This window comes from Lytechinus pictus, chromosome 16 (genome assembly GCF_037042905.1).
Source record: "Lytechinus pictus isolate F3 Inbred chromosome 16, Lp3.0, whole genome shotgun sequence".
Classification (NCBI taxonomy): domain Eukaryota; kingdom Metazoa; phylum Echinodermata; class Echinoidea; order Temnopleuroida; family Toxopneustidae; genus Lytechinus; species Lytechinus pictus.
Genome location: NC_087260.1, coordinates 13,291,379 through 13,425,402, shown reverse-complemented (window position 1 = coordinate 13,425,402; position 134,024 = coordinate 13,291,379). Strand labels below are relative to the sequence as shown.

Here is a 134,024-nt window from a genome sequence, read left to right as displayed (position 1 = left end):
GTTTTTGTGTTGGAAAATTCAGTTCGAGATCTCGCTCTTGTTTCGCCCGTTTCGTTCGGCCCGGCCCACTCACACGTATTGCGAGGTTAGTAATTACTATTACTAAGTATTAGTAAGTTTCTGCTGATTGAAGTTCGGCAGGTGACTTAGCAGAAATAATTTCAGTCTAGCAGGTGTCAAGTCTTGAAGCCTAAACTAAAGTAAAGCCAAAGCAAAGCCAAAGGGTGAAAAAGATGGTAAATTACAGACTGGCGAGTGGCGACTCATTCATGAAATATAAATTAAAAGTGAAAAAATCCGCTGTTCTTTTTGAAAAATCCGACTCAACTTCAAAATGGTGGAAAAATATTAATGAATTTCGGGCATTTCATGTGACAGCCTGGGAAGAGTTCCTTTTGCCACAGGCACAGCCACCGAATATTGAAAATAAAAATATGGAGAAGGTTCAAAATAATATATCTAGCCTTGATATAGAACATGTATGATGGGAGAGTGGAAGTATGGTTGGAACTACCCCTTATCGACCACCTAATCTTCTAAGCATCGTATCTGCGAAAATATTCATCAATTTTACCCAGTTTTCGTCTCATTTGTGCAGAAAATTGAGCAGATCAGATTCCCATGTTTCGCTCGGCGACTCCGATTCAATCCGCGTATATATCGACGACCAACGAATACAACGATTTTACATTTGCTCATTTGCACCCGTCTTTTGAAACCGACCACCCGCGGTACATTAAGTTTACGACCGATTCTTGTCGCGGTGGCGAAATATTTTTACTCTTCCAAATCAGTTCTATGATGTCAACATGCTAAATGATCGTCTCACTACTTCCACTGCGAGCTCCGGCACATGATTCGACGATTGACGACGGATATTAGTTCTAGAGCCATTTCCTATCAGATTTCTTGGTTTTTCAGCGGGGTTTGGGTCTGGTCAATACAATTTTGATTAATTCTACTAAATTTTTACTTCTTGTTGCTCCTTTTTTTTCTCGTAAAATCGATTCTTACCTTTTCTATGGACACTGCGCCTACTCTCCCGCACGTATCGTTTGTAATACGCAATAATTTTAACGCGCGCAAGGTGGTCGGTTTAAAAAGAGGTGGTCGATATGTGGTAGTCTCACCATACATACCAAAATAAGGCTCTATTCCGTCAAATTTTCGAGGAGAATCGAGTGCATGTAATTGTCCATAGACATCGGTTAAGTTGGTCAGTAAAGGGTCTGAAAGCCTAATAGACTAGTCGAAGTATTGTCTTATGATCGCTAGAAAACCCCTTCGGGTATCAGCGCTTCTTGCTAGCATAGCGGGAAGAATCTTGACTGCAATTACAACAATGTGAGTTCGAGTCCCAGCTAAGGTAAAAACACCTTTAAAAAAAAAAGTGATTGAACCGGAAGTCTCGACAATCTTGTTATTTTGGGTGGCTGTCGCAAGAGGAACTCTTTCCCACCACTTTTTTGTTCAATCTATTAATGACCAGCCAAGGTTTTTTCCAAGAAAATCAAATATTTTTCTCCCCAATTTTTGTGAGATTTTTGGCACACTTATAAGAATATTAGGAACATTATCAACTGATTTTTTTTGTGGAATAAAAAGAAATTCAGGTTCAATCTTAAAGTAAAATTTTAGGTGCACAGACATGGGGCCCCCCATCATAATTCATTTACCAATTTTTCTCAGTAGGTGGAAGGCTCACATAGGCATACATGTAGGACTTAATTCCGTTTTTTTTATAAAGTTTTTGATTTGTAATATAAGATTAAAGGTAAATTGTGACATTGGTTTATTTCAAAACTTTCTTTTAGATTTCACTCTTCGCTTTTCAAAATACTCATAAACAAGTTCTGAGTCCATAAAATGTATTGCATTGGCCAAAAGAACTGTTTTTATTCTCAAAAAAATATATAAAGAAGAGAAATTTTGCCAAGTGAGCTTTCTTTTGATGCAGATTTTGAAATTGATATAAAAATGAAGAGCGCCACCTTGAGACCAAATGACATCAATACCTGCTCATGAATATTCATATCCATCGCCTCTGCGCTTGTCTCACGTGCCGATCTGTATACCGGCTATACAGTACAGTATCGGATTGAACGGCGGAGTCTGTTTGCGACTTTTTCATTCATATCCTGTAGGAGCGTGTGCATTCGCGCAGTCCCTCGACGGCAAATTAAATAACTTGGAAACAACCAAGGAACTTTTTTAAATGACCATCATAATAATTGTGATGTTATGCACGTTGTTTTTCAAATCGCGGAGAATAGGTCCTACGTACATCTTGATATCTGGGCAGAGTACCAGGTACCGAGAGACGGCTTCCTTCCCTTTCCTTGCTTTTCATCTTTGCTTCGTTTCTCTAGCTGTATTTTTTTTTCTTTACTTGTCCAGGGTATGAAGGGAGGGAGAATTATGGTTGCTTGTGAAAGGGCTATTCTTATTTTTTTTCCCGTTTTTTATTTCTATTTTATAATTATATTTACATACGCATTTTTGTTTCGATTCCGATTCACTGAATCGTTATCAATTTCTTCAGGTTCTGTATTTTGATTTGTTCATTATTATAACGTGTTGTAACATTTTTTTTAAAGGAAAAGGAAATCATTTTGTATTGAACTAGCTTTGCCGCCATTCTTCATTATTTTGCTTTGTGCGTTATATAGGCCTATAAGATGCTCTTTCTCTTCCAGTGATTATTTGTCAATATACTGCCTCAATGTATTTATCACAAAAAAAATGACAAATACCGCGTGGCCTATGCCTTTTTTTTTTAAACAATATATTCTGGGGCGGATCCAGCTTTCACTAATAACGGGGCCGGGGTGAACAATATTTTCATCCACATTTTTCCCGATCGATCGGCAGCTCAAAGCTAGTTTTTGTTGGAATCTATAGTCGTAACAGTACTAAACCCTATAAAAAATGCGAGCGTGAGGTATTATTTTCGGACTGTGTATTGTGTCCTGAAAATTGATCTGAGCAATATGATCATTAAACAATTAAGATGCACACTGACGGATAAGGTGCTCAAAAATTTGAATAAGTAAAGGCCTATTTAGTTCCCTTGTTCGTTTTACTATAAGCCCTTCAACAATGTTTCCGTGTTTTGTATTACATTGATCAGTTAATATTTCTTTCTGTCTCATACTATTTCGATATGAATTATACCTTGTCATTGTACTTGTTACTATGATTTTATATACTAATAACTCTGAACTTGTGAACCTGTTTAACCATGACTGAATGAATAAATCAATAAATGAATTGGTATAGATGAATATATGTTCCATCGAACAGGCAATGCGAACACAAAGCGCGGGCTAAATTGTTTTTATACTTGTGTAGTGACATGATTGGCTCCCACCCCTCCCCAAGTCTGAATTCCCCTCACCTTTTTTTATTCATTCTTCCTCTTATATTCCCCCCCTCTGCTTTCGTTCATATTACTTTGCGCCGCCAATATCGGGGGGGGGGGGGGGGCGTAACGTCGGCCTCCTGGATCCGCCTATGATACCGGTGCGTAGGTCTGTATGTTTCTGTTTCTGTTTCTGTTTGTGGTAACTCCCGTATAGGAACTCGGCAGGACAGCATTTTGCTGGTAAACGCCAAGCTGGTATATAACCAATTACCTATGAAACGTTTTACGTCTAGGTTAATCAGTCATAGTGGCTGACGTTATAGACGACAGATATCACTCTCGGGCCTTTTTATCAAACGTGGAGACAATGGCAGAGTTGGGATTCGAACTCACAACCTTGCGATTATGAGTCCAATGCTCTAACCACTGGACCACACGACCCGTTATAACCATGTTATAACCATGTAACATCGATCCCCCTCCAAGTTTCTCTTTGCATTTTTCTTTTCAACTTGTTATGGTAGTATACTGAACAAGAACAAGTATGACGTCTCCTAGGTGCCTCTCCCTCCACCCACTCCTCCTCGGTCCGCTGCATGTGCTCGGATAATAAAATTACGTACTTATCATGGTGATATATATATAATAAAAAACAAATTTTATTGCAAAAACTGCATTACTCGTGAATTTGTGTTTCGCATTTCTGATGTCTTATTAAATATATATATATATATTCGAGGACATACAGCTAGGCGGAACTATTTGGGGGAAGGGGTCTTCCATCTCTGTGTGATTCCGAAGTTCCGATGATGGTTCAGAGAATGTACTTCATGCAAAATCACGTTTTGGCATGACCTCTCAGCGCTGGGCATATCGACGGACAAAAAAATGCAAAAATGTGATGGATCGAAATGGTAAAAAATATATATTTTAAAGAAAACCATCGTTATAAAATGCAGTCATACCAACATATTTTTGTTAATACCAGTTTGAACTTAGATAAAAATTATAACCCGAGGCTATATTAGCAGCAGGGGCGGCGGAACCGGGGGGCGGCAGGGGCACTTAACCCCCTACATAAAAAAATCCCAGTAGGAAAAAATGCCTTTTTTAAATGGAGAGTGCACTTATTTCAAAATGATGTACATGAATGTCCCTTTTCAAAATAAAATACCCTTTTTGAAGTCAAACGATACATTTTAGGTTGGAAATCACAAAATTTTTGGCTCGCGCTTCGCGCCCACATCATTTATTTTTTAGGAAGGCACTCACTTTGTTTTGGTTACAACTTGTGCTTATAATGTTCAATTTTCAGGTTTAAATGTCACAAATCTTCAGCTCGCGCTTTCCGCTTGCATCAAAGGTACACATTATGTTCTTGGTTTCAAACTGCTTAGAATATCCAGTTTTCAGGTTGAAATATTACAAATTTTCGGCTCGCCGCGCTTCGCATCAATTATTATTTATTAAGACACACAATTAAGTTCTTGGGTTAAAAAAGTGCTTAGAATGTCCAGTTTTCTGGTTGGAATATCGCGCTCGCGTCCATTCTTCAATTAGATGCACATCTTTTTCATAACAAAATTGCTCGGAATGTTTGATTTTCATGTCTTATTAGTCATGTTAGTACAAGCAATGTCTAGAATTTATAGCTCGCGATTTGCGCTCTTAACACCTCGCAAGAATGCTCTTTTAACAATAATTTGCGCGATTTGACCAAAAAGCGGCGAGTTTCACAACTTCAGATTTGAAAATGTTCAAACTGTTTGCTTGCTACGCTCGCTCCCGGAAAAATAAAGCCTAAATAGATATTTTATCAATCAGAAAAGACTTTAAAAAGGTTTTGCTCAATTTAATTACTACAAAACGCACAACTACTTAACACAGATGATAATCTCATGGTGAAAATATAAGTTTGCATAAAAAATGCAATTTTTTGCATATAAGTGCCTTTTTTCGCTTTGTCCCCCCCCCAAAAAAAAAAAAAAATAAAAAAAAAAATTGAAAATACGTTCCGTCGCCTATGATTCCGTCACCTATGGCACTCGCTGGTATTTGAATATATCATCATTTACACCCTCTCAAAGAAAGCAGACTTACTTTTGCCCTTTATTTTGCCCACAATGGAACTTACAGGAAAGCATATCAAACAGGATGCAAATGGAGGTCTATTCAGCCGGACGTTATTATACGCTTTGGAGTTTGGATTCTTGTTTGCCTAGAAAACGTAAAGTATTTCAAGAGTTTTTATATTTTCATAACATCTTTGTCCTTATTTCTCTATATCCGTAGCTCTACCATGTGCGTATTCGGGGGCGCCAAAATAGGGAGAAAAGGGAAGGAAAGAAAAGGGGTTGACGAATTGCTGTTTGACATGGGGGGGGGGGGGGGATGCGCCGAATTGATGTTCAACCTAGAGTATGTATATAGCGGGTGCCGAATTTATGTTTTGCTTAGGGGCGCCGAATTGATGTTCGACCTAGGATGTGCCAAATTGATCTTCATCCTAGGGGGGGGGGCGAATTAATGTTTTACCTCGGGGCGCCGTATAGATGTTCGACATAGGGGCACCGAAGGGCACCGAAATGATGTTTAACCTTGGGGATGGGGCGCCGAATAATTTTTTTCTATATACGGTTGTCGAGTTGCTGTTTGACATATAGGGGCGCCGAATTGATGTTCAACCTAGGGGGTGCCGAATGGATATTCACCACACGCCAATTTGATATTTGTCTCGGTGCATCAAATTCAGGTTCAATTTACCTAGGGAGGGGAGGGGGTGCCAAACTCATGTTTGCTCCCATCAATTACCAATCATGTTCATGATTACCAAAAGTGCCTATAGAAAGTCCTAATTTTAGATCAGAATATAAAAACAAATTCATCCTACTCTTCGCATTAATTGTTTAGTAAGGTGGCGATCCTGTTCATGGTAAGATAAGTGCTTAGAATGTCTGACTTTGTATCAAAATATATAGATTTTTATTCAGCTCGCGCTTCGCGCTCGCATAAACTGTTTTGTTACTGATCATCCTTTTCATGATAACCGAAAATGCTTACTAAAATGTCCAAATTTTAGGTAAGAATATGAAAAAAATTTCATCTCGCTCTTTGCGGACGCATCAATGTTTAGTTAGATGACAATCCTGTTCATGATTACCAAAAGTGCTTAGAATGTCCACATTTTAGGTCAAAATATCAATCACTTTTTAAGCTCGCGCTTCGCACTCGCACAAATTTACGAGGTCAGAATATCAAAAAATTTGAACTCGCGCTTAGCGCTCGCATTAATTATTTAGCTATATACCCATCCTGTTCATGGTTATAAAAAGTGCTTATGATGTCCAGTGTTGGATTGGGAATTCAAAAATTGTCAGTTCGCACTTCGTGATCGCATAAAATGTTTTGTTACTGATCATCCTTTTCATGATAACCGAAAATGCTTACTCAAATGTCCAAATTTTAGGTAAGAATATGAAAAAAATTTCCATCTCGCTCTTTGCGGACGCATCAATGTTTAGTTAGATGACAATCCTGTTCATGATTACCAAAAGTGCTTAGAATGTCCACATTTTAGGTCAAAATATCAATCACTTTTTAAGCTCGCGCTTCGCACTCGCACAAATTTACGAGGTCAGAATATCAAAAAATTTGAACTCGCGCTTAGCGCTCGCATTAATTATTTAGCTATATACCCATCCTGTTCATGGTTATAAAAAGTGCTTATGATGTCCAGTGTTGGATTGGGAATTCAAAAATTGTCAGTTCGCACTTCGTGATCGCATAAAATGTTGATAGATACTCATCCTGTTCTTGATTGCCAAAAGTGCTCATAGATTTTTTTCCCCTCAAATTTTAGGTCAGAATATAAAAAAAATTCAGCTCACGTTTCGCGCTCGTATCAATAATAATTGTTTAAATAATTCATATACATATCATGTTCACGGTTGCAAAAAGCGTAGAATGTTTGATCGGAAAACAGATGAAAATATCCCCCTCCCCTATTGGCGAAAGCTGGATCTAGCCCCGGTTAAGAAATTACAGCTCCCGCACATAATTTTAGTATGGTCTACCACTCTGATGAAAAGTTGAACTAAATTGAAACCCCAAAACGCTTAAAAATTCTATGCTTTCTGGTCACATTTATTCTTTTCAAGAAGTGGATACAACTTTGATCTTTTTTTACATGGACACACTATGGACACATTAAAAAAAATGGTCTTCGATTGCCTTTTTCACGTGGTTGTGGAATAAGACAATTCAAAATGCATTTAGGCACTTTGATTGCCTGAGTGGTCGGGTCGGGGTGCAATTTTCCGAAAAGTTCACAGGGGCGCAAAAATAGTGACCCCCTCGTGGTGTAAAATCCTGGATATGCGCATGTCCGTCGGGCATCGTTTCCACTTTTGTACCTCTTTATCTATACCGGTGTGATACTATATAAGTTCATGGATCAGTTTACTTCCATTTCGTCTGATGCCAAATCGTCAAATTGCCAACTCGCCTACTATCATTAAAGTCTACCATAATTATGTTCATCCACTATCGTCTAGTAACCAGTTGGTCCAATAGCCATTCAGTCCATATACCATTTGGTCTAATTGGACAACGTGCTATTGTGCAAAATGAATGAAAATGAATTGGATACTGGACCAAATAGTTGTTCGACGAAATATTGATGGACGGAATGGATATGGACTAAATTAAATCAGACCATGTGGTGAGTGCAAGTTGGCACTTGGCAGTCGACGACTTGGCAATTTACCAATGGACCTACTAGGCCACTAAATTGAACTTGTCCGAGTGTGCCATAACACCTAAACTGCAGGCTTTCTCATATCCGATACCCCGCCGCCCCAAGAAAGGGAAGGGGGGCATGGAGGAGAGAGAAGAAATAAAGAAAGAAGTAGATTGTTGAAAGGGAATCAAAATAATATGAATCAAAGGGAATGTAAACGCAATATCATACTCTGTTTGAATCGCTTCTCTTTCATGGAATTTATATTTTGAATAGATCGTTTCATTTCAGTCTTTCACATTATTTTACTTTCAACCCTGTATTTCATCAGCTTTACTATCAAAAGCCTGCGTAGCGAATTACAAAACGTCCCATCCTTGTTTCACCACCCATGACATTACGTAATTATCATTTTATTATTATCATGTAATGAAATTCATACTGTGTTTACACGCTGCATCTGCTGTCAGTTTGACTACCTTGTAAATATTTATTTACAAGGTAAAGCTTATTTCCAAGGTAATATTTATTTACAAGGTAAAGCCTATTTCCCCACTGGAAAATAGCTTTAGAGCTTTCGTGGGTCATCCTGTGTAAGCCTGTTGTTTTTAATGCTACTGTATATATATTATGGTGACTTGCGAAATAAAATCAATCAATCAATATTTTTTGACGATATCCAGTTGAAATCAGTGGCGTTCAAAATAATGGGGAAGGATTGGGGCTATATGGATTCCCAAATTTGTCACGGCCAATACAAAAAGAAAGCGAGAAGGGGAACTAATATCTGATTATTATGTCAAAATCTATCACCGATAAAAAATGATTTGTGCCCGACACATATATCTGGCCCCTTAATTCATATATTTTACGTTTATTATTTACGCCAATAGTTCAAGCAAGGTTCCTAACATCTTTCTGTATTTTTCGATGTTTACACAATTCCTAGCCTTGGGTTGGGGGTTGTGTGTATTCCTTATGTTCGCATTTTTTAATGTTATTTTTCTATTTATTTCAATATTATCCTCTCCAACTTTATTATGGTATGATTATTCAAGGAATTATAATTACTCGTTTGCTTGCATGCTCCATGACCGCTTTGCCTTCACTCCGGGGGGGGGGGGGGGGCACTTACATTGACGAGTGGATACCATGCGCGACCCCAAAAACACGTAAAAAGGATGTCTTTTTGTCAAAAACACAAAAAATATTAAAAAAAGGGTATCTATGTTGCTAGGAAAGCTACGTGTTTAGGGTAATATTTTCGGGGATGATGAAACAAAATTAAAATGTTTTATAAAGGATGTCCTTTTTGCCCCAACACTACGTGTTTAGAGTCCGACTTGCGCGAGTTGTGGAAGGTGCATGGGGCCGTACTAAACCAAAATAATGATGTGTAAAGGTAAAACCAACGACCGACGGACCCGACATAACAATAAAATATCGCTGTACTTGTTTAGGGGTTCATTTCGGGAATACTTGCCAAGAGTATCGTTTTGTTTCCAATACTTGTTAAGGGTCGGTTTGAGACGCCAATACTTGTTAAGGGGTGCAGTTTGAGAATATGGAAAATACGTGTTTGGGTGCTTTTCGAGACCCCATGGTCGCGCATGGTATCCACTCGTCAATGGAAGTGCCCCCCCCCCCGGCCTTCACTTCTCTCAGTGCGTATTCAGAACTATTACTGTATTCTCATTGATCCCCCTGGAGTTGTAAAAAACCCATAAAGGCAAAATATTATATTTTCATCGGCAGCACATGTGCATTAATTACATCATCATAAATTAAGTACATCAGGGTCCATGATCAGAAAAAGCGTATACCCATTAAACCTCGCCAGATGGGGCTTGTCCCAAAATAAAAATTTTATTTTTGTCTCGTTTCGAAATTTCATTTTTATTTTGGCTGCTATATGCTTCAAGCACATATTTGCTTACTGTATATAGTTTGCCTATGCATTTTACTCATTATATATATATTTTTTTATATATTGTATTTCTCCAGTCACTACATATACGATTGTCACTTGTATTATGATCATGTCTCAAGCATTGTAAATTTGTTTTGTATATTATTCCAATAAATGCAAAAAAATCCTGCAAAAAAAGCCACATCACCACATAGTTGAACCATTCCAACTATTTATACGATCAATACGATCGCCTCGACTGATCTGATACGATTAATTATTCCGCGATTATAATTAAGGCCCTTGGAACCGGGGGTGCAAAGCACCCCCAAGATTTTACAATGGGGTGCGGCGTGCATTATTTTCCATGTAGGCAGCTCCCCCTGGAATTCTGGTATAGGTGTCGAATTGGATAAATGTAGGAAAATTACCAACATTTTGTATTGGAACCTTTTTTAATGTTTTTCTTTTGCTTTGTCAAATTTTCCTCAGCACCGCCACCAAAAAAAAAATCGTGACAGTGTGAACTTGGCACTTTTTTTTCAATCATAAAAAATGATTATATTATTTTCCCGCATGAGTTTTGAAATATTGACACGTACGCCAGAATCTCTTTGGTCCTAATATGAAGCATAAATTTCCACGTCTATAAAACAACAGTTATCATTCGTTTTTCCTATAGTTATAGCAGGGAAATGGGAGTTACAATTCCATTGATAAATAAGTCTAAAATGTTATGCCAATCAAGATGCAAGTCCCGGATGCAAGTAATGTCTTTGTCCTGCTCATGTCGCAGTCATTCACATTTTTTCAACGGTTGAACTGCTCGTGCACACTCTGGATGCGTATAGCTAGGCCTTTCCCGGAGGCCTTTCTTCCTCTCATTTGTTATAAAATTTCATCTTTTTATCAATTCTTTCTACTTGTTTACTGTCTATGAAGGGGTAGCAAGTTGATCTCCCATGGGGTGCCCCTATCTATTGCTGCATCATTTGTATCCATTTCTCTTTGACCATCCATTTCTTGGGAAAATACATCAATTGGATGATCCATTTATATATGCCTATCCATCCATTCTTTCAGTCATCCATCCACCGGTCGTGCTGATGGTTTGATTATAGCATGGACCTAATAGGTCCATGATTGTATAAAGTATAAAGCGCCCTACTATATCATTATAGGCTACCCCCACCCCCTCCCCATACTACATAAAAACTCGGCGACCCATGTACACATTTCAAAGCAGACGTAATGTACATGCACAATTCCCTTGTACATGTTGCACCTTGCTGCTTCTCCAGGTTTGCTTAGTCTTCTTTCACATACGTTGTTGCACTTTGCCCCACGGCGTGCCTTGTAAAGTTCTGTTGTAAGACTCTACATGCTGGTCGGCCCTGGAAATCACAACTCTGAAGCACGTGCACCGCGCAATACTCAACTTCTCATTTTTCCATATCTCGATGCAAGCTTTCTTGTGTGGATGCAAAAATAAGAGTTTTCCCAGAAATCTTGTCCCTGACGTCATGTCTGCCCCCCCTCATTTTTTGACTCATGACGCCTTTACTCTGCTTGTTCGACCTTGAGCCGTTGGTCCCCTGGTTGCTTGCTCACAGGCATTCGTGCTTTCTTAGCAGTCAGGTAAAAACCTCGGCACAGAAATAACAGAAATTAGCAACTTGATGCGTACGTTGGTCACATTCATGCTATCACGGTCTACACAATGTAGACTACACGTACGTACTTCGCATCAACAGGTTTCTCAGCTCACCTTTTGACCTCGCGAGTTCAATCTAAACAAACGAAGAGTAGTCAAGTGTTGCATTGGGATTGTATCTTCGTTATGTTTTACTACAGGCCTATATTTAACCCCGCATTGGGGTTGCATCTTCGTTATGTTTTACTATAGGCCTATATTTAACCCCGCATTGGGGTTGCATATTCGTTATGTTTTACTATAGGCATATATGATTGCATTTTCGTTATGTTTTACTATAGGCCTATATTTAACCCCGTATTAAACAAACCCTGTTTTATATCGTAGAACCTGCTCTGAAAGTAATCGTTTTTCTCTTCGCCCTTTCCCTTCATGCTTGGCTGTAGACAGAATGGTGGTGGCCGTCTGTTTAGAGTTTTAAATATTTTTGGTCTAACTTTTTTTTCCAATTTCTCCTCTGTACTTTGCGAGTGGATCTAAATAATCTGAAACTGACTGAAACATTCAGGAAAGATAAAAAAACACCAAAATATCAAATTAGGGTATGTTGTATCCATATCCCTTTATGATGGCTCTCCTGATTCTCTTTCACCAATCCACTTCTTTCTTTCTTCTCTCTCCTCCCTCCCCCTTTCCTTTGGGGAGGGCCAAGGAGTCAGTATACAGAGTATACATACAGTGAGCTGCGCTATAGCGCCTCGCTGTAGTTCCCGTATATGTATCACGCCAAGCTATACATGAAGGGAAAGGTGCATAAAAGAGCTACAATCCACATGAATAAAGATCAAACTCGGAACTCGGCCCTTGCCCATCTCTGGGATTCTCGTATCTCTTTTAGTCTTGGAGTACTTTCAGATTCATGACATAAGAGTCCGAAAGTAAGCCGTATTGGGCAATCCTTTGCTTCGTCATTCACGTCAGATAATCAACGTGTCTGAATCCTTTTTCACGCGTACGATACATTTATGGATATAGCTCAATATAGTATTCTTATCCTGTGTGTGCTATCGCAAATAGTGGATTATATCTGAAACTAATGCAGAGCGCAAGCATGTCGCTAGCCGCCTAGCATCGGCTCATTGAGCTTGCACGCACCGTTCGATGTTTGCTTTCTACTCAGCTACACACACAGAGTACTGCACTTTGTTGATACGGGGATTTCTTGATACTGCGCATGCGCCATGACGTATTTCATCAATATGCATGAGTCGTAATGAATATGCATGATTCGAACGGTGTTCTAATATCAATTTATTTTTTAACCCGAGAGGGCGTCAATAAGAAAGTTCAAACTTTTATCGTTTAACCGACATTTGTTATAATATATGTTTCACCCCTCAATATCATGAGAATATAAAAGTTATGCAAGTTTCTTTTCCGTGATAAAATAGAGCAATAATATAGGTATTTAATGAATGTAATAATTTCAAAATTGATTCATTGCCCTTGTCTGAGATCAACCAATCATACACTATACCTTTAAGGCTGAGCTTCCCCTTAATATAATTTTCAAAAGCCACTGAACACATTGAAACTGATTCAAGAGTGGAATCAACACAATGTGCACATCAATAAAATTATTATAAACACATACAATATCACTCATCACAGGAATGTCCAGGTTTTAATTAAAATAAAAAATGGCTAAGTGGTGATCATGGTTATTTTTTAAAGTAAAACCATTAAAATGTTTAAAAAATACTAAAAATTAATTTCTTTTGCAACAATGGAAAGATTTTGCAAAGATTGATGATGCACTAATTCATATCCTCTCAATGTCCGTTGTGCCACTGTAATGATTAGCAGTTCTTTTTTTTTCTTCTAAAATTCAGGTGATTACGGAGCAACATGGGCAAGAAAACCAAGAAAGAGACAGAGGCACCGCCGAAGGATGTGGTAAGAATATATTGTTATCAAGATTTTACCAGTTATTTTATCCAAATTTCATAGCTGGAAAAGTGATTATAAAACAGAAATATGGGAATGGGTACATTTTGTTTTTCCTCAGTCCTTTGCTCTCAGACCCTTTCTTTCAAACCTTCTCTTTCCCTCTTTCTTCCTCTTCCACCTTCTCATCTTCCTCACTCCTTTTCTCTTGTTCTTTTCCCTTCTGTTCTGATATAGTTCTGCAAATGATATCGTTCCCTTTCAATCTTATGATGATAGATATTTGTAATTCATTAACCACATTTGATTTTTTTTGTTCTTTGCAGTTTGATACATTAGCGGTTGAGAGCAAAAAGGCAGCTACTGTGGTTCTCATGCTAGAGAGTCCTGAGGAAGAGATACTTATCAAGGGATGTGAAGCTCTCTACAAATTTGCTGAAAAATGTGAGGAATTTGACAGAAAATACATCAAGACAATAAAAAAAAACATTTTGGGTCAATTGCTTACAACTTTTGATTGAACCCATCTTGTATCAAACACTCATTGGCCCTTTTTCTGAAGTAGGATTTAATTTAAACTCTGGTTTAAAACTGTTGTTTCTATATTGATAGCAAGTAGTGGCATAATTCTCTAACATTATAATTTCAATGTATCAGCTCATTTTTCTCTCAAATCATTCTTACCTGTTTCGGAAGGACAAATAAGATAGCTTTCTTCACCAGTCACGAGTTACGAAAGAGCACAGTAAACATGAGAAACATACAATGTAAGGAAAATTTTGTCATTTTGGGCTTTTTAGCACTGAGTTAGACCATGATCGAAGTTAAACCTGGCTTCAGAATACAGTCCATTGTGTGTTTCTGCTAAATTGCTGATAGTCAACTTGCTTATTGTTTGTCAAATTTTGAGTTTAAACCCAGGTTTCATGCAACTGGCTCCTGGGCATTATACAGAGTTACCATCAATCACAAATGTTTGTGCAACAGTGCCACCAGATTGATAGCTTATTGGTGTTTAATTCAAATAATTGTTTAAAGAAGTAAAGTTAAAAAGTTGCCTCCTCTCACACACATACTACTATACAATCAAGGACAATGATACACATACGATTTTTGTTGCTCCACTGTATAATTACAAAGTTAAAAATTTAATACAATTGAAAAGAATATTTAGATTCCCCCTGTTGATTTCTATGTTTGTTTATATACCCTGTCAGGTGTTAGCAATGTATTTTTGTTCTATAGATATTTTGTAATCACAAATCAAATTATTAAATTTTAATCAGTCTCGTAATAGTTGACACAGCAGATTTGACCAGTCGGCTTTGACTCATCTTAACCCTTGAATCTGATTGAATCTTTATCATAGGTGATGAAAACCGAGGAATGCTTCTGGAGCATGGTGCTGGTGAACACCTACTAAAACTGATCGCATCAGAGGAGAAGACTGTCCGTAGAAATGCCATCATGACCCTCGGCGTCATGTCAGCTCACAGTAAGTGCCTCTGAGAAAAGAACGCATTCCATTACATGAAATGTAATCTATTTTTATATCTATTTGTATTCATATATGAAAAATTATTTAGAAAATGTACTTAGACCCATCTGCTTGTAAATAAATTTCACCTCAATTTTCATTTAAGATCCTTTTGTCATTTCTTTTACATGAAATGTAATCTATTTTTATATCTATTTGTATTCATATATGAAAAATTATTTAGAAAATGTACTTAGACCCATCTGCTTGTAAATAAATTTCACCTCAATTTTCATTTAAGATCCTTTTGTCATTTCTTTGCTCGGGTAAATTTCCCCATTTGAAGTAGAGATTAGAGAATATAATTGAGATACCAATTTAGGATGCATTTTGGAAAGTTGTTTTTATTAATGCATTAGTGTTTTATGTGAAATACCTCTTTCCAAATAAGTTGTTTATTTCTTTATTAATTAGTTGATTGATTATATTGATTTGTTTTTCAGTTATTCTGGCATCAGCTTGATTTATTTTTTATTTTTCTCAATCTAATATATAGATGAAGTCAGGAGACTCCTAAGGAAAAGTGACTGCATCCCAAATCTTATCAAGTTATTAGCTCCAGAAGGTAATATTGAATATTGAAAAAAAAATGTAGATTAGAATACAAAAACTCATTATAAGTGTATGTCCATCAATATGTATGAAAGAGATTACTATTTTTATTTGTGTTACAAAAATAAAACTCTTGTGAGATTTGATACTTACCTTTCTGTTTTCCAATGTTGAATAAGTTTTAAATCCGGTGTGTTTCGCATGAAATACTACCACCTATTTGGCAGCCTTGCTTTATAAGGTCATCTTCAAGATTAAATGGTAGACCATCCTTTGGATGCTGCATTTTGAAATTGACTTGGAGTTGCAGTGGAAAAGTTACCATAGGAACATGTATAGACCAGTGCTTCTTAGCCATTAAAAACAAGGGAGAAGTCAGCTGAAACAGAGTTTCCAGACCTGAGAGTTTGTCAAAATACAAATGACCATAAAACACCCACTTAAAGGTAAATTGTGACATTGGTTTATTTCAAAACTTTCTTTTAGATTTCACTCTTCGCTTTTCAAAATACTCATAAACAAGTTCTGAGTCCATAAAATGTATTGCATTGGCCAAAAGAACTGTTTTTATTCTCAAAAAAATATATAAAGAAGAGAAATTTTGCCAAGTGAGCTTTCTTTTGATGCAGATTTTGAAATTGATATAAAAATGAAGAGCGCCACCTTGAGACCAAATGACATCAATACCTGCTCATGAATATTCATATCCATCGCCTCTGCGCTTGTCTCACGTGCCGATCTGTATACCGGCTATACAGTACAGTATCGGATTGAACGGCGGAGTCTGTTTGCGACTTTTTCATTCATATCCTGTAGGAGCGTGTGCATTCGCGCAGTCCCTCGACGGCAAATTAAATAACTTGGAAACAACCAAGGAACTTTTTTAAATGACCATCATAATAATTGTGATGTTATGCACGTTGTTTTTCAAATCGCGGAGAATAGGTCCTACGTACATCTTGATATCTGGGCAGAGTACCAGGTACCGAGAGACGGCTTCCTTCCCTTTCCTTGCTTTTCATCTTTGCTTCGTTTCTCTAGCTGTATTTTTTTTTCTTTACTTGTCCAGGGTATGAAGGGAGGGAGAATTATGGTTGCTTGTGAAAGGGCTATTCTTATTTTTTTTCCCGTTTTTTATTTCTATTTTATAATTATATTTACATACGCATTTTTGTTTCGATTCCGATTCACTGAATCGTTATCAATTTCTTCAGGTTCTGTATTTTGATTTGTTCATTATTATAACGTGTTGTAACATTTTTTTTAAAGGAAAAGGAAATCATTTTGTATTGAACTAGCTTTGCCGCCATTCTTCATTATTTTGCTTTGTGCGTTATATAGGCCTATAAGATGCTCTTTCTCTTCCAGTGATTATTTGTCAATATACTGCCTCAATGTATTTATCACAAAAAAAATGACAAATACCGCGTGGCCTATGCCTTTTTTTTTTAAACAATATATTCTGGGGCGGATCCAGCTTTCACTAATAACGGGGCCGGGGTGAACAATATTTTCATCCACATTTTTCCCGATCGATCGGCAGCTCAAAGCTAGTTTTTGTTGGAATCTATAGTCGTAACAGTACTAAACCCTATAAAAAATGCGAGCGTGAGGTATTATTTTCGGACTGTGTATTGTGTCCTGAAAATTGATCTGAGCAATATGATCATTAAACAATTAAGATGCACACTGACGGATAAGGTGCTCAAAAATTTGAATAAGTAAAGGCCTATTTAGTTCCCTTGTTCGTTTTACTATAAGCCCTTCAACAATGTTTCCGTGTTTTGTATTACATTGATCAGTTAATATTTCTTTCTGTCTCATACTATTTCGATATGAATTATACCTTGTCATTGTACTTGTTACTATGATTTTATATACTAATAACTCTGAACTTGTGAACCTGTTTAACCATGACTGAATGAATAAATCAATAAATGAATTGGTATAGATGAATATATGTTCCATCGAACAGGCAATGCGAACACAAAGCGCGGGCTAAATTGTTTTTATACTTGTGTAGTGACATGATTGGCTCCCACCCCTCCCCAAGTCTGAATTCCCCTCACCTTTTTTTATTCATTCTTCCTCTTATATTCCCCCCCTCTGCTTTCGTTCATATTACTTTGCGCCGCCAATATCGGGGGGGGGGGGGGGGGCGTAACGTCGGCCTCCTGGATCCGCCTATGATACCGGTGCGTAGGTCTGTATGTTTCTGTTTCTGTTTCTGTTTGTGGTAACTCCCGTATAGGAACTCGGCAGGACAGCATTTTGCTGGTAAACGCCAAGCTGGTATATAACCAATTACCTATGAAACGTTTTACGTCTAGGTTAATCAGTCATAGTGGCTGACGTTATAGACGACAGATATCACTCTCGGGCCTTTTTATCAAACGTGGAGACAATGGCAGAGTTGGGATTCGAACTCACAACCTTGCGATTATGAGTCCAATGCTCTAACCACTGGACCACACGACCCGTTATAACCATGTTATAACCATGTAACATCGATCCCCCTCCAAGTTTCTCTTTGCATTTTTCTTTTCAACTTGTTATGGTAGTATACTGAACAAGAACAAGTATGACGTCTCCTAGGTGCCTCTCCCTCCACCCACTCCTCCTCGGTCCGCTGCATGTGCTCGGATAATAAAATTACGTACTTATCATGGTGATATATATATAATAAAAAACAAATTTTATTGCAAAAACTGCATTACTCGTGAATTTGTGTTTCGCATTTCTGATGTCTTATTAAATATATATATATATATTCGAGGACATACAGCTAGGCGGAACTATTTGGGGGAAGGGGTCTTCCATCTCTGTGTGATTCCGAAGTTCCGATGATGGTTCAGAGAATGTACTTCATGCAAAATCACGTTTTGGCATGACCTCTCAGCGCTGGGCATATCGACGGACAAAAAAATGCAAAAATGTGATGGATCGAAATGGTAAAAAATATATATTTTAAAGAAAACCATCGTTATAAAATGCAGTCATACCAACATATTTTTGTTAATACCAGTTTGAACTTAGATAAAAATTATAACCCGAGGCTATATTAGCAGCAGGGGCGGCGGAACCGGGGGGCGGCAGGGGCACTTAACCCCCTACATAAAAAAATCCCAGTAGGAAAAAATGCCTTTTTTAAATGGAGAGTGCACTTATTTCAAAATGATGTACATGAATGTCCCTTTTCAAAATAAAATACCCTTTTTGAAGTCAAACGATACATTTTAGGTTGGAAATCACAAAATTTTTGGCTCGCGCTTCGCGCCCACATCATTTATTTTTTAGGAAGGCACTCACTTTGTTTTGGTTACAACTTGTGCTTATAATGTTCAATTTTCAGGTTTAAATGTCACAAATCTTCAGCTCGCGCTTTCCGCTTGCATCAAAGGTACACATTATGTTCTTGGTTTCAAACTGCTTAGAATATCCAGTTTTCAGGTTGAAATATTACAAATTTTCGGCTCGCCGCGCTTCGCATCAATTATTATTTATTAAGACACACAATTAAGTTCTTGGGTTAAAAAAGTGCTTAGAATGTCCAGTTTTCTGGTTGGAATATCGCGCTCGCGTCCATTCTTCAATTAGATGCACATCTTTTTCATAACAAAATTGCTCGGAATGTTTGATTTTCATGTCTTATTAGTCATGTTAGTACAAGCAATGTCTAGAATTTATAGCTCGCGATTTGCGCTCTTAACACCTCGCAAGAATGCTCTTTTAACAATAATTTGCGCGATTTGACCAAAAAGCGGCGAGTTTCACAACTTCAGATTTGAAAATGTTCAAACTGTTTGCTTGCTACGCTCGCTCCCGGAAAAATAAAGCCTAAATAGATATTTTATCAATCAGAAAAGACTTTAAAAAGGTTTTGCTCAATTTAATTACTACAAAACGCACAACTACTTAACACAGATGATAATCTCATGGTGAAAATATAAGTTTGCATAAAAAATGCAATTTTTTGCATATAAGTGCCTTTTTTCGCTTTGTCCCCCCCCCAAAAAAAAAAAAAAATAAAAAAAAAAATTGAAAATACGTTCCGTCGCCTATGATTCCGTCACCTATGGCACTCGCTGGTATTTGAATATATCATCATTTACACCCTCTCAAAGAAAGCAGACTTACTTTTGCCCTTTATTTTGCCCACAATGGAACTTACAGGAAAGCATATCAAACAGGATGCAAATGGAGGTCTATTCAGCCGGACGTTATTATACGCTTTGGAGTTTGGATTCTTGTTTGCCTAGAAAACGTAAAGTATTTCAAGAGTTTTTATATTTTCATAACATCTTTGTCCTTATTTCTCTATATCCGTAGCTCTACCATGTGCGTATTCGGGGGCGCCAAAATAGGGAGAAAAGGGAAGGAAAGAAAAGGGGTTGACGAATTGCTGTTTGACATGGGGGGGGGGGGGGGATGCGCCGAATTGATGTTCAACCTAGAGTATGTATATAGCGGGTGCCGAATTTATGTTTTGCTTAGGGGCGCCGAATTGATGTTCGACCTAGGATGTGCCAAATTGATCTTCATCCTAGGGGGGGGGGCGAATTAATGTTTTACCTCGGGGCGCCGTATAGATGTTCGACATAGGGGCACCGAAGGGCACCGAAATGATGTTTAACCTTGGGGATGGGGCGCCGAATAATTTTTTTCTATATACGGTTGTCGAGTTGCTGTTTGACATATAGGGGCGCCGAATTGATGTTCAACCTAGGGGGTGCCGAATGGATATTCACCACACGCCAATTTGATATTTGTCTCGGTGCATCAAATTCAGGTTCAATTTACCTAGGGAGGGGAGGGGGTGCCAAACTCATGTTTGCTCCCATCAATTACCAATCATGTTCATGATTACCAAAAGTGCCTATAGAAAGTCCTAATTTTAGATCAGAATATAAAAACAAATTCATCCTACTCTTCGCATTAATTGTTTAGTAAGGTGGCGATCCTGTTCATGGTAAGATAAGTGCTTAGAATGTCTGACTTTGTATCAAAATATATAGATTTTTATTCAGCTCGCGCTTCGCGCTCGCATAAACTGTTTTGTTACTGATCATCCTTTTCATGATAACCGAAAATGCTTACTAAAATGTCCAAATTTTAGGTAAGAATATGAAAAAAATTTCATCTCGCTCTTTGCGGACGCATCAATGTTTAGTTAGATGACAATCCTGTTCATGATTACCAAAAGTGCTTAGAATGTCCACATTTTAGGTCAAAATATCAATCACTTTTTAAGCTCGCGCTTCGCACTCGCACAAATTTACGAGGTCAGAATATCAAAAAATTTGAACTCGCGCTTAGCGCTCGCATTAATTATTTAGCTATATACCCATCCTGTTCATGGTTATAAAAAGTGCTTATGATGTCCAGTGTTGGATTGGGAATTCAAAAATTGTCAGTTCGCACTTCGTGATCGCATAAAATGTTTTGTTACTGATCATCCTTTTCATGATAACCGAAAATGCTTACTCAAATGTCCAAATTTTAGGTAAGAATATGAAAAAAATTTCCATCTCGCTCTTTGCGGACGCATCAATGTTTAGTTAGATGACAATCCTGTTCATGATTACCAAAAGTGCTTAGAATGTCCACATTTTAGGTCAAAATATCAATCACTTTTTAAGCTCGCGCTTCGCACTCGCACAAATTTACGAGGTCAGAATATCAAAAAATTTGAACTCGCGCTTAGCGCTCGCATTAATTATTTAGCTATATACCCATCCTGTTCATGGTTATAAAAAGTGCTTATGATGTCCAGTGTTGGATTGGGAATTCAAAAATTGTCAGTTCGCACTTCGTGATCGCATAAAATGTTGATAGATACTCATCCTGTTCTTGATTGCCAAAAGTGCTCATAGATTTTTTTCCCCTCAAATTTTAGGTCAGAATATAAAAAAAATTCAGCTCACGTTTCGCGCTCGTATCAATAATAATTGTTTAAATAATTCATATACATATCATGTTCACGGTTGCAAAAAGCGTAGAATGTTTGATCGGAAAACAGATGAAAATATCCCCCTCCCCTATTGGCGAAAGCTGGATCTAGCCCCGGTTAAGAAATTACAGCTCCCGCACATAATTTTAGTATGGTCTACCACTCTGATGAAAAGTTGAACTAAATTGAAACCCCAAAACGCTTAAAAATTCTATGCTTTCTGGTCACATTTATTCTTTTCAAGAAGTGGATACAACTTTGATCTTTTTTTACATGGACACACTATGGACACATTAAAAAAAATGGTCTTCGATTGCCTTTTTCACGTGGTTGTGGAATAAGACAATTCAAAATGCATTTAGGCACTTTGATTGCCTGAGTGGTCGGGTCGGGGTGCAATTTTCCGAAAAGTTCACAGGGGCGCAAAAATAGTGACCCCCTCGTGGTGTAAAATCCTGGATATGCGCATGTCCGTCGGGCATCGTTTCCACTTTTGTACCTCTTTATCTATACCGGTGTGATACTATATAAGTTCATGGATCAGTTTACTTCCATTTCGTCTGATGCCAAATCGTCAAATTGCCAACTCGCCTACTATCATTAAAGTCTACCATAATTATGTTCATCCACTATCGTCTAGTAACCAGTTGGTCCAATAGCCATTCAGTCCATATACCATTTGGTCTAATTGGACAACGTGCTATTGTGCAAAATGAATGAAAATGAATTGGATACTGGACCAAATAGTTGTTCGACGAAATATTGATGGACGGAATGGATATGGACTAAATTAAATCAGACCATGTGGTGAGTGCAAGTTGGCACTTGGCAGTCGACGACTTGGCAATTTACCAATGGACCTACTAGGCCACTAAATTGAACTTGTCCGAGTGTGCCATAACACCTAAACTGCAGGCTTTCTCATATCCGATACCCCGCCGCCCCAAGAAAGGGAAGGGGGGCATGGAGGAGAGAGAAGAAATAAAGAAAGAAGTAGATTGTTGAAAGGGAATCAAAATAATATGAATCAAAGGGAATGTAAACGCAATATCATACTCTGTTTGAATCGCTTCTCTTTCATGGAATTTATATTTTGAATAGATCGTTTCATTTCAGTCTTTCACATTATTTTACTTTCAACCCTGTATTTCATCAGCTTTACTATCAAAAGCCTGCGTAGCGAATTACAAAACGTCCCATCCTTGTTTCACCACCCATGACATTACGTAATTATCATTTTATTATTATCATGTAATGAAATTCATACTGTGTTTACACGCTGCATCTGCTGTCAGTTTGACTACCTTGTAAATATTTATTTACAAGGTAAAGCTTATTTCCAAGGTAATATTTATTTACAAGGTAAAGCCTATTTCCCCACTGGAAAATAGCTTTAGAGCTTTCGTGGGTCATCCTGTGTAAGCCTGTTGTTTTTAATGCTACTGTATATATATTATGGTGACTTGCGAAATAAAATCAATCAATCAATATTTTTTGACGATATCCAGTTGAAATCAGTGGCGTTCAAAATAATGGGGAAGGATTGGGGCTATATGGATTCCCAAATTTGTCACGGCCAATACAAAAAGAAAGCGAGAAGGGGAACTAATATCTGATTATTATGTCAAAATCTATCACCGATAAAAAATGATTTGTGCCCGACACATATATCTGGCCCCTTAATTCATATATTTTACGTTTATTATTTACGCCAATAGTTCAAGCAAGGTTCCTAACATCTTTCTGTATTTTTCGATGTTTACACAATTCCTAGCCTTGGGTTGGGGGTTGTGTGTATTCCTTATGTTCGCATTTTTTAATGTTATTTTTCTATTTATTTCAATATTATCCTCTCCAACTTTATTATGGTATGATTATTCAAGGAATTATAATTACTCGTTTGCTTGCATGCTCCATGACCGCTTTGCCTTCACTCCGGGGGGGGGGGGGGGGCACTTACATTGACGAGTGGATACCATGCGCGACCCCAAAAACACGTAAAAAGGATGTCTTTTTGTCAAAAACACAAAAAATATTAAAAAAAGGGTATCTATGTTGCTAGGAAAGCTACGTGTTTAGGGTAATATTTTCGGGGATGATGAAACAAAATTAAAATGTTTTATAAAGGATGTCCTTTTTGCCCCAACACTACGTGTTTAGAGTCCGACTTGCGCGAGTTGTGGAAGGTGCATGGGGCCGTACTAAACCAAAATAATGATGTGTAAAGGTAAAACCAACGACCGACGGACCCGACATAACAATAAAATATCGCTGTACTTGTTTAGGGGTTCATTTCGGGAATACTTGCCAAGAGTATCGTTTTGTTTCCAATACTTGTTAAGGGTCGGTTTGAGACGCCAATACTTGTTAAGGGGTGCAGTTTGAGAATATGGAAAATACGTGTTTGGGTGCTTTTCGAGACCCCATGGTCGCGCATGGTATCCACTCGTCAATGGAAGTGCCCCCCCCCCCGGCCTTCACTTCTCTCAGTGCGTATTCAGAACTATTACTGTATTCTCATTGATCCCCCTGGAGTTGTAAAAAACCCATAAAGGCAAAATATTATATTTTCATCGGCAGCACATGTGCATTAATTACATCATCATAAATTAAGTACATCAGGGTCCATGATCAGAAAAAGCGTATACCCATTAAACCTCGCCAGATGGGGCTTGTCCCAAAATAAAAATTTTATTTTTGTCTCGTTTCGAAATTTCATTTTTATTTTGGCTGCTATATGCTTCAAGCACATATTTGCTTACTGTATATAGTTTGCCTATGCATTTTACTCATTATATATATATTTTTTTATATATTGTATTTCTCCAGTCACTACATATACGATTGTCACTTGTATTATGATCATGTCTCAAGCATTGTAAATTTGTTTTGTATATTATTCCAATAAATGCAAAAAAATCCTGCAAAAAAAGCCACATCACCACATAGTTGAACCATTCCAACTATTTATACGATCAATACGATCGCCTCGACTGATCTGATACGATTAATTATTCCGCGATTATAATTAAGGCCCTTGGAACCGGGGGTGCAAAGCACCCCCAAGATTTTACAATGGGGTGCGGCGTGCATTATTTTCCATGTAGGCAGCTCCCCCTGGAATTCTGGTATAGGTGTCGAATTGGATAAATGTAGGAAAATTACCAACATTTTGTATTGGAACCTTTTTTAATGTTTTTCTTTTGCTTTGTCAAATTTTCCTCAGCACCGCCACCAAAAAAAAAATCGTGACAGTGTGAACTTGGCACTTTTTTTTCAATCATAAAAAATGATTATATTATTTTCCCGCATGAGTTTTGAAATATTGACACGTACGCCAGAATCTCTTTGGTCCTAATATGAAGCATAAATTTCCACGTCTATAAAACAACAGTTATCATTCGTTTTTCCTATAGTTATAGCAGGGAAATGGGAGTTACAATTCCATTGATAAATAAGTCTAAAATGTTATGCCAATCAAGATGCAAGTCCCGGATGCAAGTAATGTCTTTGTCCTGCTCATGTCGCAGTCATTCACATTTTTTCAACGGTTGAACTGCTCGTGCACACTCTGGATGCGTATAGCTAGGCCTTTCCCGGAGGCCTTTCTTCCTCTCATTTGTTATAAAATTTCATCTTTTTATCAATTCTTTCTACTTGTTTACTGTCTATGAAGGGGTAGCAAGTTGATCTCCCATGGGGTGCCCCTATCTATTGCTGCATCATTTGTATCCATTTCTCTTTGACCATCCATTTCTTGGGAAAATACATCAATTGGATGATCCATTTATATATGCCTATCCATCCATTCTTTCAGTCATCCATCCACCGGTCGTGCTGATGGTTTGATTATAGCATGGACCTAATAGGTCCATGATTGTATAAAGTATAAAGCGCCCTACTATATCATTATAGGCTACCCCCACCCCCTCCCCATACTACATAAAAACTCGGCGACCCATGTACACATTTCAAAGCAGACGTAATGTACATGCACAATTCCCTTGTACATGTTGCACCTTGCTGCTTCTCCAGGTTTGCTTAGTCTTCTTTCACATACGTTGTTGCACTTTGCCCCACGGCGTGCCTTGTAAAGTTCTGTTGTAAGACTCTACATGCTGGTCGGCCCTGGAAATCACAACTCTGAAGCACGTGCACCGCGCAATACTCAACTTCTCATTTTTCCATATCTCGATGCAAGCTTTCTTGTGTGGATGCAAAAATAAGAGTTTTCCCAGAAATCTTGTCCCTGACGTCATGTCTGCCCCCCCTCATTTTTTGACTCATGACGCCTTTACTCTGCTTGTTCGACCTTGAGCCGTTGGTCCCCTGGTTGCTTGCTCACAGGCATTCGTGCTTTCTTAGCAGTCAGGTAAAAACCTCGGCACAGAAATAACAGAAATTAGCAACTTGATGCGTACGTTGGTCACATTCATGCTATCACGGTCTACACAATGTAGACTACACGTACGTACTTCGCATCAACAGGTTTCTCAGCTCACCTTTTGACCTCGCGAGTTCAATCTAAACAAACGAAGAGTAGTCAAGTGTTGCATTGGGATTGTATCTTCGTTATGTTTTACTACAGGCCTATATTTAACCCCGCATTGGGGTTGCATCTTCGTTATGTTTTACTATAGGCCTATATTTAACCCCGCATTGGGGTTGCATATTCGTTATGTTTTACTATAGGCATATATGATTGCATTTTCGTTATGTTTTACTATAGGCCTATATTTAACCCCGTATTAAACAAACCCTGTTTTATATCGTAGAACCTGCTCTGAAAGTAATCGTTTTTCTCTTCGCCCTTTCCCTTCATGCTTGGCTGTAGACAGAATGGTGGTGGCCGTCTGTTTAGAGTTTTAAATATTTTTGGTCTAACTTTTTTTTCCAATTTCTCCTCTGTACTTTGCGAGTGGATCTAAATAATCTGAAACTGACTGAAACATTCAGGAAAGATAAAAAAACACCAAAATATCAAATTAGGGTATGTTGTATCCATATCCCTTTATGATGGCTCTCCTGATTCTCTTTCACCAATCCACTTCTTTCTTTCTTCTCTCTCCTCCCTCCCCCTTTCCTTTGGGGAGGGCCAAGGAGTCAGTATACAGAGTATACATACAGTGAGCTGCGCTATAGCGCCTCGCTGTAGTTCCCGTATATGTATCACGCCAAGCTATACATGAAGGGAAAGGTGCATAAAAGAGCTACAATCCACATGAATAAAGATCAAACTCGGAACTCGGCCCTTGCCCATCTCTGGGATTCTCGTATCTCTTTTAGTCTTGGAGTACTTTCAGATTCATGACATAAGAGTCCGAAAGTAAGCCGTATTGGGCAATCCTTTGCTTCGTCATTCACGTCAGATAATCAACGTGTCTGAATCCTTTTTCACGCGTACGATACATTTATGGATATAGCTCAATATAGTATTCTTATCCTGTGTGTGCTATCGCAAATAGTGGATTATATCTGAAACTAATGCAGAGCGCAAGCATGTCGCTAGCCGCCTAGCATCGGCTCATTGAGCTTGCACGCACCGTTCGATGTTTGCTTTCTACTCAGCTACACACACAGAGTACTGCACTTTGTTGATACGGGGATTTCTTGATACTGCGCATGCGCCATGACGTATTTCATCAATATGCATGAGTCGTAATGAATATGCATGATTCGAACGGTGTTCTAATATCAATTTATTTTTTAACCCGAGAGGGCGTCAATAAGAAAGTTCAAACTTTTATCGTTTAACCGACATTTGTTATAATATATGTTTCACCCCTCAATATCATGAGAATATAAAAGTTATGCAAGTTTCTTTTCCGTGATAAAATAGAGCAATAATATAGGTATTTAATGAATGTAATAATTTCAAAATTGATTCATTGCCCTTGTCTGAGATCAACCAATCATACACTATACCTTTAAGGGACCATCTCATGAAAGTTGTCAGCATTGACTAAATTGTTAGATCTGACATTCTCAGTGAAACCCTACATTCTGATTCTGATCTGCCAATCAAAACTGGTCTTGGACTGTTTCTGTTGTCAGGAGAATAACACATTATCAGTGCTGCCAATCTTCATGAAACTGGCCTGTCCAACAAAAACCGCCTTTTCCGTAATCACCTCTTTCCTTTCATCCTTGAGTGGTCTTGATAAACAGGTTTCTGTTTCATCTACAGAGGACACCCTTGTCCATGAGTTCTCTAGTCTGTGTCTGGCCAACATGGCCCAGGAGTACTCCAGCAAGGTCCAGATCATGGAACTAGGAGGTCTGGACCCCCTGATAGCACTCCTCTCTGACCCTGATCCCGATGTCACCAAGAACACAGTGGAAGCAGTATCTCTCTTGCTTCAGGATTATCAAAGCAGAGCAGCAATAAGGTAAAATTTTAGTAGGTGTTATCTAGCGTGGGTTGGTTATGATAACAAGTTATGAGAGCTATTATGGACTCTATGGCCCGAATTTACAAAGGTGGTTTTGAAAACCCACGGTTGAATCCATGGTTTATGCAGATTTCCAGTATAAATTACGCTTATTTTACCGCATATATTAAATATGTCCAATGCTGATGCGCGCTTTTGTCACAGTGCGCCAAATTGACGCCGGTTGCCGTGGTTATCCACGCTATTTTATTCATGAGTCCACTGTTTCATTCATCAGTCCACTCTTCAAACAGTGGACTCATGAATAAAATAGCATATCTAACCATGGAAACAGGCGTCAATTTGGCGCACTGTGACAAAATCGTGCATCAGCATTGGACATTTCTTACACACGCGCCCGATACGCGCTAAATTAAGCGTAATTTATACAGGAAATCTGCATAAACCATGGACTCAACTGTGGGTTTTCAAAACCACCTTTGTGAATTCGGGCCTATGATACAACATGGTATTGTTATTGACAACAAATATGCAAGCCAATCATCACAATGTATGATATGCATATTTTTTGTTGCAAGCAAGATATACTTGAGGTGCATCACACAGTCTATTTACAGAACCAGTGCTATTTAATCCTAATAATAATATGAAATCTAAGGATGCAAAGTCCTGCAACATCCATGAATGCATGCATAGAATGAGTATTCAGTCTAGTTCATTGATTTTGTTCATTCTCACAAAGCTGCCACGAAGGTTTCCTCCCTGTTTCTGTAAAATCCCTTTGTTGATACATCAATATGAATACCACAATTTTGGTCCCAATTGCACACAAATTGGTATCCTCACTTGGCTTTCATGTAAAATCAGAAATATATTAGAATTTCAATGATTTACAGTCTTGTTTACAGAGGCAAGAGGTTCATTTCCTTTTTTCCAATCTTCCCTGTTCTCTTAGAGATGCTCGTGGTCTGGAACCCCTTCTGGAACTCTTGAAGTCGGACTACCCGGTGATCCAGGAGCTTGCTCTACAGAGCTTGACCCTTTCTACTCAAGATGCAGAGAACAGAGAAGCACTAAGAGAACTAGAGGGATTGGAAAGACTGGTCGACTTTGTTGGTACAAAAGTAAGATGAGCTAGAATTAAGAAAAAAAAATCTTTTTCTTTCCAACTATGACTTTCCATTCAAATTTAAAGTCAAATTTCTAAATGAATATATTTTTTTCCTTTCAATAAAGGCAGTCCAGTCAACAGAGGCCAATTTAGTTTAATGGTACAAAATTTGAATTATTGATCAAATCTTTTAAGAGGTGACATTGAATCAATGAACACTTGTCATGACTTTTCATATAGAGAATCCATCATGTTGTTATGATACTGTACAATTAGACGTCTTCTTACCACCGCCTGGTATACACAATTTCAGTTTGAAGTTTGCCTGTTATAAATATCTCACGAGTGCTAAGTAAGCCATTATTGTTCCTAGAGTTCCCATGAACTTTGAATTCCTACAGAGAAAATAAAAGTTATTATTTAAGTTTGATACATTTCAGTGGTGGATCCAGGATTTTGAAATAGAGGGGAGCAAAGAGCAATTAGGAAGAGAAAATTTGAAAATAACGGGGACGTAGGCGACAGCTTTCAGAGATTTAACTACATTATATTCATGCATGTATTTACAATGGGTGATTCTCTAAAAATGGAGGGTTTGTGCATCCCTTCCACACCTGTCTTGATCTGCAATTGTATTTTCCTTTTTTGTTTTCTCTTCAGGAGTTTGAAGACCTTCATGTCCATGCCCTGAATGTTCTTTCTAATTGTTTGGAAGACATCGAGAGTATGGAACTCATTCAAACCACTGGAGGTCTTCAGAAGCTCCTAGCCTTCGCCGCAGAGTCTGAGAAATCAGAGGTCCAGGAGAATGCCTCAAAGGCCATAGCGAGGGCTGCGAGGAATCGTAAGCACCAATTAATTAAAACTTTATACTTTTCCTATACTTTTTTACCGCATAGGGACATGCCATCTGCTTTGTGAGATGCATTGTAAAAGAACCAAATAATAATATCATCATCATCTTCATCGTCACCATCATCATCATCACCATCATCATCATCCTCATAATCATTATTATTCAAAAAACAAGTGAAGATGCAACACATTTTAATTGTATCACTTCTCTGTACTTTTACCGTGGATTATCACCGTATAGATTTCTTCGTAGCAGCATATTCATAAGTTGTACTAGTAGTATATTGGATGGTGGTGAATGGAATACAACATTTATCTTATTAAATGAGATGGGGCCACAATTGCATGAGCTGTAGATGAGTGCAATAGTTACCTGTGGAATTTGATGCTGTTTCATGAGAAATACTAACTGATAAATATAGGAAGGGGATGTTAAGTTTAGAAAATATTTCACCAGCCTCATTCTTTTGTTGAAGGCCTCTCATCATTCTTGGTTGCTTGAGTACTCCTATCATGCATTCTTAAGACTCATCACAAGACAAGAGACAAAAGATATAGTAATCGTGATAATGGTGTGGATTTATAGAGCGCAGGCACCGTCCAAAGACACAGTCATAGCGAAGAGTTATCTTGGTATTAAAAAAATAGATATATCTACAAATTAACCTATAATTACACTATGCAAAAGTTAAAAACATTCACGAGTATGTAGTGTACAATTATGCGTCACTCATTGGAAGTCCTAGCTATATCCTGATCTCACAAGCTTGATTTCACAGATTGCAAATACTGCAGTGTAAATAATTGTACTGTGTGCCGAGATAAATGCCTTTTTTGTATTGATAACACCTCACATTCTTCATTTCCCTTTGTAGCTGAGAACTGCAAGATATTTCATGAGCAAGAGGGAGAGAAGACGTTGGTTTGTCTCCTCGAGGTTGATAGCGCACCAGTCCAAGCCGCTACAGCACAGGCCCTAGCCATCATGGCAGAGAGCGCCCTCTGTAGACAGACGATTGCTGAATATGGTAGGCTATTATGACTCATTGAAATTGGAATATAAAAAAGAATAATTAAAGACCCTGACTGAAGCTAAAAGTGACATGTTACAAGCTACATAGGACAAGAGTGTAAGTTTTATGCATATAAACTGTTTGACATGTGAGTATTTTGCTTAAGAAAAACTCAAATTACAGGGTTTCGACAATATGCTTTACTGAGCTTCTAACGGCCTGAATTATGTTACGTCACATTGTGCTGACATTTGGATGAGTGACTGATAATGTTAACTGAAATTAGATTGGACCAAATTGAGTGTGTTCATTTTTGGTTAAATCCATATTATGCTTGTACGTAAATTAGAAAGGGCTTTAAAAAGGAAATGTTTTTGATGTTTGAAATTAAACAAAATAAATGGCAAGGTACTGTATACTTCAATATACACATCTATAAATTCATTGATATGATTGGAAACTATGACCCGTATTCTGAACTCTGGTTTATATTAAACCCTGGTTTAAAGTTGTGGTTTAAGTATGGAGAGCCAATTGGAGCACAAATCTGGTACACATTCAATTTATTAACTCATATGACACCCAAATTGTTCTTAATATTCTGGGAAAGATAACTGAAGTATTTTTCTTCATTATGAAAGCAAAAGGAAACAAAATAGTAAACATAAGAAATATACAAGATAAACAGAATTTTTGAAATTTTGGCTCCTCATAATTTTAGCACAGAGTTAGACTGTGGTCTAAGTTAAACCTTACTTCAGAATACGGGCCTATGAATTCTAAATTGTACAAAACTTCATCAATTTTGTTTTTTGTCCAATCGTTAGATGGCATAGCACCTCTTGTCAAACTGCTCGGCAGTGAAAACGGAGATGTCGCTGAGAACGGCTCCCTCGCTCTGGCCAACCTCACATCTGCTACCGTCCAAAACTGTGTGGAGCTCGCTGAACGCAATGGCATCGAGCCCCTTATCGGTCTCTTAAACTCATCAAGAGAGGGCGCCCAAGCCAATGCAGCTCAGGTCTTGACCAACATGGCGACGGATGAAATATTGAGGGCGGACATCCAGTCTAGAGGAATTGTTGGAGCTCTTCTCACACCCCTACATTCCAGGTGGGTCCGTGCATTTTAGCTATTATCATCACCCTTTTTTGTCCAAAATTGAGTCCCTATTTTCTATTTTACAGAACAGGGCTCTGTAACCAAGATCAGCGATCAATCGCTAAATGGACTGACCAATCAGTATCAATGTTACACACTCATTTGGTTCAAAATACTGACCAGGAACCAATCAGAGGTGTTTTCTCATATTTGCAATTCATCGCTAAACTTTGTGTTACGGGGCCCAGATTGAATATTATTTTGTTTCTTCAAATCTTTCCTATTCTCATTATTTTAAGCTGTGTTTGCTGAAATTACCAAATCTTTTCAAACTTTCCATGATGCTTGATAACGTCCTCTTGAAATATTTAGAAATATCCTGGTACCAGTGCATGCAGGAATACATTTGAGCAAAGTTAAAGAAACATAATTGTTTAAATGTTACCTCTATGAAATTACTGAAACCTTATAATGTTCTCTATCTTTTTTTATACATGTGTTTTTTTTCTCCTATATTCAGCAATGCCACTGTTCAAACTAAGGCAGCCATGGCACTGGCTGCCTTTGTCTGTGATACAGAATCAAGAAACCAGGTAAAAATAATATAGTTTTTGTTTATGTACAGTTTAACTATGTCTTATATGTGTTCACAGCATTTAGATTAACTAAACGTTATGTTTACCTTCTACTCTACATGTACCTCGTATCACTTTTAGATAAAAGACTATTTTTCCATGATTTTGTGTGTTGAAGTACTACTCAATCATTCTAATATGTGTTCACATTTTATTTTGAACGTATGTTTGTCTTTCCATACTGTATTGTTTCTCTGTTCAAATCCTGGTTTAGCAACAACATACTTGTTGTTGGTTTTTGTGTTCTTATTCTCACCATTATTCTTGATTATATACCATCGTTTCTGTAGTTCTTCTTGCTGATGTACTATTTTATCATTTGTTTTTGTTTGTTCAGCCGGTGAGTTTCTTTGTCTCACTTATTCATTAACTCTTGGAACTTTTACTCTGTTCGCTTCAAAATCCGGGAATGATTTGCCACTTAGACGGTTTCCATCACTAGCAACTTTTAGAAAGGCATTAATAAAAACCAATGTCTTTTGTAGTTTGTAGTCTGTAGATTATATAATTCCATTTACTTAATTTGTTGTAAGCACTTTGGGCCTAAAGTGCAGTATAAGTAATAAGTAATAATGAGTAATAAGAATAATTTATCATGGATCTTTTTGTTCACACCCTGACGTTCTGTGTACTCATACAAATCTCTCCATTATTCTTTTATCAGTTGAGAGGGCTAGGTGGTTTAGGTCCGTTGTTGAAGCTTCTTCAGTCCAGTAATGATGACGTGCGACGAGCTGCATCTTGGGCCTTGGTTGTCTGCGCTAGTGATCCCGTCATTGCCACAGAACTCTGCAAGCTCGGGTTGGTAGACATTGTTTTTATAGGCCATATTTAATATTTTCGAATGCATGAATGATGTTAACGATCTTTAAGGTTTTTATAATCAGTGGAATAATGACTTTTTTTGTTATAAGGGATGTGATAATTAATTTGGTATAACTGGTAGAACAACCAATGCCATATTCTCTTTCGGTAGACATTAATCCTTGGAGGGAATACTTGTTACCGGAGAACAATTGGCAGATAAACTGTTTTATAATATATTGTTGACTCTTTATAGCAGTTATGTAGCTTTTTCAAAAGTGGCTACTTAATGTCATAAATGGTGAATAAAATAGATTAAAAAACACTTTACCAATTGGACAGCGGAAATCTCATGGGACGATAAGGGAGAAAAGTATATTTTGATACCACAAATATGTATTTTTACAGCTTAAACTTGTTTTTCCCCCTATGATTCATGGTATATCTCTGTAGTGGCAGGAACACCTTAAAATAGATCCCTCCGTCCTCAACCAGAAATAATGGTTTCCATATTGTAGCCTAGCTTCGACAGGTTACTAGACAGTGTTTTCTAAAAAAGATAAAAATCTTACATGAGGTGCAAATATCTTGTTGATTTTCCAAACGTGTCTTTTGCATAACTTTGATAGAATTTATTATGTGATCTGTCTTTTATCATTTTCTATAGTGGATTGGACACCTTAAAAGAGATCCAGCAGTCATCGACCCGAAAGAATGGTTTCAGTGACGTGGCCCTGGAGAGATTGCTAGACAGTATGCTACCAGCCAAATACAGCTTAATGGGGTTCCTGGGACCTAATGATATCGTCTGTGATGGCTTCTATGATGCCGGCAAGGTAAACAAACAAATCTGATGGTTGATGGCTGATAGTAACAAGTTGGCTGCAATAGTCAAACATGACTGGTTGCCATTATACCCAACAAACAAAAACAACAAGATTCCTAAAGCTGTATCCGTGTTAGGCATAACTTTGCACATGGCTGGCTTCCTTTTTTAGTGCTCAATCAGATTGTCACTTATTTTGATTTCCTTTGACTGATGTTTGAACTACAATATTAAAATTCTGGTTATTATCAAGCACCTGAACATTGTTTTGACTTTTGAAAAGGCCCCATTGGTTACCAATGTGTGTAATATGTTGTAAAAATGAAGCCCTGAATGATTTGCACCCGAAAATCATTATTTAGTGCTTCAACAAAATGGAAAATATCCGTTTTATTCCATGAACTATATGTCTTACAATTAATATCCTCAGAGAAATTAAATGATAATTTTTTTTTAGTAATATACCTTTAGAAATATCTTGAAATTGTCTGTGAATATTTGATTTTTCCTCTCTTCTTGGCTGTTTTTTTTTAATTCATTATCCATTCATTATCCCTCAAAGTTCAGGATTTGTAAATATAAAAAGCTCTGTTGTGTTATCGAATGTCTTCTTCGTTTCCTTAGATCCGACCAGAATCCAAATTTGCAACCTTGGAGGAATTGAGCGAGCAGGAGGTCAATCAGAAGAAGCCGATCTTACTTGTCAATTGTGGAGCTTCTAAGAGGTAGGGAATGTATCCTTGTCACAATCAAGGACACCTATTTTCAGGTGAAGTTTCTGAATTCAGAGATGGTATTCACTGAAGTATGGTTCACAAGAAAGTTGCATATCACATATGTACATATTCACATACAGTGTACATATACTTGTTTGTGCAATTGTTATATTGCATGATTTATTTGATCAGGTTTTATCTGTGAATGGTTTTATTGCACTTTCTATATATGTGATATTTTAGTGATGAAAAAAAAAGTAGTTTTATTTTAGAGATAAAAAAAGTAGTAGAAAAAATTCATAAATGAGCACATTGCTTTTGTTATATATATTCCTACATGTATATACTAAACATTACTCTCACCTGAATTTTAAGTGTGTATGTAATTTGTTTCAATGTATATAGTTCTATAAGCATATAGTTATAGACAAAGGTTCTTAATGTGTGCACATATATTTATTTTTGTAAACTGATATGGTGTCATGTGCCTACAAGTTTTATTGGTAACATAATTTGTTAGAATGATGTATGTTCTATAGATTTATAGATAGTTTAATCTAGTATGATAGTGCTGCAGTAAGATTTGAACCTTGGGCCTTGTTTAAAATAGAGTGACTTCTCCACTGATCCTCAACACTTAGTGTATACACTGTGCAAACACATTGATCTATGATTGCCACTTTCCACGTACATTGTATCAGTAAGAAAGAATTATTCTCTTCCAGTGGGAAACAAATTTATTCATCAGTTTGTGTAGTATCAAGCATCGTATCATATATGCGCACTATATATAAAATACTACTATCATATACGTGTACCATTTATTTACACAGAATGTTTTCACATAATATAGAATATCACAATATAACAATATCACATCACATTATATTACGTGTGTATTAATTTAGAATACTACCATTATTTACCATGTATTCAGTCTTCACTTGTGAAATATCACGATATTACTATCAGGTCACTGTTTATTTATTAGTGCATGGCACGCTCACAAATTGTTTGCCTCCCTCTATAGCCCACCTGTCACTCCTGCACCCACAATCCCGTCAGAACTAGACGTCAAACAGGAATCCAAGTCCAACATCAGATCGTCAAAATCGTCCGTCAAAGGGTACGTATTTATGTTGTCGCATACGCCGTTATATTTTGGGATTTTACTTCAAGACGGGACATTCATGAGAGTATGTATGCATGATTATTTGCCTTTTCATTTACTGGTACTCAGTATATGTTTGTCAGTAAGTGAAAACTTTTTTGCAGTTACTTCCTTTGTAAAATTCATGATAAAGAGACCACAGCAAAATATTCAACTAATACCGTATTGAAGCAATAATGACCTGCAATTTTTTTAAATGCAAAAAAACTTTATAATTTTGTTTCAAATATCAGTAGAAATTCTCCCTAAATACTGTGATCAATTTGCACACAAATGCGGAAATACAGTACATAGTAATGTTTACCCAGATGCTTGTGCTGTAAGCAGCTCGGGTTTATGTATTCTTTGAAATTCTTTAAAACCTTGTTCCGCTAACCTAAACAATGCCAGGAGAATTTTTTTATTCAATCTTTTCAGCTGATATTGGTACACTTTCATACATGATCTGAAACTGGGGAGCATTTTTATCAAATGATTTTTTAGATATTTTGTCTGACAAATCCCATTTTATCCAAAAGTTACCATAATAACAGTGCTTCTCAGCCAATCACAATCAAGGAAAGTTGTCATATCTGACAACTTGTCAGACGAAAATGTTGATGAAATGCTCTTCTGTATTGGCAGGTCAAAGAGAGAGAGCAAGAAGGAACGCGAGGAGAGAGAGCTTCGCGAGAGACTAGAAGCCGAGAGATTAGCCGAGCAGCAGGCCTTGCTCTCCCAGCAGCCACCTCAGTACGAGGCTCCTGCCGATCCGGTCTTTGAAGGTTGCATCAGCGACATGCTCAATGATGTCAGCTGTCTTCCGACGACAAGAGAACAGGTCATCACCATTGCGCAGTAAGTAGTATCCACTTTGTAAAATGCTGCAATGCATGTTAGCAATACCTTCAAGGACTGCTCAACTGCCACATTGTATTATCCAAATTCATTTAATGTCTGTTGTTTGCATCTGCTTTAATCCCCTGTATTAACAACCAATTCAGCTTACTGAATAAAAAACATATACATACTTTTGCAGATTCAGTGTACTGAAAAAAAAAATACATATCTGAAAATTGATTACACCTGTTACCAATTTATTTAATTTCCCCTAGGGGTGTTTTTGTTTGTTTGATGATAGTAAGGATACTAAGGTGAGGTAAAAAGTACTGTACTGGGTACATTATGTCACATTTTATATGTATTAAAAAAGTAACAAAGGATGGGTTTGTAGTATTCTTTTAAATGTGACAAATTAAATTGGTCGACACCACTTTACCTTTCTAAAAATGGAGGAAAGGCTGAGTAGTCATTTAGAGGAAATATGGAGCTACTAAGTAGATGAAGTGGCAATTAATAGACCATTGAAAATTACACTATAAAATATCATCCAAAGTTAGAATTTCATGCAGTGTGTATACAGCAAATGTATTAATCATGAAAATCTTTGCAGAAGAGAACCAACGATTCTTCATGAAATAATAACCATTAATTTTCTTAGTAATGAAGGTAAACTACAACAAAGAAGAATGTGACACCATTTCGTCTTTACAATATTTCCCCCCTCCCCCCCTCTCTCTTCCCAGGTACGTCAGCAACAAGATGGGTGGACCGATCGAGAAGGGAGAGATGGCTAACTTCAGCTACGAGCTGAGCCTTAGTCAACTGAAGTACGAACTGAAGAGCAATATCATCCCTATTGGTCGGATCGATCGGGGTATCCATTGCCACAGAGCTCTGCTCTTTAAGGTCAGTATTGACTTGCTCACGTGGAGCAGTGGAGTAGGTAGTGGTATTCAAATGCGCTCCCAGTATTGGAGATACGTGTCTTGTGGATACTGAATCTTACTAGAGTTACTCATTGTTTTCAAGTTGGCGAGGTCAGGGGCACTTTTAGTAGCATGGAAAAGTCAATTCCAGTCTACTATAACAGACCTGCCAACCAGTACGTTTTAGCCGTATTTAGTTTTTGCAACCAAAATACGGCAGTACGTTTTTTGTTTGAAAAATACGATTTTTGTAAAAAAAAAAAAAAAAATATGGTTATTAGATCAATGTAATTTCAGGTAACTTGTTTTTTTTCAATCATTTTGTTAAAACCAGGGTGAAGATATACACATGTTTTTATATTTTTTTTTCATCTGCAAGAGCAGTGCGCATTTTAGCTTGCATGCAGCTTGAGCGCCGCGATGAGCGAGTGCGCCAAGTATTTTATTATGAAATACACTTTTTTTTGGGAAAATGCACTTTTTTTTATCACAGAAAACAGTTTTTCATTCCCAGAGGTTGGCAGGTCTGCTATAATTGTCCTTGGTCCATATTCTGAAGACTGGTGTAACTTAGGCCATGGTCTCATTCTGGGTTTAAATTATGGGAAGCCCAAAATTTCACAATTGCATTTACATTATGGCCCAAAATTCACAAAGGTGGTTTTTAAAACCATCGGTTGAACCCATGGTTTATGCAGATTTCCTGTATAAATTACGCGTATATTAAAAAATGTCCAATGCTGATGCGCACTTTTGTCATAGTGCGCTAAGTTGACGCCTGTTGTCGTGGTTATCCACGCTATTTTATTCATGAGTCCACTGTTTTGATTTAATGAGTCCACTCTTCAAACAGTGGACTCATGAATAAAATAGCATACTTAACCATGGCAACAGGCGTAAATTTGGTGCACTGTGATAAAAGCGCGCATCAGCATTGGACATTTTTTAATATACGCGGTAAATAAGCGTAATTTATACAGGAAATCTGCATAAACCTTGGGTTCAACCGATGGTTTTAAAAACCACCTTTGTGAATTCGGGCCTATATGTTTCATATCTTTACTTGGCTCTTTTCTCATGTTTAGATGTGGAAGAAAACCATGTCAGTAATTATTTCCAATCAGTTGTGAATGATTAGTGTCAAGTGAGCTGACAAATTGAACTTATAGTGTTAGAGAAACCTGTCACAATTAGCTATCCATAAATAAACCACAACCTCAGGCCAGAGTTTGAATTAAATTCCAGTTCAGAATACAGGCCCTCGGGTATATTACAGGAATTTTTGTAACAATATTTGTTGGCCCTAATTACAGTATAGTTTAATTTATTTGATTGTTGGCTTGTGGATGAAGTAAGGGATATGTTAGCTATCTGACTGATACTTGATGAGATAAGGTTATGGATCAATAACAATAAACTATTGAACAAAATTTATATTCTTGTACTCACATTATGATGTGAAGAATACATGTAGGTATATACTTATAAAGGACAACCAAAGATAGTACATGTATACAAATAATGCGCGTAAGTGCGTGCATGCAGGGCCAAATAATGGACGATGTGTGAGAAGAGTCAATGGATATACCTCACCGAGGTCCACAGGACCAAGTACCGTATGTCCATTTAGCAAGTCGAGCATAGAGTTCATTATTTAGGTCCTCTTTGCACAAGAATGCGTGCATTGTTTGTTTTTACAACCCCTCCTCCATACTGAGTCGCCCCGAATGCTATATTTGATCTAAATTCTAGATTGTGCCGAGCTGATCATTACGTACGTCGTGCCACAGTGCAGACCTCGCACTATCCTGCACTCTGACGTAAAAGTGATGGATAGTGCATTTTGGATGGCGTAGTGCAATTCGCTGAATATCATGTGTTCCGATTTGGATCATTCAGATTACAGAACATTCTTGGGAATTGTATTATAGGAAATAGCAGAGAGCAAAGACATGAGAAGACCAATCAAACTTATGTCGCCAATATTCTTAAGTTCAATCAGCTTATAGGCCATGGGATAACACTGTGCTATACTTGTGGGCAGCCAAGTGTCAATACATGTATATACATTTTTTACATTGTATGTTTTTTTATTATATGTTAATCTTATTTCCCCGTAATTAAGTATTTAAGAAAACTATTTGAGGTATTATTCCAGGACAGTTATGAATGACTCAAACACCAAAAATGCTTACAAATTGAAATTCTCCTGTTAAAGATTTGTGTCATAATTGGCTATCCATAGTTACACCATAACTTTAGAACAAAGTTTCAATTAAACCCAAAGTCAATGACTACATTCTTGCTGATTTTCTGTTTTTTAGATTGATGCCTTTCCTTCAACATTTTCAAGAAACATTTATAAAAGTTTATCCCATTCTTATCAAAACTATTTGATCACTGATTTCTTCTTATCATGTTTTTGTATATCTTTAACGAAGGCCCTCGCTGATCGGATTGGTGTATCGTGTTCGTTGGTGAGAGGCAACTATAACAGAGCTTGGAATGAAGTTATGCTCACAGACGAAGAAGACTTGGTAAGTTACCTGATAATAATCATATGATTAATAATAATTATATATTCTGCTTTTATATAGTGTTTAAGTACATAGAAACGAAGATGTAGCTTTATCATGTTTTAAGTTTCTTTGTTAATTTTTTTTTCCTCAACGTGCAAAGTGATGCATGCATAAGACTTTTTTTATGGCTGTCGATATACATTCATTTTCAAGTTTTGAACCAGTGTTCTATTTTTACACAAAAAAATGTTCTGAAGCACCTTGATTATCCAACTAGATTTTAATTCGTCATGCGGACGAATTAGGTGGTCTGTCGTATAGATAGATAAACAGGAAAAAAATATTTAAACAGATATTAGATTGAAAAATAGATAGACAAACAGATTTACATAATCAAACAGATACATACAAGAAAGATAATTATATTAGATGGATGGAGTGATGGATGGAGAGATAAATTATAGGTGGTTATATTAATAAAACATAGACATATATAGATAGATATAGAGAGACAGACATATAGATAGAGAGACAGACATATAGATAGATAGAGAGACAGACTTATAGATAGAGAGATAGATTGATAGATATATAGATATATAGATAGATAGAGAGATGATTGGTGGTTATATTAATAAAACATATATAAACATATAGATAGAAAGAGAGACAGACAGATAGATAGATAGACAGATAGATAGACAGACATATATATAGATAGAGAGACAGACATATCATGAAGCTATTACGAGCTATCTCGTAATAGCTTCATGCTGCGTGGTCCTATCGCGTTATGTAAGCGGGCTCTAACTTTCGCCTGGCGGCTCGCCAATTGATGTTAGATATCGTTCCTTCGCCCGAAGGAAGCGATAACAAAGGATTAAGAGAGAAATTGGAAGATGGTTCTCCTTCTCGTGATAGCTTCATGGATAGATAGACAGACATATAGATAGACAAACATATAGATAGACAGAGAGACAGAAATATAGATAGATAGAGAGACAGACATATAGATAGATATATAGATAGATAGATAGATAGATAGATAGATAGATAGATAGACATATAGATAGATACAGAGACAGACATATAGATTGATAGAGATCGAGACAGAGATAGATAGAGAGACAGACATATAGATGAATAGAGAGACAGACATATAGATAGATAGATAGATAGATAGACAGATAGATAGATAGATAGAGAGACAGACAGACAGATAGATAGATAGATATATAGATAGATAGATAGATAGAGACAGGCAGATGGATGGATAGATAGATAGACATATCTAAACAGATAGATACATATATATTAGACAGAGAGAGAGAGAGAGAGATAAACAGACAGATAGATATACAATGTAGGTAGATAGACAGACAGACATATGGATAGATAGAGAGAGAGGGACGTATTCAAACAGAAAGATATATATTAGACAGAGAGATAGATATGTCATGTAGGTAGATAGACAGACAGATAAATAGATATGATATAAAAAAGTAATTATAATCTGTTTTATTTTGCAATATTTTAGCTATTATTTGTTAGAATTCTTATAATTGATCGTGGGCAAGATAGCTAAAAAAAAAAAAAAAAAAAAAAAAATCATGTTCACCCGCGGACTCGAACCCCTGCCTGCATGATGGAATGAGAAGTAAGTCTGACGCCTAACCGATTGAGCTAGAATATTTCCCATAGACTTAACACGTAAGCAAAACACCAGAATCTCAAATCCAATCTTGCAAGTGAATTACGGGCATGATCCCGACATCTGATCGGAAAATGAAGGAAACGCAACCGAAAGCTTAGAATCTCAGCTACAACATACTAAAAGCTCAGGGATAACTAGCAACAAAAATTGGAGATATGGCTTACGAAATAGAAGAATGTAGAATCTAGTTTTGAGAAAAAGTCATGTCCCATAGAGATTACACGCAAAATGAGTAAAAATGACATGCCATTATTATTTGCAATTTTTGAGGATGATTTGTCTATCAAAATGAAAAATAAAGGCAATAACTCAGAAAGAGTAAGAACTAAGCTACAACATATCAAAAATTGGGTGAAAATTGACCAATATTCACGGAGTTAGAGCAAGATTTGCATAATTATAATGACGTCATAATAGGCAAAATGGATTTTTTGAATTCCGACGCCATTTTGATGACGTCATAATATAATTGAGGGTCAAATGAGACATGAAATTATATCTCTAGTTCATACTCTATCAAAATATGAAAAAAAAATTGGGGGTCCCCATGCGTTCTGAAGAGCTACAGCGGATTTTCTATAGGCATGTTTTTGCCCATATATGGCCTATAGTGAGAGCTCGCGCGCACACGTGCTGCAAACTTTAACGGGTGTTAATTTCCTTATTAATGGTCGTAGAAGGTTGATCAAGGTATCAAATTGCTCAAAATTATATGATCAATGCAATGAAATAAAAAAAACGGTGTTTCTGAGTTGCATTCAAGGCGTTACGCGCTTAATGCTTAAAATGACCTAAAACGTACTCTGTTTTGGTCAAAAAGTGATTTTTAGCATTTTAAAATTTTGACGCGCGCGTACGCGCGCGTCGTGACCTTCAGGTGACCTTTGATGACATGACCTGATGACCCTTGATCTGAAGTTTATGTCATGTGAATTTGATTTATTTTTGATAATTGATAATGGAGATATGATTGATAATGTGATTTTACAAAATGGCGTCTAGATGACGTCATGATGACGTCATGACATTAAGATTCTTGCAGAATTGAGGTCTTATTGATGTTGATATGTGCTGATATTTTGATGATTATTGAATATGAACTTTCTGAGATTTGCTGTCCACAAGAAATGGAGGAAATAAAAATAAGAAATAAAAATAAATAAATAATAAAGAAAGAAAATTCGGACAAACATAAGAGGTGATCTGTCATAGACAGACCACCTAATTATGTGGAAAGTGTGCTATATAAATCAAATGTGTTATATACAGTATATACATGTATATATTGTGAGGAGCAGGGACCTATAAATTGCAAGGTGCTTTCTAATATGTAGTTGAGAGGATGCTATAAATACAGCGAGAATAAGCAATGAGACGTAGCCGGGGTTCAGTTCATCAAGTTTAATCACAAGCTTTCGGCCATAATCAGGCCTTCTTCGGTATCTGAAGTACAAGAGAAACTAGTGGCCATAATGTTTAAACAAATTTGCGGAATATGTATACACAGAAGAAGGTTACTATAACTTAAAGTATACATCCAAAGAATCAAAAGTATTTTATAATGACTTTATGTGGTCATCATTGTAAAGGGGAAATATTACTAATCAGATATATAACTTCACTTTTCAAAATAGTGATCAGAGATTGCAGAAATCAGCTCTCAAAAATGATTTATTTTCATGCCATATTTCTGCCTTCCACCGGTCCTCTTGCGAGCTCCAGCTGAGTGACGTCACACAATGAGCAGTGAGCAGCTGAGCTGACAGCAGCCCATTGGAGACGATCTTTCCAATCAGCGTTTTTTGCTCTTAGAATTGTTTATTCCTCTTAAGATTGGTCTTGTTATATAGATAAAAGTTTGAATTTACTGAACAGTGAAAAAAAGTGCACATTTAACGTATTTTGGTAACCAATATTTAGCTTAGAATTTTTTTTTTTTTTTTCAAATATATGTGAATAAACAAAGCATATTTTCACGTAGAAATCACACTTGCGTCACATTAATGTTATAGTCAATATAAAGCATAGACATTCTTCTTTATGACTGAACAAAAATTATGAAATTTCATTAAGTAGCAAAGTCAGGAGCCACAAAAAAAACACGGCAATATCCATCGCGAAATGACTGAAATTGCAGTTGAATTGCCGAAGCATTATTAGGAAACAGCGGCGAGCGGACTTTCTTTCATATATCTTTAAAATGCCTTCCTTTTAGGGCGATGGTCTGTGGCCAAATGCGTTGGCCATTGTTTTGTCATGTGCGAGGACCCTGGTTCGAAACTCGGATTTTTTTTTTCTGGGTATTTTTTTTTTATTCCTTCCCCGTCCCTACCCATCTTTTTTTTCTCTTTTTATTTTCTTGTGAAATTCTATTCAGACCTGTATTTATCAAATCTTGCTTCTTAATTGCTGCTTTTGATTTTCAAGTTCTTGATTAGATTATTTCTACTCTTATTTGGGATGGGAGGGGTAGAGTTAAAAGTCAAGTCCACATCAACTAAAAATTATTTGAATAGAGTAATTTCCCTTGTTGTTTTTACTCAAAACAGTCATATACACAAAACAATGATATGCAAATTAGAGTTGTCACTCACATCACATTCGTTTCTATTTTTTGTGGCATTTTGTTTTTTATTCTTTGCAGATTTGACGATAGGAAACTCTTCATCTGATCACAATAGGTTATATTTACGGAACTGTTAAAATAGTAATTATATAAATTTGAATCAAAGTTTTTATGAAATTTCCTGCAATATCTTGTTATTTTTCTTTAAATTCAAATGAATTTTTGATTGCGTGGACTTCTCCTTTACTCTTAATGTAGGGAATACATAGCAAAATTTATCCAGAAACAAAATTGTCTTAGAATATGCAAATCAGTAATTGGACACATGTTCACTTTTCTTTCATCCAGGCCACTTCCTCACATCCACCAGGCTTTCAGTCTTATAACAAAAATGATGAACCATCACACAACATTCACAGTGCTTCACAATAAATATTTCACTTCTGTTCATACATGCAATAAATATTGTGGAAAACAAATAAAAGGCGTACCCATATTCAAATACCGTTTAAAAGGACAAATATATTATACCTTTCGAGAAAAATCAGCACGTTAAATATCTGATAACAAAACATAATTATGGGGCACTGCACGAAACTTATGTTCAATTGCAAATCAAGCGTAATAAGGTCGAGTTTCAATCGCAATTCAACTACATGTTTAATCAAAGGACTTACCCTTGATTTGGGACGTGTGATTGAGTATAACATTTCTCGCAAAATGCCCTAGTAACATTAAAATTGTTCTTTCGTTTAAATTGTGTGTGCAGCTTGGAGTTTTTCAATAGTTAGTAGAGCAACACAACGAAGACTGTCGAGTGGACAAAATCGATCTTTCCAGTTCACAATTCAATAAAAAACGGGCAAAATAACACAGTTCTGGTTCCCTTATAGTCTGAAGTTGTCGAAAACAGAATTCGGATGTCACATTACATGAAGAAAACGGTAAATTCGGAAGATATTGAAGAGGTCAGTAAGGTGATTCAGTGTATTATGCACAGAGGGATGATGAGCTCGATGATTGTGTGACGTCATTATTCTCGACTGTTTTCACTGCGTGAACTGTCGGTCTGGGGGCGGCTGGGGGGCTTAGAATGGTCTCTAATAATTTCATTTCTTGCATTTCCACGACATCAATAAGACTTTTTAGTGACATATTTGTGTATAAAAAGACAAGACCTTTCCATTCATATATAATTTGTCTATAATCATCACTTTCGTGAATTTTCTTTGGATGTATACTTTAAGTAAGACTAATTTAAGTTGTTGGACTGCTTTCCTTTAAGCAAAGCAAATGATTTTCATAGCAAAATTAGCACATTTCTTCTTGTCAGTCAATCAGTTATAAAAGAATCAAACTGGCAGATATATTATATTAATTTTAGATGATAATACTTCATACTCTTCTCATGCAAAGTAAAAAGCATTTGTATTCCAATAAACAAATCTGTTCGTTTCTTTCATACAGCAAGAGAATCCCAAGTTTCCTCCCAAGGCCTACATCGTTGACCTTGTCCACCAACCTGGAAGATTGATGCGTTCAGACTCCAATGATGCAGTTAATTATCAAAAGATTTGAAACGATTAATGTCAGTACCCTTTATGTGTTATCTTACCCAATAGACTGATGCATTCAGACTTGAAAGGCAGTTTATTATCAAAAGATTTGAAATGATAATGCGAACGTCATTGGTCTTTATGTTTAATCCTGCCTGGAAGACTGCTACGTTCAGACTCTAATTGCAGTCTTTGCTTTTCATGCATGCACAATTGAATTTACATGTATTTTGAAATCAAATATATCTCTATATTTATTATTATTATTATACGAACAGATTCTATGTCAGTTTTGAGATGATTAGTAGTATTTAAGAGTAATTAAGAGATATTTTTTTTGCAATGATCACATCCATTATTTATGTGTGATATCCATAGTTGTGTTTATGATGATTGTTCTGTTCTTCAGAATTGATCTGAATATCTTTTACAAATTTTATCAAAACTACTCCACATCTGTGGCCATCCTGCCAGCGATCTTCCGTCCTTATAGCTATTGTGTATAGTGTCTTATTATAGTTGTAATCTATGAAAGAACATTGTGAATTTATATGCATTTTGTGGCTTTGCTCAGAAAAATAATGCCCATGAACTGTAACTTTTTGTAAACTCCAAAATAAGTGACTATTGTGTGACAATGAAGACTATACATGTAGTACATATTAATATGTAGGTCAATTCGATAAAAAGAACTGTGTTTTCAAGATGACAACCTCCGTCCATAGTAGCTTCACTTTCATTTGTATGCAAATTCTTTATCTAGGTAATTATGAAATGGTTTATATTTCACATAATCCAAATGAATTTTGATATAATTATTTGTTCAGAGTCATGCATACCTCGAAAACTCAGCAATATTGAAAGCGTATGCACACTGTTAATACTGCTGTATAGTGATATTCCTTTCTGTTTGGAGTAATTTTCAACATTCTATTCAGATTTTTTCCTATCCCCCCCCTCAGTCGGTTAGAGCGCATGTTTCGGATAAGATCGTAGATCTCAACGTGAGGGGTTCGAGTCCCGCTCATGCCGAAACGCGTCTAACAAAAAATCTGATGCTATAGCGTTGTGTGTAAGCGTGCCTCACCACTGTATTCAGTGCAGGTGTGAATGCAGTTGGAAAACACTCCGTCCATCGGGAAGGACGCAAATGTTGGTCCCTTGTAAAGGAGAGTCACAACCTATGCACGTTAAAACCAATACACTATTCGTCAAAGAGTAGGGTGTTCACCCGGTGTATTGCACCTGTCGGTCCCCGGTACTACAATACTGCAAGAATCTTCAGGATTGAAGGAGGCAGTCAGTGTAGCTTGAAACCTACAGAGAACTAGTATTAAGGGATTAATTGTATATTTGATTTGTATGCTTGATTGCATGCAATTATCAATGTAATCAATCATAAAAATCAACTCTTCAGATCAAATACCAAGCCTTGCGTTACATGGCCCAGGAGCTGATACCATTCAGGTTGACCCTGGGATGTACATGTTTCTGAAGCATGAGGGCGCTCTTCCTTTTCATAAAGATAATTGAGGGGAATGAAATGTTTGTTCCAAGGAGAGTGCATTTCTGTCAATATGAAACAATCTAATCATAATAACCTCACCTTTTTCATCTGTACTTTACATTTTCCATATTATAAGTTGAATTATGCTGTAAACAAATTCACAGAGGTTTGGTATTTTAAGCTTCTTATTTTGTTGAAGGGTACATCCAAACATGATATAATCCAAATATTTCCTTCCATTATACACTCGGCTTTGCTTAACCTTTCTCATGATTTAATTCAAATACATTTAATTTCCCTTCAGATTTAGGCAAATCATATTAGAATAAAGGAAAATGTATGTTCATATGATAATTATATATATGTTTGTATATATGTATGCACCTTGAGAAGTAATAAAATATATTGTACAAAGTTTAAAATTGTGTTAATTGTGTTTTCTTGTTGACTTTTATTAATTACCCTTTTTGGATGTATAATATGTAGAAGAGACATAATCATAATTCATGGCTTGGCCCCCAAAGTTTCTATTATTTTGTTTTGAAATCATAGTATTTAGGCTTGAATTTATTTGGTGATGATGACGGTGATGATAATGACGAGGATGATGGTGACTGATGAAGAGGAAGAGGATGATGATGATGGTGATGACGATGATGATGCTGCGCTGCTACTGCTGATGATGATAATGGTGGAGGTGATGCTGCTGATATGATGATGATCATCATCATCATCATGATTGATGATGATGATTATGATGATCATGATGATGATGATAATCATGATGGTGATGATGGTGCTGATGGTGATGATGACTATGATGATGATGATGATGATGATTTTAATGATGATCATGGTGATGATGACTAGGCCTACATCAAACGTTAGGGGAGATTAATGATAATAATTTGGAAGCAATTTGGAGTATACACATGGTCCATGATGTACAGGAGGGCGGGGATCTAGCTTGGAGCTTTCATTGTCGGAAACATTAATTTAGTAAATGAATCAATCTCTTCTTGTTCAATTACAGCATCTATCTAAAAGGTGAATTATGGGATTTTTACGTGGACGGGAAAAGGTGTTAAGATCGACATATTCACAGCGGAATGGTTGATTTACAACTTCATGAGCCTTGTCGATAATTACCCAAGAATCACCTTCCGGAAAAATATATTGAAAAGAAAAACCGATCAAGGTTAGAAGTCTATTCACAATAAACAATTTACTCACATTAATTTTACCACAAAACTTTTGTAAAGAAAAATCGATAAATCACGGTATACAGTGTGTCAATTCCTTTTCCCAGGAAAAAAATAATCATGATTTATTGCAAAATAAATAAACAAAATATTTAATCTTTGGTTTGAATTTGAATTTCATTCATTTGGCATGAACATTTTGTTTTACAATACATACAATGATAACATAAACAAAAATATTTATAACTGTATATGTCGTATAAATTAGTAAAACATCAATGCATTTTCCATAGATTTGCAATTATTATGCATATATACATTTATATACAAAGATAAATGACATATTGAAATTTAACACACAGAAAGTATAGCATAATGCAATATTATGAAGCACAATACATAAGTTATCTATATTTAATGATAGAGATATATCGTAAGTGCACATTGGATTTTAGATAGCTTGAATGAAAGAAAAAAATGTAGTTGATGTTAAAGCCCACCTCTCTTATTCATTATGGCTTTGATGAACTTACAGAAATTATCAATTATGTTTTCATTATCAAGTTTCATTATGAATATAAATTTGTCTTCATCGCTAAGGTCTTTAAACTGTTGATAGGCCTACGTTTCAGCTATATTTTTTTTCAAATTTCAGTTCAGCTATGTTTTCAAATTTGTTAATTCATAATTGGAACGCGAAATGAAATTGATGTAATCACAACTTATTTACCCTTCAGATCATATCCTCCTCATCTCGTACTTTTGATGTTCTTTTTTTAATCTGCCTGCCAATATATACTAAAAACAATATAACATACCTTTTCAGTAAATCTGTTTATGACTGATTTTATAAACTCTTTTCTAATCTCATTTTTGTTAGTTTTTATTTAAAGAATATACCTATAGTTGGATATATCACAAGTGAATGAATGCACAGGCAAGGCAGAAAAGTCCGATTGCAAAGTTTTATTTAGGCCTTCAGAGACATCATGCAGAGTTTATTTTAGGTGTCGTTATTCGTAATCTCATCTAAATTCTTTAAACTTTAAAGTCTTGTTTTTTTTTTCATTTTTTCTTCCACATGAAGTGGCATACAAGAATATAATTCAAGATTGCAGTAAGCCTAACATTTCTTTCTTTCGCTTGCTCCCAAACTGAAAACAAAAACAAAACAAAACATGATGCTATCCGTTTCCCTTCAGGCAATTTTTTTTTAAATTCATTTTGAAAGTCAAGTCTATCCGGATCGCAAGTTGATTCGTTATAAACAGAACCCACCATCCCCCCAGGAAAAAAAAAATCCAACAAGCATAATACTGAAATCATTTAAATTTTTTGAGTTAAATAATGTTAGGGGACATTAAAAGTTTAGCTTGCTTTCACCAAACAGTGTTTTGCGTAGCAGAGCTATTCTATCACGCATATTAGAGAGCTGATAGAGCTAGGTACAGTATTTCATTCTGAGAAATGTTTCACATTTGGAGATTTTGATAAAAATCACCTATATTGAATTACAATGTTGATTGCCTATGTTCGGTGAAAAGTCAAATCATGATTTACTTACTGTCTTGTGGAAGAGAAAAAATTGGATATCGCATAATTCATTTCATTATAAAATAAACACATGGGTGTCATTCGGCTCCCTTGTTTTCATAAATCCCAATAATTTATGCAAACTTTCAAAATGTTCAATTTATATTTACATCAAATTTTTGGTAGATGTTGATTTTTTTATTGCTATGAGTTTTATTTGAATCATACTATATTGTTGGATGGGCCGCCCTATTGATTTTTAATGGCAGATATATCCTCGACACCCCGTAAGTGGCGATGCTCTTTATATGTTTTCTTGTCATTTCATTATTCAGAAAAAGGCCACATCCTTTTTATGTACCATTGTATAAAGGCCCACTTATTGCAAAAAATAACATGGGGGGGGGGGGGGGGTTGATCCTAAAGTGAGGGGCACCATGCCTAAAATAACAATTTGATTGTCATTTACTATTTTTTTTTACATGTTTACTGAAATATGTTGGGGGGGGGGGCTGAGTGGATGAAGCCTCCCCAATCTCCGATTATGCGGCCCCTCATAGGCCCAACGCTTTACACGTTTTGCACTTTCGTCTTTATGCCCCAGACAAGGATTATCAGAAGTACAAACACTGGGAAGCGTTTCATCAACATGAATCTGACAATAAGTCTGTCAGATTTGACAACTTTCCTTGATATTGATTGGCCAAGAAGTTTTTTTTCCTCTTTCAATCTTTTTAAATTTACAATGATAGTTAAATATACATATTTACAATTTGAATCAATTATAATACCATTAAATCGAAAGGGAAGGAGACCACTAAAAAGCAGAGCTTGTAGGGTGAAGGCCCCCTTTTATAAATACATTTTATGAATTAAAAAAAGTTCAGTTCTTATGGTAACTGTCTGATAAAACATCCGACAAGTCATTTGATGAAACGCCCCCCCCCCCCCGACCATTGGATTTAACACCGCACCCGGGTCCTACGAGGCGCAGAAAGCCGCTGACATCGCCCCCATTCTTTGAAAGGCTCTGGATCTACATTTTGACTGAAACTATAAGCACCTATATATGCTCTATATTTTGTTTAGATCAAACATCAGTGAACAGGGCCAGTGCAGGCAGACAATTTGAGCTCATTTTATGATTAATTATCACTGGTAAATTTTATTTACCAAGTTTCCCCAAACAAATCAATGGATCTCAGCCTATATAGGCCCCCCCCCAATTTTTTTTTTATAGAAAACTATGTTTTGATTATTAGTCCAATAAACTTCCGCTTGAAATAATAATTGAAAACCTAAAAACTGGAAACTCTTAGAAATCAGGAAAGTCAAGTTACCAACTTTAATTTCTAGTACATGTACTAGCTGTTAATTTTCTCTGCGAAAATTAGTGTAAACGTCACTTTGTACACGTCAAGCGAGCGCGATCGACTATTATCTGCTTTCATTTCATATTTCGGGATACCTTATTATCGTTAGTCATGGAGAAGATTGATCTGCCACTGCTACCCGTGCCAAATTCTTAAAATGTCTTCATTTTGTGGTTTTAAGAGTGATAAATACAAGGATTAAATTGATTCATTACGAGATGAAGGAGAAGGGAGATTAATAATGGACTTTGTTCAACACGACTGTTTGCTTAATGAATTAGACGACTGGATTTCCCTGTTTGCTGTTCCTTTGGTGAGCTACAATCCCGCTTGGCATGCACGGCCAAGCCGTGCCGGACGACTCTCGGGAAGCTAGCGGTTCAGCGCATCACTCACGACAAGGGACGAAGTCGCGCAGCTGGTGCGATCGGTTGGGCATTTCCAAAGCAGGCAGAGATCTTTCTGATTTGTCTCCCTGCACACACAACGGGAAAACAAGGACTAATTTGTGGTTTAGAAGGAGACCAAGTATGAACTGGGCATCAGTCATGACGGTTTGGAAACGTTTTAGAGTGATCTTTGTGATTGTCGGAGTTCTCTGCATCATAATCGGTGAGCCAAGTTTTTAAATTGCAGATGCCATTCATTCTCATGTCTCTATTCTTGTTTGGTCTGTCTGGTTTTTCTAGTGATGCCTGACAATAAAATTTGATTGAAAGTGCAACGTCGCACAACATAAAAAAGAAATAATTCCTTAAGTTAAGTTTTAGCCAGGAGACGTTTGGAGTCGAGTCTAGAGTAGAATAAAAAAAAAATCATTCTCTAAGACTCTAGATCTCGATCTATCTATCTAGGCCTAATGAAAAGTTTACTCTTGTCTCAGCTCTCTGAGATGCCTGACCCTTTTTTTGTATGAGTCGCATGTTGCAAATAATAACCACATGAAGATCTAAACAAGGTCTCAAAATCATTTCCCATTTTTTTTGGGTGAAAATATTATAAATTGCCATTTGCTAATACTACATTTTTGAGGATACGCAAGAAAATTGTCAATGGTTACACCGCCATCTTGGTGTTTGTCATGGAAAACAATTAGCCTAATGTGCAATGAATGCACTCATTCAATGGACAAGGTTATGTTATACAAATAATGCATGCAGCCGAGTGCGTTAGTGGAAATGCAGAGCATGCGAGGTTTCTTTAGATAGGTGCCGCACTGTGCACGAGCCGCTGGCGGCGAGTGCCCAGTGTGCACCATCTGAAGAAACCGAGCTTTCTCTGCATTTACTTTTACGCACGACAGAGCAAGTGCATTATTTGTTTTATAAAATAGCAACACAGAAACAAATTCTTGAAAAGTTACAGTACAGTTTTGTTGGACTTCTCCTGGGACTTCTACTGCACTGGTTTGCTTGAGCATGCAATATCAATTTTCGTTGCTCACCTTTTGCACTGCCGTGCAGTGCACCAAAAAAGTTGAATGTCATGTGACGCATATTGGCCGATCGCGATGCTTGAAATAATACACGTCTATTGTATAACATGGTATAATCAATGGGCTGATCACCAGATACATGTAAGCAATTAAAACCATGTGGTGTCTAGATTGTCTAGCTGACTGATCTTCCCATTGATAAATAAATTGAGCAACTGCTCGCCATGACAAACACTGCAGTTTTTACTTGAGGATTTTAAACTGGAATTATAATTCTTTATTGCAATTACAAATTATTTCATAATCATTACTGTTTTTTTTTATTAATATTTTTTGCTTGTAGGGTAGAGTATAATTTGTCTGGGGACTTTGTAGCATTTGATTCGGCAGTGCCATAGATATCTGATCTCACTGTAAGAAAGTCTGATATAGAGATTGAGAGGGAGATGATACTCATAAGAGAGAACCTGTGCCTCGGTCGGAATAGAGTACAGACTATCGAAGTGTGATGTCATCAATTTTCAAATTTGCATTTCAGCATTTTTAATACCATATTTTGGTAGAGCATGATGAAATTCATCCACTACCGAAATTTGGAACAAATCGGTAAATGGGGGCCTTACATGTAGATATGACCTCATGAATACCGGTACATAATTAGCCCCATTGAAGTCAATGTATTATTGGCCTGGTTCGATAATTTAGGAACCATGCCAATAATACATTGACTTCAATGGGGCTAATTATGTATTCATGAGGTCATATCTCAGGCCCCCATGGACCGATTCCCACCAAATTTTAGAAGTGGTGGTATTTCATCATGCTCTACCCAAAAATATAAAAAAAGCTGAAATTAAAAAGAAAGTTTTTTGTGACGTCATCACTTCGGTATAGTGCCAGAACAGTACGACAATACGCCAGACGGTGGCCTGTACTTATAGAGAAGAAGAAGAAGTGTCTGTAGGAATGATCCAACCTTCCTATGTAGGATTGGATATCATTACATTTCAGTGCACATGCATGTTTTAAGATGTTTACATACGATGACAGTAAATTTTTATTAACCCTAATAAAACCATTTTTATCTTTAAATACTGTGATGTACAGGTTGTAATAGTAATTGCATAACATTGGGTCACGTGAGTTCAAATTTAAAGTACAACTGATCTGGATTTGTAAAACAAAGGTTAACATCTGATTGTATGAATATATTTTTTACTAAAAAAAATAATGATTATATTAAAACTATCATGCTTAAAAAGTGCTCCAGGATCAATTGGTAAATTTTGTGTTATGGAGGCCTGCTTGATTATTAATGACCATTCAGATTGCAAATTTCTTTCAATTTTCTCCTGTTAATGCTATCAAGTCATGCGCTTTTGCTTTGATAAAAGGGATAAATTACCAGGTTAGTGCTCAGTGATTATTGCATTGTGCAACCAGGAACTACATGTATTAAAGGAGAATGAAACCCTTGAAACCAGCTGAATCCATATCAAAGAGAAAAATCAAAGGAACACATTGTTGAAAGTTTGAGGAAGATTGAATGAATAATAAGAAAGTTATGAGCATTTGAATATTGAGATCACTAGTGCCATGTAGATCCTCCCATCGGCAATGCGACCATTCCCTCATTACTTTAGTACTTATTTCACTTATATTCTCACTTTTATAGAGTCTATCACAAGGTGAGGTGTTCTCTTTATGAGATGACAAGTACAGAGGTTTCACAACATTATATCATTGATGAATCGTTTGTCATATGATTAGAATGAGCAAAAAGAAATGTTTTGGGGTATATTTTCAGTGTCCAAATGGGAGAGTTGTACGTGTGTGACATCACAGATCTTGGTCGCATTGCCAATGGGAGGATCTACATAGCACTAGTGATCTCAATATTCAAATGCTCATAACTTTCTTATTATTCATTCAATCTTCCTCAAACTTTCAACAATGTGTTCCTTTGATTTTTCTCTTTGATATGGATTCAGCTGGTTTCAAGGGTTTCATTCTCCTTTAAGCTTTGAGGTGGAATGCATACCTGTCACTGTGAATTATGTAGCTAAAAGGATTAACATATTTTCTCAATAATACAGGAAGGTTGCCCATTGGGAGCATGGGTGTATCATGATCAGATGTCTATTGAGTGACTTGAACATTAATTTATAATGAAAGGTACACAATGTAATCACCTTTATTGATTTATTCTTCACTGAGAAATATTAGGGCTTGGAAAAAGGCCACATGTCCTATTGATTACTCTCAGTACTCATATAGCGGCCTTGGATATTTTTCTGCCCAATTTTCCAGTTGTGCTGAACATATAAAATGTGCTGATAGTAGAAAAATATGCCCTATAGAAAAGTAACCTTACTGTACATGTGCTGTGTAGTTTATGTCATTTTCTGATGAACAGGCCAGGAGAGATCAATGCCAAATTTTTTAGTTGATTTATTCATGTAGGCACTTCCACAAATTTATGATTAGTGCATGGACCAGAACACCAGAATAAAAGATATCAGGCCTAAATACCACCAGGATAGTCAACTACACTACAGACTAGTACAGTATGAACTGATAATGTCTGGTTAATCTGTCTCTGGTATATGAATTACATGTACAGTCACCTCTCACATTCATCTCAAATCACTGAGGCATGCAGGAAGCCAGTGCAACATGAATCTGTAATAGTCTAGTAGAAGATAATAGAGGGGTTGAAACAAAGGATGGGAACTTGAAAAGCTACATTGTACAATGTGAAAGCTTTTGTTTCACATGGGACAAGGTCAAATACTCAACTTGGACAAGGTTAGAATCAGAATGTATTATAAAACACACAGGGATAGGGATACAAGTGTACACTGTACATGACTACACGGTATATGTGGGGCGGTGGGGGGGGGGGGGAGGAAGTTATTTTCCTTCCACTGCCTGGCAGCTACATGTAGCTGAATTCATATGGAATTTATGGGTAGACTAATGAAAATCAACATGTACATGTAGGTCTACAATAGCAACATGTAGTTCAAGGCTCTGGCACACTAACCTTTTTCTTGGTGGCCCGATAGGTTCACCAAAATCATCAATTTCATATTCTTGGTGGCCCTAAAACAATAATAGAAAACATTACAATTTATCAAAAACTTTGGTAGCCAGACTGGGCCACAAAGTGTGGGCTTTAATACAGAATTTTGGCGGCCCGACTCTCATTTTTGGTTACCCCGCTAATGTCGAGCCCTGGCTAGCTTTTTAAATACTGTATGCTGTTTTACTCTCTTTGGAACAGTTCATGCCTTTACTGAGGCAGATCTGAAGTTTCCGAACACTATCCTTTGTTTATATATTTTTTCGATAGGGGGGGGGGGGGGGTGTACCATCACATTTTTTTATACACATACATGTAGTTATGATGGATGTGCACATGAATTCTGTAGTTGGCATCATGATATGACATCCTAATGATATCCTGCTAAACTGCATGACCAGAGTAAGTCATTGAATTTTTAGATTAAAATCAAAGTCAAGGTTTATTGTTCCCATATCAAGCGTACATGTATGTAGATCTGTTCTGGTTTTGGCAAGGGCACTGAAAATTGCCAACACAGATGAACTCATGTTGGTGTGTGCATTATGACAGTCTGTTGGATTCTGTTGATATAAATGTTTGCCCCTGGAGGTAACTCCTTGGTCTGTCAATATTTCAAAAACTCATACACACATACTGTATAAAATACATGTAGAATACTGTTTTTTTTTTATATATAACTTACAACACAATAATAGAATTGAAACTCTTGGATTTATCTGATAGTAAACCTCTGTTATAAAGTATTGCTCTAGTGCCTGCATGTGGTCTTTTTAATACAGTATATTTTTTTCTGCAAATTACATTTTAAATATAAAACAATACATGTATGCACCTGTAGGTAATGTATGTGTTTAAGCTAGCCTTCAATAAGAGTTGATGAAACGCTTCGCTGTTCTATGTACATGTATGTTCATCACCCTCTCTCGAATATAAACTGAATTGCACGATTTGCATTGCAGTGGAAAGAAAGATTTCAAAGGGGAGGAATTTTTGAGTGAATGCGGTTAGGATGGGCCTATTGGGCTGAGGATTTTAGCTACCCCACCCAATAGAGGATAGTCAATAGACTGAAAGTACTTGTACAAATGGGATTGAATTACCTTTAAATGCAATAAGATGTAATGAATAGGGAGCATCTCTTAGAAAAGTACTTAGTCAAACAGGCGCACGGACCATCCATGCAAGTGCTTTGGAAAAGTTTTGCAGATTTTTATTGACTAGATTCAATTTTTTTTTCAAATAGTGATTTGAGCTACATACACTGTAGATGTCTATTAACTCGCTGATAATTGATATGTTCCACTGTACAATAGACATAGTGCTGGTTGGTATTTGATTTCCATGTCAAATGGGAAGTTCACCCTGACGAACAGATTATTGTAAAAATAGCATAAAAAATGATTAAAATAAAAGTGAAGGTTTGAGAAAAGTCTATTAAAGCTTATTAGAAAATTATTATTTCAAGTTTATGATTTGTGACGTCATACTATACGAGCAACTGCTCCATATGTTATGTAATATACAAAATGTAAAATGCATAAATTTCAATTTTTTTTAATGATTCATAATGACTTAAAGTTTTCTTTCAGTAGTGGGTGTGAAACAATTTGTCTGTTGATATGTGAAGGTACAATAAAACCCATTCTCAATTTATTGATAAAATGACATTTCATTGATTTTTTAAAATTCACGACACGTGTGGAGCTGCTGGCATGTGACATGATCTAAAATAAAAAAAATTCTAATAATTTTTAAATCTTTGATGGATTTTGGATGATTCTTTTGGTGATGGGTAAAGTTTTCAGCATTCAATGATTTTTTTTGGTTTTGTTTGGGGGGGTTAAATACAGTACATACACTGTATAAAAAAATGTTAAGTGAACCCACGGCCACTATTAACCTCAAACAGTGTACATGTAGTCACTCGAGGAAAGTTGTCTGAACAAGTGAAAATGCAGCCTAAGCCTGCCAATGGCTTATGTACTACATGTGCATACGGAAGGCCCACCCGTCCAACTTCCCCAACAGAAAGTTGTATCTGTGCTAGTCTTTAATGTGAAGACTCACTTGTTGATTAAAGTTTCAATCAGGGTCTGTGCCTGTAGACTATTATTACAGGGCCTTCTGACATTTCTTTTTATTATAAGTATCCTATAGCACATTCAACTTTATTCTTTCAAAACTGAAAAAAAATGAGATCAGTCAGATTACGTGTATGAATATATCTGAAAAGGGTGTAGGCGTATAATCTATAGGCCTACATTATTCAGAATCTGGAGATCAATTAATCTTGAATGAACTACATGTACATGCTCTCATACAGGTTGATACAATTCAATCCACGTAGGAAACAATGGAAGCAGAGCAGGTATTCAAAAATATTGGGCAAGCCAGACATAAATCAATGTTGTTTTGTGTAAAGATACACTGTAGAATAGATTGAATAAAGTGTCTGGCTTGCATGTCCTACATTTTAAAACATGGTCATTTTATAGTGTAGTTGATACATGGTACAAACTCACAAGTTTTTGTATTTTATTTTTCAATGCAAACCCAACCATCTCTTTAAAAAAAGAGGAAAAGTCACTCCCAATTATTAAAAATTGAGAGTTTTGTTGGTTGTCTTTTTTGTGTGAATTGATTGCATTGGTAACACACTTTTTGCCATTGTGGAAACTCATTAATGTTGATATATATATATATTTTGTATGAAAAAAAGGTTGAAATGAAATGAAGAGGGAAAAGATACATGTAGACATACATGTACATCAGGCAAAACAATATTTTTTTTTATTTTGGGGTGCTACTTCCACAATTTACTGCCTAAATCTGCAACGTTTGAAAAGCTTTATCATTCAGGGTGCTACATAACTTTCTAGAAGCACCTGCCCAGTCGGGCAAGTAAATTTTTAAATAGTTGGAATATACTTGCCCAAAAATCTATTTCACTTTCCCGAAAAAATAATTGAAAAAAAAGTCTTACCTCTTCAAAAGAAAGTTTTGCGGTTTTATAAACCATTGACCTTTTTCTCTCTTTGGACATGAACTGATCTACTTCGTTTATTGCATTTCTTTATCTGAAGCGATTTTATCTTGCCTACAATGACCAAAAGTAAGGTCAATATTTCATATCAACCCTAGTTTGGTAATTCTACTGTCATTCTACATTCTACTACTAGAATTTTGCTTGCCCAATTCGGGCAAGTGCTTATGTAGCACCCTGTCATTAATGAACATGAAATTTCCAAGGCCGAGCCCCTGCATATTTTTTCCCTGATAGTGCTACTAATGCTCATGTAGGTACATGTACATGTAGGCCTATATTACCAAGGTCCCAATGAGAGTCCAGTTGAACTTCAAGCTTCAAGCTGTCTTTGTAAAGTTATTCTCTTTCAGCCAGAATGTTGATTTGTTTCCATCAACTTTCACGACTCCGATTTGCTCCAGTTGTCTTTGACCTTTGCAGTGGCTCTGACCTATTTTCTAAAGAGCGTGGATAAACAATATTGAAATGCATTCAGTAGTCAAGGACTTTTCACAAGAGTCAAAGAAAACTGTAGTTTTCAAAACAAATAAATTTGGTGGAAACAACAACACAACCAACTGGTGTGGATCTACACCTGTTCGGCATGGTTGACCGAAGGCCATGCCGCCAAGGCCTATTTTTCAATTTCAAGGGAAAATGAATTAAAAACTCAACAAAATATCTCTGAAATTATTCTTTCGGTTTCATTGTGTTTTCAATGTTTATGATTAAAAGGAAATCATATTTGTTTGGCTATCGTGAAATTAAGAGTGGAAACTACTAGTACTGTAGGCCCTACAGTTTTTTTCTTCATATGATAACCAGGATATTATTTTGTGAAATTAAGTGAAACTTTAATAAATGTCATAACTTTCCTATTTTCTATCTGATTTTGATGAAAATTTCAGTGTTATGCTTAAAGGAGAATGAAACTCTTGGAGCAAGTTAGCTTTTGTGAAAGCAGAAAAATCAAAGAATAAGATCAACAAAAGTTTGAGTAAAATAGGACTAGCAATAGAAGAGTTATGAGCATTTGAATGTCGAGATCACTAATGCTATGGAGATCCTCCTATTGGCAATGCGACCAAGATCTATGATGTCACAGATGAACAACTCTCCCCTTTTGGACACTGAAAATATACCCCAAAACATCTCTTTTTGCTCATTCTAATCATATGACAAACGATTTATCAATGATATAATGTTGTGAAACCTCTGTACTTGTCCTCTCATAAAGAGAACACCTCACCTTGTGATAGACTCTATAAAAGTGAGAATATAAGTGAAATAAGTACCAGAGTAATGAGGGAGTTGTACGTGTGACATCACAGATCTTGGTCGCATTGCCAATAGGAGGAACTACATGGCATTAGTGATCTCAATATTCAAATGCTCATAACTTTCTTATTATTCATTCAATTTTCCTCAAACTTTCAACAATATGTTTCTTTGATTTTTCTCTTTGATATGGATTCAGCTGGTTTCAAGGGTTTCATTCTCCTTTAAATTTTTATTTTTCTCTTTTTATTTAACAACTTGGGATGGACTTGCCCTTTATACATGTCCTCAAATCCATTGGTTTGGCTCAGTGCTGAAGCAAGAATAGCCAGACTTAACTGATGGAGACAGTTTTTAAGATTTTTTTTTTTTTTTGGGGGGGGGGGCATGATTTAGCATGATAAGCATGATTTGACTATTATATCGCACGAAACAGGGAATTTATTTGCGAATCTAAGTCACACTTATCTTTGTGAAACACCCCTCTGATTATGTAGCCTAAAACCCTGACAAGGACCAACTGCGATTCTGGTTTACGTATAGAATGCCCCTCCCATTCAGAAATGTTCAATCGGGGTCTGTGACTGCAGACTACATGGAGGGGTGATGAGGGATGATTTGGCTAGAAAATTGCGATTAACAAATTTTGGCTGATGTTGAAGAACCACATCAGTTTTTTTTTTAATTTTGGGGATCATACCCTTTTTCACACCTTAAAAGTTGCTGTTATCTGTGGAATGAATTACATGTAGGTCTTGTGCCACCCTATTGGAATATTCAGGGACCATCATCATTTCAAGAACCTTACAAATTGAGACATCATTGTAATTTTATATGATAAACTAGCAATTGATATAATTGATTTGGGAAACTTGCACTCAATTGCAAGTAGCGCTCCTGTTTAATATAGTACCTGTACAATGTAGAAGTGATGACATCACAAAAAACTTTATTTTGATTTCAGCATTTTTGATACCACAGTAGTACCACAGTGGTAGAGCATGATGATGAAATACCTCCACTACCCAAAATTGGTGGGAATCAGTCCACGGGGTAAGAAATACATGAGGGCGACGGCCGATTTTGCCCTCATTACAGCCTAAATTGCCTTTAAAAAATCCACCAAAATGCATGCTTTGGGATGACCATTCTTTCTAGAGTCACCACAAGATCTGTCTCAGTTTTTCAAGACTATATGAAAATCAGTATTCTATAACTATGGCAGAATAATGATGTTTGCATTTACTGTGTAATTGCTGGTATAGCCCCTACAATTCTGCAATTACCTCAATGTGGAAAAAAAGATAGCCCCTCAAAAACGAAAATTATTTCCTACCCTGGGCCCGAGAAATGACCTCATGAATACATAATTAGCCCCCATTAAAATTAATGTATTATTGGCTTTGTTCTAAATGTTAGGAACCAGGCCAATGATACACTGCCCGATTCCACCAAATTTGGGTTTTGGAGGTATTTAATCACGCTCTACAAAAATATGGTTTCCAAAAAAGGAAAATTGATATTATGATAATGTCACACTTCGTACTCTATAACATCTGATAATTTTTATACTGAACTTTGTAAAGTCTTGTGACTGTTTATGCCTAGTCTAATCTGCAGTCACACATCCTAATTGGCAGTTTTAATCAATAGTTTGTTAGAAGAGAAGTCTATTAAAATCAAGTGAAAAAATACTGTGCTTTGAGATTCATACAGTACATGACTGTGATAGTCTGGCATTCAGACGGCAGTAGCATGCTTTGACAAAACGGGGATATATTATAATGCACAGGTTTCAACCGTTGCCAGTCCTGAAACTAGTTCATGCTTGCTTATTATCATACTAGGCCCCTTTTAATAGTCTCTGACAAAAAAGGTGGTTATGATAACCATAACAATGCAATCCATCCATGTATCAAACCACACATAGTTCATTCACCAATCCACAAAAAGTTGTAAACCAATCACAATAGCTTTCAAGTTCATGACTGCCGTACCATGTGAACAGAATTTCAGTTTTCAAAACGATGCCGAGTTCATGCAATGTACAGGTATGCAAGGTCACTTCATTCAAATATTTTTTTGTGTGGATACTGGATACCTCAAGGTTTGTTTCGGTTTACATGTAGGACTGTCATTGGTGCAATACGAGAAACATAATTTGAGTTTCAACACTGAAAATTCCCCCAAAGCCCTTTATACAAGATGATTTTGGTACAAAAGTGAAATCTTCATAAGTTTGAAACAAAGCTTGTGATTTTTTTCAGATGATTCTTTGGGTTCACGATTCCAAAATTGTTCAAAAGCAAGATATTGGTGAAATATGATAGGGTAGGATAATAGAGATCATCCAATTCTCCCCAGAAAGTCCAGACGAGTCTAGTGCAGTATACAGTGTAGGATCCTACAATAAAGGTAAAATTAAGTGCATGTACATGTACGGTCTTGTTTTCTATAAGACCTATTGATGCTAAAATCTTCAATTTTTTAAATCATGAAAAGCCATGAATTCATCTTTAATTTTACTGTTTGCCGTGTGAACATTACACATCTCTTGAAATATGTACATCATCTCTAGTATTTTGTGTTTAGGAAATAGACTAGGAAGTACTTTTGGGTGGAGTTCCATACCTCTTTTTCACCGAGACAATGTAAACAGAACATAACAATAAGATCAGATTCCCCCCCTTTCACCAGGGATTCCCTGTTTTTCCCCCTCGTGTGTGTACATAAAACAGAAAGGATTTGTTACATAACCCATCTTCACTTTAAGAGTTATCTCACTTTTCATTAAAGTTTTCGGTCACTGAGGGGACAAGTTTTTATGTTGAAACAGACAGTTATGATCCTTCCCATTTACTTGCATATGTAAACATATTGAATAGTAAGAGTTTGGGTTGAATAAACATTACAAGAAGCCCACACCCACTGCACGCATTTTTGTGCAATTCTACATGTACGTGTACATGCACAAATTCACCAACTTACATAACCTGTACACATGTAAGGTGTCCATTTGGGTGTCTTTATACACGCCTCCAGTCTCAGTGCGAAATTGTGATAACCTATTGCAAGCTTGTGGATTTTCTAAGCTATCTTTGTCAATTTTGGAATATTCTTGCTTTTGTAAGTATTAAGTGTTTTAAGAATGCTAATAAGAACCATTAAAGATTATGTTGATCATGCATCTTGTAGGTAAATGTCTTTTTAAGGTACTTTGGTTTGTGACTTCATGTTGTAGGATCAAATTGGATCTTCTTTTCAATTGAATGATACATTGTAGTCTATAGGCGAGGGCGGAGTGACGTCACATCCGCTTTAACGACGACAGCACTGACCTTTATTAGTCAAATGGGAACGCTAGCAAAGCGATCTTCCAAATTGGTTTCCTGAACCGGTTTCCAGTAAACTAGTTTTAGAATGCGTAATGAGAACGGGGTCTAAGAAGAGTATTCTATTATTATAATTTGCATACATGTAGCTATCACAAATGTACATTTACATGATTATGAAGAAAGTTTGTGAGCAAACACTCCTAATAATTGTATCATGAAAGAGAATTAGATGAAAACGCTCTGTTCAGATCATTTAAAAAGAGCATGTTTTGTTCAAATCATTCAAAAGAATATACATGTACATGCACAGGTATTCAATGTGACAAAACAATAATAGGTTGCAGCCAGGCCCTACAATTGAACCTGAATGCTCTTGTTTTGGTCTTTGCTGTGGCTTTTAAAGTTCCCAGGAATGAAATGTTTTCAGTTCAGTGTGATATACATGTATTATTGGTATACATAATGTATGAGAATAGACCAGGTGGGTGTTTCATAAAGCTGCTCGTAAAGTTACGAACGACTTTACGCAAGACTGGAACATGTTCTTAGGTCATAACTCAATCATATAGCATAAGAAAGGATCACCAGTCGTGCGTAAAGTCATTCGTATCTTACGAACAGCTTTATGAAACACCCACCAGGGCCCCGTCTTACAAAGAGTTGCGATTGATCCGATCAATCACAAGTATGGATGCCCAGCGACGTCGACATCTTAAATGCATGTTTGATCAAAATATTATGATGTATTTTCATGCATTCATTGTTTTCTTGAAAATTCACCTTGCTTCTCTTTGTTTACAAAGGACATCGTGCAAATTTCCTGTCAAAAAAAAATTATGACACCGATGAATTTCCATAGAGTTACGATTGATTGGATCAAGAGTTACGATTGATCCAATCACTTGTAACTCTTTGTAAGTCGGGGCCCAGATGTTGGTTTGTAATTTATACTTTGAATGTAATTCAATATATTAAAGGGGAAGTTCACCATGTCAAATATTGGTCTTAATAAAAGCAGAAAAACTGGAAAAATACATTGGTGAATCCTGAAGGTTTGATGAAAATCTGTTGATTCAACACATATTAAAGAAAATTATGAAGTTTTTAAGTTTTTGATTTGTGAATTCATATATATGCTAGCAGCTCCCCAATTATCATGTAATATGAATTTCAAGTTTTTAATAGAACATATATATAATGAATGAATATATTTATAGGAAGGGTAATTAAATGATGTATCTGGTGAAATATCCACTGCACAGATCAAAATAATTAGCAATTTTCAAAGAATGTAAAGAATGGGGAATGTATCACGTGCCCGGGGGGGGGGGGGGGGGGGGGGGGCACTTCCATTGACGAGAGGATACCATGCGTGACCATGAGGTCTCAAAAAGCACCCTAAACACATATTTTCCATACTCTGAAAATGCACCCCTTAACAAGTATTGGCGTGTGAAACCCTACCCTTAACAATTATTGGAAACAAAACGAAACTGTTGGCAAGAGTTCCCTGAATTGAACCCCTAAACAAGTACAGCGATATTTCAATTGTTATGTCATGGACGTCGGTCGTTGGTTTTACCTTTACCTACATCATTGGGTTTAGTACAGCCCCACTTTAATACGCAAATCGTACTCTAAACACGTAGTGTTGACTCTTGGGGCAAAAAGTACAGTGCATCCTTTGTAAGAAATTTTAGTCTTTATTTTTTAACCCTCGCAAATCTGACCCTAAACACGTAGCTTTCCTATCGAAAATAGATACCCTTTTTTCATTATTTTAGTGTTTTTGACACCCTTATTACGTTACGTACGTAACGTGCCCTATCTTGAAAAAGACATCTTTTTTACTTGTTTTTTTGGTCGCGCATGGTATCCACTCAATGTAAGTGGCCCCCCAGGATCACGTGACATACAGTATGTACGCTGTATGAAGGAGCTGCTCGTCTGTGAGGTCACAAAATCAAAACTTAAAAAATCCATAACTCTGATAGTTGTTGTTGATGGATTTCCGTTAGACCTTCACCAATATTTTTTTCCTAATTTTTCCAACTTGTTGTCAGGGTGAACTTCCCCTTGAAGCAGCAGTTCCCAGGGAAGCAGGATATATGTGTACGCTGTAAAACTGTACTAGTTGTGCTCCCTTTATAGAAGTGTCCAGTGTTAGCTAAAACCATGGAGAAGTTAGTTTCTATATAGAAGCATGACACAACAAACCTGTAGCCAGTTCTGATTAAAAATACAAAGATATAAAAAAAAAAAAAAAAACCTGACGACATTTTTGTGACATCATGGTTCATTGCATGGAGATTTATTGCAATCCGCACCATTAAAGGGGACGTTCGTCATGACAAAAAGTTTATTGTAAAAATAGCAAAAATAATAAAAAATATTGCTGAAGGTTTGAGAAAATTCCATCAAAGAATAAAAAGTCATTAGAATTTTAATTATTTAATTTGTGACATCATAATCCAGCAGCTTTCCTACATATCGTATGGTACAAAAAAAATCAATGAAATGTCATTTTCTCAAAAAATTGCAAATGGTTTTTAATGTACCTTCAGTTTTTCAATACACAAATCATTTCACACCCGTTCCTAAAAAAACAAAACAAAATAAGTCATCATTATAAACCATTAAAAACTTGAAATTTATGCAATTTTGATTACATAGTGCTAATATACGGGCAGCTGCTCGTTTAGGACGTCACGAATCCAAAACTTAATATTCTAATAACTTTCTTAATCTTCAATGGATTCTCCTCAAACCTTCACCAATATTTTTTATTATTTTTCTGCTATTTTTACAAGAAACCTTTTTTCAGGGTGAACTTCCCTTTTAGAAATAAACCATATGGGGATCAACAGATCTAAAAAAGAAAATTAAGTAATCAACATGGCATTCGCACTTCCATGGTTTGATTTCATTGATGCAATGTTTAGATATGAAAGTCAGGATCATCTTGAGAAAGCTATATTAATGGTACTAAATGTCACATGATTGCAAGCTCTTAAAGGGGTATACTCCAGGCTGAAAGTAATATGATTTTAACAGATAAAGAAAAATCAGACAAACAAATCACTGAAAATTTGATCAAAATTGGACAAGGAATAAGTATAACAAAGTTATGATATTTGAAATGTTTGCATTGTTCCAGTGAAACAGTTATAGGCATGTCTTCATGAATATCCAATGAGCAATTGATGATGTCATATCGGATCCCCACTGGTTCTTTTGTATTTTGTTACATGAAATAAGGGTTATTCAAGTTTTGCCTCCAAGAAATAAAAAGATGAATTGACAACTGATTTTAATATTGTCTATTCATTGCTGAATATTGCATAATTGTACAAAGAGACATAAATGTATGATTCACAGATTTATGAAAAATGAAACAATTATAATTTCATGTTATAAAGGAAAGTGGGGATGTGACATCATCAGCATACCTAATGAGGGCAGGTCCAAGCTATTGTCCCCTCTGAAGCCAAAATTAAATCTTTGCCTAAATCTAATATATTGTATGTCATTTTAAAGCTTATACTCTGAAGTTTTTCACCCTTTTTTTTTTCTTCTGAAAACGTAAAGTTAATGAATGCCAAGGTCATGATTTTCAGAAATCATTAATTAGCGTGACGTACGGGACATCACATTTTTTGATCTGCAGATAATGCAAATTATATATTTGAAATATTTTTGTGGGGACTTGTAGTGCTAAGTTAATGCAAACATTTGAGAAAAAAAATGATTTTGAAAATTAATTAATTAAGTTAATTATCTGGTGTCCAACAGGCAGTGTCCCGTACGTCACAATTTAGGATATGTTTTTTTAGATTCTAATTAAGGAAAAGTTGAACAGTTTTCTTCACACTTTGGAGAGTTCTAATTTATGTTACTATACATCCAAAAATTCAAGTGAATTTACTGAATTAATTTCATGTTTAATTATATCAGCTAATTAAGCCTTGTGACGTACGGGACAAATGTGTGACGTACGGGACACAAAATACTTTATACATAGGATTTCTATGTAATTCTAATTAGGGTTATTTTTCAATTAGGAGCAAAGATACAGTAAATTGAGATAAATGATATTATATCAGTGGTTGAATATTGATAAAAGGCTGATAATCAAGTCATGATTTTTAATAAATAAAAAGGGTGCATATATTAGCAGACTCGTTAACATGTCATTAATTAAATATTATAAGGTCATAAAGTTTTTTCATGTTTTGTTTAATCACATACTGTAATAGAAATATATATCTATCATAATAATCCATGTAAAACTTACTTACTTTGGTTTACATCCAGTTAATTATAAATTTTGATGATATTTCACTTTCCCCATTCGTTTAACACATGAAATTATTTGCAAGACATCTTTTATAATATTTCTAAGGTCGTAAAATGTTTGCTATGTTTTGTTTCAGTGTATGCTATTAAAGAAATCTATATCAATCATGATAATCCATGTAAAACTTAACTTACTTTGGTTTACATCAAGTTAATTATAAATTTTTATTAAATTTCATTTTCCCCATTCGTTTTGCACATGGACAAATGTCCCATACGTCACATGTCCCGTACGTCACAGTGCGGATGTTTATACTTTGAGATATTACATAATAACAACAATGAGTTCTATCATTTCATTCATGGCTAATGAAACTTGATAAGATACAAGATGAAAACATGATGAGAGATTTCCAGCTTATTCCAATTCACAGAGTTTTAATGACAAACTTTTTTTTCAAAAAAAATCAGCTTTTGTCTGGTCCCGTACATGTACGTCACAACGCATATTAATTAAAATATTACCTCATTAATGGAATTGTAGATCACCAACTTTTTTACTGAATAAAGAGGGCACAACTGGCCTTCCAAAATCCATAAAAGATCCTCTGTTGTGCATTTATTTTTTATGTTACACAACTTTAAAGTCTCTAAATGTCCCGTACGTCACAAGTCAAATAGCTTGGACCTGTCCACGAACATTCATGATGATGTGCATGTAACTTTTTTCACAAAATAAAGCTATACTTTAAAATCAAATAATTCAACTTTTATCAGATTCTGGTGAAATTTTCAGCATTTTGCTCGGTGAATTTTGTAGTTATTTAGATATCAATATTTTCAGCTTGGAGTACCCCTTTCAGTTATTGCACACGGGACAGGTATTGTACCTCTTGGGCAGAGAGCTTGGGTACTTGTTATTCATGCCATTCCTATATAAGTTTTATATGTACCTCTGTTAATTCGTGAGGTAATATATTTTTTTTTAATGGCTTTCTAAGGTTATAATTTGATTTATGCATATTATACGCATTGCCTGCCAAAGAAATAATATTAGATATTGACCTCTGTGAATTGATCTGTTTCCTTTAATATTTTTTTAACAGGTGTCTGGGGTCAGGGTCATAGAGAAGAGACAGAAGAGTGAGTATAATCTGAATTTTCTTCGTCCATTTTCTATTATATAGTAAAAACGCTGTATAAAATTTTATACGATGTTGTTTACTGTATAAACCTTACAGTACAAGTAGTTGTTTAACAGTTTAAACAACCATGCTTAATTTATTGAGAATCAAGTATTAGAAAAGAAACGTTGTTGTTTAAGATTTTAAACACTTGTTAAAACAATTTGAACAACTACTGTAAGGTTCATGTACATGTAGTAAATAGTGCTGTTTAAAAAAGTTTAAAACAGCGTCTTTACTCTGTAGCAATAAAAGGCTCATCTAAAAGACTTGAATTATAGAGGGTTGAATGTAAAAACTTTAAAGTTGAAAGAACATTATATTTTTTCCAGGATTCATACATGTATGATGCAAGAAATTGGAAGGGCATTTATGATCTAATATAGGATTTCATTCAATAGGATTTTGGAAAAAATGTTTGTTTATATTAATGCAAATATTAATATGACAACATTCAGATAAATAAAACATTATGTAAAGGCAGTTAATATTCTCAAATGGACTATACATTATGGTGAATGGTGTGCTACTTGTAGTTCATGAATATAATGACAATCATATTGATTCATTTTGTTTATTTGATGACCTATTCTCTCCTTTTCCTGATGAACAGATTATTTAAATTAGGAGCAGCTGATATGGATGTAGAAAGCCAAGTTAGAAAGGTCAGTGAAACATTTATAAACTCATCAAAAATGTTTACAATGTTTGTATACTGCCTACTTATTACTTAATTAATCTATCTTCTTTGATTTAAAAAAATAACTTCCATGAACTTCCAATATAACATATGCAAAGTAAAGTACTTATAGAGGAGATAGCAAGAAAAGGTAAATGTCTTTTACACTGCTCTACTTTGACAAAAGAAAGTTTAATATAGTTTCATTGTGTTAAATGACAAGTCTACCCTAATAAAAAGTTGATTTGAATAAAAGGAGAAAAATCCAATAAGCATTATGCATAACACTGAAAATTTCATGGAAATCGGATGTGAATTATTAAAGAAAGTAATGACATTTTAATTAAAGTTTGGCTTTAATAATTTTGCAAACAGTTATTTGCACATCCTGGTCGATGTGCAAATGAGCAGACTGATGACATCACCCACTCACTATTTCTTTTGTATTTTATTATATGAAAAACTAATATTCTAATTTTCTCCTCATTGTCATGTGAACCAAATTTTATTCCTCTGAACGTGTGGAATGATCATCATTTTAACAGTTTAAGATTAAGTCAAGTTGGTCCTTGTTGTCAAATCTGTAAAAATTTAAATGTTGTATAATTCAAACAATTCCAACCATCCCTGGGAAATTGTTAAGTCAGCGCTCCAAAAAGCCCTAAAAGTAAAATCTGGAGCCTAAGTTGGTGACCTCACACACGACACACCTCCAGTTTAAACACCTTTATGGAGTCTTTTGGAAGAATCCTACCAAGGACCAAGTAAAAAACAAAAGAAATAGTGAGAGAGGGACATCACCGACTCTCACTTGCATATCACTGAGTTGTGCATATAACTGTTTTGTGAGAAATAAACGAACTTTAAAAATGTCATTACTTTCTTAGTTTACATCTGATTTTGATGACATTTTCAGCATTATGCTAGTTTGATTTTTCTCTATCCTTTTCAATCAACAATTTTCTGGGGTGGACTTGACCTGTAAAGTTGTTATAGTAACAGCAGTTCAATTCTCTGTGAAAGAACAAAATGCATCTGTAATTTTACACAAATGATTTGGCATCCTGATATAACCAGCCATATCTTATAACTTACATCATTTTTTTTTTGCATGGAAAAAGGAATCATATTGTATAATATAAAGACCTTAAAATCTCCATTTGATTTATGTCACTTGCTTTCTTTTGTCAAAGTAGGGCAATATGATAGATTTGCTACCTGGTATAATGAATCAACTTGCATAATGGGTTGCCTTTTGGGGGTTGGGATCTTTTCGAGCAATTGTCCTGAACAAAAATGGCATTTAACCCAGATCTTGAACCCTTGCCCTTTTTTATTTTAAGTGTTTTCCTTTATTTTCAAGTGCTTGTGTATATAATGGCATTATTGAATCTAGCATTTTGAAGTTCTCTTTAATAGCACGCACACTCAGTTACAAAGCAGATCGAGAGGCAAATGTTTGTAGAGGTTACCATTATCGTAAGTGTAAATTATCATTGAAGCAGACCTTGTTTGGTCAGTGCACTTGGAAACATAGACACAAGGGTTACCTAGATGGCGTTTATTTGGCCAATCTTTAGAATTAAATATCTTAATTTGTCTATGGCACCATAAAATGTGAGTGACCAATTAGGATAAGGGAAGTCAGTATACAGTCCTGAAATAAGATGTAATTCAACAAAATGTGGAGAACCTCAGTCTCGAAAGAATTTTGAATTATTTTTAGGTGATCCCCAGGCATTGGCTGGTGCTCATTTTCCTCCTAGTCCTAATCTTGTATTGCTTCCATTGTGTTTTGTCACTTTTGTTAGCATCTTGCCTGGAAATGAAATAAATCAAAAGAAGAATAAAATGGCGGATTTTCATTGGTTTTCACAGGATACCAAATATATTTTTGTCTTCAAACCTCTGCTAGAGTGCCATGTGTAATATTGAGTGAATTCGGTAGTTCACTTTTATGCCTACAGGCACACTATTACAACTGACTCAGAATCGACCTATACCATGTCTAGGAATAAAAGTAATAAATTAGGTCGCTGGCCTGGAGTTGGTGACTTTGGCATAACATTCTGCAAATCTAACATGTGTTCCTTTATTAAAGAGATCTCACCTTGGGTTAGATAATATCTAATAAAAAAGAAAGAAAATGGCACAGGCCAAAAACACAATTCATTCATACTCACTGTATATAATTGTTTCAGCACTAACAATATTCATGAAAATTGATATGAAATTCTAATTTTCTAATGCCCTTTTCTGTTCATCTTCCCCCTTGTCACAGGCTGTACAGCCACTTGAACAAAGAATAGATGCCATAGAAAAACAGTAAGTTCAACATTTCAAGTTTCTGTTTTTTTGTCATATATAATTTATTTATTAATAACAAAAAGCAAAAAAGGTATTTGAATTTTTAAAAGTTGTAAAAGTTGTAATCTACTTTTTTAGATGGGGATTTCCCAATCTGCCCCATACATGTTGGTGATTCTATTGTGATGTAGTCTGCTGTGCAAATCCTTTATAATTCGAGTTAAAATGGTCTAAATGTAATATGCAGCCTATGATCCCTTCCAATGACTTCTGTACACTACAGAAGGCCCCGTCCTCTAGTTCAGGAATTGAAATTGCAAGTTGTCTTTGTGCTAGTCTTATGTGAAGACCCACTCGTTGATCACAGGTTCAATCAGGGTCTGCACCTGCAGACTAATGGTGATGTGAGATAGGGAAAGCTCCTCCTTTTTATACTCCAATGCACAAAATGACCCAAGTTTTATTTTTCCCCCTTTTTTTCCATTAAATTATATCCGTTATATTATGAAGACAACATGCTATCTACATGCGTGTTTTATTCAGTTAATACTGTCCTAAGGGAAAAGGTAATTGAGGAGAAAACCATATTTTCCGGATAGTTTAGCACATGATAAATGAGACAATGGTCCTTGCCACCTGTCACAATCTATTCACCAAGTCATCAATTTGATATTTACATACTCCAATTTTTAAAAATCATTTATAACTTTATCATTTGTCCTCTGCTCAACTTTAAATTGAAGCAGATATGACTTTATTGTTTGTCCAACATTTTTTTTCTTCTTCAAATTTCACTATTCTGTGTTTTAAATAATTTTTATCCTTTTACACAAATCATATATGAAGTTGGATTCCTCTTTTATACTCTGTGTTTACCCAAAATATGTATTGTATTTTATTATTCATATTACATAATATCAATATTACTGGTAGTAAATATTCATTGCAGAATGACACATTCACTGTGGATTGCACTTTTTTCATTACTCATCATTCAATACACTTGTCTTATTATGAGAGAAACATGCATAGTAGCTTGAGCATTATTTATCTTTGATAACTTCTGTTTTTAATTTTAATATGAAACCTCATTGTTTTGTAATTTGATTCCACCTGTCGAGGAAGAAAAAACTGAAAGGTTCCATTGTTATTATTAAAATTTACACTGTTTTTGGTGTCTGATAATTAATTTATTACAGTACTGTATTGCCTGATTTGGCCTGAATACATGTAGGTTATAGTATACATTCCTTTATTTTAATTTTGAATATTGTACAACGCCTACTTAGCTTGTTGTATGCGAGCAAATGGGAGGCTGAATGTCAAACATTCGTACCGTTGCACAAAAGACGTACCATCCAAAATGTACCGTTGCACGGCTTTAGGAGGTGACGTCACGATACGATTTAATTCATTGCGCTCGGTAAAAATGAACAATACGCGCGTATAAGCCAGCTGGCTAAATGCGCAAGGCTGCCCAAGGTCATGTGCGCTTGTGGGATTTTGCTTTCTGCTTTCGGTATTTTTGCTCCCTTTTCATAGATTACTATAGGGATAAACTCTTTTGTTTTTTCATATTTTCGCTAAATTCCGAGGCGTTGTACAACACAAATAGTGAATATTTTTATTCGTGCGATGGTGCGAGATTTCGCATTCGGTGAAAGAAAGAAACACTCTATTCAACTCGGCTCACGCCTCGTTGAATAGAGCATCTTTCTTTCACCTCATGCGAAATCTCGCACCATCGCACTCATGCCTATTCGCTATTTGTATACTATACCATTATTCAATATCCATTTTTCCCCCTTCAGAACGATACGAAAATATCCAGAAGTTGCCTATTTACCAGAGAGTACAAGAATGAGAATATTAGTAAGTATACATGTAGTATATTGCAACTTTGAATGTAAACAATCATGTACATACTGGTTTTGTAAATATTATTAAACAGAAGATGTGATATTCATGGGGAAAAATTACAATTACAATGTTTTGAAACCATTTCCCCTTCTACGGTATTTCTTGTGACATTGGCCTATAAAGTTTCAGGATACAATATTTGATATGTTGGTTCTTTGTATGCAGAAACTTTTGAAGAAATGCTCAAATTGCCATTATTAAAAAAGTTGGTACATGTACATGAATATTACAGATAGTCTTTAGTTTTTAATATAAACTGTCAAATGCAAAGATCAACAGAGAATCAGTCAATAAAATGATGAAATATTCACTAAATTTCAAAGGATTTGAATATTGAATATAAGTCTAAATAATAATTTGCATCATAAAAACTCTATCAAAATTAAATAACAATGATTATTGTGGCTGATATGTGTTAAGAAGTACACGTATGTTTACACGACATCAGTGTTTGAAATTGAAACCGGAAACATTCAGTCCAATTTCAATTCGTGAATGCTTTTGATCTACCTCCATTTTTCATGATATGAATTATTCTGTCTGCTCCAGATATTAAATGCTCACATTGTCATCCAACATCATTCTCCAAACACCAGAAATTAGTTTAGTGTTTGCTCAAGTGCACGAGACGTTTTCTTTCTATCTTTCCTTTATTAATAAGAAAATGGAGACTGTCGGTGTTTTAAAGAAAGCATTTGTACTGCTTAAATGTCAATATTACCATGTTTGGTAAACATTGGTAGAATATGCTGCTTTGAAGTGATAAGAGTATACCATACCTTTTTGTGCAAATGTTGCCGCTATTTGCTGATCTCGTTGTTGCAGTGCTAAGTAAATTGATTCATTGGTTGAATAATCGGGTTGTTTTTTACTTTTAAGTGGATAATGTCGTAGGAGTATTAAAACATCCCTCGCCAGTCATTTATTTGCTGTTATCTTGCATTTTTAAAGTGAAATTTTACTTTGATTTGATAAATAAATGAAGTACATGTACATGTATTACAGGTATGTATTTGCCTCAAAATGTGGCATGGAACTTTGTAAGATGGGGAATTTTTGACAGTGTCCCCCTAAAAAAAAAATGATGGTTGTGTTTATTAAGTTCTGTCATTGCTATTTGGGCACCTAACCAATTTGGGTTCTAGCATCCTAGTGTAAGGAAAAATATACTGATAGCTGTCATCATCCCCATTTGAGATATTCACACATATCCAATCCATTTGTTAAATTTGAGACAATGCGAGGTTTATCAGTTTCTTTCATGCCAGCTTTTGCAGACTTTTATGCTTTTCACACTGTACTTTTTTTCCTTAACCCCGAGAAATTGGTGGGGCTAAGGGGGGGCCTAAGCCCCACCAATTTCCCGGGGTTAAGCTTAGCCCACTTCGTTTTCACACTACGTTTTAGCAAAGTGGGCTAGCACGGTAAATAGTACGGTACTATCTGGCCCTGCAAAAAAGCAGGGTAAGCCGGCTTATTGTGGTGCTAGCACCACAGTTGCGGTGCTAAGAGATGCAGTGTGAAACGAAACTGGGCTAAGGAAAAGTGGGGCTAAGCAAAAGCCAATCACAGAAGTCGAAATTGCACATTTATCACACTCTGTATGGTAAAATCATCAATATTCATGAGCTGTGGGATAGTCTGGGGTTAAGGCGTTAACCCCAGCCAAGCAGATAGTATGGGGTTAAGAAAGACAGTGTGAATCCAAAAAAAGATAGTATGGGGTTAAGGATGGTCCAGGTTAAGAATAGTATGGGGTTAAGGAAATGCAATGTGAAAAGCATATTACTGTACTCCGATCTGTTTGAACAAAATAAATGTTATTTTAATGGGCCATAGCTTAAATTAATAGGCAAGGTCGTTTTTCTGTAGAGCATATTTCTATACAACACAATTATAAAAGACAAAAAATTATCCCAGGCCGATGAGATGGGCATTTAGGCCAGGAGTCGGGCATCCAATGCTGTACATGTATGTGACCTTTGCGGAACTGGATGGTTTTCACACTCGCATTTTGCATCACTTGGATGATAATTCGAATGACGCAGTTTGAACGTGTGAATGCAAAACAGCGTAATTTGAAATGCGCAATTCAAATGATGGTATATATAATTTTTATATGCGAAAATGGTTTTACCAGTCTTGTCTGTAATTTGACCCCTAAGTGGATTTGTGATCGTTGTACCTCAGGGAATATGCATACGCTCTACCCATATACTGGTATACATTACAAGTCAAGATTTTTCTATTAACTCTTTAGCACCTACAAAACTGCCCCAAAGGCCCTTTCTTATACTCACTGAACCATCCAGGACTGCCTGTCTGTTTCAATTCACTTGGCAAATGCGCATTTAAACTACAGGCTACTGTGTCTCATAAAATGGGAGCAATGATGAAATGCTTTCAGAGCAGTATTAAATAGACAATGTTTAGGTGCTAATAATGAAATACAGTGGCACCAATTATACAGTGCGTCCCAAAAAAAACGAAACCGAGATTTATCGATGATTTATCATAACTTAATCACAAATACAATAGACAAATGACCTACCATTGTAAAGCTTAGAATCTGCTCTTTCATCTGAAATTACTTAGATTATTTCTCATTCACGCATGAGTGAGCAAAAACAATTTGAAGAGGGGATACCAAAAGGCTGTATCTGGGTTTCAAAAAGAAAACCACATTTCTAAAAAGTTCAATATCTGCTCTTTAATTTGATACCTCAATTAAAGAAAATGGTCAAGAAATAAGAAAGTTCTGGTTATTTGAAATAAGGCTTGAATTTCAATAATTTCATAAAATGAAGATGTTTTACAGGCTAGCGTTCAAACTCACTCGACACTCCGTTTTGTTGACGATCAGCCATGCATGAAGTCTTTTGTTAACCATGCGACATCTTCTGTGGGAAACCGGTGAAAACACGTTTATTTAATGAAATTATGGAAATACAAGCATTGTTTTGAGGGAACGTAACTTTTTTACTTCTTGACCATTTTTTGTGATTAAGGTATCAAATTAAAGAGCAGATATTGAACTTTTTGGGCATGTGATTTTCTTTTTAAAATTCAGATACCCCCGCCAAATGAGTTTTTGGTATCCTTTCTTCAAATTGTTTTTGCTCACTCATGCGTGAATGAGGAATAATCTAAGTAATATCAGATGAAAGAGGAGATTCTAAGCTTTACATTGGTAGGTCATTTGTCTATTGTATTTGTGATTAAGTTATGATAAATCATAGCTAAATCTCGGTTTCGTTTTTTCTGGGACGCACTGTATAGCAGGTGTTCTTTCAAATTGAACTAGCTAAAGGTTCTTCAGATTTCATGTGAGACTTAATAATAGTTTTTCATTTTAATTATCATCCTGTATCAGATTACGGGTGGAGCTGGGTTCGTCGGGTCACATCTCGCCGATCGGCTAATGTTACAAGGTCATGAGGTCACCGTTGTCGACAACTTCTTCACGGGTCGTAAGAGAAATATTGAGCACTGGATTGGCCATCCGAACTTTGAGCTGATCAACCACGATGTTGTTAATTCTCTTATGATCGAAGGTAAGCAGATTTGAGAAAACCTGTGAACTTTTTTTCAAGCCGAAAGTTTTTTTTTTTAAAGGTCAAGTCCACCCCAGAAAATTGTTGATTTGAATCGATAGAAAAAATCAAACAAACATGACGCTGCAAATTTCATCGAAATCGGATGTAAAATAAGAAAGTTATGACATTTTTAAATTTTGCTTATTCTTCACAAAATAGTTAAATGCCCAACTCCACGATATGCTAATGAGAGAGTCGATGATGTCCTTCACTCACTATTTCTTTTGTTTTTTATTGTTTGACTTATACAATATTTCCATTTTTACAGATTTTACAATAAGGACCAACTTGACTTAGCCATACACTCTTACAATAATGGTAATTCCACATGTTCAGGGAGGAATAAAATTTTGTTTCACATGACAATGAGGAGAAAATTTGAATTTTTCATATTTCATATAATAAAATACAAAAGAAATAGTGAGTGGATGACGTCATAGTCTCCTCATTTGCATACCGAATAGGATGTGCATATAACTGTTTAGTGAAATTAAGAGAAACTTTAAAATGTCATAACTTTCTTATTTTACATCCGATTTTGATGAAATTTTCAGTGTTTTGCTTGTTGGATTTTTCTCCTTTTATTCAATTCAACTTTTTGTTGAAGTGGACTTGTCCTTTAAAAGAAAGATATTGTCTGTTGTATAGACTTGATAGGAATTTTCCCCTGCTAAAATTGCTTTTGTTTAATACTCAATAAATCCAGATCGACCATGGTCATTGATCGGTCAAGAACTGGATAAACATTTTGTTTTTGAAGCTTAAAGATTTTATTGACTATCATTTTAAACTTGAAAATAAATCTTTAGGATTCATATTAATAATAATAATCCGCTTTTATATAGCGCTTAATACATCGGAACGACGTGTCTAAGCGCTTTACAGATATATTATTACCCCGGTCATCGGATTCAATCAGTCATTCCCGCACACAATGTGTGTACATTCTCCACTCCCTGGGGAGTATTCCAGTCAGTCGCCGGTGAGGCGCACACAGTACTGGACAACCTACAATGACTTTCACATCCTACCGGGTACCCATTTAGCACCTGGATCGAGAGTGGCAAAGTGTGGATTAACGCCTTGCCAAAGGATATTAAATCCAGATAACAATTTGTCAATTACTACAGTCTATCATTGTTTTATGTCAAATCCCTGTATTAATTTAGATTGTAATTTCTTTGAAGTCTTAGGGCCAAAAAGATATCATGGGTTTGAAGTATGATGTTTTTCTGCAAATGACCCTGCTTTTTTCCAAGTAAAGCATTTGTGATCACTTGACACACAGTAATAAACACACAAGTTCGAGATTGAGCTTTAATCCGTACATGTACATGTTTAGTTAAATATTAAGATCCGGGTTTCATGAAAACACCTTTATATTAAAACGCTTCAATTATGGAAACTACCAGGGAAACCATGATTTTGATCAGGTATGAGCCACGTTACCATGGAAAACCATTGGAAACGTGGCCTAACATTTATATACAGCAGAACACGACATATATTGCAATAAAAAAATCTTATGCAAGAGAAATTTGTTGAAAATTAACACATGCAGTATCACATTCTCTGTGAATTAGATTTTTTCTCATCAAATTTTACCTGCAGGTTTGATCTTCATGAATTATTCCCTGTTGTTGCTTTGTGTCAGACAAAGAGCTTCACCGTTGTACTTCTCAGAGGAAAATTGCAGTTGAATTGTGCTCTTAATGAACTGTAAATTATGTCATTGATGAGCCCATCCATGCGTATTATTCATTTGCACTTTTGTAATAATCCATACACGCACAATCAAACAAGTGCTGAGCATAGAACTGTGTGCAAACTCTGCTTAATTTTGTGAATTATGTTAATCTAGAATCTTAATTCGTTCTTAATTTTAAAGATTAAAAAAAAATTTAGTCAGCTGAAAGTCGAGAAAACCTGAAGTAGTATTCTGAGTCTGAGATCCATTTTATCTCAGATAAAATAAGATATTTTAAAATATCTCCATTAACATCTATGAGATAATATATCTGTAAAATCTCTTCGAATTGGCATTCTGAGAAGAATTTTATCTTCATTTTATCTCTGTAATACACACCTATTTTTGAAGTGCTCAATATCCAATGAGAAAGGCTGTGTTATACATGTAGTCACTTATCTCATTATTCAACCATCGAATGTCCTTTCATCCAGGAGGTATGGCAAAGGAGTGTCATTGCGTTGGTTCAAATGTGCATTCACAATATTCCAGCACGTCTTTATAGGGTCTTTGACACTACTCTAATCTTCTTTTTTTTTGATGTCGATATCCCATTATTAGAAGCATCATTTCAGAGACAATAATAGACAAACAAATTCTTATGAAAGAATTCTACATTCTACAGGAATAATATTAAGACATTACTCTCAATTATTATTTCATTTTCCTTTATTTTTACTTAAAAATTTTGAGCTAACTCGCCTAGAAATATTGCTAAATTGGGACTTCGCAGAAATATAATAGCCCCCACCCTATTTTAAATTTATTTATTTATTTTTCTTCAAACATGGGTACAAGCACATAATCTGTATTGCACTGGTTAGATACGCGATGTATATGTCTATGCTGGAACTTTTCTGCTGCATATCATCTTTGGATACGCAAAATGAAAAACTATCACAGATAAAATTTCATATTTTATCTGAAAGATACACGTATAATGTGCTCTCAGAATCCCATTGACATTTTAAAAGATGAAATAAAATTTTTTAGTGATAAAATGTGCTCTTCATTTTAAAAGATGAAATAAAATATTTTAGAGATAAAATGACCTCAGAATATTGCCCTTGGTTATTTTTTTGTGCCTGTAAACATTTGTTTCATGTACTTCCACCACCTACTTTACACAATAAAAATACAGGCCCTCGGTGTCTGAGGCCTGCAGCGTGAGAATCATGCCCAAGTGTAAAATCTCACGCTTGTCTGCCTAGCAGCCTTTTTCTCACACAACTTGTTGTGGCTGGATGTCCCCGGGCTCCCACCCCCCCAAAAAAAAGGGAGGGGAAGAGGAAATTGAAAAATTGAAAAATAACAAAGAAGGAACACCCCCAAATCCTGATGTTTCTAAAAAACATTTCTATCACATTTTTTATGAAGTCAAATTAAAGATGACACTGTTAACATGCAGTTTATGATGGAAAGTACAATCATGTTTCTGAAATACATGTAGGCATATTCTGGTAAATTGCCAATTGTCCTATTGCCAACTTGTCCACTCATCACATTGTCTACCTTCATTTTAATCTAATGCCATTCTGTCCATCAACATTTCGTCTAACAACCATTTGGTCCAATAACCATCTGTTCCAATAATCACTCGTCTAATCACCACCACGACCATTTCGTCACTTAACCAGTTGGTCTAATACCCATTTTCTTTTATTAATTTTGCCCAATTAACACTTAGTCCAATTAGACCAAATGGTATATGGACTAAATGGCTATTGAAACAACTGGTTATTAGACAAATGGATAGTGGACGAACTGATGGTAGACCAAATGATAATAGACAAGTTGGTAATTGGATGAATTGGCATTAGACCAAATAGAAATAAACCCCCATGTCCACATTAAACAACTTCTAATTTCTCAGGAGTACTAAATCCAAACTTGAATCTGCCCTTTTTCTCATCTTTGGATTCATTGACAGGATTCTCAAATAATATGGATTATTTCTGAATTCATGAAGGCAATTTTTACTGCCAATTTAATAGCTTTTTTAATTTAATAGCTCGAAATTCTGACCTGCACTGAATCTGGACTTTTTGAGGGCAAATTCATGAAAAGGGATGAGAAACTTGGGCTCGTTCTACAGAAAAGGAATTCAAGACAATTCAGAAACCACCAAGGATAGGTGAAAAAGTAAAATATATAAAGCCTTGGATTCTAGTGTTGACAAAAAGTATTCTAACAACAGTTTTTGGAGATCGGTTCTCATCAAATAATAATCATGATTGAATCCAAAACTGGATTAAATTTTGAATAGGAAAGGGAGATAAAGACAGATATAAACAGATATAAGCATGAAAAGAAAGCTTGCAATCAGATTACAGCTAAGTGTGAAAAGGAGAGGCATTAATAGTTTTTAAACCTACTTTGTAAAAACTACTTGCGAAATTGAAGCTAGGGATGCATGAATGTGGGCTCCTATTTAAAAGGAGGATTGAAAAAACTGTTCTATTATAGGCCTACTTAGATATCATTTTAGTAATTGTTATGCGGTTACCTTGCAATCTGGAAAGTTTATTGAAAAAAGAGAGACATGAGAAAAATGGTTACAATTATGAGGAAGAAGAAGCTTTTAGGCATACAGACTAGGTTATTTTCCTCCAAGGATGAAGCGATATAGAATACTATGATCGTCTATTTCACACTTGCCGCATCACAAAAATACCCATAAATTCACTGGATTCACAATAGGTGCGCCATCTATCGTTTGCAGCGGACAGGCCGAAATTTGCAATGCCTCATGGGAAAAAGTCGACACCTGTTGCATGTGCTAGTACTATAAGTGCCGAAATAACAATATCATTATTTCATTCAGCAAAAGAAATACAAAATACAAATTCAAATTCAAAGTAATGCATTAATATCCTTGGAAAGCAGGGGACAGAACAAAAAAAAAATTATGGCAATTGTCCTCTGTCCCGATTCCATTGAAATTGAAACATAACATGTCAAAGTGATCTGAATATCATGTGACTAAAAAGGTATGATGGCAGAATACACACAAACTTAAAAATTAATGGAGGAATATCGGCGAATAAAACATTAGGTATTTCTCGCTATCAGGTGAGTGCAAAAGCGAATCGTGAAATTCAAAAGGGTGTGGTGAATTGGTTGCAATGAAATGGCTTGAATAATAGTTCTATTCAGGGGAAACAGGAATTAAATTGACATGGGTCAGTAACTTGCTATTTATACATTAATTGTGAAGGGACGGGGGTATTTTATATTTTTTTGAAGCAGTATGTCTTTAGGTCAAAGTCCTTCAAATATTCTTAAATACTTGGCCTTACTTTATGCTATTTTGTATTGAATTTCACCTGAAATATTGCTGCGTAAATGATTATTTGAAATATGATGAAAAACCGTATTACACATTTCATTAAGTGGTAAGGTACAATTATAGTTTTATTTATAATATAGTTTTAGAGTAGAAATTGCCAAATTTCATTGACACTTTTACTCTTTTGGTATAGTATGCATCTAAATAATAAAAGCATGACTTTTGAATAACCTTCTATTAAACATACAAAATGACTTTGGAGTATAAAACTTTTAAATATAATATGTTGACAATTGTAATGACATAATACAATATCAACATCAGTATGGTGTATGAATGTTCAAAACACAAACAGTGTACATAGGTATGAGTATGATTTAATGCAGGGATTAGGCTTAGATTAGGGATCGGATTAAGATACACGTAATGCATAATATGTAGATTTTGCATGGAAGCGATTATTAAATGGTGGAAAAAAATATCTTGGAATCCTGCCAACTCTGCTGTCTCCATTGAATAAAACATTCTTCCTGATAATTTCATATCTAGATATGATATTTGAGGATAATAGCTGCATATTTTAGGAAAATTCTTTTGACCCCTACTCATGCTCGATTGAGCATTTTGAATGAGCTAGGTTTAATATTTTGGAAATATTTTTTTCATAAACGCACAAGATCACTACCCCTTCATTTGATTGCATTTTGTTATTCCATCAGTATTTATTGGCGAGGGCTCGACCTTTTAAACTTGAAAAAAAATAAACCAGTGAAATGTGTCTTGACTATATCCAATTCTACATGTATTTTATTAGGGAAAATTCCTTTTTCTGGTCTTATTATCTCTTACTCTACCAAGTACATGTTCATAGTATGATTGAGCGTCCTGAATGTAGTTTGTCATTTTTCGCTGTTAATTTTTGGATAAAATCAATGTCAAATGTGAATAGATTTTCTAAAGCACCAGTCGTAAAAATCAATAAAATGAAACGCTGGTATTAAACACACATGTATGCAAAGACAGGTATGGTGAGAATCAAATACTAAAATCTCAATTAGATATTAAATATGAATTCAGAAAGTCTATAAATATTAAAAAGTATCGCACTGAAATTGAATCTCTTTGCTTTACACCTACATGTACATGTATAAGACTGTTCTATTTATTTTCTTTTTATAGTTTACTCTTATTCTTTTCTTCATCCAATTAATGGCCTTTTAATATCGTGAAATTCTTGTGTGTGTCGGTGTGTGTGCACTCGTCCCGGGGGGGGGGGGGGGGGGGGCAGTCAAATATATTGCTGTACACACGCATGACCAAGCAATTTCCAAACACCCCCTAAACGAGTTTTTCTCTGTGTGCTTATTTACACATTTTGACCCCTAAACGAGTTGTCGCCAAAATATGACCTCGGGGAAAAAGCTTGGGGGAAAACATACCTTAAACACGTTTGGCTAGTCTTAAAAAAAAGCTTTGGAGAAAAAAATTACCCTAAATACTTTGGACCCCGCGATTGACCATTGACCAGTCTTTCAAAACCACCCTTTTTCTTGAAAATCAGTGTTTTTGATACCCTTTAATAACGATTCCACGTGCGGACCGCGTCCAAAACTGAAAAAACACCCCTTTAAACGCATTTTTTTGGTCGCGCGTGTGTACAGCAAAATATTTGACTGGCCCCTCCCCCCCCCCCCCCCCGGGGCACTCGTGTAAAAGGGGGAGGAAAGAAGTCACCAGCGCTTACAAAATAAACGGCAGTGAATGGACCTGTGACTTAAACCAGGATAATGCCCAAATAATTGTGGAACATTTCCTACTGCATGATTGTACATGTATAAAGAATGTGCAAAATCAATATTTAATTCCCCTGCTACCCCCAAACTGCTGATATGTTACTGTACATGCATCTACAATCTACATTGTATTCTGCCGTCTACTGACAAAAAGAAGCGACTCTGTGGAATGAGTTTCTTTAAAAGTAAATGAGGAAAATGTGTCATTGATATGTGGAAATATATAGAGTTACAATGTACTTGTCGTATATTTCAGAAATTGGGGGAAAAGGAGTATACAGACAAGTTTCCAAATAAAGGAAAAGTCAATATTGAAAAAAAAATCCAAGAGTCGCTTCCTTTTGTCAGTGGATGGGAGTCCATGAAGATGTTTAATCAAGTTGAAAAAAATATCCTTGTCATTAATGTTCATATTTACCTTGTGTTGAACTATGAAAGGCTTTGCAATTGAAATCGGTAGAGTCAGACTCTAACTAGCACGCGAATGAATTTCACAAAGTTTGAGTAAAGCTCTTGAGTGTGATTACACATACTTGTTGATTCATCAAAATGACTACATACGTGACAGTATTTCTGTCTTTTTTTTCAAAGTGCACATTATCTGTAATCTGTACCGTTAAGATTATGATTACCGTTTGATAAAACGTATTGCATTCTATTTTTTTTCTGAAATTGAATTCTTGAAATGACCTTGGAAATGTGAGTACCATTGAACTTTTGAATGAGAAGTGTTCGAGTTGCGGAAAATTAAACAATGGCACATGTATTAAGGGTTCGTCAACGTGACCTACATGTACATTTACACTCTCTGAAAGATGCGGAACTAATGTATTTGATCCGCAGTGAAACGATTACTCGTAATGCAAATATCATTTAGAATTTAAAAACATGGAAGATGGGGATGGGGCACTTGACTATATTGCCTTATCCTGACGCATGCATGTACAGTACAGTGTTTCATCCAGCCTTATGTACTTAAATATGCAGTTTCATGTGATATTGGTATATTTTACCTCCTAAACAGGTACAACAGGTCCATAATCATGGAATATTTGGTGGCACTTTATCCAGACCAGTCCTGGGGAACCTAGTTCATAGATTTTTTCTTCTACTTGTATTTTTGCCATTTTGTTTTAGAAATGCCCTCTTTAGTCTTTACCATAATCTCTTGATTTTTGTTTTTTACAATGTACATTGTATATGCATCATGTACATGTGTACAAGCAAAAACTTGTGATATTTTAGGTGCTTGGTAATGCTTTGTCTGTACAGCAATAATACTAGTGCCCAATTCTTTTTTTAATGACCTTGATTTTTAGAGAGGTAATTGTTTTTTCCTTTTTCTCTTTTTCACCTATGCAGTTGATCAGATCTATCACTTGGCGTGTCCTGCGTCTCCACCACACTATATGTACAACCCTATTAAGACAATCAAGACAAGTTCATTAGGGACCCTAAACATGCTGGGGTTAGCCAAGCGGGTACGGGCGAGGCTCCTTCTGGCGTCAACTTCAGAAGTATATGGAGGTGAGTTTATGATGTCATTAATTGCATGAACCTGTTTTAAGATGGTTTGTCTTTGAGCTGACAGGAACAGCTTTTGCCTTTGGAGAAAAATGTGTTGAAAAAAGTTGAGCTTTTGTTCTGAGGCAATTTCAGAAGGCTAAAAGTCATAGTGATTGAATGTACATTTGAAAGGACAATAAAAGTGAGATGTGTGAGACTGAAATGTGATATTATTGACGTCAGTTGAAATATCTTTTTTTTAAAGATTGCCCAAGGCGAAGCAATTTTTTAACCATATTTACGAAAAATATACTATTGAGGCAAATTTTCTTCTATATGGAACAGATTTCGATGGTCTCAATAAATTCAACTTAGGCCAAGTTACCTGTATGCGATGCAGTATTTTCTTCATTTTACAAATATTTTGTTCCCCCTCCCCAGATCCTGAAGAGCATCCGCAGAAGGAAGAATATTGGGGTCATGTTAACCCCATCGGTCCCAGGGCATGTTACGATGAGGGCAAGAGAGTTGCTGAAACCATGTGCTACGCGTACGCAAAGCAGGTAAGATTTCAAAACTTATCGGTGAATATTTTACATGTAATGTAGTTTGTGAAGGGCTATCAAAACACACAGAAAGAAGGATTGCATTTTGTTTATACGTGCAGTGAGGTATGTAACTTCTCGTTCCCCCACCCCCAATTGTAAAGGAGAAATTTCTTTTGATAATGAAATGTAATTAACTACAGGATTCTAAAGATTCAGCTCTCCACATTACAGCAATTGATGTTATCGCTCTGTTTCTCATATTTCAGATTGTCCAAGTAATGTTGTTTGATAGATTTATGATTCAAATTGGAATATTCATCATGATCTTGCAGTATTTCTATATTTGATTGCTTTGCTTAGGTTATGATCGTATGCACATGGCTGATTCATAATGATAAAATGCTTTACACTGTATATGATTTCGTGACTTGTTGTAGAATTCTACAAACTGAAAGATGAGATAGCTTTGTTATTCGTCTTCATCAGGTGATCGGCACATCAGTAAACAACCTTTTTGATCGATGTTTTTAAAGATATGATGGCACAGAGAGATAAAAATGAATGACAATGGAACTGAGATGGTATTTGGGTTACCAATACAATGAGACTGGCTGCTCATTGTCGATTTATGGTTCACTGCAAGGAGGAATAATACAATGAAGAAGTTGAACTACGTGCCAAGCAGGAGTATGAACTGCCATCGAATGAATGCTGAAAATATCAAAGCCCAGGGTTGCAAAGTTTGATTTAAGGAAATTTGAAAGGAGCCAGACTTGACAAGGGGGAATAGTCAGAGTGTGATATGATAATAGATCATTGGTTGGATAAACAGGAAGAAACATTGGCAGAGCTGCTTGTCATGCTGGGCGTATCAATGAGAGACATGAGATTGATAAATGGGGGAAGAGAATGAATTGAGGGGAGAGAGGGGTGAAGAAATAGGGAAGATTGAGAGGTAGATGGTTGGGAGAAGGAAATAATGATTGAGAAAGAATTATTTGAGAGGTTAAAGTTATTATCATCGTTATCTTCATTATCATTATGGCAATTGTACATTGTATCCTTTAGTTGTTTCCTTTTCCTTAATCTCAATCTTCCTCTTCTTCCTCCTCTATTTCCTCCTCTTCTCATTCCTCTTCTTTTCCTCTTCCTCCTCGTATTCTTTTCCTCTTTCTGCTCCTCTTGCTCTCCCACTTTTCTACTCCATTTGCTCTTCCTATTCTTCCTCACTATCATATCATCATCATTGTCATCATCATCCTTAACAATATTTCTAATGATGACCCTATTCCCGTATTTATCATTCCTCCAGGATAAAGTTGAAGTCCGAGTTGCCAGGATTTTCAACACCTTTGGACCTCGTATGCACATGAATGACGGCCGGGTCGTCAGTAATTTTATTCTCCAAGCTCTCCAGGATGAACCAATCACGATATTTGGGAAAGGACTGCAAACACGATCTTTCCAATATGTCAGGTAATGATGATGGAGATGTGTGTGGTCTAGTGGTTGTGGAACGATCTGAAATGAGAAGTTCAGGGTCCAAATATCAGTCAATCTTCACTCTGTTTTAACGATTCTTTAAAGTATAATTGTTTTGATGAATACAAAATTAAGACAAGAGCCAACAAAATAACCTATAAATTATAGTATGTATGTATATGTGCAGACTGCAGAATGATTCTGGGAGAAAAGGGGGTAATTATTCCTTAATAGCGCAACGGTCGCAAAACGATTTTTTATAAAATCCCACAACATTACCATAGTCTTCATATGTTTTGTGACGAGCATAGTTATTCTGCCTAAGTCCTAGAAAATTGATAATTATTCAATAGTTAGCAACAATAAAAGAAGATACCCTGCCAAAAACATTGCATTCTCTTTGTCTATGATTGGTATGCTTCTTTGTAGTAGTGACTTTCAGCTTACTGTGTTTTCAGCTACATGTGGTTTTATTGTTTAACAATACTTTGCTTTAATAAACTGTGTCAGGAAGTGTTCTTCTGACGTAATTCTTAATTTCATTTCTTTCCCTTTGACTTTCTTGCAGTGACCTTGTGAGCGGTCTTATTGCGCTCATGAATAGCAATGTTTCATCGCCAGTAAATATTGTAAGTATATGATGCTTTCAATACAGGGTATTTCCCATATTAAAGGACAAGTCCACCCCAACGAAAAGTTGGTTTGAAAAAAAGGAGAAAAATTCAACAAGCAAAACACTGAAAATTTCATCAAAATCAGATGTAAAAATAAGAAAGTTATGACATTTTAAAGTTTCGCTTAATTTCACAAAACAGTTATATGCACATCCTGGTCGGTATGCAAATTGGTAGACTGATGACGTCACCCACTCAGTATTTCTTTTGTATTTTATTATATGAAATATTCTAATTTTCTCCTCGTCAAGTGAAACAAAGTTTTATTTCACTCTGAACATGTGGAATTATCATTATTTTAGCAGTTTATGGTTAAGTTAAGTTGGTCCTGGTTGTCAAATCTGTAAAAATTGAAACATTGTATTATTCAAACAATAAAAAAACAAAAGAAATAGTGAGTGATGGACATCATCGAATCTCTCATATGCATATCGCTGAGTTGTGCATTGAACTGTTTTGTGAAAAATAAGCGAAACTTGAACATGTCATAACTTTCTTATTTTACATCTGATTTCGATGAAATTTGCAGCGTTATGTTTGTTTGATTTTTCTCTATCGATTCAAATCAACAATTTTCTGGGGTGGACTTGACCTTTAACTGATTCTTGATGAAATGTGCAATGATGAAGATGACTACAGCAATGAAGAAAAATTATGTTTTTTGTAGTTTTTGTTGATGATAATGATGCTGGTGATGGTGATTGTGATGATGACGATGATTAAGAAGAAGATGAGGATGAGGATGATGATAATTATGAAGAAGAAGAAGATGATGATGATGAAGATGATGAAGATCATGATGATGATGACGATGATGATGATTAAGAAGAAGATGAGGATGATGATGATAAAGATGATAATTATGAAGAAGAAGAAGAAGATGATGATGGTGGTGGTGCTGGTGGTGGTAACAGTTCTGGTGGTTAGATAATTACATGTAGGATGACGGCAGTGGTGGCTTGTAGTTAATGATGATGTAATGGTGGCAATAGATCTGATGAAGTTTGAAAAACAAGCATCTTTGAAAAGCCTGCTATATTCTGTTTTTAAAGAGTCAAACATATATTTAGGCAGGTCTTCCCTTTATAATATTAACAATTCAAATTACCATGCATCTCATTCCTGGCATTCAAAATGGAAGACAAATTTACCATCAGTTGGTGATAAAAATTGCACAGCTATAATGACCTTGTACAGGTTTTTGTCTGATTTGAGCCTTCCCTTGTCGTGAGAATATTGTATACATAATGGAGCTTTTGATATTTTCTTCCTAATTGTCTGCTAATGGGAGAGGGGGCGTGGCTGGGTTTGGAAGGTTCAAGGTTATCAGTGCAAACAAATTCTGTTCAATTCTTATGATCTCGAGGAATTTTTTTATTCAATGTGGTGAATAAATCTGTCCTTTTGATACCATATAAAATGCTTTCATAATGAGGTGATATTGAAAACTTGCATATTGGTTTATAAAGTTATTTAAGTTTTTGTTTAATAAAGAAAAATATGGGATGAGGTACAGCCAAGGGGATTTCCCTATTAAACTGTACCCAGGCAACATGGTGACAAACTCACAGATAATGAGTTATGTGTTTACTCATTTTTAAATGCTATTATATGTCATTGTATTTTATACACATGAGTCAATGCAGTATTGTTTGAAATAGAGTGCATTGACATCTGATGTAATAGGCATGAGTTATCAAGCAATTGTTTGACACATTCCTATGCAGTGTATTTTTCTTGTACATTGCAATAAGAAATTCAACAATTTGAAGAAGGGAATTTTCAACGTTAGTTGTTATCTTTTCCCCCTCAGTTTTCATTGTGTTTATTTCCATTTCCAACAATCTTTAAAATTCAAAAATTCAATGCTTGTTTTTGTACATCTTGATATAAACAGTATAAACTTATTGTAAATTTCTATGTACAATATAATTATAGTCGAGATTATCATTCAAACGGGATGGGAATGGCGGAGACTGCTAAAAAAGGGGAGCTTGTAGAATGTAGCCTGTTATTAAAACCATTCTTGTATAGTATAGACCCCCAAAAAACAAAAATCAAGTATAATAGATGACAACTTGAGCATAACACAAGTTAAATGGATATTTTTTAAAAAGCAATGAACCTACATTTCTGCAATGAAATTTGCATGTACTGAAAAAAAAAAACCCACCAAGATTGAATGGAATGTCAAATTGACGACAGTGTTATCCATGAGATATAGCCTTGATGTAATCATTGATCATACAATGGGGTTGTCATGTTGAACTTCTTGAGAGAATACACCAAGGTTTATTACAACCTTGCACCCTCGATCATGCATTCCAAGGCTTTGTATGAATGTGCAGCACCCTGGGGGCGACCTTTCTACATAAAGCAATAGTAAACATTTTTGTGAGAGACATTCGAATGTCTCTATTGTATGTCGCATTTTTAATGTCCCTTTTGTAAACCAATGTGGGGGATGTTGTCACCTTGTTATTAAAGCAAAGTTGCAAACCTTGGAATGCTTCAAAAGGTTGTTTGTGAGGTTTTGTGTGGCTCTCTGAATAAATTGAATTAGTATGAAGTGCCAAATGGTATGCCAAAATTGTGATATGTCATTTCTGTATTTCCAGTAATCCAAGTTAAATTTTGCACAAAGTATACTTATATTAAAATCGCAAGTTGACAATGAGAATATTAATCCGCTTTTATGAATTCATGACTTTCTCACATGCAAAGTTTCGACTTTCCATTCTTCAATTGTAATTTATTTTGTGACTTACATTTACAAGCACATTTTTTTTAAATGAGTGTTTATTACTTCCCTGACAAAGTCGTCATCAATGTATTTGATATTGTTCTTGTTTTGAAAATGAAATAGTATCTTTAAGAACTATCTGCAATGGAGCTTTGTCTATGTTAATTAAATGTATGATAAATTTGATTCTGATTGGGGCCGTTGTTTTACCATACCCCAGTAAAAGGTATAGATCTACATTTGCCACTCTCCACCCAGGTGTAGTAGAAAATGGGTAGGTGATGAAAAGTATGCTTGAGCACCTGATAGGGTAGCTGTGCTGAAGCTGAAATAATAGTATGCAGAGGATATAAACATGCTATTAAGTGCTCTTTAAATGTTGCATAAATGATGAAGATGATGATGTTGATGATGATGATGATGAGATGATGATGATGTTGATAATCATGATGATGGTGATGATGATGGTGATGCTGCTGCTGCTAATGATGATGATGGTTGTGATGATGATGATGATGGTTGTGATGAGATGATGATGATGTTAATGATGATGATGAAGATGATGATGATTACCATTATAAAGTGACAATATTTTTTTTTCTTCCTTGTGTAGGGTAATCCCGAGGAGCATACAATTCTTGAATTTGCTGAAATAATAAAAAGTAAAATAGGTAAGATTTTCAAGCAATACACAACCTTTGAAAATTTTCCTGAAACTGATTTCCATGTACACTGACGATTGTTATAAGCTACTGAAATCCTACATCTACACCTACATCTTGCTCATTCTGTTTTTATTCTCCCGATTGTGTATTTTTACCTGTTATCTGATCTCTTTTCCACCCTCTTCATCCCTTTGTTCTTTTTTTTTTAAATAATTTATTTGTGATAGTCTTCTTTTTCTGTTTCCTTTCCTCTCCTCCCCTCTCCTTTCTCCCCTATGTTTGGTTTTCCCATTTTATGCTCCTCCCCCTCTTCCTCCACCTTTTCACCCCAATCTCCTCCTTTCCCTTACCCATTTCTCAATATTCCCCCTCCATCCCGTTTCTTCCTTCTAATCATCAATATTGATAATCACTGATTTGTATGTTTTTTTTTCTCAGGGGGAGGGAGTTTAATCTCACATGTCCAAGCTGCTGAAGACGATCCTCAAAAGAGAAAACCTGATATTACCAAGGCAAGGTCGTTATTAAATTGGGAACCTAAGGTAAGCAGTCTGGTGTGGTTGTTGTGGTGATGACAGTGATGATGAGGATGATTATTATCATGATGTTGTTGGTGGTGATTAGAAGATGGCGATGGTAATGTGATGGTTGTGATGATGATGGTGATGATAATGATGATGATGATGATGGTGGTGATGGTGCTGATGACAATGATGATGGCGATGATAATGAGGATGATGATGATAAAAAAAAATGTTGATGACTTGATGGTGTTGGTGATTCTGATGGTAATAATGATGGTGGAGGTGATGATGATGTTGATGCAGATGGTGGTGGTTAAAGTGAGGTACAGATCCAGGGCTTCATAAATTACAGGGCACAGAACAGAAATTTGGTAGATTTCTTCAAAAAAAATTTCAGACCATATTAAAAAAAAGTATCTTTACCAAAAAGCCCACTTCATGTTTAAAAAGCGAATTGCAAGTTAAAAAATAAGGTGGGGGGGGGGGGGGGGGGGGTTATCACTTAAAAATAGGGAGGCAGCTCTCAAAAAAGGAAGGCGCATTGTAAATTTTTAGTGATAGGAGTACATTTGCCCTCCCCAGTCTCTGTCTGAATCTGTGGATAAAGGATAACTCAGTTATCCTATGATTGATTTTTACTAATTCTTTATTGATACCTTTCTCACATTTTTCTCAAGCTTTTATTACAGACTATATGTCAGATTTAACTTGCCATTAAATGATCATCCTCTTGATATTCACCTATCTCCCTCAATCCTTATCTATTCAGCCAAAAATAAATAATTTCAGCCCATCTTTAATGGCCTTTATCTTCCTATCACCAGGTTCCATTAGACGTCGGGCTCGAAAAAACCATACAGTACTTTAGGAACGAGCTGAACGCAACAAAGGGAACGTTCCAACCCAACTCACGCAAGCAGATACCAGGAAGCGAGTAGCGTGGACCATCGCGAACATTGTCTTAACCCATCGACTACCGAATTCTATAATTCCCACAGACTTTGGACAGAGACCATACGGTCTCAGTAGGAAATAGGTTTACTTCCTCGTAGCTTTCTGTTCTACATTTTCTGCTATTTTACTCTCTCGGATTGACCTTGCAGTGTTAGGCTGTGTTTACACAAGTTTTTTTTTTTACTCAGAAACTAAACTGGATCATGATTCAAATATTTTGTAATGCATATTCTGTGAAAAGGAGCCTTCATTCAGTTTGTTTTGAACATAATGTTTTAATTACATCATTTTTCTTGGACACTGTAATTGATGCTGGGAGCTGGGCAGGGCTGGAACTCAGAGCCCGGCGAGTTGGGGAATTTGCCCCAGGCCAAGCCAGGTTTTCCTTCCGAGCCCCAACACTACTGTAATTTGATCTCAAGATTGTGTAGTTCAACCAGAAGTCAATGTGTACCATTGAAAGCCTGCTAGAGAATGACATCATATTCATTTAAAACTCAACTTGTTTTGTCCAACAGTTACCATAGTAACAGTGCCTCTCAGTCAGTCAGAAGGAAAGTTGTCAGGTCTGACATCTTATAGGACGAAAATGTGTTGATGAAACGGTCCCCTGAATGAATAAAAATTGTCAGATCTGACAACTTGTCGGACAAAAATGTTGATGAAATGTTTCCTAGATCTCATTACATAAAGCTTAGCGATTGATTCTTGGGCTGATTTCTGCGATTGATCGCACATAATAATCAATGCAATCAATCGTGAAAATGAGCTCCATAATCAATCGCCAAGCTTCATGTTGCAGGGCCCCGAATGGTGTTTATACATAATCCATGAAATTTTACATATCTCTGACTTTTTAACACATTTTTGGTCTGTTTACATTCACATTCTTGATCATACTTCATATGAAGATATGCATGAATACAATCATGTTTTGAACTGAAACTTATCCCCAGACTGTGGTAATGGGTGCAGAATACACTGTTTGACGATGCATTGTTTCTTGGCTTCATGAGAGCATTTAAAGGGGAAGTTCACCCTGACAAAACAAAATTATTGTGAAAATAGCAGCAAAATCAAGAAACCATATTGAAGGTTTGAGGTAAATCCATCAAAGACAAAAAAATGATGGAAATTCATTTTTAAAATTTGTGATGTCATATGCAAGCAGCTTCCTTTTATATCGTGTAGTAGAAAAAATAAGTGAAATTTTATTATCTCCAAAAAATGAAAATAGTTGTTAATTGTATCTTCAGTATATCAAGAGACATCATTTCCCACCTGCTCCTGAAAGACCTTTTTTTTTGTCAGGATGAAACATTAAATTGAAATATATGAATTTTATATCACATATATTTGTCTCATCTGCTCATATATGACGTCACAAATCAAAATCTTAAAATTCTTACTTTTTCCTCAAATCTTCATTAATATTTTCTTGTAGTTTTTCTGGTATTTTTACAACTAACTTTTCGTCAGGGTAAACTTCCCTTCCCCTTCAAATCTGAGTGTAAACCTATGTAACAATATTCCATGGATTCTCTCATGGGCTAGTTTTCACAAAAACTTGCAATCAAACTCAAGTTGGTTTGTGACCAATTAGAACCACGCAGTCCGGACTTGCGTTCTATTTTTTTTTCTTCTTTGCATTGTGTGTCAACACATCTCTCTCTCTAAAACAATGTTTGATGCTCAATCATTTTCATGTTCGGTTGGATTTGGTTTATTATTTAAATTTGATTAGGGAATTTTCATTTGAACTTTATACTCAGATTTACAATCTATAACAGATAAGTTATTAATACATCAGGGGCCCATCTTACAAAGAGTTGTGATTGATCCAATCAATCAACTATGGAAAGCCAGCAAAGTCTACATATAAAGTGCATGTTTGTTTAAAAAAAATTCTAGATATGAATGTATATCCATAAATTCATTGATTTTGTGAGAATTTGGTGTGTTCTCCTTTGTTTACAAAGGACATTTTGCAAATTTCCTGTAGAAAAAATTATGACACTGATGGATTTCCAGAGATTTACAATTTATTGGATCAATCGTAACTCTTTGTAAGATGGGTCCTTAACTAGATACAATCAGTATTTACAATCAATTGTAATTTTTGTGCATGATTTACATCTACCATAAACCAGTAGTTACATTTAGTCTCAAAATTATCTTCTGTGTGACTAGACCCAAATATATCTCTTTGATTTGATAAGATTTTATTAAAGTTTCATTAAAAGTGTTGGTATCCCATTTGGCACCCCATACTCTAGCTGTTCATAAAGTCATGCATAACTATACAAATATCGTTTTAAATGATGCTGGCATATATAGGTCTCCTTTCACTGAAGTTTTAAAGTATTATTAATTAATTTTTTTAATTACTGAATTGATAATCAGGTATAAAAGTTGTATATTCTTTCTAATTGCAATGAACTATTGATTGGAGTTTCGTATAAGAACATATTAAAAAAGATCTATATGTAAGTTATGTTATTTATTCAGTCACTCTAGGTACTTACACAATGGGTGGAATTAAAGCAGAATCCCGCTATGAAATATTGTGTTAAGTCGAATTAGTGGCATCCTATTAATAATTTTGTCCTACGATGCAGCCACAAAGAATGAAAGTCCTTGAAACCAGAGGTCTTGTGAGTGTTTATAGCAGAAATCTGAATTAATAGAATCTATTTTTTTAAAGTGACGGGTTGATCTTGTAGAAATTGTGTATTTGAAATATGGGTATTGGGGTATGAATAATGTACATGTACTTTATCATGCAACTGTATGCAGTTTTTTTTTATCTCTGCATTTATTTTGCCATCTTGACAAGTGTTGGTGGCATTAAGTGTGCAATGAAGAATAAAACTTACACTCTTTTATAAATTCTTGAATTTAAATTTAATTAAGACTGATAATTTGTCCTCATTTGTATACATACATGTAGTCTTGGTACAAACTCCATACACCCAATATATATTTTTGAATGTTATGTCATGGGAATAAAACTAATATGTAACATTGACAGAAGATGATATCTAAATACTTTTAAATTCAAAACAGTATATTTTTGCATCCACGTCTTCTAAACAGTAGAGCTGAAATTTTGTAGTATTTATGATTGTATGTTAAAAGTTCTCTAAAGTCGTTCTTATAGTTAAATGTAGTTTATTGCATCTCCTTTTGTTTGTATATTGGTACGAATATACTGGAAGATTTTATGAAGTGATCTGGTAAATCTGAAAATTGAAGCTGCAATAATGCACATTGCTAGTGTTTCTGTTAATTTACAAGGGGTCAAGGTCAATCAATTTCAACTAAAGCAAATTGATTTATGCATGTTGATACAAGTCGGAGACCATCAATCAAAGTTCTGCAAATTTGCAAACAATTACAAGAATTGCGATTGATTTGGGGACATGAAATTGACTTTAAATCAATCGCAAGTTTCTTGCAACACTCCATTGAAGTCACACTGAATTATTTGTGAAATATATTCCTCCACATGTGTTTTCTCCACTCTAAGAGTTGTATACAAGAGGCTGGATTGTTACAGAGTGGTTTTCTGCTCATCATACACATACATTTTCTCTAGCATTGCACAATTGAAACAGAATGAGAAGCGTCACTTTGAGTATCAATGAAAATTTTTCTGTATGCCTGGTTTGATTGAGGTGCCTTATGAAATAAAATTGTTCTCCTAACTCTAACGGCCTGAATTCTGAGGTCCAGTGTAACTTGGATCATGGCTCAAATCTGGGGTCCGTCTTACAAAGAGTTGCGATCGATGCGATCAATCGCAACTATGGAAAGCCAGCAACGTCATAATATGAAATACGTGTTTGTTCAAAATATTTTTTAGAAATGACACATACTCATACATTCACTGTTTTTTGGAAAATTCAGTATGCTTTTCTTTGTTTACAAAGTACAAGAAGCAAAATTCCTAAAGAAAAAAAAATTATGACATTGATGGATTTCCATATACTTGAGATTGATTGGATCAATCGTAACTCTTTGTAAGACGGGGGCCCAGGGCTAAAGTTATGGGAAGCCATGAGTGTCCAGAATTTGTTTACACTGTAATGCTTCTTAGGAATCTTCTCATGTTTTAACAAGGAAGGAAACTATTGTATTGTATTTATAAATTGAGAGATTCGTTAATGATTTGAATGCGAGAATGTGATGATAAATCGATTACCTAATTCCAGAAGTTGATGCCACAGTGGCTTCCCGTAGTTAAAAATAATTTCCAATTGTGGTAACGATCTCAAAATGAGTTCAAACAGAATCCAATGAAACTACCACCAAGTGTTTGTATAGATGAAAATTATGTGCCAAATACATGTAGCTCTGGAAGAAAATGTGTAATTGCTGAGAAATGAGCAAAATAAGCATGGAATTCCATCAAATGGCAGGTATTTTCCGAAGCAATATTAGTACATATGTCCCACATATGCCTTTCTGTGTCAGTGATCATCAGAATTATCGATTTTGAGCTAAGATTTCATGACTTTACCAAGATAAGTTTACGGTACATTAATGTACCAGATCTAGATGTATGATGTTTTGACAATTAAACTTGATTACAAAGACTTTCCCATGAAATAATTGTTAGCTGCAACTACTGTCTTTTACCTTTGAACCACTTTATACTTTACACCATGGTTCAAGTTAAACCAGAGTTCAGAATCCAGGCCATTAATATGGTGTTTCGCATGATAAATAATAGGGTTTGATCTTCCTTGTCACATCTTTTGATGCATTTCTTTGTTTTTTAAATTTGTTGAAAGATTTTTTAGAACAATCTGTAGTTCATGAATTGCTTGAATATTGATTGTATAAAATTGATCATCGGTGAAAGATCCTGAAATTAAAAAAATAAAAAAATCAAGAAAATGATGAGTACAGTTTTTGCTGTCATTTATCACATTCTTGTGTGGAGTGTAGAGCGCAAGGAATATCCTCAAGTGGAAGCGAGACGAGATGGATGGATTGAGGAGAGAAGCCGTTAGGTGAATGTGACTTGAAGTTGTCAATTTTTGTAGAAGCAAGAGATAATATAAAGAAATGATTTAGACGATAAGCAGAACAAAGATGGATGATAAATGGGAGTTGATGAATTAGAGGACAACTAGGGAGTTGCAGTGGTGGTCAAAATAGTGAAACTAGTCATACTAAATGTCATACTAAAATCTTTGTGAAACACTCGACTTCACTCTCAGATCAGCAAACACCTTGATAAGCATAAAATCTTGACCCCGTTGCAACATGGTTTTCAGAAGGGACATTCATGTGTCACTCAGTTAATTCAGGTTGTCAATGATTGGACGGAAGGAATTGACAACTCGCAACAAATCGATGCTGCAATTTTGGACTTCACCAAAGCCTTCGACTGCGTGCCTCACGAAAGGCTCAAATAAAAATTACACCATTATGGCATCAGAAATAAAGTTTTGAACTGGATTAACATGTTCTTGACCCAGCGACAACAACGTGTTGTCATCAATGGAGTAACCACAAAATGGCACCCAGTAATATCCGGGGTCCCACAAGGGACTGTATTGGGCCCGCTGTTATTTTTAATCTACATCAACGACATTGTAGAAGAGCTTCAGTGCAATGTACGACTGGATGCGGACGACTGCATCTTATACACCACCGTCTCCAGTGTTCAAGATTGTTTCAGGCTCCAAAAGGATCTTGACGTTGTTTGTTAATGGGCTTTAAGTGGCAGATGACCTTTAACCCTAAGAAGTGTAATATCATGTCCCTGGGTCTGATGAGATCGAAACTCCTTCATGAGTACACCATGATCGGAGAAACTCTGGATCGAGTTCATGAACATACCTACCTTGGAGTAACGATTTCTTCTGATCTTACTTGGAAATCACACTATCAGCGAATAGTCAGCAAAGCAAATAAGATTCTTGGTATCCTTTACCAAAGGTAAAGCTTACAAAACTCTTGTTCGTCCACACCTGGAGTATGCGTCTGCTATTACTGATCCCTACCAGGCTAAATACATTCATATGTTAGATAAAGTTCAGAGAAGAGCCGCTCGTTTTGTGATCAACGACTACAGTCGTAAGTCCAGTGTTTCCAAGATGCTTAAACAATTAGAGTTGGGAAAGTCTTGTTGACAGACGACTCAATGCCAGATTGAGCCAGTTTTACTTAATTCATAAGGGGGAATCTCCAGTAACGTCAACCAAACTCCACCTTAGAAACTCCAGCCGTCCAAGTCGACACTTCACACCAGATGCCTACAATATCATCGAATCCAGAACTGATAGGCACCTGTTCTCATTCCTGCCCAGAACCATACGGGGCTGGAACAACCTTCCCTTAACCACTACGTCAATGCAATTCCTTGACAAATTTAAGGCTGCTCTAAACTAATCAATGTCGCATCTGCACCCGACCACAGCGTCATGGAACTTTCGTTCTGTTGCTGTGTACCCGTGATGATGATGATGATGATGACTAGTCTTTTAAGAATACTCATGATTTCATTGTTGCCATATTCATTGAGAAAGACAAAAAAATTCACTGACTGTATTTCATGTTAATATAAAATCATGACTATATTTAATATGCTAAGCAATAGCACATATATTTGTACAAAAATGTATACATCATCGTGTATGATATAATTCAACAGTACAATCTTCACAATCTTTTACCATTTTCACAATATTATTGGTATCCTTGAAATAAAAAAAAAATAAAAAAAAGTGAAAAATATATTTAAGTCGAGTGCAATTTAGCCCCTGATATTATGATTGTTTTGGCGGCACCTGTGCCTGGGTGGCGAAAAGCGAACTGAATCACTATGACCCGCAGGTCTCTCCTCCCATTATAACTGATTGGGGAGTGCAGGTGGACCACTACACCGGGGTTTCCCCCTACACTTATACAAATAGTGCATTGTGGTCTTAACGTGCAAAGGTGCTGATTCTCCTCTACAAGGGGGCCTCCATTTAACATCCTATCCGAGGGATGGAGTGATATTTATATAAATACCCCATAAAGTTGCAAAATAGCCCCAATGTGTTACTTTTGTTCTCAATACAAAAACTGATTCATGATGAAAAAGGAACAAGAATATTAGCTCAAGTACAGATAATATAATGTTTTTCTCCCTGCTTTGAATAAGGTCAAGACATGTAATGCTTATAGCTAAAGTACAATTTGAATCAAACTCATTACCGTTAACAAAGTCTTGTATTACGTGAAAATATCAATACCAGACATTATTTGCCATTGTCAAAAAGTTGTGCATTTTGCTGTTTGATATCTGCAAAAAGAAATTTGTAAGAAACCCTGTGATTGAGTAAATGTGACATATATAATTTCAAATCACAAGAAAATTGCGATGAATTCCAAATCAAGCAAAAGTCCCCACATAAAGCACAAGTCCTGTTGAATGCAAATTTGTAGTTGATTTGCATTCAACAGCAACTCCACCAGCTCCAAACACCTTATTACCCTTGATCTGTGGGGCCTATGCTTGCTTTGCAATGAAACAGAAGTTTCTTGCAATGCCCTAGTCATGTCTTTGCATTGGACCCAAATGTCAAGCTTGACTAAAAGCATACCCGGTAATTGATTGTCGATGGACTGCCTGCAAGAAAATCCTACACATGGGGAGTGTCTCATCTACATTTTCGTCCAACAAGTTGTCAGGTCTGACAACTTTTCTTGATTATGATTGGCTGAGAGGTACTGTAACCATAGTTACTGTCGGATAAAACATCTGACAAGTCCTTTCATGAAACGCTACCGTGTTCTCAATATGGGTCTATGTTCAGAATAAATAATGCTACGGATTTGGACAAGGAGCATAAAGCACAATTCCAGTTTTGGGGGAAGTCATACTATTTAGGTTAACATCTTCTCAAAGGAGTACAGAGTGAAACAAGTGATTGGTGTCTTGGTAGACAGCCTTACATGTATGGACATTTGCAATTTCTTTTGCAAGAGTCTTTGAAAAAAAATCCCAATGAGGCAGATTATTCAGGAAAAGAAACCAATTTCAAAACTACATAGGTTTCTTGATCTTGCACCTAAGCGTCATGGTGTAGCGGTTCTGACTCATCTTGTAACCAGAGGGGCGTGTGTTCAAATCCCACTGTGGCCTAGCGTCCTTTGGCATGGCATCAATCCACACTTATTACCAAGGTTTCTCGCACCCAATGTGTCTTTAGAAGGTATCACCTGCAATAGTTTTCAAGAAGTTCACAAGGCAGATTATTTTGATTTCAACACTAATAGGTGTCCTTACATCCAATAAAGGGTGACATTCTTGCCTTCATAGTTCTTGCATCATCATCAGAGATCATCTTTTTGGTATCGTCTGCAAGTCTTAGAAAAGCCAATGAGAAAGATCATTCCTCAGAACAAGAAACAGATGTCAAGATTACCTAGGTGCATTCATCAAATGCGTCTTTAGAAGGTATCACCTGCAATAGCCTTCAAAAAGTCCATTAGGCAGATTAATCCGATGTCAACACCAATAGGTGTCCGTACATCCAATAAAGGGCGGCATTCTTGCCTTCATAGTTCTTGCCTCATCAGAGATCGTCTATGCGGTATCGTCTGCAAAGCTTTGAAAAGCTGATGAGGCAGATAATTCTGAAGTTAACACTAATAGGTGTCTTACATCCAATAAAGGACATTCTTGCCTTAACATTTCTTGCATCATTACAGATACTGTCCATGGTAAGATCCTATTTTGCAATCTTCTGTGGCATTGGCGAGTCCTCCAGATTCATCTCCACCTCCATGTCTACACTTGAGTTTGACTTCTCCGTCGTAGCAACGACCTCCTCCTTGACGACTGCTTCCAGGTCGGGAACGGTTTCACTTCCTCCTGGGATTGCGTGCAAAGTGGAGGAAAAAAAAAAGATTACATAATTTTGGTGAAAAAATAGCAAGATACTGTTTTTGGTTGACATATAATATCTACAATGACTTGCATCTCACTGAAGAGAAATGGGTGTTGCAGGAAACTAATTTGTAGTCAATTGAAAAAGATCTGCAATTATCACTTCATCTTTGTAACATATCATGGGATTCTGCTGTAATCAACTGCAAATTTGCGAGATTTGTGAAGGAAGGGGGAGAAAGGGAGGGGGGTGAAAGGGAAAGGAGGTCTTACCTGTACAAGGTGACATCTCTCCAATGTACTGCTCTATACTGTGAGTTAACATGGTCACTGAGAATGTGTCATCACGACCCACACCAAGAGCCTAGAGAGAATACACACACAACATGGGCCCATTTCATGAAGGACTTGAAACTGTTGTAACCTTGCCTTTATGGCAACTACCATGGTAACAGGGCTCAGCAGCCAATCATAATCAAGAATTCCATGGTAGTTGCCATAATGGCAAAGTTACAACAGTTGTAAGTCCTTTATGAAACGGGCCACATAACTCATCAATGGAGCACACATATGTACAACATTGAAAACAGATGCAAGGAATGAAGGCGTGTGACTGGCAAAGATTCCTGAAACCAAGAAATGTAAAATATAGCTTGACTTTCCATAAGTCAAATAAAAGTCAAATATTAAGCCAAGTCGAAGCAATTATTTTATCCAGATTCCAGGTAATGCAAAACATGTGTTGTCTACCTCTTTTAAGTCGAAAAAGAATAGACCGAGGCAGAATTACCTGTTTAATCTCGTTAAATATTGACCAGTATAATACTGGGTTTTTTTTGGTAAGAATTAAATAATAAGTCTGGTCCATCTTTTGATAAGGGTAGTAGGGATGCCCTTCAAAAATCCTGGGCGCCGTAACACAAGCATTAGAAATCAACTGCCACAGAACTATCATGATTGGTTTTGAATGCCGATGCAACTCCAAATTTAATTGGCTATTGCAAGTTTTGCAGCAATATTACTGCTACTTTTGTATTATAAAATCCAGGTAAAACAGGAATGCAGGACTCTGTTAAAAATTTTGTGGATTTGATTTCGAAATGCCAATGAGTGGGAAAACACAATTAGAACATGATATGACCCTGAATCGTTATCCTTAGTACACAAAAAATTTCACCCAAAGCCCAATTGATTGGATTCACTGCCCCTCCCATTGGCCGGGGGGGGGGGGGGTGTGCTCATATGAATTTTTCTCATTTAGAGGTGTAGTATAGAAATATGCACTAAAGTAAAGTGAGCCTGCCCTAATATATTGAAATTTACATGCTACACAACCATTAAGAACAAAGGCTTATCAATGCATTTATGTGACAGAAAGGATTAAAATTTTCAATTCAATTAATTTACAGCGTAAAAATCACATTAGTATTTTATATACACCATAAACTGTGAGGACCAAACACCCTAGCGGCTTAAACTCTAAGGGGATCAATCTATCATTACAAACCTTGTGGAAGTAGTCGATGGCTATTGAGAACTGGCCCATGAGTGCGTATACGTAACCGATGGCTGAGAATGTTGAGGGATTCTGAGGACTAAGGATCAACGCCTGCCGATGGTACTCCAGGGACTCCTCATACCTCCTATGGTGAGAAAAAGAAAGGTGTTTGATGTGAATGACAGACTAAACTGGATGGAATAGTGACAATAGGTTAAATGTTTATCTTTATTATGATACTGTATTCTTGTTAGTACATGTATGTGGTATTTACCAAGACATGCTAATTTTTATGCCATATGTGGTGCTACAATATAAGTAAATGATATGTGACTGCTACAAGCCCTGTCACCATAACACCATCAACTGTATCATCGACACCACAAGTACCATCACCACTCATCAACAGCACCATTATGAATACCATCACCATTACAAGCCCATTACTGCCACCATCACCGTCACAAACCAACAGCAGCATCACAGATACCATCATCACCATCACAAAACAATACAATCAAGACCAACATCACCAATTCTATCACCACCACCACCACAATCACAAGCCAATCACTTACCACCATTAACATTACCAACACAACTACCACCGCCTCTTCTAGAATCACCATCACTTCCACCACCTCCATCACTGTCAGAATCATCACCACCATCAACAGCACTTCCTCCACAATCATTTCCACTGTCACCATTACCACCAACACTACTATCATCACCACAACCACCATCACCTCTACCACTTCTACAATCATCACAACCACCATCACTTGTCTGCAGGCACAGAACTTTGGTTTTCGCACACTTCGCATGGTGCATAATGTCTGAAGTAGTGAGACTAGATTTACTATGTACCGTGGCTGCCTCTACCACACAAACAGAGCCTTTGGCGTCTAGTCTTCACTCTAGACATGATATAATTGGTTTATGTGTCAAATACGAGTCTGTGCTTGCAGACTACGCCATCACCACGGCAACAATCACCATCACCACACTACCACCATCTCTTTCATCATCCTCACACCACCATCAACATCAACTCCATCTCTCCAGTTTCATTATATCATCTTACTTGAGTTTTCTGTAGACGTGCCCTAGATTGTTCAGTAACGGCTCCCATTTGTCAGCTAGCGTCTGTTTGCTGATGTCCTGCACTATATCCAAGGCTTCGTTGAAATGCGTGACGGCAGTCTCCCAACTAAGGAACAAATATATAGAAGGAAACAAATTACAGAATATCAAAATTCCTACATAGCTCTTCCCCAGTTCTAAACTAATTAGAAATGGAACCAGAATCATGGATTTTCATGCTAAAAAGATCTTGGCTGTGATGAGAATCAGTGCTAAATCTGACAATTTAATAATTAAATCCAAATTTTGCAAGTTAGATGATACGTTAATATAATTCACATTTCTGACCCTTTACCAATGCCTTAGCCGTGCTTTTAATAATAACAGTAATAGTCACAAGGTAATAGTGTCTTTTTCTTTAAAGCACAAGTTAAAATACATCCTTTAGCTAGAGAAAAATATCAACGGAAATAATTATTACTCAACCGTTGACAGAACCTAGCCCTAGCTATCTCTGGTATATGGCTAAATGGGTTGAAAGAATACATGTACCTTTCATCATATCTAAAGAGTGATTTTCAAGGGACTCAAACAAATTTTGTGAAGAATAAGAATGTAAAGGCAAAGTCCATCATTCGCATTTTGAGCAGCGAAAGTGTTTGGAAGCTTCACAACATTTTTGGGAGTTGATTTAAATTACTTACTCTCCATTATGGAATGCCACCACACCCATTTCATGAAGAACGAATGGATCGCTGCTGGCTATGCCTAAAGCCTGAATGAAGAACTTGTCGGCTAGCTTGAAGTTCTTGGTAAGACCATACTCTAATCCAACGTACAGAAGGGGTAGATGACATCTACAAGAGGAGGGGAGAAATTTAATCATACACCACTTACCTTCTGAAAGAAGACTTACTGCTAAATCAAGAGGATCTTTTTCAACTATATGCACACATTCCCATGGAGGTAATTAATATAAATGAGCCAGTTGAATATTGGTCTTTCATACTAAAATCATGAGTCCTTTTTTTATGGAATCTTGGAACTTCATCAGCTCCAAGAAAATTCCATAAAGATTAATGTTATCCAACTGAAAATAAAACAGTTAGCTTTAGATGACAGCATTGGTAATGACTTGATTTCATATTATCATGGAGAGGTAGCCATGTTCAATTTCTTTTTTAATTTCCATCATATACAATACAATAGAGATAGAATTACGAGTTGTACAAATGTATACAGGTCATTCACTCAAACAAAGTAATCAAATAGAATTCAGGTCGCTGCATAAGTTAAAAAAACCCTTGAACTTCTAGAGGCTGAACCCCCCCCCCCCCCCACCCAGGAAGAAGATTTACAAACCCTTTCATAAGTCTCGAGGCAGTGAAGTAAGCTGCCATCGCTTGGTCATGCTCTCCTTCAGCTGCGAAGGAATGGCCAAAGGCTAGCCACGCTGGACCGTACAGACGGTCTATTGCTGTAGCTTTGCTGTGGGGATAAAACAGAAATGTGAAAGACATTCCATTTTCATTCATTCATTTTTCATTACATGGTTTATCTATTGCAAGTAAAAAAAAAAATCATACACATATTGCAGCTAAAAGACCTGAAATGCATGCATTCACATAATATCATAATTCACATGCATTCACAGAAGTAAAATAATTTGACAATGTAGCAGAAAACAATCACGTATTGATGACAAAACTAATGGTATATTAAAAAAAAGGATCCAGTACTGTACATTATAATGTAAAATTATAAAAATATAATGAAAATATGCAGTTCAGCAATTATTTAGGAGATTGATAGAATATGGTATTGCACTATGTTTAACCCTAAGAAGACGGGGTGGGGGGGGGGCTGATTAGCCCCCCTTGACATTTTTCGCGATAAATCTGCCGCGCGAAATTTTTTGACCGTGTCATTTGCTGACTTTTTACTTGCAAGTCTCGCGCAACTTTTGAGACCAGAATTGTGAACCCCGGGTACGCGGTTCTGAAATTACGCAACATTTCGTAAGTGCATGAAGACCCAAAATTGCTCAAAAATGTGAATTGTACAAATCCAATGCAAATAGTGTTTTTAGCCAAAATTCATAAAATGTATCATATTTCTCCTTTCACTGCTTAAAATCAATTAATTTTATCTTGTTTATGGTCAAAATAAAGTCTCCGATAATTTCCATTGAAAAAACAATAATAAACAAAAAGTCGAAAAACAAAGAAATACATATGAAATTTAGAAAACAATAAAATACATTAAAAATAAATGTGATCTTGACATTTTTTATAAATAAATTTAATCAGATGCCTATAAGGAGTACGTGAAACAAAAATTAGCATTTTAGGGGCATTATTTTGTTAATTAGAGCAAACTTATGATTTTACGCATAAATTATCATAATGAGCAATGAGATTTTTCGCAGAATTTGATAGTATAGTTTTGTAGATAATGCCATGGGTAATGTGCATGTCAATTTTCGTCGCGATTTCGTCGCGATCGACGGCCGAGATAATAAGGGGGGACTGAATCAGCCCCCCCCCCCCAGTCTTCTTAGGCGTCGAAATAGCCCAGTCTATTTAGGGTTAAAACAGTGAGGAATTTGGAGTCAGTTTCAATAAACTGACTGAGTTACAATGAGGAATTTGGGGCCGGTTTACAATAAACTGACTAAATTTAAGTGAGGAATATGGAGATAGTTGCATAAACTGACTATTAATAATAACTGTCAAGGTAGCAATGCTCAACAGGCAATCAAAATCAAGGTTCCAAGTTAGTTACAATTGATGACAAAGTAGAATCAATGGTTACTTTATTTAAAAAAAAAGGTCTTTTCCCAGTGGGGGCTACCTCAACTTTTCATAGAAAATTGAAATAATAATATATTCTGTGTTACAGTTTTTTTTTACTTAAGCACTAATGTCACTTTCGTGCAAAAATGCATGAAGAGCCAATTTCATTCCTTTTTGCGCGAAAGCTTATTTTATTATAAATGATCATAAATAAATGATGCTATGTTCTTGGCTGATGAGAAAGAAAAATGTTGTTTCATGAAAAATAGATACCGATAGTCCTATAGATCTTACTCTTGCTTACATCTAAACATGTTGCAACTACAATATTTATCAACACAACAGCAACAAGCCATTTACACTTGCAATATGCATGAATGTAGCATACAAGATATTTGACACATTTAATTTACTGGAAACTTGGGGTAAAATTCGGAATAGCAGAAATATGACAAAAAGCATATTCCTGTAAAAGTAAGAGGATTGGAAGGTCCCTGTAATGAGTTTCATCTGATTGGTAGAAATCAATTCAAACAAATTTTCATCTTTTCACAATCAATTTGATTTTTACCTTGTGAGCTTTCACCTACTCGTTTCCGTCTGCAGGCTTCTTCAGACTAGCGCTGACTCGCCGTAGATAGGGTAGTATCAGCAGCGCGGAAGTCCATGAGAAACAAGTAGGCGAAAGCTCACAAGGTACAAATCAAATTGATTGTGAATAGAGGAAAATTTGCTTGAATGGATTGGAAGGGCTGATTTATTTTACCTTAGAAACCGTCTTGCTGGTTCATTCTTCCCTACGAGATAATAGTAACAACCGACAGCAAACCACGATACTGCTTTATCAGGATGAAGATCTACTAATCTATGGGCTAGGTAAAATAAGTCTGTGAAATAACAACAATTACAGAACATTTAGCATTTTGGCTGACTGACATCAATTAATCAATTATTGCTGCTACCTTTGCAGTAATTTCTCAATGTTTTTTCTCCACAAGAGTAACAACCGACAGCAAACCACGATACTGCTTTATCAGGATGAAGATCTACTAATCTATGGGCTAGGTAAAATAAGTCTGTGAAATAACAACAATTAAAGAACATTTAATAGCATTTTGGCGTAATGACATCAATTGTATCAAATATTGCTGCTACCTTTGCAGTAATTTCTCAATGTTTTTCTCCACTATAGTAACAACCTCTATAAGCTGGGTAAACAAAAAATCTGTAAAATAATGAATATTTAAGAAACATTTGTTCAGCATTTTGGAGCTCTGCAAAATTTGAAGTAATTTCTCTATATTTTTCTCCAGGTAATGTAATTCCTTTTTTTTTCATATCTATCAAAATAGTGATCTCGGTCTATTGCAGAAAGAGTTACTGAACAAATGTAGAGTAAGTCCCAATTCATATTTTGATTGGTTAAAATTTAAGTTGTATCAGATTTTTTGAGTTGCGTTTGATTACAACTCTTTATGCAACAGACCCCTGATCCAATAAATAATTGATTCCGGGGGAGGTTTCACAGATCATTAAGTCTGACTAAATGTAATATATAGGTGAGTGCCAGTGTATGCAATGACAACGATGCAACAAAACACATATTTGTTTTTTTTTGCAAATACTCATACAGGAATGTTAGGATGTCATAATTTCATGCAATTTTGAAAAACCTTATTGGTAAAAAACTTATTGCTTCTTTATTCTGCAACCGTATATATCACAAACACACAGAGAAAAACACAAACTGGGAGTCATTGCATGACATCAAAACATATGTTTACTTTTGAATTAAAGGGTGAGGGAGGGGCCAACGTTATCATGATCAAAGAATAGAAATTATACTCTTACCATTAGATTTCTTGAGTTCTACTAATGTTGCTACATGGACTGGTAAACATCTCTCATGGAATGGATCTGATTCAAGTACACTGTAATGGAAGACATGATACACAGTGAGAAATGGTACCAGTCAATGAAGGACAATACACATGAGTAATACACAAGGTACATCTTGATTTCAAATAGGTCAATGATTTGCTGCAAGAATGTTTCAAAGTTTAGACCCCATAGCATCAGATCATCAATGAATGTAACTTATAATTTAATATATTACGTGAAATACATTCAAGACAACGTAACCAGGCCTGCCACATTTGAAAATGAAAAAAAAAAGGAGTCCTAATTGTGCGGCAAAATTTTATCTGCTCGATGTCAGATGTGTCTTCCTCACTTTTTTTAAAATGAAGACATGTTTAGCATTCTAATATCTAAACATTGAGACATATTCTTTCAGTGAAAGAAAAATAACAAAGAACACAAAAGAAATGCTAATGAGCCTTCACTTTCTCACAAATAGTCATACAATTTTTTTTTTTGGGGGGGGGGGCAAATCTTGATTTTGACATTGGAATTTCAAACTCTACTTGCTCTCCTTTACATGAACTTTTCATATTATATATATATATATATATATAAGTACCAAATAAAGACAAGTTTAAATTTACAATAGCATGAATAAAATATCATAAATCAGCTGTTTACAGAGCTGCCAACCTTGTGCAAGCAAAAAAAGGAATCATTATGGCCAAAAAAAGGAATTTCCAACAAAAAAAAGGAATGTGTTAAAACGAACCTTAAAACGACATGCGACAAACATCCAATGCAAAAAGTATGTATGCAGTGAACAATTCAAAAAAAGTTAATCTCTAGGCCTAGTCTGGGCTAAGTAACGGAGCGTTACAAATTGGACCCTTATTTTAATTAAGTCAGTAGCAGGGCTTGAATTAAGAATTGAGAGGGGCAAGGCCATTTTCAAATGGGCACTTTCAGCTTGGGGCAACCGGCAAAGTGGCCTTGGATGCCCCAAAATTTCAAGGGGTATCAAGGCCATTCTAAAGGACATGAAGGCCACTTTTATTCTAGTCAAATGGGCACCTAGGCAAATTTTTCTAAAAATGACAAGTAGGCCTTTCATTTTGTAGTGCAACCTACTCCGCCACTTATCAAAGTGAAGATCTGTCGAGAAAAAATTCTTTCAGGGGCACCAAAATCAGTTCTGGTGAACATTTTTAGGGCCCCATTTTTCTGGGGCTTCCTTTCCACTTCTAAAATAATTAATTGTTTTATGTTGAGTTTCCTGACAAAACTACCAAATTGTAGACTAAGAGAAAAAAAAAAAAAAGTTGACATCAATTCAGACTTCTCTTCCCAAGTAACATTGTTTTTGCCAAACAGTACCCTTTAAAATTAAAGTGTCATAAAATGGAAGTGTACATGTAACATTCCACAAATATATAAAAATTATTCATAAATCAATCTAATCTAAAATTCAAATAGATCTATAGATAAGAAGTTGAAATCATTCCACAAAAGTCCCATCGTAAATCACTTCACGATGTGCACAGCTCAGCCTCAATCACACTGCACGCACACTCAATCATCCCCAGCAGTGACGGCACTATAGTCTAGAGCAGACATCTAGGCCGCCAGAACCGGGGAAGAAATCTTCCCATTCCTGCTAAACTGAATGCTAAAGTGCCGACTTTTTTAATGAATTCCAAAGGCAGTAGGACATCTCTCTAGTATAAATCATGTGAAACTATCAATAAATGTGGAATATCACCCAGAATTATTACTTCAAGGGACAATGAAGAGCTTTCCAGGTCTTTTCAAAGCCGAATTCATCATATTTGTTTGATACGATTACGAGTTGATGAAAATTAACCAGACAGTACCGTTATCCGAAGGGAATTGATATTAATCAATTCAAGAAAATAGCCTCAAAATTTCATTTCTTTATCACAACAATTAATTTTAAAGTATATGAAAAATATCTTTTGATGATTCAATCTTTAATATATATGATGAGTATTTTTGTAAAATTTTGCAAATGGAATAATAATTTCCCTCAAACCTCCAAATCCCCCTCCATTACAAATGGACTCTTCTCTTACTACATTTGGGAATTACCCTACCCAATTCATCGTACTCCTCGCTCTGCGCTGCAAGAACAAACGTTCGCTCGATCACCTGAAGAGTGTTGGCCCGTGCGTAAAGACAACGTATTAGCAGTAACGTTAGATCTAAATTCTGAAATCTGATTTTCGGATCGTTTTTTTGTACATAAAACATCACTTTATAGGAAAGAAATTACATGCAAATTTAAGATAAAATATATAAAATTCAGAAATATCGTACCTTAGACCGCAGTTACTGTTATTTCCTTTCAAATGATGATCAAAACATAATCATCCTCGATCCTTTCGTTTGTCATCGTAAGTTGCCATCTTGGATGACGTCATCATCCTTACAGACGTATTTACCAGTCGCTATACATCGCGATTCGTACCATGCATGCCGCTCGCATATTCAACTAACGTATATGTACGTGCACGCTATCAAATTATTAAAGTGCGTTGGAAAACCGGCCGGCGGGCGACTACGCACGCGCAAATACCAGGCTCATCTCGGGCTCAACCACTGAACTAGAAATACGTATTTCTAGTTCAGTGGGCTCAACACGCACTCCACATACATACAATTATGTACACACATTATCAAAATTGTCAAAAAACGTAATTTGAAAAGAAAAACCATAATGCCGTAATTTGAATGAAAAAACGTAATGATTACGGCAAAAACGTAATGGTTGGCAGCTCTGTGTTTATGCTAGAGAAAATAACAGAGCAACATGGTTTCCCTTTTACTGTGACCCATTGTACACCACAAAAATTGAGGTACATGTATTTGTATTTCAAGAACTGGATAGCATTTCATGAAACAAATTGTTATAAGCTACCAAAATCCTTGCAGCTGATTGGCTCAGAACAAGAAACACCCCCAAGAAGAACCCACCTGCAAGTGATTTTATAACTGGTCCTGAAATCACAGTTATAGTAGTGTCTCTCTGCCGTGTTGGTCTGTATATCTAGATTGGTATTGAGGCTCGTCAAAGAGTCTGCTAACTTTGTTGATACGGGCCTGTCATACTAATGAGAGGGAAGGAGAAAAGGAAGGGTTAAAACATTTGACTCCGGCATAGGCCGAGTCCCATCGATCATTTCGTGAACCAGAATGCACCGGTGGAACATTGATGAATTGATGGGCAGGAAAATGAAGGTATTTTTAAATTGCTCTAGCCTGACTAGGATATGTTCCCGGCATGATGACAACATTGATGATGAGCCTAGCAGCCTTCATGTAGTCTAACAGTGTGCAAGTAACTAAGTCGACAAAGCAAACGTTGGTTGCTTTTTCCATGACTACAAATCAACATGAATTAAAGAGATAAAATGGACTGCATTCGGTATTTCTCCCAAACTATGTGTAATTTTTTTCAGCAAATAACAACACTCATTTATGAAATACGATAGGACACAAATTAATACTGTAGAGCCAGTACCAGTTCTCAGTCAACCCTAAAACTGAAAGATTATATATCAAGCGAATCCCCCATACCTAATCCCACTCTATTTCATCCAAAATTTGCTGCCCTCAACCCAGGTGAGGTAAATGGGTACCAGCAGGAGGTAATCCCTCAACAGAGCTGCGACCACCGGAATTTGTAGACTAGCTTTGCCAGGGTAATATTGGAGCACCTTAAACACCTAAGAAGGTGGATATGTGCACTATACAAATACCCTTTATTATTACTATTATTATTATCATTATTATTATCATCATCACATATCATTATCATTAATATGTGTTGCATAACTTACTTTCTTTAGAAGACTTTGATAAAGACTTCTGACAAACTCCAAATCTTCCCCAGGACACTGTTCACTGATTGGTAATGACTGAAGGAGTTCTTTCTCTGTAAAACATACAGAAATTAAAGTGTGATGTCATCAACTGGAAAAAGACCAACTGTGTTAAACAAGAACTCAGAGATAATTTGTTGCTGCGTTTCAATACGAACCTTCTTCTGCAGTCAACATCTGGTGTTTGACGAGTAATTCAAATGCCTCGTAGCAGTGGACGTCTTCAAACAGTGCCTGTTTGTAGCATTCTGAGGCCTGGATACGATTCTCAAGAGCTGAGTAGATCTGACCCCTCAACAGTGCCATCGAGCTATCAACCTTCAAGGAATAAAGAAAATATAAAAAGATATTGAGAAAAATAAATGATTTTCCTGTAATGTCCTGAAAATGATATCAAGTCCCTATACACTAGTTATGGTGTAATACAAATGCTGTAGATTTTCATCATCATCATCACCACCATCATCATCACCACCACCACCATCATCATCATCATCATAATCATCATCACCATCATCATCACTACTCTAAAGCTCACGAGAAATATTGGTAGCAACATGGATGCTGATTTGAAACTGACTTTAGATAGTTTCAGACTACCCACCTTAAATATCAAGATATATGTGCAAGATCATCTATTATCACCCGTATCAGACATCTGAGCTGGTCATTTACAAAACCGTATTTCCCTGTATTTTATTATTATCAGGAAGGGATAGGTATATTGTTTGTATTTTCCTCGGTCTCAATGTGCGTATTGACTTTGCATGCAGAGACGACGCAAAATATACCTTTGTATTTTCCCTGGTCTCACATCCGGGCCTTTGAGGATGCGAATGAAGTGATACGCTTCATAATGTTCCGCGCACCAACGATCTACGTCATAATAAAGACAACGCTGGATCTTTTGCTGGCAATATATTTGATGTTCCCCTCAAGACCAGTCAATATTATATAATTATTTCTCAAACAAATTGCTTTTCCAAGGCAATATTTTTCCATAATTTGTTCTCTGATTTCGCACAAGTCAATATCATACCATATTTTCTCTCTACCGGGTTTTCCCGTTGACTTTGTGTGTAAATTCTGCAGCGGTCAATATTGGTGAAATCTGTATGGAACCTGTTGGGTGTTTCATAAAGCTTTTTTCGTAACCATGGCAGTTGCCATAATAGCAAAGTTACAACAGTTGTAACTCTTTATGAACGGGCCCCTGGTGTGCATAATTTACCACAAGAATGGACCACAAATCGTTCGTAAAGTCGCTTAAAACTAACGAACAGCTTTATGAAACCACCACCAGTTTGTGAGGCAACGCAATGTAGATAATGCACGGTGTAGCTTCGTAACACAAATGTTGCAATCAATCTAAAAAAATGGCAATAACCAATCAAGATCATTGTTGCTTCTGATTCATTAAACATGAGGAGTATTTCTCAAAGAGTTCAGTGTGACTTTAAGAGTCACATTTAAACAGCAACGTGCACATGTTATTTAATGCGAAATCTAATTAATGGATACACGTTATGTGAGTCCCGTGCGCATGATCAGACCAATGATCAGACCAAAGTTATATCACACGCTACTTAAATGTAAGTGCGACTCTAAGTCACGCTTGAATGATAAATCTTTGTGAAATATTCCCCTGGGGGCTGTAACATGAAGCTATTGGACTTCTTTCTAAGATAGATTGCATTGATTGTGTATGATCAATTGTTAAAACAAGCCCCATGATCAATCGCTAAGCTTTATGTTACAGGGTACAGGACATCATTAGAACTGTTGCACCATATTCCCAGTCTACTCAACACTTTTTATTGCACTTTTAGAATAGTTACATTTTGTAATGGGATCCTATCCAGCTCATCTTTTTGGTCATCTAGTTTCATTTCTTCAATCCTCGGTGGGAAGATCATGATGTCACTCTCGTCACATCCTTCAAGGACATTCAGGGCCTCCTCCCATTTCTGTACAGCTTCCTAAAATTAAAAATAATAATAATAACAACAAATCACTGAAGAGATGCGTAATGACCCGGGAAGGGGCACTGCCATTAGAAGGACACCCTGCTCAAACAAAATATCAGTAAAAAGGGTTATTTTTCAAAACTGGATGATACACGTATGTACAGTTAAAAGGGTAGGTATCAAAATGGCCAAAATCAGGAACAAAGGGGTACAGCATTCAACTGCCTTGAAAACAGAATATTTGGGGCATTATTTAGAGTTGGGAAGACACCACCTGGTGGGGTAAGGACCTGTTCAAGTTACCCCCCCCCCCTTGCACAATGAGGCAATAGTGGTACACTACCAGTCACAATTCTTTGGCTCACTATTACTTGTTTCAGCCAGAGAATAGATTCAGTGGACAGAATCTATTGTTCTCTGGTTGAAACAAGTACCTAATAGTGATTCAAAGAATCGTGACTGGTACATTGGTGGATATTTCAACGAACAGCTTCAAAATTTATGTTGCTAAGAAGCAAGGGAACCATGGTTTTAAATCCTCTCTGAGAGAAATCCTTACCAAAATGTATAAGGCTTCAAACCCATCATACCCATTGAGCTACCATTATGGTGCATCTTGAAAGTAGAGAAGCATTGGCCTTGTACTTAGAAAATCAACAATTATGGAGAGATTAAAATATAAGTTAATCTGGCTTGTTACTTATATGTAGGTTACACAAAATAATTTACAAGATTAAAGTGGGATAGCAAATGTAATGTAAAGTCAAGTAAAGTGTATGTACACTTACTAAGCATTTTGCAGCTAAATATCTTCCAGCCTTGTGTGTCTGTAAACAATACAACAATATGAATTTACACATACATAGTAATGTACAAATGGTAACTTTAATGGATCATCCAAAAAAAATTGTCACCTGTTACAGGGTAATTTGGTTCCATAACTCCAACTGGAACAGCATTAGAGATAAGGTTTAATGCTTGCCTTTGTTTTGAATGATCTATGAAAATGCCTCAAACTGTGAAAGGCTATTTATATCGCACCTAAGAATTGCCATTTGCTGCAAGGCACTGCCAATATGGTAATTGATCCAATTATTGATTAATATCAATTTATTAATTAATTGATTAATCATTGATTGTTGATATTCAACAATAAATAAATAATATAGGATTTGTATAGCGCATGTATCCACCTTGCTTGGTGCTCAAGGCGCTCCTATATCACCCCGGCTGAGCTAGTCTACCGATTCTGGTGCGCACAGCTTTTTGAGGAATTACTTCCTGCCGGTACCCATTTACCTCACCTGGGTCGAGTGCAGCACAGTGTGGATAAATTTCTTGCTGAAGGAAAACACGCCATGGCTAGGATTCGAACCCACGACTCTCTGTTTGAAAGGCCAGAGTCAGAACCACTAGACCACAATGTGCCCACACAATAAGTTAATAAACTTATTAACAATCAATATTAATGATAATATCTTGTCATTTAAGAATACAGATTACCTTTGGACAAAGGGGATGCATTTAAACATTCAAACAAAAGCAAAAATAAACTTATTAACTAATAAGATAATAAGTGTGTAACTTAACTACATGTGATTATAAAGTATTTCATTTCAAAAGGAATTCTTGAAAGGAGTCTGAAGTTTTTATGGATGTAATCAACAATTCTACATAGAGAGTAACCTTACTTTATCCAATCTTCTGTTCCTGATGAGATGTGCAGCTCTGTGGTATTGTTTGGTGTGGTAAAGACTTTGAGCCAACATGTAAACATCATGAACATCACCTGGAAGAAAGAAAACAAGAAAATATACTTCTTTTTTTTAGAATTTATTGACAAGAAATGTGGATTTTTCTGACACAACTAAAAAAAAGATAATGGTGGTGGTGGTTAATGTTGGAAAAGGTGTTGGTGAGTCATGACACTGATCATGGTGCTGGTGATGATTATAGTGACGATGATGACAATGAAGATGATGATGGTGATGATCATGATCATAGTGGCGATGGTGATGATGATAATGAAGATGTTGATGAGGATGATGATGATTAGGATGATGATAAGAATGATGATGACATGGATGATGATGATAATTAATAAGAATGATGGAGGTTATAATGGGGATTATAATGGAAATGATGGTGAAGATGATGGAGTTGATGATAGTGGTGGTGAAAGTGGTGGTAGTGGGGTTGACGATGATACTGGTGATGATGATGGGAGGGGGGGGGGGTAATAAGGGTGATCATGATAATGATGACATCGATGATGTTGGTGATGAGTATGATGATGATGATAATGGTACAGATGATGATGCGGCTGCTGATAATGATGATGACATCAATGGTGTTGATGATGATGATGATGAAAATGGTGATAGTGGGGGTAATGACAATGAAAATAATGATTATGAAATCCATGATGGACATGGTGATGATGATAAAGTTGATGAATGATATTTGTATTTCTGATGATGATAATGGGGATGATGGGGAAGAAGATGATGGTGAAGGTGATTCTGATGACGTCGAGTGACTAAAGAAAAAAAAGAATAGCCAAAATCTCTACACATACCGCAGAACACAAAAAAATCAGTTTCTTGAAGAGGGGGTCTTTTTAAATCTTAAAATTAACATTGTTGGCTGGAAATGTGATGCAATGTGAATAAATTCTTCTTAATTTGTCCATCGAGACAAATCATTTGGCCATGACCTGGCACATTTATAGACCCTTCTGATGATCAGCTATTAAATCAAATTGGGAGAACTGATTTTTATTGAAGGTTTGGGCTTTTAATAAGATGTGGCATGGTTCGAGGTGTTTCACAATCAGATTTAATTTAGGAGGGCCTAGATCTATATCATCATTCCGCTTTTTGCATTGACTCATCCCTGAATGAAAATGCAATTACAATACATAGGCTCGTATTCTGAAGTCGGGTTTAACTTAAACTCAGGTTTAAAGTTGTGGTGTAAGTATGGATAGCCAATTGTTCCATAAATCACTAACAGTAGAGATATCATATTTCAGCTCATTTGGCTCTCAAATCATTCTCAATTGTCTAGAAAATAGATTATTGTCTTCACCATCGATGAATCAGGAAAGAGCACAGTAAACATAAGAAACATACATCTTAATAAAACTTTTGACACTTTGGCTTCCCATAATTTTAGCAGAGTTAGACCATGGTCTAAGTTAAACCTGTCTTCAGAATACAGGCCATAGGGTCTAGACCTACACCCATTACAAGACGATGTAGAGCCAATACCTATAGGCTAGATCTAGGTAGGCCTTTGTTTGAATAAAAAGGCATTAGAATAGATCTAACGTTAGATCTATCTTGTATGTTGTCCTTACCTTTTGACATTGTGACAACCTTGTCAGCCCAGAAAACTGCACTGTCATATTGATGCTGAAATAAAGAAGATAAAACAGTTATTTTCTTATAAATTCTACTTCCAATTATCTATCATCATGTTGTTGATTTCAATTTCCATTTTTTTTAAAATTACCCCCCCTGCAATCATGCCAATAACAATGATGTAGATCTACTGTACGTGTAGTGTGAAGAAGGGGGGAGAGTGACAGAGACAGATAAAACAAAATGGAAGAGCTGATGAGGCCATAGGCATAGACCATGTTAGACAGCTGGCAGCCGTCTGTTTCGAGGAGTTTTTTAACATTTTTTATTTTTTACATTTCTCCTCATACACAGACGGCTCGCTATCGTGCAGCCACCATTAGGGGACTTACAATGCAAAATCCCCCCGTCGGGGCTCTTCAATTTTTGTCTTTAATGAATCAAACTTTTGAAAATTAACGCGACCGAAATGCAAATTAATATTCCCTCTTGCCTTGGCATTAATTAAAACGGGGAAAATCAAGTTAACAGGAACAAAAACAGTGACTTACCTCGACTGTCGCGCAACTTCACTGCCCTGTTTTATCCGAACTTAATACACATAAACATATGGCCATTGAGTCCCCTATACAGATCGCGCTAGAACTTCGGTCTCTGTATTTGGTGAGTGAAGCCAACAGAGTTCAGCTGAACAACCAACATATAACAGAGACCGAAGCTTTTGGTCTAAGACCATGTATGATGTAGACAGCTGGCAGCCGTCTGTTTTTTTTTTTTTTTTTTTTTAAATTCTCATGGTACACAGACGGCTTGTGATCATGCAGCCGCCATTAAGGAGTCAACAATGCAAAAGAAAAACCCCCCGACAGGGGTCATTGATTTTTGTCTTCATTTCATAAAAATATATAAGGCCATGAGAAGTAAGGTATTAGATTTGCGTCCAAAAATCTTTCAAATGACATGAGGCTTTTTTTCATTATTCATTATTCATTATTTACATGACGTCATCCAGCTACTGCCGAGAGCCAATTTATGAATGAAAATATAGTAAGCATGCGCAGTGCAAGCCTTCCATTGCCCCACACAGTATTCCACCAAAACAAATGTGCAATTCTCTATCACATCGTACCAAAATCGACCTAGAATTTCACTTTCCTATATTTTATATGAATTATGAAAGGTATTCACGGAGGATCTATTTTCTGACCGATACCGCACAGGTAAATGAATTTCGATTACTTCTTGCTTTCGGTAAAAATCTTACGAATTAGCGTCGATATGGCATCGTGTTCGTTGGAGTTTGTAGAGTCTATCGCAACGTGTACAAAGTCAATTGATTTCCGGGTTTCGGAGCGTCGCGTGAATATGCATGAAATTGCGGACTCTCGATAATTTTCGATCAATACTGGAGCGATCCGATCACGAACCAAGACCATTTCCCGCGTAGACAATGTGACCGGATATCGTTATCGCTATCGATACTTTCGCACGCAGTCCGAAGGAATTATTTTGGCGACACGTAGTCATGACGTGATCTGCGCGATTGGCCAATCAGCGATCTCCGATTCGCTGAGCCGAGACGGTCTATCCGAAGATCGAAGGTGCACTGCATGCAGGTATACCGTATGCAGTAATGCACGTCAGAAAGTGCGTGAATAAACCTTTAGTTACTGCCCTGCGATGATTTGGAACTCGTAATTTCGTAAAGTAATGAATTTTTTTATTAAATAATGAAATTTTTTCGAAATAATGACATTTTCATGCAGGCGGTTTTGGAGCATGCGGGCGGTGGACGCAAATCTAAAACTTTCTTCATTCTCTTGCCTTGGGCTTGGCCTAAAAAAAAGTAAAAAGAACTGGACCAAAATAAAGATAATTTTCCCTGGCTCCGTTGAGTCTTGAGACTTGAGATTAAGCATGTCAGTGATAATATCACTGACACATGACATTAATCTCCTGGGACCTGGCTAGGCGCGGCTTGTTCCTGGATTGGAGTCTTTGCTTTGGTCTGGACGCCGGATCGCGGACGCGGCAAGAGTTACTGCCCCGGCCCCCGCCCGAGGCTTCGGCCGTGCACGCTGCAGAATACGGGGATTCGAGCGGGCGGCGGCCGCGGGAGATTTATTTACTATTCTGCCTACTTATTCAATAGTTTACAAAAACATTCCCTTTTATAATAAATCATTATACACACCTTATCAATATAACAGCGGACTAAGCTTCGAAATCGTTCTAAATTCATTATAAATGGTGGAATTTCACAGAAAGAACAGTTAATTCAGCCGCGCAAGATCATGTAGGTAAATAAATTGAAGTTAGCAGTAAAGAAAAAGAAGAGATTACCGTACATGGTGTCTGTTATATTTGAGAAGTAAAAGTCCTAGATAGGCGGATCATATCCAGGGGGGGCCTATTGGCGGAGCAAAAAAAAGAAAAAAAGGAGGAAAGAAAGAAAAAAAAGAAAAAGAAGGGAAAAGAGAGGAGAAAAAAGAAGGAGAAACATAAGAGGAGGAAGACGAGTGAATAAAATATGATGAGGGGAAGACTTGGAAAATAATTTTAAAATCTTTCATGTCGGGATATAAAATTTACGCTCGCGCTTCGCGCTCGCATTGCCTTTTAGGTAGTTTACATATCTTGCTCAATATGGAGCTTAAAATATCAAATTTTGAAGTCAATATACAACACATATTTCAGCTCGGAAATTGAACTCTCATTATTTTGTTTGATTTACAAATTGATTTTTAAAAAGGGCTCTGTAAAAATGTCTGTTTTATCTGAATATTAACATTTTCTGCTTGCGCTGCGCTCGCAAAATTTTATTTGTCAGTTACCTATGATTTTTTCTGTATTCCATAAAGTTATCAAAATATCCCTATTCAGCTCAGTCAGATTGTCAAAACGTATCAGCTCGCGCTGCACGCTCATTTTGATTGGTTATATAGTTATGTATATCTCAATATTAATTCTAAAACAAACTACTTAAAATCCCCGTTTATCATAAATTTCGGCTACCGATTTCCACTCGCATTGATTATTGAAAGATATTAACTAATGCATCTTATTCATAATTACAAAAGTGCTTTAAATTAATGTCCAGTTTTCAGGCCATACTATTAACAGATTTTGTGCTCTGTAAAAATGCTAGTCCCGGTCCGGTCCCATGTCAAAACTCAAAGTAAAAATAATGAAACATATCAGCTCTTTTTAAACTGTGATCCATATCCACGGTACCTCACAATTTCCCTACAAAGTGCTTGAAATACAGAGTTTAAATTGACCCTTTTTCAGATCGGAATATCATATATTTTTAGCTCGCGCTTTGCGCTCACTTTATTGATTTTCATAATAAGAAAGGTATTTAGAATACCCAAATTCTAGGTCAAAATCTGAAACACGCGTTTCACGTTTCTTCAGAAACGCAGCTAGTTCTCTATTTAAATCATTATCCAGTTTCAGATCACAGTATCAAAAATTGTCTGCATGCTCGCGCTTTGCGCTCGCATTATTAATGTAGGAAACTTTCCAATTAGGCCTACTCATCCTTTTCATGATTTACAAAACATGAATAGAGTGTCCAGAATTTTTCCGCTCGCGCTTTGCGCTCGCATCAATTGTTTAGTTATATACTTATCCTTTTCACGATTACAAAAAGTGCTTAGAATTTCAATTTTTCAGGTAGATATGTCAAAATTTTCAGATCGCTCTAAAAATATGTAACATCTTCATGGCTATAAAGCAGCCGTTAACAGATCCTTTTTTTGATCAGATCAAAACGTATATTAAAAAAAAAAAAAAAAAATTATGTTCGCGCTTTGCGCTCGCATTATTAATATAGGAAGATTTCCAATTACTCATCCTTTTCATGATTTACAAAATATGAATCGAGTGTCCCATTTTTAGGTTTAATCTAGATTTTTTCAGCTCGTGCTTTGTGCTCGCATCAATTATTTAGTTATATACTTATCGTTTTTCATTCTTCAGGTAAAAATGTCAAAATTTTCAGCTCGCGCTTCACGCTCGCATTATTTGATAGTTGAAATATGTAACGTCTTCGTGGCTAAGAAGCTGCCGTTAACAGATCCTTTTTTTATCAGATCAAAACGCATATATTAAAAATTTCTGCTCGCGCTTCGCGCTCGCACTTTTTAAATAAGGCTTATGATATTATATGAATGTATATACATATATAAAGCTTAGAAGTGACCATTAGGACTACTCGTCAAAGAAACAAACAAAAATTAACTTCGAGCGGCAGATCGGGGAAAATGTGGCTGAAAAAAAATTCCGCCCCCCTATTGGCGAAGGCTGGATCCGCCCCTGACATATGTATATATTCCATAGAGATATATATCTCTATGATATATTCAGAAAACTGATATGAAATCTGTGGCGTACAGATGGGGGGCTTGGGGCGCTTGCCCCCAATTTTCCACGACCAAGAAAAAAGGAAGAGAAAAGGAAAGAGACCGGGGAAAGAGAGAAGGGTGAAACTAATGGCTTAATAGATTAGGCCCTACATGTATAGGTCGACATGTAGGCCTATTTTGACAATATATATATATATCACAATGAAAATCGGCTATTTGGGAAACAATGTCTAAATTTTTGCTAGCTTGCTTCGCTTGCTCGCAATTTGTTATAATTTTATCTGATACATCATATCGATCTGGCCACTCAAATATTTATACTTACGCTACTGTTATTATTTTGTGCCGTATTTCACAAACAGGCTTTCTGAAGTCCTGAATAATATCGGTGGATCAATGTTATTGAAAATATAGAGCGTACAGGTATGTGGAAACTGAAACTTTTACCCAATGTAGGGATACAGGTAAAGTTAATTGCCCTATAAACAGAAACACCTTACCACCATGTCACAAAAGGTTATAGGTAATGATTTTATATTTTTATCATCCTTGGGTATGAACGAATATGCAACATTTAAGAGGGACATTTTGGGCTTAAAATTCACTAAGATCATACATATTTCAATGATGCGAGCGCGAAGCGCGAGCTGAAAATTTTTGATAATAGAACAGAAAAAGGGACATTTTAAGGACTGTTTTCAGTTAGGAATTCATGAAGAGCAGAATATCTCACCAATCCACTAATGCGAACGTAAGCCTAGACTGTGCATGTTTTTTTATGTGTATATAGACCTTAAAAGGGGGAATCACTTCAAGTATAGTCATGATATGTCACTATTATACACATGGGCGGAAATCCCAGGGGGGACAGGGGGGACGTGTCCCCCCTACCAAAAATAGTAGGGGGGACACAATATCAAATGTCCCCCCTACTATTTTTGGTCTTTTATGATGGAAAAAAATGCATCATTCACATTCGAAATAATACATGTCTTTTGAACTAAATGACCTTACATTTTGGGTGAAAACTTTTTTTTTGCTTGTCAAATTTTCCAGAGTGAATAAAATAAGATGAGGGGAAGACTTGGAAAATAAAAAGAATCTTTCATGTCACTATATAAAATTTTCGGTCGCGCTTCGCGCTCGCATTGCCTGTTAGGTGATTGTTCAACATGGATCTTAAATATCAAGTTTGGAAGTCAATATACATTACACATTTCACCTCGGAAATCGAACTTTCATTATTTTGTGTGATTAACAAACTGATTTTTAAAAGGTGCTCTGTTAAAATGATAGCTTTATGGTCTGAATATTGAAATTTTCTGCTCGTGCTGAGCGCTCGCAAATTTCGATTTATTAAGTACCTATTATTTTGCGCTCGCATTAATGGTAAAATTTTTTTTTTAACTGATGCATTCTATTCAGAATTACAAAAGTGCTTGAAATGTCCAGTTTTCAGGCCATAATATCATCAGATTCCCCCCCCCCTCATTAGGCATTAATAAATAAGATATTAATTTAATGATTAAATTGTCCCTTTTGTTTCATCTCGCGCTTAGCAAGAGGGATAGTAAGATAGTCATCATTTTCATATGACATGTCCTAAGGATGTCCCAGTCCTATGTCAAATCTCAAATAATAATGAAAAATATCAGCTCTTTATTAAGTACGATCCATATCCACCTCACGATTTTCCTACAAAGTGCTTGAAATAAATAGCTGAAATTAACTTTTTTTTTCAGATTGGAATATCATATATTTTAAGCTCGCGCTTCGCGCTCGCTCTGATTTTTCATAATAAAAGATGTGTAGAATGCCTAGATTCTAGGTCTGAATATGAAACACGCCCGCGCATGTTTATTCAGATACTCAACTTGTTCTATATTTAAATCGTTATCCAGTTTCAGATCACAATATCAAAAACTCTGCTCGCGCTTTGTGCTCGCATTATTAATGTAGGAAGATCCCCTATTACTCATTCTTTTCATGATTTACAAAACATGAATAGAGTGTGTCGTTTTTAGGTCTAAATCTCGATTTTTTTTTCCGCTCGCGCTTCGCGCTCGCATCAATTGTTTAATTATATGCCTATCTGTTTGAATTACAAAAAGTGCTTAGAATTTTCATTCCTTAGGTAAAAATGTCAAAAAATTTCAACTCGCGCTTCGCACTCGCATTATTTAATTGTTGAAATATGTAACGTCTTCATGGCTAACTACAAGCAGTCTGTAACAGGTACCTTATCCATCAGTTCATTTCTGCTAGCGCTTCACGTTCGTAGTAATTATTCATTTACATACACATCTTTTTCAGGATAGCAAACATTGCCCAGAATGTTCAAAATTTTAGGAAAAAATACATAAAACCCCCCCCCCCCTAAACAAAACCAAAAAAAAATTTGCTCGCGCTTCGCGCTCGCATTATATAAATATTGATTATGATATTATATATTTATGTTGATTTATAAGAATAAAGCTAAAAAGTGACCACGAAGACTACCCCTTTAATGAAACAAACAAAAATCATCATCGAGCGGCCAATCGGGGATTAAAATATGGCTGAACCCCCCCCCCTATTGGCGAAGGCTGGATCCGCCCCTGTGGTCCCCCCTACCTTTCGGGACAGATTTCCGCCCATGATTATACATAAAACAATAATAACTGTAAGTGCCGGGAAATATTTGGTGTATATTAATTGACTTGAAAACGAAATGTTTTAGTAGAACAGGACTATGTATCTCATTAAACAGATAATGCGAGCACCAGGAAGGCCAGGCTCTAATAATTATGTTTCATAAAGGATGAAAAAAAAGTAATATAATATATATAAATAAATATAATATAATACAATATGATATGATATGATAATGATATAATATAATACAATATAATATGATATACTATAATATAATATAATATAATAGAATAGAATAGAATAGAATAGAATAGAATAGAATAGAATATAATATAATATAATATAATATAATATAATATAATATAATATAATATAATATAATATAATATAATATAATATAATATAATATAATATAATATAATATAATATAATATAATACAATACAATACAATACAATACAATAATATACTATATTATATTTTGGATCAAAAATTTATCCTCTGGTCATTGGCTCAAAGAGCTTCACGTGATTATGTGTATTTTCAACTATTTTGGAATGTTGGCAGCTAGGCATACTATTTGGGAAAATTACGTCATTTTTGTGACGTAATTTCCCCAAATAGTAAAACTATTTGGGGAAATGACGTCACGGCGCCATACGCCTGATGCGCGTGATATCAAAATCACCAACATTCAGCGGGGTATACGAGAGCTCGAGTGCTTACCATGGGCGACTCTCGCGACGTGGCGACTACGTTTTTTAATGTTTAGACTACAGTTTATGCTTTGACTTTTTCAGACATTTTCATTGACTATTAAAACTTGGATTTCATTAAAATTTGATATTATTTAAGAAAAGAGCACAAGACCATCAGAGTGACAAGAGAGGATAAAAGGTAAGCCATTATTCTGTTTTTTCCTTTTGTTTAAAATTTTTAATCCAAAATATAAAACAAATATACTCTGCCATAATTTCGAGTTTCTGGTTAAAACTATGGGCCTCGGTGCCTCCAATAGTACCATTCACTTCGGGGCTGCGCCCCTCAGTGAATAGTACTATTCTGGAGTCACCTCTTGCCCATAGTTTTAACCAGAAACTCTCAAGGCAAAGTATATTTGTATACTATACTATACTATACTATACTATACTATACTATACTATAATATAATATAATATAATATAATATAATATAATATAATATAATATAATATAATATAATATAATATAATATAATATAATATAATATAATATAATATAATATAATATAATATAATATAATATAGTATAATATACAATAATTTCTTCTCCCCCACTACGTTTCTCTTTCTTTCTCCCTCCTTTTCTCCTTTTTTGGCCAGCTTGGGGGGGGGGGGGGTGCACGTGCCCCCGCGTAGTTACTCCACTGCGTAACGGTATGCATGCCGTGAGGAGTTGTGGGGGGAAGGGGGTAAAAAAGGTGTATTATCACTTGGTCTAATGCCAAATCGTCCATAAATATACCAACTCGTCTACTAGCTATCATTTGGTCTACCATCAGTTCGTCCACTATCTGCATTGGTCTAATTGCCATTTTGTTCACTCACCATTTCGTCTAATAACCAATTGGTCCAATCAGTAGTGGACCGTGACCCGGAGGAGACTAAGCATTGGAGGGGCACTGTATTGTTTGTGAACAATGTTGTGCCCCTCCAATGCTTTGTCTCCTCCGGGTCACGGTCCGCCACTGGGTCCAATAGCCAAAATAATAGTCCATATACCATTTTGTCTAATTGGAATATATAACGATGTTAATTGCACGAAATGAAAGAAAATTAAATGGATTTTAGACCAAATGGTTAAACGAAATGGTCAGACGATCTAGTGATGATTGGACCAAATGTTTTTTGGACCGAATGGTTGTTATAGGAGAAATGTTGATGGACAGAATGGCATTAGAGTAGACTAAATGAAGTTAGACCATGTGATGAGTGGACGATTGTGTTGCAATAGACGAATTGGCAATTTATATACCGTAAAAAGGTTGAGTGATAATACATTACACAAATCATAGAAGATTATGAATATAGATTTAGAGAAATAAGGTAATAATTTTCACGAGGAATTAAAGTATATCATTCATAAAAGAATCTGCTATCAAATTACCCCCCAAAAAAAAACAAGGAAAAGAAAAGGAAATAAAATAAAATAGAAACTACCATGTATTCTTTCATCACCGATATTTCTAGCCCGCAGCTTCAATTCGATGATCACGCCCTCTCCGTTGAAGTGCACTAGAGGGTAAACATGGATGGGAGTGCAGGTGAATATTCAATTAAAAATGCCTTAAATTGTTATTCATTGTATGATATACGAATTACTATAGTTGTTTGATGTGATTCAACATTATCATGAATTGTGTATGAGTTCTGTTGTTGAAGTATGTTGTATAAATTGTTGCGAGTGGGTTTTGGTGATCAACGTGGACGTGAAAAACGGTCGACCACGCGCACGTGGCTTCGTGAGTACCCGCTGCGCTGCATGGCTCAATTTGGATGGGCCAGCGGAGCGGGCGGGGACTGCATAAACTGGTGGACTGTTTGGTATAATGCTGTTGATTAACAATTGCGGGCACAATTGCATGGTGATACAATACTGAACATGCTGAAAGCACATTAATTTTCTGAATTTCTTGCCAGCCCCACACCTCCATTTAACTATTTTAAGTTAATTTTGTCATTTTTTTGCCAATTTAGGTTTCTTTTTACCAATTAAAAAATAGTCACTAGCACTTTTTAGCAGTAGAGCACAACGAACAATTGTCCATAGACTGTGTACAACGGATAGATCGTCTCCGCACAGCGATTCGAAGACCGCTGATTGGTCAATCGCGCAGACCACGTCATGACCACTTGGTCCCAAAAATAATTCCTTCGGACTGTGTGCCGAAGTATCGATAGCGATAACGATATCCGGTCACGTTGTGTACACGGAAAATGGACTTGGTCCGTGATCGGATCACTCCGGTATCGATCGAAAATTATCGAAACTCTGCAATTTCATGCATATTCACGCGACGCTCCGAAACCCGGAAGCCAATTGACTTTGAGTACGTTGCGATAGACTCTACAAATTCCAATGAACACAATGACATACAGACGCTAATTCGTAAGATTTTGACGGAAAAGCAAGAAGTAATCGAAATTCACTTACCTGTGTGGTATGGGTGAGAAAATAGATCCTCCGAAAATACCTTTCATAATTCATATAAAATATAGGAAAGTGAAATTCTAGGCCGATTTTGCTAGGAGGTGATAGAGAATTGCACACTTGTTTTGGTGGAATACTGTGTGGGGAAATGGAAGGCTTGCACTGCGCATGCTTACTATATTTTCATTCATAAATTGGCTCTCGGCAGTGGCTGGATGACGTCATGTAATAAGCAAAAATGTACACGACCGCTACGTTCACGCTCCGCTATCCGTTGTACACAATTGTTCGCTGTGTAGAGGTGCACGGCCAATATTATTTGGAGACTGTCTCCAATGTGGGAGATTATCTCCAATATCAGAGACTTTTGTAAAGAATTTGGGTATCCAATTTCCAGATTTCAGAGACAGTCTCCAGTTTTGGAGTCCAATTTCCTTTGTTTACATTTGCTGCAAAAGGATTAACTTGGCGGCAAATAAAAATGTGATAGGCCTAAGCAGATTCCTCATAAAAAATTACCCCTTTTCACCGTCTACTTTGAAAATTCACCGTCTACTTTTGTTTTGATAAGGATTTTTGTTGTCAATCACACACAAAACAAATGGGCTTCTGACCTCAGTGAGACAAAATTTTGGGTTGAAAAAATCATGCTTTTGTTGGTGTTGTTTCTTTTGTCCTTTTGCAAAGCAAGTCTCCAATGTGGGAGATTGTCTCCCCTATTGGAGAGAGTCTCCCATATTGGCCGTGCGCCTCTACTGACTAGTAATTAGTAAGATTTGTCCAAGTTTGTGCTGAATGATGAGCCCAAAATGGTCCATGTTTTGTCCCCTTTTTCAACACAAATTTGACAGTTCGTGATTATATTTTGTTAAAAGTTTGGATGTGAAAGAGTATATTCTGGTCAGTGGAATCATGTTCATGTATGTTTTACAAACCTGTAATCTCTGTTTGAAATATTACTGAGAAAAACTGAAAATGTTTGGAATAAGAAATGCTTATATTTTAATGAAAAGTTCATGATTTTTCACATTCATTTTCAATAGAAAAAATCACTGAAATTTTGCTTGTTTAAAAAAACCGACAGTTTATCCTGATTTTGAAAGAAACACATCGAAATATTTCCCATTGACTCTGTGTGGCACAAACAGCCAAGCTCCGCACAGCTCACGGCAGCGATTCGGAGACCGCTGATTAGTTCATCGCGCAGATCACTTCATGGTCACGTGGCCAAAAAAATAATTTGGCCGAAAAAATATTCAAAGTATCGATAGTGATAAATAATGATATCCAGCCTCGTTTTCCGCACTTGCAATTGTCTTGGCTCGTGATCCGATCGCTGAAGTATCGTTTGAAAATCATCAAGATTTGACAATTTCTTTCTTGTGCGATTGTAAATTGAAGCCTAATGTTTGCATTAATTTCAATTGCTAACATGGCTAACTGCAGTTCATATTGTAATTGGAGAAAACAAAGTCCATTCGAGACGCGGGAGTTTGATGAAGTATAAAACTTAAAGCAGGAATATTTTGAGCTGTTTTTGATCTTCGGGCATTGGTATAGGCCTTATTCTACAGAAATATATTGGGAAAGCTAATGCCATGCAACATCTTCATTTGAGAAGGGTTAGTGCTTCTGCTAATAAAAATGGGAAAGGTTGAATGTTAGAGAAAGTCTCTCATGAACTAAGTACGCACTGGTTTCGTGTCAACATAAATCATGAGGTGAACTATCCACCAAATTTGTGCTGTGATTGTTTGTGTATTGTTTAAACAGATTTTGTAAAAATTTTCTTTTTCTCTTTAATAAGGATCAAGCAAGAAGAGTAAAAAGAGCAAGGAGTCCAAATCACTTGGGGTAAGACATTTTTATTACGCTACCTGTTTTCCCCAACCCTTCCTTTCTCTAAAAATCCCACAAGAATTTGACAACTTCTGATCATTGTAACAAATATGATTCAGACTTTTTTTTTATAATTGAGTGAAATACAATTTAGACTTTGACTGTTGCATCAATTACATTTACCTATTAAATTAAAAATGAAACTAAATTCATCAATACTGAATGTACCTTGGGTAAAGTGAGTGGATGATGAAACATCTATTATGAAGAGAAAGTGATAAATTTAAACTCAAATTTCATGGAGTTGAAAATGGTAATTAATATTGTTTGATGAGAAGAAATTTTGACATTGTGGTATGTAGGGTGCACCTCCAAGATTATTATCATTATTAAAATTTTTTTTTTTTATAATACATGCAGTCAAACTGGCACTCTGCTCTTGAATTTATATAATTTGATTTAATTGATAATTTTTACTTTTTTGAATATACTCTGTACTTGAATTTATATAATTTGATTTAATTGATAATTTTTTACTTTTTGTCTCACCTGCATAGCAGAGTGAGACTATAGGCGCCGCTTTTCTGACGGCGACGGCGGCGGCGGCGTCAACACCAAATCTTAACCTGAGGTTAAGTTTTTGAAATGACAGCATAACTTAGAAAGTATACGGACCTAGTTCATGAAACTTGGCCATAAGGTTAATCAAGTATTACTGAACATCCTGCCTGAGTTTCATGTCACATGACCAAGGTCAAAGGTCATTTAGGGTCAATGAACTTAGACCATGTTGGGGGAATCAACATCAAAATCTTAACCTAAGGTTAAGTTTTTGAAATGTCATCATAACTTAGAAAATATATGGACCTAGTTCATGAAACTTATACATAAGGTTAATCAAGTATCACTGAACATCCTGCATGAGTTTCACGTCACATGACCAAGGTCAAAGGTCATTTAGGGTCAATGAACTTTGGCCGAATTGGGGGTATCTGTTGAATTACCATCATAACTTTGAAAGTTTATGGATCTGATTCATGAAACTTGGACATAATAGTAATCAAGTATTACTGAACATCCTGTGCAAGTTTCAGGTCACATGATCAAGGTCAAAGGTCATTTAGGGTCAATGAACTTTGGCCAAATTGGGGTATTTGTTGAATTACAGCCATAAATTTGAAAGTGTGTTGGTCTAGTTCATAAAACTTGGACATAAGAGTAATCAAGTATCACTGAACATCCTGTGCGAGTTTCAGGTCACATGATCAAGGTCAAAGGTCATGTAAGGTCAAAGAACTTTGGCCACGTTGGGGGTATTTGTTGAATTGCCATCATATCTCTATAAGTGTATTGGTCTAGTTCATAAAACGTGGAAATAAGAGTAACCAAGTATCACTGAACATCTTGTGCGAGTTATAGTAGTTTTCAAAATCAGCACTGCTGCTATATTGAATCGCGTGATGCAGGTGAGACGGCCAGAGGCATTCCACTTGTTTGAATATACGATTACTATTGTTGATGGTTTAAAAAAGGTTGAAGTCACTAGTCATGTCAATATGGAAAATATTGTTCCAAACTCAGTAGTCCAGAGTAAAAAACTGTGAAGTTTACTCAGTAAGCCAGAGTCACTAACTGTGAAGTTTACTTTTTTCCCAGGTAGTTACACCTGTATGTAGAATTGAAGTTGTCACAAAACTTTGAATCATTTTAAATTACTTAGCATCTGAAGATGAATTGTTCATCAATCTTATGTCAATAAATTCATCTCTCTTATTATAGGATATTCAGCATGAAGCAGATTTCCTGATCAAACCGGAATCGGCCGTAGCCAAACTCGAGACGGCCCACTGGCCCTTGCTTCTAAAGAACTATGATAAATTAAACATCAGAACGGGGCATTATACACCATTACCCAATGGTTGCTCACCCCTCAAAAGGGAAATCAAGGATTATGTCTCGTGAGTATGCTATCTTGGACTTTTTTAAGGAATGACTTGCTAACGAGTTTTTAAGATCTTCCTACAGTAACCTATCATTGAAAAAGGTTGGTTTGCGCTTCAGAAAATGTCTCTAGCTCCATGGATGATTGTGTACATCGTACAGCTTTTGGTATCACTCATTCACTTTGTCCTGAAAAGGATTATGGGTATGAGAGTGAGAGAAGCAACTTTGGGGTAAAAGTTGGGTAGAAGTTGAGCAAAGAAAAGAGTTATTCTTAAATATTTTTACACAACATTACTCATCAAATTGGCAAAGAAGAGTTATGTGGTAAAAACACTAATTCAGGTTGTTTGAATGGGGAAAAAAAAGCAAACAACAAGCAAAAGAGAAAACCTGACTTCTTTTCTGGATGGGTCGTGATCAGGTCTTGCATAGTCCAAGGTTACAGAGGCTATTACTATGGGTGTCCTTTCCTGCCCTAAAAATCTCTCCTTCACTGTTCTAATGAAGGTAATTTCACAGGCAAAAAAAATCACTTACTTATTTTCGGGGGTTACTTTTCACAATGAATTGCCCAATTCTCCAATGTTGGATAAGCTTAACATTGCAGCAAATGTGGAATT

The 134,024-nt window shown here is 36.0% G+C and overlaps 5 protein-coding genes across 6 annotated transcripts in view; 4 read left to right on the top strand and 1 right to left on the bottom strand.

The window, feature by feature from the left end:
* The first annotated feature begins 13,532 nt into the window (after window positions 1-13,532).
* On the top strand, window positions 13,533-19,712 carry LOC129278797 (armadillo repeat-containing protein 3-like). The gene is made up of 4 exons (XM_064110933.1): window positions 13,533-13,621; window positions 13,939-14,056; window positions 14,982-15,107; window positions 15,646-19,712. The coding sequence occupies exons 1-4, from the start codon at window positions 13,574-13,576 to the stop codon at window positions 15,729-15,731; spliced, it is 378 nt and encodes a 125-aa protein (XP_063967003.1). The 5' UTR covers window positions 13,533-13,573; the 3' UTR covers window positions 15,732-19,712.
* Window positions 19,713-26,619: 6,907 nt separating this feature from the next.
* On the top strand, window positions 26,620-48,307 carry LOC129279204 (armadillo repeat-containing protein 3-like). Its single transcript, XM_064110932.1, has 14 exons — window positions 26,620-28,040; window positions 28,999-29,167; window positions 29,815-29,998; window positions 30,885-31,037; window positions 31,850-32,135; window positions 32,644-32,716; window positions 33,423-33,559; window positions 34,230-34,398; window positions 35,013-35,113; window positions 36,135-36,230; window positions 36,900-37,112; window positions 37,841-38,003; window positions 40,465-40,560; window positions 46,290-48,307. Exons 1-14 carry the CDS (start codon window positions 27,739-27,741, stop codon window positions 46,398-46,400), a joined length of 2,253 nt encoding a protein of 750 aa, XP_063967002.1. The 5' UTR covers window positions 26,620-27,738; the 3' UTR covers window positions 46,401-48,307.
* A 15,436-nt stretch (window positions 48,308-63,743) lies between these two features.
* Window positions 63,744-98,966, top strand: LOC129279276 (UDP-glucuronic acid decarboxylase 1-like). The gene is made up of 13 exons (XM_064111059.1): window positions 63,744-63,945; window positions 69,557-69,593; window positions 70,248-70,299; window positions 72,595-72,638; window positions 74,432-74,492; window positions 77,914-78,094; window positions 86,328-86,492; window positions 86,913-87,034; window positions 88,332-88,495; window positions 89,070-89,130; window positions 92,532-92,589; window positions 93,022-93,125; window positions 93,932-98,966. The coding sequence occupies exons 1-13, from the start codon at window positions 63,774-63,776 to the stop codon at window positions 94,043-94,045; spliced, it is 1,335 nt and encodes a 444-aa protein (XP_063967129.1). The 5' UTR covers window positions 63,744-63,773; the 3' UTR covers window positions 94,046-98,966.
* Window positions 98,967-100,625: 1,659 nt separating this feature from the next.
* Window positions 100,626-121,753, bottom strand: LOC129278502 (cell division cycle protein 16 homolog). Of its 2 annotated transcripts, XR_010296010.1 has the most exons (17): window positions 121,625-121,753; window positions 119,427-119,481; window positions 117,757-117,854; window positions 116,854-116,892; window positions 115,937-116,077; window positions 114,257-114,416; window positions 114,057-114,151; window positions 113,191-113,324; window positions 110,185-110,264; window positions 109,100-109,220; window positions 106,901-107,026; window positions 106,243-106,395; window positions 105,540-105,665; window positions 104,462-104,597; window positions 103,228-103,318; window positions 102,530-102,939; window positions 100,626-102,284 (listed from the first exon to the last, which is right to left on the bottom strand). XR_010296010.1 is itself a non-coding variant. In XM_064111057.1 (16 exons), exons 1-16 carry the CDS (start codon window positions 121,670-121,672, stop codon window positions 102,797-102,799), a joined length of 1,746 nt encoding a protein of 581 aa, XP_063967127.1. In that variant the 5' UTR covers window positions 121,673-121,753; the 3' UTR covers window positions 100,626-102,796. The 2 variants fall into 2 exon arrangements, 1 of the variants encoding a protein (XP_063967127.1); XM_064111057.1 differs by having other exon boundaries at window positions 100,626-102,939.
* A 5,369-nt stretch (window positions 121,754-127,122) lies between these two features.
* Window positions 127,123-134,024, top strand: part of LOC129279280 (H/ACA ribonucleoprotein complex subunit DKC1-like) — a 19,440-nt gene continuing 12,538 nt past the window's right edge. The window contains exons 1-4 of the mRNA XM_064111058.1: window positions 127,123-127,330; window positions 128,661-128,734; window positions 131,429-131,475; window positions 133,240-133,418. Of these exons, the coding sequence (XP_063967128.1) occupies window positions 128,719-128,734; window positions 131,429-131,475; window positions 133,240-133,418 (242 nt within the window). The 5' untranslated portion in view covers window positions 127,123-127,330; window positions 128,661-128,718. The remainder of the gene's footprint in view (window positions 127,331-128,660; window positions 128,735-131,428; window positions 131,476-133,239; window positions 133,419-134,024) is intronic.

Coding starts and splice junctions, on each gene's coding strand:
- LOC129278502 (XM_064111057.1), bottom strand. CDS start 121,672: ATGAATTTAGAACGATTTCGAAGCTTAGTCCGCTGTTATATTGATAAG. Junction 116,893..117,756: donor GGAACAGAAGATTGGATAAA/GTAAGGTTACTC, acceptor TATTGTTTACAG/ACACACAAGGCTGGAAGATA. Junction 102,940..103,227: donor AGAGATGTCACCTTGTACAG/GTAAGACCTCCT, acceptor ACGCAATCCCAG/GAGGAAGTGAAACCGTTCCC.
- LOC129278797 (XM_064110933.1), top strand. CDS start 13,574: ATGGGCAAGAAAACCAAGAAAGAGACAGAGGCACCGCCGAAGGATGTG. Junction 13,622..13,938: donor AGGCACCGCCGAAGGATGTG/GTAAGAATATAT, acceptor TGTTCTTTGCAG/TTTGATACATTAGCGGTTGA. Junction 15,108..15,645: donor CGGCGTCATGTCAGCTCACA/GTAAGTGCCTCT, acceptor TCTAATATATAG/ATGAAGTCAGGAGACTCCTA.
- LOC129279204 (XM_064110932.1), top strand. CDS start 27,739: ATGAAACTGGCCTGTCCAACAAAAACCGCCTTTTCCGTAATCACCTCT. Junction 32,717..33,422: donor ATACAGAATCAAGAAACCAG/GTAAAAATAATA, acceptor TTCTTTTATCAG/TTGAGAGGGCTAGGTGGTTT. Junction 40,561..46,289: donor TCACAGACGAAGAAGACTTG/GTAAGTTACCTG, acceptor TCTTTCATACAG/CAAGAGAATCCCAAGTTTCC.
- LOC129279276 (XM_064111059.1), top strand. CDS start 63,774: ATGTACGTGTACATGCACAAATTCACCAACTTACATAACCTGTACACA. Junction 63,946..69,556: donor TTTGGAATATTCTTGCTTTT/GTAAGTATTAAG, acceptor TTTTTTTAACAG/GTGTCTGGGGTCAGGGTCAT. Junction 78,095..86,327: donor TAATTCTCTTATGATCGAAG/GTAAGCAGATTT, acceptor TCACCTATGCAG/TTGATCAGATCTATCACTTG.